Below are 144,179 nucleotides of genomic sequence, written 5' to 3'. Positions count from 1 at the left end.
ATCTGAATAGGAAAATGTACTGTATTATTTTATAACTGTAAACTAATTTTCTTATGAATTTATGAACAAAACCGATGAGGGCATCAATCTGTCAATGGAAGGATGCAGAAAACACCACTACTTAGAGGCAGGGAAGAGGGAACCTGCTTAAAATGCAGTCGATAAGAAGTGTCCGTCATAGATGATAGAATACCGAGAGGACTCTTGCTTTAATGCCCTGCAAACTGTGTGAGCAGATGCTGTTATTGGCTCAAGAGAGTCATCAAGGAAACATAAATATAAAATAGCATCCATGCAAGAATGTTTAGGGGCCTTGTGGTAGCACAGGGAGAAAGGTCTTCAAAGCGTATCTACCAGGATAAGGCACAAGAGAGAAGTCTGAATTTATAACAGTCATCAGCTACAGAAGAGGCTTGACATCATTAGCAACAATTCCAAGTAGATCTTTCCCCTGTGGGAAGTATTTATTGGCCAACTTACAGTCATGTTTCCTGATTCTTCCAATTAGGATTACATGAAAAATCTAACCTGCCAGAATTAACATTCTACGGAGGCTTGTCTTTCCAAAGTCATCACCACAGCCAAGGAAAAAAAAAAGTATTCCTGTCCAGGCCAATTCAAAATTAAACTGCCATCTGCTACCAGTAGGAAAACCTCATTGGCCACAGAACAAAGAGACTATTCCAAACCCATTGTTCAGTTCCTGCTGTAGCAAAGAGTAAAAACTAAGGGTCCCCACAGGCTCCAGGGCTCAGTTATTGAAACAAAATACAAATACTTTCCACTTCATTAGGGTTTAGTCAACTCATCTTTTGTCTTTTCCAGGTCCACAGGCACACAATTAACTTGAAAATACTTTCTCTATATTTATCTTTCAGATTAAAATATATATATATTGTACATCCAGCCCTCAGTAGAGACTAAACCAATCTGATAAGCAATCAAGTAGAAGTTAGTGACTACACACTTAACATCAAAAAGTAGAAAAATTAAAAGAAACCAAGCTTTTATTGTACACATTGATTGTACTCTCATTCCCTATTCCAGTGTGCCATGTGGGCCACCAGCACCCTCTCCCTTCCTATAGCAAGAGGCAGCATGGAACTGAACAGTGAGAGACACGAGTCAAGGTCCACCAACAATTTAGTCCTGCTACTGGCTGAGGTTTCACAGCAAAGGGAATTCCAAGATCACAGAGCTCCTTTGTCCAAGACCAATTGGAATGAAATATATTTGGTGTTAAAATTAATTATAGTTGTTGGCTTTCCAGGGAGATTAGTGGATATTTGGGTTCTTTTCTAAATTAAACTTTCTTAAAGTGAATTACAATTTTCTTCAAAAGGAACAGGCAACTATCCTTTGTACATTTTAAAAGTTTGTTATTCTTTGTAATGTTCAAATAATTTAGTCCTTTTTGAAGGGGATCAAGACATGCCACCCCAAAATATGCCACTATAGCATAAAAATTATTTTGAGCTGAAGACATTTGAGTTCCTGAAATCCCTCATCTTCCTAAAAGCAGAGTCTCTCAAAAGACTTCAATTGTTATTAATAAATCCTTTCCATGAGGACAACTCTAATTAATCTTCTTGGAGACTAGAACTCAAGAAGTAGGCACTGCATTCCAACAGACTCAAGACTCAAGGCTAGCCTATCTTCCATCTATTCTCCTGGGAGCCCATTTATCTTTCCGAAATGCCATTTATCTTCCATAAATGCCCTTTCTCCCACCCTCCCCCTTCTAAGAAGTCATTTGTTTCCCCACTGCCTTTTTCCCCTTCACCTTCACCATTTAAGATGGTAGATAAGCCCCAAAGTCTAACCATGCCCTTTGAGTTACTCATCACTGGGGACCCTCATTTTGGATCCATGGATAAACTGGTTTTTTCTCTTTCTAATGTGTCTTTTGTCAGTTTAATCTGCAGAATCCCAGACACTGAACATGAGAGGGTAGAGAAAAAGTTTTTTCCTCCCCTACATTTTTCAGACAGAGGTCCAATTTGTTTTGGAATACACAAAGAGATTTCTACTCAACAACATGAATTCACGTTGATTCAAAAACTCATATCTCCTTCAGCATACCCTCAAATCACTCCTTTGTGGCTCTATTATTGGCAGCACAGGGCCTTGCATAGGTGTTTGAAGCCTCAGATGAGGAAAAATTTTAAATTATGGCTGCTGCTTCTGGGTCCAAAACTGAGGCACAATTTATTCAGGGGCAGATTGTCTTGTTAAATGAGAAATCACTGGAATGGTAACTGTTCCAGTGGTGCAAATAAAGGAAGACTTGGAGCCATGTTCTGGGGGGAAATGTTAACACAATCCCGTGAGTAAAGTCCCCCATCTAAGACCCCTTTGTATGCAGCACTCAGGAGGAAAGGATGATCACTTTGCTAAGGATCCCAAGATCCCTGGGAGGGAAGATAATTGAAGCCCCCACAGGACCTGGCTTGATCATGATAGCTTAGACAATAGTCCACTGGCAGGAAAATTTGTCAGGAACCTCAAAGTAGAATCATAGAGGAATGGAGATTCTAGGCTAGTAGTCCAGGCTCACCCAAAGGTAAAGTGTGGGAACTGACCCTGGTTTAGAGTGGGCTTGAGTGTGGGGCCCCCTGAATCCACTGTGGCACAGTGTCAGAAAAAACAGCTGTGGCCCAACATGTCAACATAACCTCGGAGTATGACATCAGCCTTTGCAAGGATCTATGCCAGGAAGGGCATGACTAAAAGAATGGACATGAGTCCATCAGGCTGTACAACACAGCCAGCAGCTGAACTCAGTAGTACAATCTGAAGCAACAGACAGCTAACAGGCTGACTCGACAGCCCACCTCATTCTCTGCCTGGTGTGTGGAAGGAAGCTTTGGTCCAAACGTTCCTGGACAGTTGGGAAGGGCAGAAAAAACCACAATGGGATTATATTTATATTTTATTTCTTTTCAATTAAAGCATGTGAGGATGAAGTATGAAGTGATATTTTTCTTTAAGCTGGTGAAATAAGTCACATCAATTTCAGGAAGGTCATTCAAGTTATCTGAGTTAATAAGTGTATATCTAACAACTGCTAATTTAAATAAAACTATTAATAATTTTTAAATGATGGAAACTAGCAGACATAAATACTTCCCCATCCACATGAGGACAAAAGGGCCACTGATTTGAGAAAAGCATCTTACAAATATTTTTTTTTTTCTTTTTAGGACTATAGACATGTCAATTTCAATATTATTACCAGGATAAAAATAAATAAATAACAAGTAATAAAAACAACCTGAATTACATGTTTCTTTCTGAAGGTTATTTTCAAAGAACATGGCACTATTTTAAAGTCCTTGGAATCTTACAAGACCCTTTGTTTCAATTTTGCTTCCAAGGCCAGATTTATATTAGTAGGAAACAAGTTAGCAACCATTATGAATATTCACAGAAATCTCTTTACTGCACAGAAAGGCGAGACTGAGAGTCTAATGAATGTTTCCAATGCTTTATCAAATGAGATTATTTGACTGCTTTCTATGGCACAGAAAGCTTCTCTCCCCCAGAAGCCACATGGCTCCTCTTTTTGTGCCTCCTTCATTAAACAGAAAGATTTCCACTCACTAGAATTATAAGCAAAAAGCGGGCTGTAGAGATCAATTTTACTGATAAAATTGGGGTGAGAAATGAATGGAGTCTTATTAATAGTGAAGTAAAAAGAATATAGCAATAATCTTTCATTTTACTAGGTTGGGGTTAGGTAACCCATAAAAATATGTGTTTATGGCCTCTAAGTATTTTGAAAGAAAGAGAAATTGTAGGCCATGAGAAATGGAGACTCTTTTAGAAATTTATTTATTTATTTATTTATTTATTTATTTATTTATTTATTTATTTTTGAGGTGAAAGCAAAGTTTATTGAAGATAGAGAGCAAATACACATAGCATGTCTGGGAGACTCAGAAAGGAAAAAAGGAACATGAGTCCCTTCTAGAATTTTATTTCATTGGTATCGTCCAAGTTGGGTTTTGGGGGGTGTGTTTGATTTAATTTTTATATGGAGAGGAAGATATGAGAAAGCTGTGAGTACAATATACCTTATTAGCTCTTCATGTTTGGATGACTTAACTCAAGCTCTCTGAGCTACAGTTTTATCTATAAAGTCATCTGGATGGCATCCTCACCTCTGCACCTAACTTCAGGCACGTGGCCATGCCACATCCCAGCAGCTCTCCACACATCCCCAGTGGTCACGTGGCTCAATCTCAGTTCCCTGATTTTCCAATTCCAGACTCACCACAAGAAAAATGCTTGGGCAAGTTCATCTTCTCACAGGAGGCTATAAATCTCCAGGAAGAGCATTCTTAAGTCACATATTCTCCTCTCACAGAGTCAACTACAGCTGAGGGGGGATGACACAAGGTCATTTTGTTATTGGTTTAGCAACAGCAGAGAAAATTTCAATAGAGGGGAAGGTGGGGAGAGGGGCAGGCAGTGATCTATAGCTCTGGAATAACAATATTTTTTTCTTAACAACAAAATATTTTAAATTTTCTATTAAAATATCTATCCACAGTGCATTTAGAATAAATGTTTCTGAAGTTTCTTTATCACTTTTCAATACTCAAAAATCTGTACGGTGAGGTGCCTGGGTGGCGGAATCAGTTGAGTGTCTGACTCTTGGTTTCAGCTCAGGTCATGATTTCAGGGTTGTGAGATCCAGCCCCACATTGGGCTTGTGCTCAGCTCGAAGTCTGCTTGAGATTCTCTCTCCCTCTCCCTCTGCCTCTGCCTCTCCCTCTTGCATATGCTTGCTCTCTCTCCCTCTTTCTCTCTCCCAAATAAACAAATAAATCTTTTTGAAAAATTTGTAAGGGATCTTTTTTGTTACAGTGAAATTTAAAAAAATGAAGTTTCATAAAATTAAAACACAAAAATAAAGTCAAGGCAACTCAAAATTTGAGAATTTTAGTCACTTCAGAATACTATAGTTTGAGATCTGATAAATAATATTATCATTGGATAAATAAATCACCAAGACATTTATTGGGACAGATTTTTTTTTTCAATCTCAACCACCAAATGCTACCCAGTAATTTGTGAGTAATATTCGGTCTCCTTAGTAGACAGCTAGGGAGGGGAGCATGGGAGTAGCTCAGGCCCTGGATCTTCATTAAAAATGATACCACATAATGGGTACTCAGTAAATGTTCGTCAAATGCATTAATGAATCAATGCTTTTGGTTTTCTATTACTTTGGCAGAGTGAAGCAGTTAGGCAGTTTTAACTATGACGGACTCTTTTTCCTTTTTTAAAGATTTATTTATTTATTTTTAGAGAGAGAGAGTTAGCAAGGGGAGGGGCAGATGGCAAGGGAGAGAGGCACACTTNCTGCTGAGCCCAAAGCTGGATGCAGGCTTGATCCCACAACCCTGAGATCATGACCTGAGCCAAAACCAAGAGTCAACAGTTAACCAAATGAGCCACCCAGGTGCCTCTAAGATGGACTCTAATGCAAAGTATTTTTTAAAAAATAGTTTATAATGCAAACAACAGAAGAGGTGACTTTAACGAGGCAAAATCTGGCCAAGGTGGGGAGAAGCATATGGCAAGCAAAGATCGGAGGTGTGGTCTTGCTAGGGTATTCCCTAGCGTGAATAAATTTACCAAAGACTGATACTTTCAAGGAGAAAGCATATGCCTCAGTTGCTTAGTAAGGTGGTTTCCAGGAACATGGAGCCCAGTTTTGCGGCATCTCTGCATAACCAGCAGAGACAGCTAGGCCTTCCAGGCTATCTGCTCTCAACGACAAGAGAATGTCTAAGCAGATGCTGCATCTCAACACTCCCATCTTTTTCTGTTATTTTCACCTTACCCACACCTCCCTTCCCCTATCTCCAAAATTTCTCCTCTAGGACCATTCTGCCCATGGAAAGCAAGGCAGCAGTGTGCTTCTGGAGTCATCTGGCCATGGTTCTTAACACTGGCACTCTCATTTACTGGCTCTGCAAGAAGTTACTTACCTTCCCTATGTCTCAATGTTCTCATTAGTAAAATGTGATAATAATCGTACCAATCTCTTATAGTTGTTGCAGACATGAGTGAGATAATATTTGTAAGGCTCTAAGAAAAGTACCTGGAACACTGTACATGCTCAATACATTAGCTATTGGTATTCTGACATTTGGAACACAGGCTAGCATTGATTGTACAGAATGGAAAAGGCACTTGAGCACCAAGTGTTCATCTTTTTCTTGGCCCCTCAAACAAGAAGCCTCATAGCTCAAAGGTCCAAATTCAATGTATCAGCAGTTTTAACATCACAGACAGTTCACTCTGTGGATAATGAAAGACTGAAAGGCAAGTTTGAACATAATGCCTGTAAGAATAGGAGGTTGCACCTCCATCCATAAAATAAGCTGTCATCTTGAAAGACAACTATGCGTATTCAACCCCTTCCCTCTCCACTGCTATTATTTTTTCTGGCTTACCTCCATATAGCATTTTTATAGATAAAATGCCACCCAATGAGATACCCTATCAATGAACTCTTTCATTGGCCAATTTCTCTAACAAGAAAGTTGGCCAGATGAATTCTCCACACTATTCAAGAGAAATAACCCTTTTAAAAATTTCTATTTTTAGGAAGGCTTACTGATACACTCCGTATAAATTTAGAACAATATCTCTTTGAGCTTCAGTTTCTTAACTGTAAAAAGGAATATGGGGCTTTTTTCCCCCTTATTCAAATGCACTGTTCAACAGTTTACTAAAAAGAGCTGTAAGCTTTGTTTTACATTTCTGCAAAATAATAACAAAACCATTTACTGATAATGAAGGATAGTCAAAAGAAAGGAGACAGGGACAAGGGGCCCCTCTGCCCTAAGAGGAAACCACCCTTTAAAGGATTTTACATGATCCTGGAAGGAGTCCTCCACCCTTTCCTACATGATAGGCAGATGACAAAAACCTGATTGGGTGACAGGCTCGGAGAGGGTTAATCAGATTAAAACAGCCCACCAACAAGCCCATAAAAAACCCTAGATTTAGAAAGTCCAGTGGCGACCCTCTTGGTTCTCATCCCTCTTCAGGAGCTTTGTACTACCGCTCAATAAACTTTGGTTTACTATCACTGAATAAACTTTGATTTGCTGCCCACCACTCTGTCTAGTCAGCCTCTTCATTCTTTGAAGCAGTGTGACCCAGAACTGGGGCACTAAAGGAAAAGAAATCCTGTAACACTGATGGCTTCTATATGCCAGGCACTGTTCTAAACACGGCATAGACTGTGTCATTAAGCCTCAAAACAGGGTCTGAGTCCAAGATGGTGGGGGAGTAGGAGACCTAAGTTCCATCTGCTCCCAAGAATTCAGCTAGATAGCTATCAAATCACTCTGAACACCTGCACACTCAACCTGAGATCTAAGAAAAGAATAGCTGCAACTCTACAAATAGAAAAGTAAGCACTTTCTGCAATAACAACAAGATGAAAAAACTCACTTCAAAAAAGAGAACAAGAAGCAGCACTGACTACCAAAGACATAATCAGTACGGATGTCGGAATTAGAGTTCAGAATAATGATTATAAAGATACTAGCTGGGCTTGAAAAAAGCATAGAAGACACTAGAGAATCCCTTTCTGGAGAAATAAAAGAACTAAAACCTAATCAAGTCAAAATCAAAAGGCTATTAATGAGATATAATCAAAAATGGAGGCTCCAACTGCTAGGATACATGAGGCAGAAGAGAGAATTAGTGATATAGAAGACCAAATGATGGAGAATAAAGAAGCTGAGAAAAAAAGAGATAAATAACTAGTGGATCACAGGGGGAAAATTGGATAGATAAGTGACATCATAAAGTGAAACAATATTAGACATAATCGGAATCACAGAAGAAGAGGAAAAAGAGAAGCAGGGGGCAGAAAGCATATTGGAGCAAACCGTAATGGACAACTTCCCTAATCTGAGGAAGGAAACAGGCATTCAAGTCCAGGAGGCAAAGAGAACCCCCCTCAAAATCAATAAAAATAGGTCAACACCTCAAGATATAACAGTGAAACTTACAAATCTCAGAGACAAAGAGAAAATCCTGAAAGCAGCTCAGGACAAGAAGTCCATAACCTACAAGGGTAGAAACATTAGACTGGCAGCAGACCTATCCAAAGAGACCTGGCAGGCCAGAAAGGACTGGCATGATATATTCAGGAAGCTAAATGAGAAAAATATGCTGCCAAGAATACTTTATCCAGCTAGGATGTCATTCAAAATAGAAGGCGAGAGAAAAAGCTTCCAGGACAAACAGAAACTAAAAGAATCTGTGATCACTAAATCAGCCCTACAAGAAATATTAAAAGGGATCTTTAAGCAAACAAAGAGCCCAAAAGTAAAACAGACCAGAAAGGAACAGAGACAATATACAGAAACAATGACTTTACAGGTAATACAATGGCACAAAATTCGTATCTTCCAACAGTTACCCTGAATGTAAGTGGGCTAAATGCCCCAATCAAAAGACATAGGGTATCAGGTTGGATAAAAAGCAAGACCCATCTATAAGCTGTCTGCAAGAGACTCATTTCAGACCTAAGACACCTCCAGATTTAAAGTGAGGGGGTGGAAAACCATTTATCATACTAATGGACATCAAAGGAAAGCTGAGGTGGCAATCTTTATATCAGACAAATTAGATTTTAAACCAAAGACTGTAATAAGAGATGAGGAAGGACACTATATCATAATTAAATGGTCTATCCAACAAGAAGATCTAACAATTGTAAATATTTATGCCCCTAAGGTGGAGACAGCCAATTATACAAACCAATTAATAACAAAATTAAAGAAACACATCAATAATAATACAATAATAGTAGGGGACTTTAACGTCCCCCCTCACTGCAATGGACAATCATCTAAAGGAAACAAGGGCTTTTAATGCCACATTGGGCCAGACGGACCTCACAGATATATTCAGCACATTCCATCCTAAAGCAAGAGAATACACATTCTTCTCAAGTGCACATGGAACATTCTCCAGAACAGATCACATACTGGGTCACAAATCAGTTCTCAGCCAGTACCAAAAGACTGGGATCATGCCCTGCATATTTTCAGACCACAATGCTTTGAAACTGGAATTCGATCACAAAATTTAGGAAGAACTCAAATGCATGGAGGCTAAAGAGCATCCTACTAAAGAATGAATGGGTCAATTAGGAAATTAAAGAATTAAAAAATTCATGGAAAGAAATGAAAATAAAAACACAACTGTTCAAAACCTTTGGGATGTAGCAAAGGTGGTCCTAAGAGGAAAGTATACAGCAATACAAGCCTTTCTCAAGAAATAAGAAAGGTCTCAAATACACAACCTAACCTTACACCTAAAGGAGCTGGCGAAAGAACAGCAAATAAAGCCTAACTAAACCCAGCAGGAGAAGGAAATAATAAAGATTAAAGCAGAAATCAATGAAATAGAAACCAAAAGAAACAGTAGAACAGATCAATGAAACTAGGAGTTGGCTCTTCGAAAGAATAAATAAGATTGATAAACCCCTGGCCAGACTTATCAAAAAGAAAAGAGAAAGGACTCACATAAATAAAATCATGAATGAAAGAGGAGAGATCACAACCAACACTGAAGAAATACAAACAATTATAAGAACATATTATGAGCAAATATATGCCAACAAACTGGGCAATCCGGAAGAAAAGGATGCATAAACTGTCAAAACTGAACCAGGAAGAAATAGAAAACCCGTACATACCCATAACCAGCAAGGAAACTGAAGCCGTAATCGAAAATTTCCCAAAAAGCAGGAGCCCAGGGCTGAATGGCTTCCAGTGGAATTCTACCAAACATTTAAAGAATAATACCTATTCTTCTGAAGCTGTTTCAAAAAATAAAAAAGGAAGGAAAACTTCCAAACTCTTTCTATGAGACCAGCATTACCCTGATCCCCAAACCAAAGACCCCACCGAAAAGGAGAATTACAGACCAATTTCCCTGATGAACATGGATGCAAAAATCCTCACCAAAATACTAGCCAGTAGGATCCAACAGTACATTAAAAGGATTATTCAACACAGCCAAGTGGAATTTATTCCTGGGCTGCCAGGGTGGTTCAACATTCTGCAAATCAATCAATGTGATACACTACATAAATAAAAGAAAGGACAAGAACCATACGATCCTCTCAATACATGCAGGAAAAGCATTTCACAACATACAGCATCCTTTCTTGATTAAAACTCTTCACAGGGGCACCTGGGTGGCACAGCGGTTAAGCGTCTGCCTTCGGCTCAGGGCGTGATCCCGGCGTTCTGGGATTGAGCCCCACATCAGGCTCCTCTGCTATGAGCCTGCTTCTTCCTCTCCCACTCCCTCTACTTGTGTTCCCTCTCTCGCTGGCTGTCTCTATCTCTGTCAAATAAATAAATAAATAAAATCCTTAAAAAAAAAAAAACTCTTCACAGTGTAGGGATAGAGGGAACATACCTCAATATCATAAAAGCCATCTGTGAAAAGCCCAAAGTGAATATCATTCTCAATGAGGAAAAACTAAGAGCTTTTTCCCTAAGGTCAGGAACATGGCAGGAACGTCCACTATCACCACTGCTGTTCAGCATAATACTAGAAGCCCTAGCCTCAGCAATCAGACCACAGAAAGAAATTAAAGGCATCTGAATCAGGAAGGAAGAAGTCAAACTCTCACTCTTCGTAGATGACATGATACTCCAAGTGGAAAACCCAAAGACTCCACCCCAAAATTGCTAGAATTCACACAGGAATTCAGCAAAGTCGCAGGTTATAAAATCGCTGCACAGAAACCATTTACGTTTCTATACACTAACAATGAGGCAGAAGAAAGAGAAATTAAGGAGTTGATCCCATGTACAATTGCACCAAAAACCATAAGATACCTAGGAATAAACCTAACCAAAGAGGTAAAGGATCTGTATTCTGAAAACTATAGAACACTCATGAAATTTCTTTCAAGACACAAAGAAATGGAAAAATGTTCCATGCTCATGGACTGGAAGAACAAATATTGTTAAAATGTCTATGCTACCCAGAGCAATCTATACATACAATGCAATCCCTATCAAAATACCATCCACTTTTTTCACAGAGCTGGAACAAATAATCCTAAAATGTGTATGGAACCAGAAAAGATCCCGAATAGCAAAGAAATGTTGAAAATGAAAACCAAAACTGGTGGTGTCACAATCCAAGACTTCAAGCTCTATGACAAAGTTGTAATCATCAAGACAGTATGGTACTGGCATAAAAACACACACACAGATCAATGGAACAGAATAGAAAACCCAGAAACATACCTTCAACTCTATGGTCAACTAATCTTTGACAGAGCAGGAAAGAGTATCTAATGGAAAGAAGTCTCTTCAACAAATGGTGTTGAGTAAACTGGACAGCGACATGCTGAAGAATGAAACTGGACCACTTTCTTACACCACAAACAAAAAAAACGTCAAAATGGATGAAAGACCTAAATGTAAGACAGGAGTCCATCAAAATCCTAGAAAAGAACACAGGCAGCAACCTCTGCGACCTTGGCCACAGCAACTTTTTGTTAGACACAGCTCCAAAGGCAAGGGAAACAAAGGCAAAAATGAACTACTGGGTCTTCATCAAGATAAAAAGCTTTTGGGGGCGCCTGGGTGGCTCAGTCGGTTAAGCATCTGCCTTCAGCTCAGATCATGATCCCAGGGTTCTGGAATCGAGACCCATGACAGGCTCCTTGCTCAGTGGGGAGCCTGCTCCTCCCTCTGTCTGCTGCTCCTCCAGCTTGTGCTCTCTCTCTCTCTGACAAATAAAATCTTAAAAAAAAGAAAAGAAAAGGTACAAATGGCCAACAGGCACATGAAAAAATGTTCCACATCACTTGGCATCAGGGAAATACAAATCAAAACCACAATGAGATACCACGTCACACTGGCCAGAACAGCTAAAATGAACAAGTCAGAAAATGACGATGTTGGCGAGGATGCAGAGAAAGGGGAACCCTCCTACACTGTTGGTGGGAATGCAAGCTGGTGCAGCCACTCTAGAAAACAGTATGGAGGTTCCTCAAAAAGTTGAAAATAGAGCTACCCTACAACCCAGCAATTGCACTACTGGGTATTTACCCCAAAGATACAAATGTATGATCCGAAGGGACACCTGTAACCCAGTGTTTATAGCAGCAATGTCCACAACAGACAAACTATGGAAAGAGCCCAGATGAATGGATAAAGAAGATGTAGTATATATATATACAATGGAATACTACTCAGCCACCAAACAAATGAAATCTTGCCATTTGCAACAACATGGCTAGAACTAGAGGGTATTATGCTAAGTGAAAGAAGTCAATCAGAGAAAGACAATTATCATATGATCTCACCGATATGTGGAATTTAAGAAACAAAATAGAGGATCATAGGGGAAGAGAAGAAAAAATAAAACAAGAAAAATCAGAGAGGGATACAAACCGTAACAGACTCTTAACTATAGGAAATAAACTGAGGGTTGCTGGAGGGGAGGGGGATGGGGGATAGAGTGACTGGGTGATGGACATTATGGAGGGCACGTGATGTAATGAGCACTGGGTATTATATAAGACTGATGAGTCACTGACCTCTACCTCTGAAAGTAATAATACATTATATGTTAATTAATTGAATTTAAATTTTTTAAAAAAATTTTGAGAGTATATTAGGTATTGTAAGTACAAAATCATTGTAAACATGAATGCAAATAAATGAACGAAGGTTTGGTTTTGAGCTGATCTAGATGATCAAAAATGCTTTATCATAAGTTTAAAAATTATCTTGGGAATGAAGCCAAAAAGTAAAAAAAAAAAAAATTAATAAAAATTTTGTTGACTTCTGAGGGGAAAAAAAAATCCTTAAAACAGCACTTAAAAGTAGTTTCTATTATAATACCCACTGTGCAGAATGAGGAGACTGAAGGTTTATGATTTCCTAAATTCATGTAAGTAATAAGTGACAGAGCCAGAGCGTCTGTTACTAGAACCTAGGTATACAATACCATATATAGAAAGAGGACAGGAAAGACCATTTTTAGGAACTTTACATTTAAGAATGAAGAAGAGCCTTGGCATCTGGTTGGCTCCATCAGTTAAACCTCTGACTCTTGGTTTGGGCTCAGGTCATGATCTCAGCATCGTCAGATGGAGTCCCCCATTGAGCTTGTGCTCAGCACAGAGTCTGCTTATCCCTTTCCCTCGGCCACTCCCCCTGCTTGCTCGTGCTCTCTCTCTCTCTTTCTCATAAATAAATAAAATCTTTAAAAAAAGAATGAAGAAAAGCCATATGTTGCACAGTGCTTCAAGGTAGAAACATATTTAATAAGAAGCACGATGTTGAATCTTCTGATATCTAATTCCTTCATTCATTAAACATATATGTAAGGCTTACATTGTGCCAGACCATGTTTTAAATATTCACAATGGCAAACAGGTGCTTGATATCATTAGCCATGAAAGAAATGAAAATTAAACCACAACAAGATAAACCAGAAACACCCACCATAATGCTAAAGTAAAAAAGACAAACAATAATAAGGCTTGGCTATGACAAAGATGTGAAGCAACTGAAATTCTCACTTATTCCTGGTAAGAATGTAAAATGCCACAGTTTCTTTGGAAAACTTGGTAGTTAATAAAATTAAACAGACTACTCTATGACGTTGTAATACTACTCCTAAGTATATATCTAAAAGAAATTAATACACACATATAGATCCAACCAAAGACTTATATAAGAATATTTATAGCATACATAAAGTACACAAGTCATAAGTGTACAGACTGATAAACCTTCAGAAAGGTCTCAAACCCATGTTTTTTCCCTCCTGTCACTAACTGCCCCCCCCGCCAAAAGTTACCACATAAAAGCTACCATTTGAGATTAGTTTTGCCTGTTTATGATCTATATAAAGGGACTCATACACTATGTACTCTTTTGTGTCTTCCTTTTGTTACTCAATTTTGTTGACTCATTGATATAGTTGTGTGTAATTATGGTTTGTACATTCTCATTTCTGTATGGTATTCCAATGTACAGGTACACATTTGGCCATTTTCCAAAGTAACTATACACAGAGTAAATCCAGATCTGCTAGATACAGAGTCCAAACTGGCACCATATGAAGGGAATGGAGATGCTGTCATGCCCACTTCCCTGTAGGACAGGAGCAATGGAGTCATAGCTCAAGTCCATCCCCCAGGTGGTCAAACAGGCCCACCCTCCAGTCATTTCCCAGCTTATAATAGAGATAGTATACTCAGCAGCTGAAAGAATGCCCACACTTGCTCTCTGAACTATGGAATAAGAGCCACTATGGTGAGAAGTGTCCAGAAGAAGCCTCCTCCATGACTCCTGGTTCCACCCTCTGGGAGGTCCTTCTTAGTCATCATCCTCCTTAGCCAATCCTTAAGTAGGACTGGGTAATAAGCCCCTCCTGCATTCTGAGCAGCTTTTTCAAGAAATTCAGATCATTATGTATGAGTCTGTCACAGGCTTCTTTGACCAGACTCAGTTGCCAGATTAACTTTCCTAAACAAGTCTTTCATATTTTGATTCTTCTCAAATCTATGTCCTTAATTTTATTCTTCTTCTTTTGGGCGGGGGGGAGCAGAGTTCTCAGGATCACTACATTCCCTTGCTTTCTTGACCTCAAGACTCCCCCAAATAAATTGATTGTGCATACCTTGTTTATAAGGTTTCTGTAGGAGTGCCTCACATTTCATCTCTTTTCGTTGAGGCACTGAAGGGATTTACTGGGCACAACACACTTAGGTGGACACCTACTCTGAAACATCTTAATTCCTTCCATTGTTTTAACATCTGTCAAGTTTGACTCTTGACACAAAATTGAGTTTTAATTGGCTTTTATTCCCCAAAAGCCTTGGGGAATAAGGCTTTTGTTAGTTGAGGTTGAAAGCAATGGTCTCTTCCAAGAGTAAATCCCAGAATTTGAAGACTTTCTCTACCCTTTTTCATTCCTGATTGCAAACATAGCAATTCTTTTCTGAGTTCATCTCTTCTGAATAATACCTTGCAAATTCAGCCACAAGAAACCTACATAAGCTTCTAATATTGTTTTCCCACATCATTCCCTAGAGCTAAACCTTATTAGCTATATGCCTCCCAAGTTATTGCGAGGAATAGTTTCATCAACTCTGTCACCACTGCATAACATGGATTACCATCCTTCCAACTTCAGGGCTCATTCATACCCTAGTAGTGTTAAAGAAAAAATTATTCATGACGCTTTAGACTTTATTTGAGAGAACTGCCACAATGGGGTCTTTGCAGGAAGGGAGAGAGATTGAGCTCAACTCCAAGTACATTAAGGACAGGTGGAGGTTTACAGCCTAGGAGCAGGAAGAGGGTCAGTGGATGGAAAATTACTAAGAGGGAACATCAGGGGTGAGGGGATACTGGGTAAACTGAAAGGATTTCTGCTGAAAGCAGACCAGGGTGATAAGACATCGAGGGCGGGGAATAAAAAGTTGAACAGATAGATATCAAGGGTAGGGGATATGTGTTAAACTGACTCAGCAAGATTCTTGCTAAAACTGGACTGGGGATGCCTGGGTGGCCCAGTCAGTTAAGCACCTGCCTTGGGCTCAGGTCATGATCCCAGGGTCCTGGGATGGAGTCCCGCATCCGGCTCCTTACTCAACGGGAAGCCTGCTTCTCTCTCTGCCTCTGCCTTCTGCTCCCCCTTCTTGCGCTCTATGACAAACACAATCTTGAAAACATAAAATAAAACTGGACTAAACGGGCAGGGCCTCTGGATAAGGATGGCATTCAGGGTCAGGGTCTAGTTAGAAAGAGGACTCAGGAGCCTGACTCAAGTTTGGTCAAAGGAAAGAGTCTTTGTCCATACTTTGGCTCCTCCCCACTCCCAAACTTTGAAAAATATTACCAATTTGGTCTTCTTCCACTTGTATATAATTACTTACTTTCAATTAGATCTTTTTCATTGGCCTTCAAATGTGTTCAGTGTAGGGGTGCCTGGGTGGCTCAGTTGGTTAAGCATCTGCCTTTGGCTCACATCATGATCCCAGGGTCCTGGGATCAAGCCCCAGAGCAGTGGCCTCCAGCTCCCACCTCAGCGGGGAGTCCACTTCTCCCTCTGCCCTTCCCTCTCTCCCTCTGCTTCCTCCCCTACCTCTGCTTCCCCCCTCCTCTACTTCCCCTCCTCCCTCTGCTTCCCCCGCCCCTCCCCCACCCCCTCATGCTCCCGTGCTCACTCTCGCTCTCAAATAAATAAAATCTTTGAAAAAAAAAAAAAGTTCTCAACGTAAATGTAAACAACAAAGCTTTCTTGAGTCTACATATCTTTCTTGCAACGTCTCTATTGTTCTCACCTTGACACCTTCAAAATCAAACCTCTCAAAGTTTTTCTCTATGCTCACCATCCTCACTTTCTCAGCTCTCAATTACACAATAACATATTTCAATCTTACTTTAGCCTCCATTACTACACTGAAACAGCTCTTCCTGAGTCATTCATGACTCTATGTAACTAAATGCATTGGACATTTTCTGATCTTCATCCTATTGGACCTGTCTGCAACATTGAACACAGCCATCACTACACTCCATCCTGAATCTATTCCTAACATACATTGTACAACACTCCTCTGATTTTCTTCCTCTCTGCTCTTAGCTTCTGTAGCTTCATCTCTTTTTACCTGGCATGAAATACTGGCGTTTCTCAAGGTCTCCCTTTTTTCTCTCACTCTACTCTCTTTAGGTAATTAATTGCATCCACACTTCACCTTCAAGTCCCATTCTTTCAGAGGTAACTCACAGAACTACATCTCCAGCCCAGACTCTCCACTCAACTCCGGACTCTTATCCAATTTCTTATTCAACAGCTCCATCTGAATGTCCCAAAGGAATGTGTCAAAATGTCTCCACATGTCCAGAATTCATCTCATGTTCTTGTTCCACAAATCTGGTCTTTTTTCACGAGTCCCTGTAGCAGGTGAAAGCATCACCCTCCATTCAGTCACACAACAGTCATCCCCAATATTGCTCACCACCCTATCCAATTGATCTCAATATATCACGATGGTGTGCAAGTTTGTCAATGGCAAAAAGTAACCCAGAAGAATCTTTAGATAGTAAATGTATAAAAGGATTAAACTCAAACTTTGTGATCCTGCAGTTTTTTTAATGGGAAGAAATTCATGTGCATGTCATGTATTTTCCTTTCCCCAAAATCCATTGTTTTATTCAAAGATTTTTAAGTAATCTCTACACCTAACACGGGGCTCGAACTCGCAAACCAAATAATGAAGGATAGTCGGAAGAAAGGTAAGCAGGGACAAGGGGCTCCCACCCTAAAAGGAAACCACCCTGGATGGAGCCCTCCACCCTTTCCCACGTGAACAACTACCTGATAGGTAGATGAGCCGGTGGACAAACACCTGACTGAGTGACAGGCACGTGGAGGGTTAATCAGATTAAAACAACCTTCCAAGAAGCCATAAAAACCCCTAGATGTGACTACCAAAATGGGAACCCTCTCGGGTCCCCTCCCTCTTCGGGAGCTTTTTACTATTGCTCAATAAACTTTGCTTTGCTGCCCACTCCTCTTCCCCAGGTCTACCTCTTCGTTCTTCCAAGCAACAACCAAGAGCTGCAGGCACTAACTAAAGAAAAATCCTGAAACACGGAGATCAAGAGTCACATGCTTTACTGACTGAGCCAGCCAGGCACACCCCTCCAAATCTATTATATTGATAAAGTATCTCACAATAAATTGTACCTCACAAAGAAGTATTTTTACACAGGGAACACACTCTGGATTAAAAACAAGGATTGCCAGACAGGTCCCTATACCATTAGAACAGAAAGGCATATGGGGCCTGATGGTAACCATCCTTCAAACCTTCTCATCAACGGTGTATTGAGGGGATCCACAACCCCAGGAGGATGGCCTGGAGGGAGAGGGCAGGCCCTGTTCAGTAGGCCTAGAAGGCCGAGCGCCCGAGGGCAGGTGTGCGGAGCAAACTGCGTTTTGCAGGCCACGTGAGCACCCAGGCACCCTGGGATCTGTCTGGGGTCTGAGCCGTGTAGGGATCAATCAGGCCACCAGCAGAAACGTCTGGAGGACACACCTCCACGCCAAGGTCCACCCGCCCCAAAACAGAGTTGTTTACTTCTTTCCCTGAAGCGGGATCTCACCAGAACTCCTTGGCCTGGCCATCCACTGGAAGTCCGCTGAGGAGAGACACCTGGAGGACTGGACGCCCACTGAGGTCCTGTGTATCTTCCCTGCTTATAGCCAGAGGGGATCTGACGCAAACCACCTTTCCTGCTCCAACTCCACATCTGCAGTGCAGCTCCGAGAACCGGGAGGTCTAAGAAGACGGGCTGCTGTGCTGGGACGCCCACATTCACACAGACCCAGCGGTCTGGGGCAAGGGCGAGCAGAGTGAACTGAGCATGCGCATGTAGCCCCAGCCACAGCAGTGTTCCGGCTCCCAAGAATCCATCCGCTCTTGGCTGTGGTGGAGGGGTAGTCACAGTCAGAGGCAGGCGCTAATGGGGGTCACGCTGGGCTGCCAGGCTTCATATGCACAAAGTTGAGAATCAGAGAATATGGGTTTAGGTATCGGTTCATCATTACGCGTGGCCTGGGACGGATCAGTTCACACAAACGGGAACTCTCTTTCCTAGGTAAATATATTGGCGCAGGTTACATCAGCCTGGTGAACAATCACAGATTGTGAATCTCCCTGAAAAATCCTCCGTCTTCAGACAGTCCGCAGTAAAATCCAGGTAGCAATCCATCCCTATCTGATAGCATAGTTCCTGACATCACTTCTGGTGCAGATGATGTTCCCATACTTCCGACATTGTCATCCATAGTTTTTCAAAATTTCCAAGGTCGCAATAATAAAATGGGCAAAGAAAAGAACAAACACCTTTCCTCTCCCCTGCCCCTCATCTTGTCTTTAAGCCATTCAACAATGCTTCCTTATAATGTAAATGTCTGTGATACTCCTATAATGTTTTGTTGTTTTTTAAAGATTACTTACAGTTCTCCTATAGCTCTCTTTTCCTACATTTGGAATGAGACACGGTTTTCCTTTGAGCCAAGTCAGAAGTCCACTTAAGTGTCAGTGCCCTATATATGCTCAGAATCATTTCTCCTGGACAAGCTCTAGTCAGGGTCTTTGATTAAGTTTGTACAGTCATCCTCTCTATTTAGGGTAAGTTCTTTAACCAATCTAATTGAGCACCTGGATGTTGGTTTTTCACTGCTAAAGGATGCTAAAGGCAAGCTTTGTCTCAGGTGTTTTCTCATTGGGCCCCAAATATCTTCCCATTGGCTTCCCCAGATGTGTCTGAATCCTTAGTGGGTGGCCCTCTTCTAGGCTCTTGTACTTGGAGCCTCTTGTACTTATCTGTAAAATGAGGGTAGTTAAGCCATTGGGTGAAAAAACTAAAGCTAAAGACACTGAGACTTCCTTATCTACTGTTTTTTAGACTGCTGCTCACAACCTGTTAGTGATCTAGAAGATCAATTTAGTGGCTTCCAATCGGCATTTTTTAATAAATAGAATAGAGTTTTAAAAACAAACCAGTGCACAGCACCTAACAAGGAGTCTTTATATCACAAAACTGCTTCAGCTGTGTGCGTGTGTGCACGCACCTGTGTGTACTGGGTCATGATATATATTTATTTGCTTACTGATTGACGTGAGTCTTTTTTTTAAATAAGGTAAGAGTTGGTCTAGATCAGTGATTCTTAAGTTATGGTCTCTACACCAGCAGTGTCAGCTATTACCTGGGAACTCATTAGAAATACAAATTTTGGGGCCTCATCCTAGACCCACTGAGTCAAAACCTTTAGGGGTAGAGCCTGGCAATCTGTGTTTTAAAAATCCTCCCAGTAACTCTGATACACACAAAAGTTTGAAAAACATGGGCTCTACATAATTTAGCCTTTGTCAAAGCGATTAGAGGCCTAGACAAAATGATTTCAGTGACTCTTTTCTCATTCCTCCCAAGTATGATACATAGACAGAGGGTATTCTAGATGCATAGGAAAAAAGCTAATAATTACATATGCTGGATGCCTTAGGGCATTAGGGCTTAATTCTATCTTGGAAATAGTTGAGAATAATGTCCCAAGATTCCCACAGTGTCAAATATATGTTACTTCACCCAAATTTTCCAAAACATAAAGTGATCCAACACAAAAAATTAAATACAATTATTCCTGCTTAAAATGTATTTTATTCTTATTTTTATTGTGTTTGTAAACAATGATCCCATCTGATAATAAAGAAATTAACTCTTAACTATAGAGAACAAACTGATGGTTACCTGGGAGGAGGTGGGTGGGGGGGTTGAATGAAATAGGTGATGGGGATTAAGGGGTGCACTTGCTATGATGAGCACCAGGTGATGTATGGAAGTGTGGAATCACTTAATTGTACACCTGACACTAATATTACATTTTATGTTAACTAACTGTAACTTAAATAAAAACTTAAGAAAAAAAGAAATTAAGTAAATAACTGTTACAAAGAATTGGAAACTAAGATTTCTGAGGATATTCAAAATTAGTGTCATGTTCATTTATCTAATCATAATGGTCATATTGATAAGCTCTCCTTAGGACAGTGATTTACAGCCTTTATTCTGGTTTCACCCTGTTTTCTTCACAGCACACTCCCAATCAGCATCTCTTGTCACAAGCTGGGGTTCTCCTGGGGAGTCATGAGAGGGAGGGAGGCTTGAAAAATCTCCTTAAAGACTCTATTGCCTCACACCATAAAGAATCACTACACTAGGATAAGAGACAAAGTTGCTAATAACAATCTAAGTCAGCAGAGAACATATCATCCTACCAGAATAGCCTAGTTTTAAATAGGCATTGACTGAGTTCCAGGATGATACAAGAGCTCAGAGCATAATTCATCATTGTACACTTATTTATTCCCTGCAAAGAATCACTTTATTCTTTCAGAAGAAAACAAAATCTGGTCATGAGAAAGGCAAAATTTTCTTGTCAATCAAATAATCAACATTTTTATCCCTATCGTGTATGTATCAATGTACTAAACAATATGTAGGACATGTGTAGCTTTATAGCAACTGGATAGAAAAGATCAGAACATATTAAAGAAGCAACATAAAAATATAACATTAATATATGTTAAATTATGAAGGACTGATTATGAAATCATTTGAGGTGGTTTTAAGAAAAACAGATTTCTAAATCCACCCCAAAAATGCTGACATAAGATGCCTCGGAGGCAAGGCCCAGGAATCTGCATTTAAGTCCCCCAGATAGTTATGATAGCCAATCAAGTTAGGCACCCCCCACCACCTTAGAAATTCAAAGAGGAAAATTTATTTTAATTGGTGCAGTGAGAGAACACCTTCTTTGCGGGGCAGTAAAGCTGAACTAAACCTTGAGGATCTGGTAGAATGTGAGCAAAGTAGCAGAGAGAACAGAGGGGATCTATGTGCACCTGTCTAGAACAGGAATGTTACCTGGGATGAAGCACTAAGGGATCTCTGAGAGGTAGAGAATGAGTGCCTAAGGCAGTCAGGGAAGACTCCCCCCAAACTGAGTATTAAAGACTGAGCTGCCAGTCAGAGAATGAGGGAAAAGGGATTCCAGGCAGAAGCAACAACTTGTACAAAGTACAGAGGAATGGAAGGGTAAAGTGTGTTAAGTGAATAGTAGAAGTTCCATATGACTAGTGAAAAGAATCAAAGTATGCCACTTTGGCATTTGGATTATTTTTAACTGAAGGCAATTGAGACTCAACAGTTGAAGAAAGAAGTCTTCTCAGAGCTTCCACTAACTGACTACAAACAGAAACTTCTGAGAAACTAGGCCTGCCATTAACCCCACCCCAAGAGAGTTTTATGGCCATGAAGAAAGTTGGCACCGAGTCAAGTCTGCACAAACAAACCTTTCTAAAAATAACATTTATCTTCCATTAGTTTCCCCCATATACTTACCTTCCCACAGTTTACCACCCCAGGAGCTCAAATCCCTTCTCTTTGTAGTCACTTCTCCACAATTTATCACTCATTGTTAAAATGGTATATAAACTTTCAAGTCTAACTACCTTTTGGGGGTTTTCACTTCTTTCCTGTGAAGCACTATGAACATTAAAAAAAAAAGTAACAATAAAAATGTGTATGTCTTTTTGCCTGTTAATCTGTCTTTGTCTGTTTAATTTATAGGTGTCATTCATTAACTGAGAGGGCAGAGGAAAAATTTTTCTTCCCCTACCCTAGAAAAAGCAGAGGAGAAAGGAGAGGAGCCCTATGAGAGGTATGGTAGGGGAAGTGATCAACAGGATTAAGACATAAAGGAATAAAAATAATTGGAAATCTAACTCACAGGAAGGCAAGTAAATTGCTGGGTGTAAATGTATATTATATGTTGCATGAGTGATATGGGTTCCAAAAACCATATAGTACTATAAGGGGCAGCCTTCTCAACCCAAGCCAATAGTTGGCTTGATGGGCAATAGGAGCCCAGTGCTGCCAAGTTATCTGATTTATGTTTTCAAGAAAACACAAAAATCTGGATTTTTAGACACTATCTTTAAGCTTCTAAATGACTCAAAATTCTTTAAAATATTAGTCCAAACAAAAAACAACTCTTGGGCTGATTTGGATACTAGTTTATCACCTCTGGGCTAGAGTCTAAAAGACTTTACTGCACCCAAATTAGACCAGTGTCTGTCTGGTTCACCATGTGCCTGATTTACATGTTGGCAGAACATGACAACTAGCCTGAAGCATTGTTGGGTAGACAACGGAAATCAGGTTTGGAGCTTTTTTTCAGAAAGACCTAGAATGAATGAATGAATGAATGAATGAATGAATGAATGAATGAATGAATAAGGTGCCTGGGTGGCTTAGTCAGTTAAGTGTCAGACTCTTGATTTCAGCTCAGGTCATGATCTCAGGGTTGTGAGATCGAGCCCTGCATCAGGCTCTGTGTTGAGCATGGAGCCTGCTTAAGATTCTCTTGTGGTGAGCGCTGTGTCTTGTGTAGGACTGATGAATCACAGACCTGTACCTGAGACAAATAATGTATGTTAATTAAAAAAAAAAAAATTCTCTCTCGGGATGTCTGCCTTTGACCCGGTTCTTGATCCTGGGGTCCTGGGAATGAGCCCCATGTCTGGCTCCCTGCTCGGCAGGGAGTCTGCCTGTCCCTCTACCTCTGCCCCCCACTCATGCTCTCTCTCTCTCTCTAATAAATAAATAAAACCTTAAAAAAAAAAAAAGAAGAAGAAGAGGATTCTCTCTCTTGGGGTGCCTGGATGGCTCAGTAAGTTAACCATCTGACTTTGGCTCAGGTCATGATCTCAGGGTCCTGATATCAAGCCCAGTGGTGGGCTTCACACTCAGCAGGAAGTCTGCTTATCCCTCTCCCTCTCTCTCCAATCATGCGTGCGCTCTCTCTCTCTCAAATAAATAAAAATCTTTAAAAGAAAAAAAGATTCTCTCTCTTCTTCTCCCTCTGCCTTCTCCCCGTATTCTCTCTCAATAAATAAATAAAATAAAAATTAAAAAAAAGAAAGACCCGGTTATATCTTAATCTATATCATCAACATCTATACTTCTTCCTCAGTTTAAACACAGACAACATACCGTTCTCAAACTTTGTAACATTCTCTTAGAATTGCCCAACAATATGCTAACATGGTCAGAAATATACAATAACATATACCATATACTAACATACTAACTGAAAATATACTAACATAGCCAGAGGCATGATTTGAAAACAAGCATTCTTTATCAAAGTAAGAGTATTTGAGGGGCCCCTGGCTGGCTCAGTTGGTAGAGCATACAACTCTTCATCTTGGGGTTGTGAATTCAAGCCCCATGCTGGATGTGGAGCCTACTTTATTTATTTTTTTTTTTAAAGATTTTATTTATTTATTTCACAGAGATAGAGACAGTCAGCGAGAGAGGGAACACAAGCAGGGGGAGTGGGAGAGGAAGAAGCAGGCTCATAGCAGAGGAGCCCGATGTGGGGCTCGATCCCCTAACACCGGGACCACGCCCTGAGCCGAAGGCAGACGCTCAACCGCTGTGCCACCCAGGCGCCCCATACTTTAAACAAATAAATAAAATACTTAAAAAATAATAAAGGAGTACTTGAGACCCTATAAGATTAATTTTAAATGCTAATATTTAGGGGAGAAGAATACTGTTCTGTGCAGGCTGAAAAGGACTTTATTTAGTGCATATACAAACTCTCATTTCATGAGCAACATGAACAAATCTATGGTCTTTCTTATTTCCTCCTTGTTGGAAGGTTATTCTAAAGGCGATTTCATTAAAACTGGAAAATGCTGTTACTTTTCAAACCCTTTTGAGAAAGAAAAATAATTGTAGATGCCTGTTTGACATTTACTCTTAGAAGACCATTCTTTGACAAATGACAAACCTACTTCATTGCCATTATACAAATTACCCTTTTATAGATTTTAGCAGTAACTTTCTTAAGAATCTCAGCTGCATAAATTTTAACTACTACCTAATTCAAAACTTCCCTTATAATAATCTTTAAGATTATGACATAAAAAGATTTTCCTCTGAAAACTGAAATCAGTTTTCATTTCAATTTTCCCCTCTGTATTTTTTTTCACAAGTAGGAAATATGATTTCTCTTTACTCTTTTCAAGAAAGTCTGGAAAGCCTGGTCTTTAAAGATCATTCAAGATTTCTACTCTCTAGGAAAGGCAGTGTGGTAGGCAGAATGATGAACCCCCCCTGAAGTTATCTGTGTCCTAATTCTCGGAATTTATTAGTATGTAACTTTAGATGGAAAAAGGGACTCTGTAGGTGTGTTTAATTAAAGATCTTGAAATGGGGAGATGATTCTGGATTATCTGGGTTGGCCCAATATAACGACAAGGGTCCTTACAAGTGAAAGATGGGGAGGAGAGTAAGAGAGAAGTTGTAACATCAAGGAAGCAGAGATTGGAGTGATGTGATTGTTGAAGAAGGAGAGGGGTCACAAGCCAAGGTATGAGGACAGCTCCCAGAAGCTAGAAAAGGGAAGAAAATAGATTTTCCCCTAAAGATTCCACAAGGAATGCAGCCTTGCTGATTTTAGGCCTGTGAGATCCCTTTCGGACATCTGACCTTCAGAACTAAAAGGTAATCAATTTGTCTTGTTGTAAGCCACTAAATTTGTGGTCACCTGTTACAGCAGCCCTAGGAAACTAAAACAGCAACCAGCCCTCCCCAGGGATAGATACTAGGAGGGGTTTAAACTGGTATTTTATATTCTTTTGTGGTAGGAGTCTAATCAAAGTTTACCAGGGTTAATAAATAGTCCCGTGCCTCCTCACAAGAGCACCCCCAACAAGTCTTCATCCAGCCTCCAGCTGAACAACTTCTACACAGAAAACTCATCATCTCTCACAGGTACCTGATGGACTTCAGATACCTTTAAGTATTAGAAAATTCATTCTTGTACTGAGCTGAGGCCAAAACCAGGGCTCCTTAACTCCCAGATCAGTGTTCTTTTCATTCTATTAAATTCAGCTTGAATGAGGTCTTTAGATATCAAGTTTACAATATAAACAATTTCAAAATAAAATGCACAAGATTCCTAGATCTTATAGAAATGACAATATTTACTTTTCATTGGTTTTATTGCAGCAAAAATCATTATAAAATTATTTTAAAAATTATGTTGGCTACCCTCCATTTAAATTAACAATTTGCATTAGAGAGAGAAGAAGAAATTTAGGGGAATTATCACTTGTTCACTCACGAATATTATGTGTTACATGAAGAAGTGACTCAAAAATGATACCCTTTATTTTCCCCAACTGATTTTGCATTAAGCATTATTTTTTGTTAGCACCTTCAATAACCCTATGAGAACAAATAATAATTCCATTTTCATTGTAATTAGGTAATTATGTACAACATATCCAGGCTTCAACAAATTCCACTAGCTACATCTTCCTATTTTTTCATATCGTACATATAAATCCTTATTTAACTAGTCATATCAGAAGGAATATGGATTCAGATATGACTCAGTCTCAAAATCCAGTTCCTTAATGGCCTTATGATTTTTGACAGATCGTTAAGCTACTGAACCTTAGTGTCATTATTTTAAAATGGGAGTAATACACAGGCTTATGATTGCATAAAATAATATGGATCAAAGGAGTAATACCATGTCAAACCCAGCATAGGTACATAATAAATATTAATTCCTTTCCCCACTCCAGATAATGCAAAATAAGGAACTAAAAAAGAAGTACTGTTAAGGATAGGGGCATTTAGCCATAAGACACAAAAATGTTTGAGAACTACAAAATAAAATTTACTGGTAGAGTGTGAAAATTCTTTAAATGCTTACACGATTCAACATTATGCCAACTCATGGTTAAATGTAATTTTCTAAATGTGCCATCACTTTGAAACAATTTTCCTCACTTATCAATAATTTCTAAGTTCATACCCAATCAATAACTGACAAGGAATCATAAGCGATCGTGAGTTGAATGTCACAGGGAGCCAAATGTCAAAAACAAAAAAGTTTACTCGCGGTTTAAATTGTGTGGATTTAAATACAAGCGATTCAATCTAATATGGAAGGAAGCCCCCCCCCTCCCCAGCCCCTCCCGCCTCTTTATAACAGGACGCCTGGGAATAAAACGTCTGGAACGGGCTTAAGAAATCAGGGACAGAAAGCAACAGGGGAATGGAACAACTTTGCGAACACATCCCTGTCAAAGGAAAGTTGATACCTCTCTAACCCTGAAATAAAGCTACTGCAGCCACAAGTAAATCAAAAGGCATGTTATCCGCCGTTCTCGACGCTGGCCAGTCCACGCCTGTCCTACGGAATTAGACAGGAGTTTTCCCTTTCTGCACGACCCACAGCTCAGGCGAAAACACGGCAGCATACTGCGGAGATCCACTCGGTAACTCCTTGGGATTCCGAGACTCCTTTTTCACAGACAACACCCACCACGTCTTGAGACACCCCTCTCCAAGCTCCTCCCGCGCCCGCCTCGCCCCAAGATTCGCACATGCGTATACCCAATTAAGAGAGGTTAGAGCGCTCCCCCTCGTGGGTCCCCACGCCCAGCTGCCACGCAGCCAGTCCTCCTGCCCTTCTTCGGGCCGCCGGCTTCACTATTTAATAATACGCATGTGTAAGACGGTGCCGCCCGGCAACCCTTTAGCCGGCCGGGGTGGGGCAGCGGGCGAGACCGAGTTTCTTGCGCACGCTCAGGACATGCGCAGTGCAGCGGCTGAGGCGCCAGCTGTCGACTTGGAAGTTCCGGGGAGGCAGCGCATGCGCGAGTGTACGCGTTGCCGGCGAAGAGGGGAGCCTGACGACTCGGAAATTTGAATACCACAGTAGCATGGAGTGTGACCTCATGGAGACTGACATCTTGGAGTCGTTGGAAGATCTAGGGTAAGACTGCCAGGGTACGGGTCTCCTAAACCTCACACTGCCGGCCCCCGGGAACACCACCTCCGCCCCAGTCGGGGACACCTGCCTCTGCACGCCGCACCCGGTGGCTCCTGACTGTCGCCTCCTTATGGCTCCGGGACCCCAATGCCACGTCCACTGTCTGCTCTGCCGGGTCGGGGCCCTCCTAACGCGACGACCCTAGGCCTGCCCTGTGCTCCCTGCCGCCGAGTTACCCGCAGCGTTTGTCAGTCATGCGTGTCATTGTCTGGGCTCTGGGTTCTCGCCACCCCCCTCCCGGAGCTTCTCTTCTTGCTCCCCATCCTCTTGCCCTACCCCCTCACTCTAGAGGTTGCCAAAGTTGATTCTCTTTTTTTCCAGTTGTCCTCCAAACTTCCTGCTCCTCTCTTGAGCCCCTATTTCTACCCCACCCCATTTCTCTCAAAAAAATCTCCTTTGCCCAGTCATCTCTGCATGCACTCAGGCTTCCCTAAGCCACATGCCTGCGTCCGTTCCACTAGCCAGCTCACTTATGCACCTCACCTGTCACCACCTTCATGGGAACCACTCACTAGCTCTTCTCTTGACAGTGACACTACTTCGTTGAGCCACCATTAGCGCTTACGCTTAGAGGCATCTTCAGCCACCAAGTCCCTACATGTTTGTTGTGCCTTTCGTCTCTTCTGACAGCTACCGAACCATAATTTAGTACCTAGAAGCTGGAAATAGGGCTTCTTACCTCACTGGGTCACTGAGATTAGTGTACTCCTTAAAACTTGAAAATTTAGAACCTCTTGGGCTAAGTGTGGTTCCAGAAACAAATTGCATGATTAAATATTTGCAGGTAAATCGTGTCCAATAGATAGATAAGTAGGTAAATGGTGTCCAATAGATAGGTAAATGGTGTCCAATAGATAGATAGATAAATGGTGTCCAATAGATAGATTGATTGATTGATTGATTTAGCTAGCTGTATTTATAAAGTAACAAGTCCTTTGTCAAAACCTTCATCAAAGGTTTTTCCATGACATGGAAACCTTTGGGGGAACCTTTCTTTAAGAAAGGATACCGTGAGGTTCTCAGAGTCTGCCCATTTAAGTGGTGGACATTTTTGGGAAAAGAAGTGGTAGTGCTTATCATCTCTTTTGTTAAAGTGAATTAACCATTGTTCTTTTCTTTAGAACTTGCTCTGTATTTTCATGAATATTCCAGACTTTAGGGGACTTATTTTTTGATTAGAGCACAGGCAAAAGTCACATTTAGCAAAATGGTCTCTTTGGTGGACGTCTCAGACTAAATTGCTTGCTCACATAGGAATCCATTCATTCAGGAACATTTTCTTGAGGAACACTTGCTCTGTGGGAGTGTTGGGCTGATCATTCATGGGCAATGAATGTGAAAAAGTGAGGTGAAAAAGAAGTTCACACTGAGAATATGCTGTGAGGAGAACTGAGGAAGGTCCCTTTACTTGGAAAGGAAATGAAGTCCTAAAAGCTTCCTAGAAGAAATGACGCGTAGGGTTAGCATTGAAGGAGTAGTAAAATGAGAGGAGAAGGGAGTCTTATTTAATTGTAGTCATGCTGCTTGGTAGATGTTGCCTAACAATTGGTGGTGGATGCTATTTCTTCCCATTATTCTTCTTCTACCCTTTTAACTATATATTTTTTCTTTTCTGGAGTACTAAAAAAGTAATTTTTACTATAATAATTGTAAATCAAGTAAATATTCAAGATGGGTTGTAATGTAAACCATCAGATTTTTTAAAACTTTGCTGTAAATTTTAAGCCTAACCTCTCAGTTTGGTGGCATTCAATCATTAAAATTCAGGCTTAATTAATTGACATGTACTTTTAAAGGATTCACTGAGAAATACCAGAATTTAAATTACTATCTTTTATCTTTAATGTGGCACACAATAGGAATTCAACAACTACTTGTAGAATAAACTAACAAATTATAAATGTGTAACCCAAGGAGAGATATCTAGGCTTAGTCTCTTTTTTGCAGTGTCTAATAATACCTGGTTTTGAATCTAGATGCCAGACTATATATAATCTCACTTTTTGTGTAAGATTTTTTTCCATTCCATTCAGTGTATAAACGCATAGGCGCATTTTAAAAGAATCAAGTATTATCATTTCTCTAACGTCTTTATACTTCCAAACATCAAATTATCTTAAGTATATTTAATGTTTCATCTTTAAAACTTTTTATCAATATTTCACCTAAGAGATAAGATAATCTTCTGGAGAATATATATTTTAAAAATACCCTGAAAATGACAGGATCTTTAGTTCTAGCTATATTCTAGGTTGGGGTTCATTATTACTGTTGTCTTTTATGAATGTTTGGACATTTAATAATACTTTAAAATTATGCTTGAAACCCTTTCAAAGGATTAGGATTCAGATGCACCAGTTCACCTAGACATCAACTTGCCAGCAATTATTAATCTTTTAAATTAATCCAGACATTTCTGTGGTACTAGTATGTTTTAGTAGCCTTAACTGTCGTTAAATATGGAAAAAGGAAATAAATGATTAACTGGAAAGTTTTTGCTTTTAAAAAATGTAAAAAAAAAAAAAACTAACCTAATTGATTTCTGGAAAAATTTCTAGAAAAGATAACTTAAATTTTATTTCTGAAATCGTAAACTCTAGTATAATCAGCTATCACTTGTTAATGTGGTTTTAATATTCAATTCAGTTAAAGTAAGAAATTCTTTGCACAGCAAGAGCTTTCAGTATAAAGTATATAAGTTGACATAATTTAGTAGTATATGTGATTCTCTTAAATATTTATATATATTTTGAAGGGTTGAAATGCAGTTATCCTGTAACTTATTTTTCTAATAGATTTTATTAGATTAGAATTAAAATTTTAGATTTAGTTCTCTGTAAATTTTATTTACATTTGTAAGTTTGCAAAGTGATCATAACTTATTTAACTATTGTTTAATCATACAAATTATACATAGATATAGTGTTTGTATAAAATATTAGGTGTGATTTTATATTCTTCTGAAGTATAATCTTTTACTCACCAGTTACAAGGGTCCATTGTTGGAAGATGGCGCTCTGTCTCAGGCAGTCTCTGCTGGAGCCAGTTCCCCTGAGTTTACCAAACTCTGTGCTTGGCTGGTGTCTGAATTAAGAGTGTTCTGTAAATTAGAGGAAAATGTGCAAGCAACTAACAGTAAGTAAACATTCAGTTTTAGGTACAAAATATAAAAATGAAAGTGGGGTATTGTCAGTTGAACATTATTAGTACTAAACCTGAAGTTTTAAGTTCTTTGTAAATTAAAAAAAAAAAAAAAAGATTTATAAAGAAACCCAAATACTTTTTTTCCTCCATTGTTTTTAGAGTTAAAGTGATTTTGGAAGTTGAGAAAACAGATTATAGTTGTGCAACTACTAAAACATTGTGATAGTTGGAAAGATCTTATTACTGAGATACAGAAATGGGAGACAAGTATAACATATATGAACTTTCCATTCTTTTTTTTTTTTTTAAAGATTTATTTATTTATTTATTTATTTGACAGAGATAGAGACAGCCAGCGAGAGAGGGAACATAAGCAGGGGGAGTGGGAGAGGGAGAGCTGGTTCCCAGCAGAGGAGCCTGATGTGGGGCTCGATCCCATAACGCCGGGATCACGCCCTGAGCCGAAGGCAGGCGCTTAACCGCTGTGCCACCCAGGCTCCCCGAAGAACTTCCCATTCTTTGTGAAACATGACTTGTTAGTCCTTAAATCAGTGGCTGGAACTGGAAATTGGGATTTTTTTTTTTTTTTTTTTTTTTACACATTCCAGAAGTACACATAGCATGTAAAGTAAGTGCTTTATGATTCTGTTATACATGGGGAGAAAGAGAACACTTTCTTAAGTTAGGAATGTATCACCAGATCCATCACAACCAGATGCAGCACCATCAGATTTACGGCATTGAGAACTGTTTTGTATTTGCCAATTTTGTTATTGTATTAGCACTAGTTTGTTGACTCTGCAAAAGAGACAAAAGCTTGGAACCCAACACTCCACCATCTGGTTCCCTCCTACTATAGGTAAACCTACAATAGGAGACAAAGAAAAATGCTCTCTTGTTAACCTCCCCTCATGGAGAACTATACACATAATCCCTTCCCTCCCCACCCAGAATCCTGTTTTGAAGAGCTCACTTTCTTGCATGTTCAGTACATCTAATGTGCATATGTTAGTTGCAGCCAGTTCCAATTACTAAGGATACTGTCAAGTAACAGTAATGATAGCAGCAGCTTACATTTATTGAACAATAGGTTGTAAGCAGTTTCCATGTGTTAAGTCATTTAAAAACTGAGGCAGGTTTTATTACTCTTTTATATATTAAACAAGGAAGCACAGCTAGGTTAAATGCACTGCCTGAGGTCACACAACCAGTTCGTGATCTAGCCAGAATTCAACCCCAACAGTCAAGTTTGGGAACCAGTACTCTTTAACACTGCCTCTTGACCTAACATTTCAGAGATTATAAGAACTTGTGAAAACACCTATAGTAGATGATAACTATAACCTGGAACCCCTTTGTTCAGATGAAAACATAGAAGCCAACATACAAAACAGATAACAGTGTACCTGTTTGGTTGAAGTTAAGAGAGAGTACTTTTGCACAACTCTCTCCTTCTCCTCCGCAGCTGTTTCTAAAGGAGTTCTGTGGAATTTGAGTTCACAGAACAGTTTGCAAAACATTGATAATATAGCCTTCCCATATTACAGGTGAGAAAATCCACTCAGGGTGACTGGGTGGCTCAGTCGGTTAAGTGCCTTCAGCTCAGGTCATGATCCCAGGGTCCTGGGATTGAGTCCCGCATCAGGCTCCTCCTCAGCGGGGAGTCTCCTCCCTCTGCCTCTCCCTCTTCCCTTCCCTCCTGCTCGTGCTCACTCTCTCTCTAGCACTCGCCCCTCCCTCGCAAATAAATAAAATCTTAAAAAAAAAAAGAAGGAAAGAAAGAAAGAAAATGGACCCAGGTCAAGTGACTCCCAAAATTTGTTAATTTTTGCCATTGTGTGATAGAGATCCATCAGAATAGTAAGGAAGAAGGAGCATTGTTTCTCCTTGTTCACAAGATGAACTCTGTACTTAACATGTTTGGGAATACAGAACTACAAGTCATGTTTAGTAACTTCAGATTTAATCTCACTGGGAATATTAGGCACAAATGAAACTGGAGATTAGTACAGTAATTAAATGCTTCACTTTGTGGTTCACAGGGGGAGGAAATCAGTGAGTGCAGTAGGACTTGGGAAAGGTCTTATCAAGGAGCCAGTAGGATTTGATAAATGAAGGGAAAGTACAGGGTATATCAATCACAAGGAATAACTTAAGGCACAGAAGTGGAAATGACAGTGTTCTTGGGGCAGTGAGGAGACTGGCCTGGCACAAATAGAATATTTGTGGAGGTAAAGTGTAGCTACTACATACATGTCATAGGTACTACCATAGCAATATGCAAGGGAAGGCGAAGCATAGAGGCGATGAAGAAATCTTTAAAGGCAGACAAATAATTACATTAGATGGGGTAGAAATTAGGAAACCATTAAAAATTCTCAAATAAGGGACTAACATAATGAAAACTTCTTAAGAAGGAAAATTGGCAGTGATGTGAGAAAGGATGAATGAGAAGTCAAAGTAACCTGTGCTAGGAAAATCCTATTAAAACTTTCCATTTATGTATGACTTTTATGCTATTGGAAAAACAGTCATTTTTGTTAAATAAGGTTATTTTAATTCTTAAAAGGCCCGAGTGAAGCTGAAGAATTCCAGCTTGAGGTGAGTGGGCTACTAGGGGAGATGAACTGTCCATATCTATCACTGACATCTGGGGATGTGACCAAGCGCCTTCTCGTTCAGAAGAACTGCCTCCTTTTGCTCAGTAAGTTCATGGCTACTAGAATGTAGCTATTATTTTTTTATTCATGTTTTCCTTGATTAATAAACTGGCTATTGTACTATTTCATTACAGATTTAATTCAGAATGCTACTTAAAATTATTACATTTCCAACTTAGAAGCTAATGGTGGCCCTGTGCACTGGTAGCAGCACTGTTATATAATTACTACTCTTTTATCATGTAACTTTGGTGGTACTATTGTGCTTCACCTACTGTGACCAAAGTTAGTGCCAAGTGTTCAAGTGTGTGATCATTAAACCTTAGCATTCTAGACTGAAAGCACATTAAAAATAGACTAGGAAGGTAGTGTGGAAATAATGAAGGTTTTTTAATAAAATTAAAGTGTTTTATATTGTGGATATTTCTTTGTGGTTGGGTAATCGGGGGTTTGGTTTTGTTTGTAAATACATCAAATTACAGTGTAAAATTTTCTGGAATAGTATTTGAATTGTTCCTGTGCTTCCTGATCATTCTAGGAAATAAATTGTTATGAAAATTCTTTCCTTCCATGTTTTTTATATACTAACTGCTATTTTTTTTTCTTCACCCTGAAAAACAGTAATTTTTGTAGTAGTCTGAGACACATTTAGATTAAGCTTTGGTTAACTTAATATTATAGTTCTTATTAGGACACAGTTTGGAGGATTTTTAAAATACTCTTTACCACCGTACTGGTTTCTGAAAAATGAGACAACTCCAATTTTGAAGGTTTGTTTTTTTAAAAAATGTATTCATTGCCATTATACCCAGGCACTGAGTTATTCCAGAATCACTTACATAATTTCCCCTTTGTTGAATGATTGTGGGGGATGGGAGGTAGGCACATAAGGTCAGATACTGCTTTAAATACTAATATTGCTGCATGTTGTTCTTATGCATGCATTCAGTATCCTTCAGATTGCATGATTTCTAGAACTGGCTCAGCCACAGTGTACTCACTTATTTTTCCTTTTAACACTGCTTACCAAAACCTAGTATTTGGCCCTCAGGATATGTTATCTTATATAGGAAAATAAGAACTTCATGGAAAACTTAATAATGACCATAAATAACTAATTCTTTCAGAGCTCAGAGTTTGGCCTTTTTAGTGTTCCTACTTACAAAAACCACTTTGAATATAAATCTTTATAAAATGCCTTTGACTCCTTACTGTTACTTAAGAAGACTGCACTGAATATTATTTTGGACTCAGGGTTACAATTTATAGACTTTATTTTAATATGCTATCACCTCAGAAGCTCTTCAGTAAAACACCAACTATTTGCTTATCAACTAAATGACTAAAACCAACTAAAGGTTATGCTGCTCTTGGAATTCATGCACACATACACTATTCACTCTTTATTTTTGCTTCTGCTGTTTCCCATTTAAAATATTCCCCTCAGTTTGCATTCTGTCATGCTAGTATTTATGTGTTCATTCTCTATTCGCTCTGTATAAATATTTCTCATCTTTCTAAGTATCAGTTGTCACCTCCTGATGCTGTAATTTTACTTATTTCTCCAGCTCCCTTTGCCTTACTGATTTGAATCTTTTAATATGTTGTGTTCCTAGGGGGAAGGTAACCAATCTCATTAGAATTGTTAGTAAAATAGAATAGTCTTTGAATGAGTGGCTAAAAAACACTCCTGTGTCTGGTTAAGAAGTTTTGGCTATTCATTGCCTCTCTGGTTGTCAGATTATTTCCCTTAGGTTAAAAAAAAAAAAAAAAGGTCAGATATCTGAGTTCCTAATAGGTAAATTATTCACTGTGAATGCATATATTCTTTATTCCTAACAAGATTGTCAGTAGAGATCATCTGTTTTGTTTGTTTTATAATATATTTCCAGTGCCCTTCCTAGTACTTTGAACACATCAGTAACAGACAATGTTTTTTCATGGTAATTGTATTGGTGAACTAATTTTGTGGATGCCTGAGTTAATGTTGTCCCAAATTTAGAGAACCAGTGTATTAAATCATATGATTTTCTAGAACAAGGGTTGGCAAACATTTTCTTTAAAGGATGAGACAGTAAATATTTTCAACTTTGTGAGCCGTAAGGTCTTGTCACAAATGCTTAACCTCCGCTGTTGTAGCATGTACCAGCCATAGAGATTATGGAAATGAGTGTGGTAGTGTTCCAGTAAAACCTTATTTAAAAAAACAGTGGTTATTTTCATGATGGTGGAATTTTACTTTTTTGATCTTTTAACTCCTACAGTTTGCTATATGGAACACATTAAGATTTTATCAAAGCCATTTAGAATGACCTTTCCAGAAACTTAGCTGTATTTATTGTTCTAGCATTACACCTTGCATATAGGAAATGAGATATTCAAGCTGATCGTTCTTTTGAACTTTTAATAGGACTTAAGAGCCCAGAAAATGTCTTTTTCCAAGAAGGTTCTCACTTTGTCACATACCCCGAAATCCTGAGATCCCAATGGTTATTAATCATCTTTCATAAAAATTTAAATGTCCTTGGGAAAGTTAAAGGAATAAGATTGAATATTTATACCTTCAATTACCTGAAGCAGATTGCAGCCCACATTATGCCTGGCTGAAATCAACACACGAGGGGATGATTTTGATACAAAAGAACTCTGTCAGGAAAAGATTAGAAAGTTTTGTTGATGTTGTTTTTCAGGAGTGGAGGGGGGAGAGAATGAGGAAGGTAGGGGAAAAGGGAATACTGAGAAGAATATGGATGGAAGAGGGTTTTCTTTAAACAGAGAGAGTGGTGTTAGGCTACTGGAAGTCGTGAGAAAGGAACTTTGGGGAGTTTCTTGTCTTTCCCCTTTTGTAAGTTAAGTTTTGACCACTTGAAAACGTTTCGTGCCGGTTCTGAACAGACTACCTGAGTATGGGAAGGTAAGAGAGCAAGAGAGTTATATCACTGGTGCATGTCAGTGGTGAGAAGTAAAAAAATAATACAACTGGTTCCAACTGTTGCTGAAGATTGGCCACCTTTTGTAAATTTGTTAACCGATGCCAACCCCTGTTCTGGAGTTCCTAAATAGTGGGATATTAAGAATCCAGATTTTTAGATGTGATCTACCTTGATAATTTGGTTTCAAAGAAGAATCACTTATTTATAAATTACCCTTTAAACATATATTGATTAAATACCTGAATTACAGAACCAGTTTATATGTTATGTCATTTGCAGGTAAAAATGGTTTTCTTTTCTTGTTTTTATCCATTCTTGCAGCTTTAAAAGTTACGTTATCATTAGGTCTATAGAGTTGTGACTCCAGACTTATGACTATTAACTGTAGCTGTATCTCATTTTGAAATCTTATTTTGTTTACTTCAGCATACCTCATCTCAGAACTAGAAGCTGCCAGAATGCTCTGTGTGAATACTCCTCCAAAAAAAGCTCAAGAAGGAGGCGGTAGTGAGGTCTTTCAAGAGTTGAAAGGCATATGTATTGCTCTAGGAATGTCCAAACCTCCAGCCAATATAACTATGTTCCAATTCTTCAGCGGGATTGAAAAAAAAGTAAGACCTTTAGTACCAGATTGTAGTGTATTAAAGGCATAGTCCTACATTTGTTTGAAATGAAGCAAGTTAATTTCTCTTAATGGGAAGCTAATGTGCATATTATTAATTGTTACTAAATGAATTTTGGGTTTTAAATCCTAGATACCTTAAAGAGAAATTAGTATTTTACTATTTTTTTTAACTTGTTAGCATGTTTCTTTTTCAAAAAGGAAACTTTACACTTTGAGGTATAAGCTGAAATAAGTTAGGTATAATGTAAAAAGAAGACTTAAGTCCTTTTAAAATTTTGTCATTGAACTTTGACACAATTAATTTTTAAGTTCTTGATCACTAAATGTTACCACCCTCCCTTCAGATTGACTGGACAGAAAAGGATGGAAATGTTTTTGGTTTTTAATCCAGTCATTTTGAATCTTATGTTTCAATTGGCAAACTAGGTTTGTTGACTGCTGACATAATCTAGTATGTGAAAATAAGTCAGAATTACTTTTATGCCACACATTATTAACAGTCAAGAGGTTTTTTAAATAAAATTGACGAGGAATAAGCAATTTTAATAAATTAATGAATATAAGAGAATGATATTTGTTATAGCAGAGTTATTCTCTGTATGCATATCTGCCGGACTCCAAGAATTGGTACATTTGCATTGTGGGGTAAATGGACACCATGATGCACAAATTTGGCTGAACTCTACAGGGGAGCAGCACTGTATCCATAGTCCATATTTTTCTGTGTGTTCATTCTTCCATTCAGCAAATACACATTGAGTGCCTACTGTTGTCAGGCACTGTTCTAGGTACAGTGAAGGAATCATGCTTCCATAGGCAGATGAGGAGTGGGACAAGTGAGTGTCTTTATCGTGTGGGTCCTGCACATTTCAAAACATCCTCCACCTTTGCCTCTGTCAGGAATCTTCTTTTGATGGCAAGATATGATGGGAATTGGGAAGATGAGGAAGATATGTTGTACTTTTTAGGTTTATTCATTCATTTATGTGTTTGTGTCAGTTAAAGGAGACATTAGCAAAAGTTCCACCTAACCACGTGGGAAAGCCTTTATTGAAGAAGCCAATGGGACCAGCCCACTGGGTGAGTAGCAGTCATCTTGAATAGTCTTGGTAAAGAACCACTTATCTATCTCATGATGTTGACACTTAGAGTTTGTGCTGTTTAGGTTATGTTTTCCAATATGTAGTTTCCTAGGTGGACATTCTTGGAATCCATTTTTGTGAATCTGAAGATTTCTTCAGAATAATTTTATTTCTGTAAGATTAGAAACACTTATCTCAAATTTGTAAATATTTCACATAGCTGGTCAAAATAAATTGAAGTTCAGTGGGTTTTTAATTGCCAAATGGGTTGCCTTCAAGCCAAAAATGTCATTGGGCTAAACTTCACACAGCAAATTATGGGAAGGCTAAATGAGAATTCTCTACTTAATCTTTATTATGTTTTGAGACATTATTTAGTCTATTATTTCATCAACTTATAATGACTTTTAGTAGTATATTAAGTAATTTGTGCTAAGTGCTGGGGAATCAGTTATGAGTGAAACAGACACAGTCTCTGCCCTTTTGGAATAGGGGTCAAGTACATTTAAATTCTAACTGGTCTTTTAAATTTCCTTTTTAGGAAAAGATAGAAGCAATTAACCAAGCCATAGCCAACGAATATGAAGTTAGGAGAAAGCTGCTAATAAAACGTTTGGATGTCACTGTCCAGTCTTTTGGCTGGTCCGACAGAGCTAAGGTACATATTAAATTAAATATCTCCTTTCTTTCTTTCTTTCTTTCTTTCTTTCTTTCTTTCTTTCTTTCTTTTCTTTTCTTTTCTTTTCTTTTCTTTCTTTTCTTTCTTAGATTTTATTTATTTATTTGAGAGAAAGTACGCAGGCTGGGGGCGAGGGAGAGGGCGAAGTAGACTCCCCCTGAGCAGGGAGCCCGATGACTTGGGGCCCAATCCCAGGATCCTGAGATCATGACTTGAGCTGAAGGCATCCGCTTAGCCCACTGAGCCACCCAGGCACCCCATTTTAAATATTTTAAAAGAGCAGAGTATTCATTGACATGAGACTTAAACATTCCTAGCACAGTTTAGATACAGTGGGGACTATAAGAGAAATGCATATGAGACACACATAGGAATTTTTCTTTAGTGAAAATTGAGTAACAATTCTTTCAGCCTTTTAACAATAATGAAAACATTTTTTTTCAGCTTTTTAATATTTTTTAACAAAACTATATGTTTTAGACCCTATTGGGAGTACTTACAAGAGAAACAGAGAGTATTTGAAAATCACTAAAAGACCAAATATCACTAAAATAATTTTTAAATTACTCATTTATTGTACTTTAATAATTTCATTTGCTAATTAAAATTAGAAATACTGGATTTAGCAAGACCAGATATTGCTAAGTATTTATAGAGAATTGGAGAATCTGCTAAGACTTCAGTTTTACTTCAGATTAAATGAGATGATCCAGGTAAAGATCTTGGCCATTCAACAGTTATTAATTAAATATCTACTATATGATCTGTGAGTGGAAAGTAATTGGCACACATGACTTCACGTCCTTAGGACCTTGAAATGGAACTAATCCTTGAATTTATGGAGGAGGTTGGTCCAGATGTATATTACGTGTTCCCTTAATAGTGCACTTAACGTTTGAAAACAGATTTTTTTTTCTCAGTTTTAGTTAATTGACTCCAAAAAAAATTTTATGTAAATCTCCTAAATAATGTTATTTTCACCTAAAATCTTTAAACCTTGGCACAGCCCAGTTTGGCTGCTAAATTGTTGGGGTAGGTATTTATTGAGTTATACTATTTCATTGTTGGAAAGGGGTGTTAGAGATCAGTCTTAACTCCCCTCATTTTGCAACTGAAAAAAAAACAAAAACGGAGACCCAGTAAATGGGAGGCTTTGTCTGAGATCTCACGGCTAGTCAGTAGGAATACCAGAAGCAAATCATTCTTTCCTATGGCTGTTGTGTAGGAAATGCCAGTCCTTTCCTACGTTATCTTTGATAGAAACAATCATTCAAAAACAAGAACCGGCACCTCTTAGCTAGAAAACTATTCACTGACGACGTCGTGCACCTACTGAGGCAGTAATACTGTGCTTCTGATTTTGGCCCTGTCTTTACAGACTTGTACCACTGGCATCCTGACCCACTGTATCTGAGATTCCATTTCTCTCCCCATTTCTGACATCTTTAAAATGCCATGTTTATTCTAGGTATTTAAGATTCTTCTGAACCGTAATACACAATGATTTTATGAACTACATAAATATATTGGAGAGGATAAGGAAGGACTGTACAAATTACACAAATCTATGTTTTCATCTGGTGGAATTTAAATACTGATAATCTCATTTTGAAACTTGGTTTTAAATCACTTTATAGAAATAACTTTGTGTGCAGAAAACTAGTTTCACATAATGAAATTTATGTACTTATATCACTTTGAAGTTGCATTTTAAATCAGTTTTATTTGAAACATTAAGCTACCTTCTCAAAGGTGTTTGTTTCCATTCAACAAACATTGATTGAGCGCTTATTGTTGGTACAAGTGACTCTAAGAAAGAAGTAAAAGACCTCTTCAGGCAACTTTCCTACAGACAAGCTATAGAATGACAATCTCTTTATCCTTTCAGTTATTAAAGAAAATTTTTTCAAATAGTCATTGATCATTCCATTGTCTTGACCACAATAGCTATTTTCATTTTTAGTATTATCTTCCTTACTTTGTCTGTACAATCATAATAAACATACCTTTTTACATCCTTTTTTTCACATAATTTAAACATTTACTATTGATGTTTGAGTACCTGCATATGACTGACAGACTTACCAAATATTTTTTCTTTGTACTACTTTACTGTGTATTATAGCTGTTGTTTCCAAAATTTAGTAGATAGGAGATTATTGTTTCTCACGATTTAGGTTAATTAGCATTTATTGATTCCTGTCTGGAAAACATTTCTTATATTTGCTCGAACTTTATTTTCTCGTGTGAAATTTCTCTTTATGTCCTTTGCTCATTTATCTTTAGCCATCTTGTTTTCACACATTAAAGTGACGTGCCAAAGTGTCCCAGATTCCCAGTGGCTTGTCTGTCTCTCAGGAGCTGACAGTCTTAATCATTAACTTATACTAAATGGTTAAAGTAGACCTTTCTTCCTTATTTATTACTTATAATAGAGGAAAGTATTACACAAGGGGGATCACTTTGGAAGAAATATATCCTGTTCATTAGTACAAATTAAACCATACCTAACATTTTTTATCTCGTTGTAAGCAAAGATGGGAAAATTCAAAAGCAAAATTATTGAAATGAGTTTACATCCTTATATTTAAATAGATAAAATGAATATATTTGATCTGAGACCAGTCTCGGGGACCTTTTTTACCCCCACAGTCCTAACACCCTGTATGCTCGCCTTCCAACATTATTCCTTGCTGTATCAGCAAGTCAGACAGCTGTGTCTTAGGGTGGTTCTTGACTAGGTAGGAGCAATGGTGAGTATAACTTTTTTCCTCCCATCTTAAACCTAGTAACTATTATTATCAGACATTTTAGAAGTCTTTAACTTATTTAATATCAGTGTTTCTATGTCATTTTGAGAATTGACTTTTGTCTTTGAACTCTTTGTTTCAACAGAGTCAGACAGAAAAATTAGCAAAGGTTTATCAGCCGAAACGCTCAGTTTTATCTCCTAAAAGTACTATTTCTGTTGCCCACCTTTTGGCTGCAAGACAAGACTTGTCGAAGATTTTAAGGACAAGCAGTGGCTCTATAAGAGAAAAGACTGCCTGTGCCATCAATAAGGTGATTAAAGTTCCTTTAATTTTCTTTTAAATACATTTATTTCTATTTATAAAAAACAGTAATTTAGAATATCTTTCTTATGCCGTAGGTGTTGATGGGAAGGGTGCCTGACAGAGGAGGTAGACCCAATGAAATTGAACCTCCACCTCCAGAGATGCCACCATGGCAGAAAAGGCAAGATGGCCCTCAGCAGCAAACAGGAGGCCGAGGAGGAGGGAGAGGTGGTTATGAACATTCCTCATATGGAGGACGAGGAGGTCATGAACAAGGAGGAGGGAGAGGTGGACGTGGTGGCTATGACCATGGTAGCCGAGGGGGAGGAAGAGGAAATAAGCATCAAGGAGGCTGGACGGATGGAGGGAGTGGAGGAGGAGGTGGCTACCAAGATGGTGGTTATCGAGATTCGGGTTTCCAGCCAGGTGGCTATCATGGTGGTGGCCACAGTGGTAGCTATCAAGGCGGTGGTTATGGTGGCTTCCAAACATCTACATATACAGGAAGTGGATACCAGGGTGGTGGATACCAGCAGGACAATAGATACCAAGATGGTGGGCACCATAATGATCGAGGCAGTGGTCGTGGAGGGAGAGGTGGTCGCGGAGGCCGAGGTGGACGTGGAGGCCAGGGAGGAGGTTGGGGAGGAAGGGGGAGCCAGAATTATCACCAAGGGGGACAATTTGAACAGCACTTCCAGCATGGAGGTTATCAGTATAATCATTCTGGATTTGGACAGGGAAGACATTATACTAGTTGAGGCTACAGAACCTTACACTTTGCTAGAGCTCAAGTAATAGAAACTTAGTTTCAGAATCCTGGAATTGAGTCCAGCATCAATTTTGAATTAATGTGAGACCACAGGTGGCAGGCAGATTCCTGCTTGGCATAAGTATTTGTAGGTCTTCATTCAATTCTTTTGGTTTGGTTTTTTTTTTTTTTTTTTTTATAGGACTTACATAACGCAGTTTGTTCGAGAAACATGTACAACATCTCTCCTTTATATAAAGAACTTTTTAAAAGGTAATTAAAATTGCCTTTAATTGACCAGTAGACTAATTCCACAGTCAGAATCTGCATACTTTTTTTGGGAAGAAATTACTTGAATAAGTTAGTTTTCAAAAAGTGGTTTTGGAAATGAGGATTCTCCTAGATTTTTTTAGATTTACAACTAGGAAGCTTTCCTCATATTAACAGTCCATTTATATGTGTTTTCCTTAAAGTATTCTAATGCCTATTTTCCAAGCACAGTTCTGCCCTGATTGGCTTTTTATTCAGAGAGATTATGCCACATTTGCTTCATGATAGACTTTTAGGTCAGTTCCTATTAAATGAGCTCTTCTGCAGATAGCACATTCAGTAGCCTTATCCTTTTGATGGAATACTGTACCATCTGCTCAACTCTGAAAACCTTGAACACGGCCAAAATCCGTAAAGATTACAAAAGCAAACTAAGTTGTGAACCTATAGTACATGTAGGCATTTATATAGTATAGCAATTCAAACTGACCTGCATCCATTCAAAACAAGTTCCTCCTTAAACCTTATTTTTACTTGAAATCTGTTAGAAGAAACAGCAAACTGAAATTTGTTTTATGCACGAGTTAATACCACTGGCTCAGCAAATACAAGTTAGTTTGCTTTGGGCAGGAGACTTTTTTTGTAATGGAAGAAATGCACTACCAAGTAAGAGGACAGATTTTTGCTTAGTGCAGGAGGCCCTTTATTATTGCTGCAGAAAACAAAAGCCTGGCTGAGTTGATGTTTTACATTCTCCTTTACTGAAATCAACATGAAGCTTCTTGCTGGGTTTTTGTATACGTAAACATTGTCAAGCTGTGAAAGAAAATGGCTGGAGGTGTGCTTTGTGTGAAAGGTGAGCAATAAAGTATCTTTATGTTCTCTCTCTGGTTTGAGTTTTATTTTAGCTACTTTTAAAAACTGAATTAATGTGGCTACTTGTTTCAAGCTTATGAGATAAGGCACCTGTTCCCCCCAGAATTCGTGAGTGTTTCTTTAAAACATAATTTGTAATGAAAGAGAACCCTTACCCTAAAACCGTAAATAATTTGAAAAATACCTATTTCCAAATTTACCTTTTCCTATTAACATTGTAGCTACAAAACTTCACTACTCATTTCTGGCCACTGGGTGTAGCTGTTGTTATACAATGTATTAGGCGAGGATAAATTAAGGGCCCTAATCTTTCAGGGTTTTTTTGGTTTGTTTTATTTTGTTTCTCCATTCTTCCTAAGAATGAGGGACATGTTTCTTAAAAGGAGGTGAATTGAAAATATATGTTTGTAAAAACAAATAGTGTTTCCTTTTCCTACTAATTTGGCCTTTTTAGAGTAAAGAACTTATGTCTTAACCATAGAATAGCAATATTCTATTTGCAATTGAGATAAGCATGTTCTTTTGGTACCTAAAAACCATTTTGAAAGCCTACCTTGATCCATTTTGTTAATTTTACCTGTATATTAGATTTTTTTGGCTAGCCTTTACCATTCTAAAATGTTCAAACTTGAAGACAATTTAAAATACTTTTATTTATCATTAAAAAATTTAAGGTCTGTCTTGAAAGTTGTATTAGTTTCTTTATGCTGTTAAATATGTTTAGTATGTATAGGAGTTTCCTATTAGAGATAAAATTGTGAAGGTTTCTTAAGACTGTATTCACATTTACCTAAGCATTTGCTTTAATCCATTTTGTAACCAAAGAATCCACAATATATCTAATGAATTTGTTTCATTCTTTTAACAAATATAATTGATTTATTTTTATGGTTAATAGATTGCTTTTCAAATTTGAGCATATAAACAAGCAAATTATACATTCTCCATGATGGCTTTAAAATTTGCATTTTCATTTTCTGCTTCAAAGTAGAATTCCCCCCCCCCATTATAAACCCAAAAAAGAATTGTCTTTTAGTTTCTCCTCTTTTGACACAAATTTTCTCAGATAGGATTTCAAACCACCAGTTAGTTTGTTATTATATCAAAATAAAGTTCTTAGATTTTGTGTGGAATGTGTCTTTTGATTTTACACGCATCTTTAACTTTAACATGTAGTAAGTAAGAACTTACTGGAATGTGGGAATGTCTTGGAGAAACAGAACAAAATTTTTAGGAGGGCATTTTTTTATTTTTTAAGATTTTATTTATTTGACAGAGATAGAGACAGCCAGCAAGAGAGGGAAAACAAGCAGGGGGAGTGGGAGAGGAAGAAGCAGTCTCATAGCGGAGGAGCCTGATGTGGGGCTCCATCCCATAACGCCGGGATCATGCCCTCAGCCGAAGGCAGACGCTTAACCGCTGTGCCACCCAGGCACCCCTAGGAGGGCATTTTTGATACATGAAATTTTAAAATGCAGAAAGACAGTACCTTTTGTTAGTGCTTTGCTTTCCTAAACCAGGAACTAAAACATGTTGTCAACTTCTCTATGAAAATTATCAAAGATATGCCACTATCATTTTCATTTCTTGCTCTAGATCCAAACTGAGCTAGTGTCCAACTATGCTGGACATAGAAGAGTTAAATTCTTGATAAGGGAAAGCATTTGAGATCATGTCCATGTATACTTACCTGTTTCCCACCGCCCAAATCACTTATATTCTTACACTTAGGTATTTTAGGTAGTGCCCATCCTACCTTTTTGGTAGGTAAAATATTAAATATAAAGTATTATTTACCTGTATTATATCCTTTTGAAAATAGGTTTTGAATGTATGCATATCATTTAACTATCTCTTAAGTACTTTGGGTGGTATTTGATTCATTTTATTTTTATAGGGCCACTGGGTTTACTTAAAAAATACATCACAGGGGACACCTGGGTGGCTCAGTCGGTTAAATGTCTGTGTTCAGCTCAGGTCATGATCCCAGGGTCCTGGGATGGAGTCCCATGTCAGGCTCCCTGCTCAGTGGGGAGCCTGCTTCTCCCTCTCCTCCCCACCTGTGTGCTCTCCTCTCAGAGTCTCTCTCTCAAATAAACAAAATCTTTTTAAAAAAAAAAAAAAAGTACATCACAGGGTTACCTAATGTTACATATAAAATGTCTTTTCCCCCCCATTCTTGTTTCTCTCATCCTAATTAACATAATTATAATATTAGAAATGCTCTTTTTTTCAGTACTCCATTTCCACATTTGGCTACATTAATGTATTCCCACAGTTCAAACCGCTCATGGAAGCAGGTATGCATGTCAGTGTTTGAACTCATTTATCTCGGGTACTTTCAGTCACCTATAAAAATATGTTGGTAAAGATGTTGCATAAACACAACTGTAGGCATGAGAACTTCCCCAGTACATCATTTACTTCCCACTAGATGTAAATGAAGAAGCCTGGGGTGGAACTAGAATAAAATGTTTTTTTAACATGTTCCCCAGGAATTTGAAGGAAAACCTTAAAAAAAATGACAAAGGTAAGTTAGAAAGTCTTGCCTTGGAAAATGGCCAGTGGCAGACCCGGAAACAGATAATTATAGCATAAAATTAAAAATGAAAGTTATGCCAGGGACCTAGGATAGCAATGTTCAGTATTGCTCATATGAGATGGAAATTGGCAGAAGTTGGAAAGGTGGTAGAGGCCAGTTAATAGAGGGCTCTACACATCTTCCTGAGTAACTTGGATCTGGTTTACATACTTCAGTATACCAGGGTGTGCAACGTGGTCAGATTCGTGTTCTATATAAATCACTGGCTAGAGGAGAAAATACATTTAAGAAGGGGCAAGGACTGGAATCAGAAGCATAGATCTTAAACTAATGTATATGATAATAGGGATGGGAGATGATTTCAATCTGAAACTTTGGAAAATGTCTGGGGACAGATTTGGGAATGATCAGCATCCAGTGATTTTTGCATTGGAATATTCAGTTAGAATAATGATTCTGTATTAAATCACTCAAGAGGGGGAAAGAGCATTAGACCAGGGATAGGATCTTGAGGAATCATTTTAAGGGGTGATGGAGCAGGGTCACAGAAACAAGAGGAAAACAAGAGCAGCATGGGAATCTAGGTTTAGCAGTAAGGGCGGTCGTCTGTTATACTTCGTCAAGAGCATTGTGTTACCCCAGTTCCACACATAGAATGAAGCCCAGGATGGTTGTGTAGACTGCACACATCCACGTAGCTAGTAACAGGGAGCTGAAATCAAGCCTAGGCCATCCGGCTCTAGAGCTCAGTAATCAACAATTCCAGGTGCTATAGGGATTCAGCAAAATATCCATTACATCTTGTGACCTTTTCAATAAAACTTTCAGAATAAATAAATAAAGCCAACTTACTGGAGTTTAAGGAAGGAAAGACATGAAAGTAAGTTTAGACTTTCTAGAAGCTTCAGTGGAGGAGAAGGACACAGTAAAATAATAATGTAAAACTTAATGGGGTGAAGTGTATTCTGAGAGGTTACAAAAAGCCAAGGAAATCTTCAAGAAAATCTAAGTGAATTTAAGAACCCAAGAGGGTCAACTGCAGAATTCTCTAGGAATTCAAAGCAACCCTATCTTATTGACTGTAGTTAATGCTACATTTTTATGAGGCATTTACAAGACGGTTGAGATAAATCAGGTTTTCTTGGGAAAAGGTGTGAAAAGTACAAACAATTCCTCAGGACAGATGGGTTTACTCCCAGTTCTACATCATTTCCAGCACTTACCACAGCCTTAGCCAGCACTGGCTCTAATGTCTTCTAAGGCGTACCTGCTTCAGAATCCTCCCTCTCAATGGACACCAGTTATGGGGTATAGAAGACCAATCACAAGTCAACCTCATTAATGTGAAACTATAGATAAATTTGTTTCATTCTAACTAATCTTCAATTATCAGGAATTAGTGAAAAAAATTCTAATGAAACAAGTAGAAAATAATCCCAAACTAAAGGGATGAGAGAAGGGCTATTTAGTAATTTACAATGATGATGAGATATAATAGTTTTAAATCTGGCAGTGCTGCTAACAGTCACCTTCTTACCCTGTTATTTAAGTGCCTACCATGGAAAAACAAAAGTAGTAGAAAGCATGTTTCCCCCAGAGGCACTTATCTGTAACAAACTAGGGCAATGAAATGTGTACCCATATTAAAATTAAAAAGCAATGTGTGGATCCATGAATACTTGCCTAACAATTCATTTAGAGCACCAGGAGACAGGTGATCTGGATTCAGAACTCTAGCGCACACGCCATTATCTCCCAGTCTGTACGATGAAGACAGTAATTCCCACCTTTATAGAGTAGCTGTGCAGATCGACAATCTGTATAAAATGCCCTCCATGGTATATGGTACATAATATGCACTCCGTGTTTAGCTACTAGCAATACAGAGGTATTTACTACTCAGGAACACCTTAAACAGAACCATAGGGAGAATCTCTCTCTTCCCTTCCTGGTTCAAGTTTGGAATAAAGTTTGCAAAGAAGTTCATAGCATTCAGCTCTCCTTATTACAACTTCAAAACAGCCTAAAATACCTTGATATCCCACATACATACAGAACCTAGATGGACAATCTTCTATGTATCCTTTTGCTTCTTGATTCTAGTTTTTGTCTAATAAGAGAATCTTTTCTAGTGTGTTTGGGGTGTGTGTGGAACAGACAAGCTTTGCAACATCATCATCAAGGACAGCAAAGGAATGAGGTGAAGATTAGGAGACTCATTCCTTTTAGATCTCTGTCAAATATTCCCTCTAGTTGGGCACTTTTTAAAAAAATCAAAAACAAGGTAAAAGAAGAAGATAGATGATGCCTCTGCTATGGCATAGGGTTTTCCTAAATGAAATTAGCAAGAATATGCAGTCATTACAAGGGATATGCTGCTTGAATGGATTGTTCTAAGCCAGGAAATTCCCAATCCTCATCTTCCACAAATACTTTCCCAAAACTAGCTGAGAAAATCACTTTTTCCACTTTGCCAAAAAACAGACTAGCAAACAAACAAAAAGTCCACAATACATCTCTGACATCTTCCTCTTGTGAATTGCACAAGGTGTAAAACCCTCTGAATACTAAACAGAGACCGTAAAAAATATTGGTTCAAGGAAGCCTCTTTTAACATCTATTTAAACCATTCTAGCCCTTTAAATCCCTTCATACTTCTTTCCCTTAAGGATCAAACTGGCCTGTCTAGGGATATTCTGAAGTCAGAGCAACCAAAAGAGTATTGGTTAGTTATATGGATTCTTTTAAATATAACTGGACTATTTTATAAAAACCAAATCTATTAAGATAAATTGGATAAAACTTGCAGAAAAAAATGTTAAATGATTTCTTTCAGATTCAGGGGTCCTTATCCAATCAGATAATTAGAACCTATTTTATCAAATCATGTCATGAGATCTTTTTTTTTTTTTTTTAAAGATTTTATTTATTCATTCAACAGAGATAGAGACAGCCAGTGAGAGAGGGAACACAAGCAGGGGGAGTGGGAGAGGAAGAAGCAGGCTCATAGCGGAAGAGCCTGATGTGGGGCTCGATCCCAGACTGCCGGGATCACGCCCTGAGCCGAAGGCAGACACTTAACTGCTGTGCCACCCAGGCTCCCCCATGTCATGAGATCTTTATTCCTATCACAATGTTCATTTCATTTCACAGCAAACAATAAACATTTAAATTTATGATAAAACATTTTGTATATAAACTTAAAAACGTACAGGACCACTAATTGGTAAATGTCTTCATGTATGTATTAGGACCACTTCATTGATAATGTGCTGTCCCACATCAGAAATAGCTCTCTGTATATTGTACACCAGACAAGCCTCTTCTTGAGAATATAATCTCTACTATTATTGGAGTGTATAGAACACTCCTTCTGAAGTTGTTTTAGCTATAGAAAAAGTAAGAGTGATGGTGTGTGATACTGCAAAGAATGCTAAATTTGGAATTTTTAAAAAACTGTTTATTAATTTTGAATAGCTAATAAATTCAAAATGTAGAAAGAAGTTATTCAGTGAAGTCTCCTCAATTTTGTCCCTCTGCCATACAGTCCTCCCCTACCTCTCCTCCCCCTGACAGACATCTAATTTGTTAGGGGTGTGTATGTGTCCTCTTTCAGAGATATTTTAAACATATAAAGAGAATATATTTGTTTTTTCCCTCCACTTGTACACAAATGATGGTATGCAATATGTTACCCTCCTCAGTTTTTAATTCTCTTGTGACCAAGTGTATCTTGAGAGCTCACAAGCAAGAGCCTGATCTGGACACGTATGGCTGGGGTTTGAAGCCTGGTTTCACTACTTACGATGTGTCCTTGGGCCTGGTAAGTTTTCTGTGCCTCAAGTTTCTCACTGATAAGAATTCAGGTTCCTGCAGAGATTCAATGAACGGCCGTATTCAGAAACTACTTAGAACGATGCCTGGCATAGAGTAAATGCCATATTAGCTGCTGCTACGACTGCTATTGTTACTATCATTATCATCTTTAGGTTACATTCCCAGACACAGAATTACTAGGTCAAAAAGAAAATACGCATCAAATATTGACAGATGTTGCCAAAACGGTCTTCATCAAGGTTCCACAAATTTACATTCCCAACAGTGATGTGTGAATTGAATGTCTACTTCCCCACATGCATGCCAAGAAAGTATTTAAATTTTCTGAGTCTGATGAGTGAAACTGTTACTACCGTGTAGTTTTAAGTTATATTTCTTTTTAGTGAGGAGGGTAACATATTGTATGCTCTGGGTTTCTTTTGGCGTAAATTATCTGTTCAGTTCCTTTGCCCATTTTGTTTGAAATCCAGAACTTGAATTCGTCTTAATGTATTTGTAGCTCTGTGTACTGTGTCATACTTAGAAAGGCTTTCCCTATCTAAGATAATAATTTAAAATATTTATCCCATAGTTTATAATATGGTTTGATTCTTTTCCATTTAAATCTTTCATTCATTTGGAAATCATCATGGTGTAAGTTTTGAGCTATAAATATAAATGTATTTTAAGCTTGCTACCCAGTTGTCCCAAATTATTTTACTGAATATTTATTTTCTGAAATGATATGGGATGCCTACTTTATCATATACTCAATTACCATATTGCTTCTTCTATTTCTGGACATGCTATTCGTTATCTATCAATTCATACCCTTGTAATATTCTTTCACTTTATGTTTCAGTATCTGATGGAGCTAATTAGTACTCACCCGTTAGTCTTCTTCAGATATCGCCTAAGCTATTCATGTTTGTTATTTCCTCCCATGAACTTCAAAATCAATTTGCTAATGGAAAAAAATTTTTTTCCTCTTAGAGTTTTTTTACAGATTACAGTAAGAAATTCAAAGGTTCTCTTGAAGAAAACTGATACTTTCATGATGTTTTCTTCTAATCCAAAAATTTAGTGCCTTTCTAATCATTTCAATCTGCTTTTATGTCTCTTTGAAGCATTTTTTTTTGTTTTTTTAAAGATTTTATTTATTTATTTGACAGAGTTTTTTACATTGTGTAAAATAGGGAACACAAGCAGGGAGAGTAGGAGAGGAAGAAGCAGGCTTATAGTGGAGGAGCCTGATGTGGGGCCCGATCCCATAATGCCGGGATCACACCCTGAGCCGAAGGCAGACGCTTAACCGCTGTGCCACCCAGGCGCCCCTCTTTGAAGCATTTTAAAGTTGAATTTGTTTCTTTTTAAATTATTATTAAAGATTTTACTTATTCATTTAGAGAGACATTGCGTACACAAACAGGTAGGGGCAGAGGGAGAAGGAATACGAGAATCTCAAGATCTCAAGCAGACTGCGCACTGAATGCAGAGCCTGACATAGGGCTCAATCCCAGGACCCTGAGATCCTGACCTGAGCCATAATCAACAGTCAGATGCTTAACCAACTGAGCCACCCAAATGCCCCTGCTTGTTTCTTATTAAGTTCATTCCTTGATATCTCAACTTCTTTCTGTCACTCATAGATGAGGTCTTTTGTTATATCTTCATATAGCTATCTGTATTTATGAAAACTTTTTTTGTCTTTGATATCCAACTACTTTATTGATTTTTCTCTTTGTTGTAGTAAGTTTTCAGTTGATTCTCTTGGCTCTCTCTTTTTTTTTTTTTTTAGATTTTATTTATGTACTTTCCAGAAAGAGCCTGTGCACAAGCAGGGAGAGCGGCAGACAGAGGGAGAAGTAGACACCCTGCTGAGCAAGGAGCCTGTTGTGGTACTCAATTCCAGGACCCTGGGTTCATGAACTGAGCCAAAGGCAGATGCTTAACAGCTGAGCCACCCAGGCATCCTTGTTCTCTTGGGTTTCTGAAAACAGAGTCATATCATAATAATTATTTTACCTACTATTGATATCCCTGGGGTGCCTGGGTGGCTCAGTGGGTTAAGCAGCTGCTTTCAGCTCAGGTCACGATCCCAGGGTCCTGGGATCGAGCCCCATGTCCAGCTCCCTGCTCAGTGAGGAGCCTGCTTCTCCCTAGCCCTCTGCCCTTCCACCTGCTTGTGTTTCGCTGTCAATAAATAAAACCTTTAAAAAGTAAAAAAACAAGTTTACAAAAGAATAATTTAAAAATATTGACACCCCATCTTCTTTTTATCTATTTGTATTAATACCTCTCAAAGCAATGTTAGATAATAGTGAGGATAGGCCTTCTTCTTATCTCAGATAAGACCTGAATATAAATGCTTGCAGTGTTTCCTCACTAGGAATCATGCTGGTTTTGGGGTTGAGGTAGATAAATTTTAATCACATTCAGAAATTTGCATCTATTTTTATTTTTAATACTATTTACATCAAAATGTGTTGAATTTTTCAAATGTTTATTTAGCATTAAGATGATCATATATTTTCACTCTTTTGGTTTATTGACATAATCACATATTCATAGATAAATGAATATTGAACCATTCTTAAAACTCTACCTTCATATGAGATTATTCTAGCTTTCTTACTTGGGGCAATTCTTACTGAGTTTGGTGCCAGCACTATGTTGCTTAATAGAAAAGATTTTAGAAATTTTTTTCTTCCTTCTACAATAATGTAAGTTACACTGAAACTATACTTTGAAAGTCTGATAATATTTTCTAATAGAACCATCTGATAACTTTGAACAATCACTCTTCAACAATGCCACTTTTTTATTAAGTCAGTTTTTGCAGATTGTTTTCCTAGAAAATTATCAATTTTTAACTAGGTTTTTTTTTGGTCTAGATTTGAGTGAAGTAGCCACTTGCTTTACTTCTTTCTTGTCTATTAATGTACTCGTGTATTTAAGACTTTAACTTTCCCTCTGTGTACTGCCCCTGCTGAATCCTGTAGGCAGTTTGTACAATGTTTTCATGATCAGGTGTTACACCTTCTTCAATTTCAATTTCCTCTCTGAGTCAGGAATTGTTTGAATGATATAAAGAGGTGGGCTTTGTTTACTTTTGTTTTAATTTCTGGACTTCAGGGATGTTATTTTTTTGGTTTTGCCATCAAATTCTAATTTTATAGTATTATGATACAGTTTTATCTGTATTATTTCCAAAATTTTGAAATTTACTGGTATTTTCCTTGTGACCTAACATACAGTCAATTTTTGTGAATGTTTCGTTGAAGATAGAGCAGGAAATGTATCTGTGTTTTCCAACTGCAACCTCAGTATGTTAATGCATCAATTTTTGACATCATGATTTAGAATACAGACTCTGAAGCCAAACTAACAGGATCCAAATCCCAGATTCACTATTGGGATGTTATGCCAATTACTTAATTTCTCCATGCCTCAGTTTCCTCATCTGTGAAAAGGCTGCAATGGGAACATCGACCTCTTAGGACTGCTGTGAGGATTAAATGGGCTAATACGTACAAAGCATTTATTTCATTGTCTGGAATGAAATAAACACCATATGTGTATTAGCTGTTATAATTATTTAGATTCACCTTGTTAATTATCTGGTTCGTCTAGAGCAGCACTGTCCAAATGAAGTCTAACGCAAATCATGTATGCTATTTTTTATTTTTATTTTTTTAAGGTCTTATTTTTAAGTAATCTCTACACCCAATGTGGGGTTCAAACTTACAACCCCAAGATCAAGAGTCAAGTGCTCTACTGACTGAACCAGCCAAGTGCCCCCTGTGTGCAAAATGTAGCCATGTTAAAAACGTGAAAAAGGTATAATTATTTTTAATAATATATTTTATTTAACCCATTATATCAAAAATCTTACCTCTGCAACATGTAATCAATATTCAAAATTTCTTAAGTAACATATTTTACCTTCTTTTTGGTGTACTGTCTTTGAACATTTTAATTTGGACTAGCCACGTTTCAAGTGCTTGACGGCCACGCTGGGTAGTGCCTGGCATTTTGGATGGCACAGGTCAGAACTTATTTTTTGTGTACTTGGTACTTGGTATAGCATGGACTGAGAAGGTGAAACAAATCTTATACCATGAATGTATTTCTGTGTTTTTCTTGTTAAATGTCCTATACTTTTCGTTCTGTAAGTGTTGATGCTCTGTAATTTGGTGAAAAAATATTTGTAATTATTGTATTTTCATTGTGGGCTATATTCTTTAGTCTTACAATAGGCCTGCCTTTGTCTCATTTTGTGCCTTTTGCCTTGAATTTAATTTTGTGTGATACTCTATTTATGAGTAATATTTTATCTTTGTTTTTCATTTACCTGATACACCTTTGCCTGTTTTTTTAACTTTTCAAGCATCTGTATCACTGATGACAAGGGTCTCATACATAGCTTAGAACTAGGTTTTCTGTACCAGTCTGAGAATTTTTTTACTAGTTGAGTTTAGCCTGTTTACATTTATATGACAGGTATATTTGAAATCAGTTCTGTCTTATTATTTCAGGATTTGTTTTCCATTTTTATGACTTTTAAAAGTTATAAGGTCTCTTTGCTTTGGTTTTTGTATTCTGGTATTTAGAAAGATTAAGAATTTTGTTCCAATATTTACCTTTATAACTATGCAGAACTGCCTCCACCTTCTATTTCTCTAGAATTACTAAGAAAAGTCATTGGAAACCTGGAAATAACTCCAAAGATGGCTTCACGGCTTTTGGGTCTCATTCTAACGTAGTGTCTAACAAGCATAACTAAGGGTCATCGGGCTTTCTCGAGCAGTGATTCTCAAAGCAGTATCCAACCAGCAGCATCCGTACCTACATTACCTCAGCGCTTGTTAGAAATGCAAGTTCTCAGGCCCTACTCCAGACCAGCAAAATCAGAAACTCTGTGGATGGGGCCCAACCGAGTGTTTGAGCAACACCTGAGGATAATTCTGATGCATGGGCTGTGTTTCTCAGACAAGAGCAATTTTGCCCCATAGAGAACATTTAGAAATGTCTGGAGACATTTTTGGTTGTCACAGCTTGAGGGAGAAGAGGATGTGCTCCTGGCATCTAGTGGTGTACCCTGCAATGTGCAGGAGAGCCCCCAACCCTTCCCCCCGAAAATCATCTGCAAACAAATGTCAAACAGAGTTTGAGAAACTCTCTTCTAGGGGAATATAACTTTGCTATACTATTTATTATGGATTAGGACCCAGACGCTAACTTGAAGAAAACTTGGTAAGATGCAAACGATTTTTATCTAGTAGAGATTCAACTTATTTCTGTGCAGTAGAGAAGATAATCTAAATCTTAGGGTTGAATTGCCTAGCAGGATATTGCGTTAGCTCTCTCTTATTGTGTGACACAATACCCTAAAACTTAGTAGCTTAAAACAACACTAAGCATTTATTATTATCGTGGTTTCTGTGAATCAGGAATTCATTAAGTGGCTTTGATATGTGGAGAAACAATTTTCACATGCTCTGTAACAATGTGGCTTGTTTGTTTTCGGGTGAGAGGTCTTCTGACAGCTGTTTAAGTATCCTCCCCCCCCCCCACGTCCCCCAGGGTTTTTGTTTTGTCTTAACTGTTTTTAATTTTGAGCTTTTATCCAAATTTGTGGGAAGTTCATTTAGGGAAGGAGCCAGGATAATGTCCTGGGCAGGTGAAATTTGTCATGATCCTGGGTTTTGTACGTAAGTTCAATTAGCAAAGGCTAATAGGCAGAGATTGGCAATTGTGGATTTTTTTTTTTCCCCACCACAAGATTGTAGCATTCTGCTATGGTAGAGACAGATGGTTTTCTTGCAAATACTCTCTGGGTGCTCTGCCTCTGCTTCTCAGAACTAAACGGGGTCCAGAAAACTCCTGCCACTGGCTGGTCCATGCATTCCTTCTGATGTGAACAAAGGACTTCAGAATGGGCCTCTTTGTGTTGAGAGGGGTACTTGTAGCTCTCTTTGTAATCTCTCTATTGCAGGGACTTCTCTCCAGGTCCTCCTGCAAGCCTGATCAATCTCTGATGCTGTGGGCTCATCTCTCCTGTTGGGCCCAGGATTTCAAAACCCTCCTAGTTGCTCTGCAAATGGAACTTGTTTCTTGTTTTTATTCCCCTTATGGTTTTTTTAAAATGATTTTCAGTAAGATTAGAAGTAATAATTTTTCCCCTACTTTCAAAAAAAAGATCTTATTTATTTATTTGACAGAAAGAGCAAGAGAGAGCACAAGCAGGGGGAGCAACAGAGAGAGAGGGAGAAGCAGGCTCCCCAACGAGCAGGGAGCCGGATGTGGAGCTCTATTCCAGGACCCTGGGATCATGACCTGAGCCGAAGGCAGACGCTTAACTGACTGAGCCACCCAGGCGCCACTTCCCTACTTTATTTTTTAACTACAAAACTTCAGAAAAGCTTAAGAAATAGTACAATGAATATCCAGACCCTTTACAGAGATTTAGCTATGGTTAACATCCTGCCACGTTCGCTTTCTCGCTCTACACAAAAACTTTTTCTCCACGGAACCATTTTAAAGTAAATACAGATACTGATACTTCATCCCTAACTAGGTTAGCCCACATCTCCTAGAAATGAAGACGTTCTCCTACATACCAAGAAGTCATTATCACACTGAAGTGAACAAACTTTCATTCCATAAGTTATTTAGCATATACAGTATTTCCCATCAGCGGGGAATAGATTCCGAGACTCCCCAGCGGATGTCTGAAACCGCGGATAGTGCAAACCTAGAGAGGGAACGTTTTTCCTCTACATACGTCCCTGTGGTAAAGTATAATGTATAAATTAGGCACAGTAAGAGATTAACAACAATTATAATAAAACACAACATAACAAAATACTGTAATGAAAGTTACGTGAATGTGATCTCTCTCAAAATATCTTAACGCGCTGTACTCACCCTTCGCCATCTTGCGATGTGATGACAAACTTCCCGCGTGTTGAGACGAGGTGAGTGACGCCCGCGTTGTGACGCCAAATGTTGCGGCGTCTGACGTCTGACGTAGCATTAGACCACTAATGACCTTTGACCTTCTGACAATGGGTCAGAAGGAGAAGCACCTGCTTCCAATGCTGTTGACTGCAGGTAATTGGAACTGTGGAAATAGGAGCTGTAGAGAAGGGGAACTGCTGTCATCCGTATTTAAATTTCCCTAATTGCTGCCCCCAAAGTCTCTGCTTTATTTATTTTTGGATCCAAAATCCCATCAAGGTTTACAACACGGTATGTGGCTGTTGTGTTTCATTTGGTTGATGCGTTTCATTTGATCCAGAACTGCTCCGTCCCTCTTTTTTTTTTTTTTAATGACATTTTATTTTCACAGTATTCAGGCCTTAGAGAATGCCCCCAAGCAATGCTTTCCTTATGCTATTTTGTATAAACTGCAAGTCATTTTGTTTCTGAATAGATATGAATTCCAACATGCTTGTTACCTTTTTAAAAAGAAAATACTTTTCTTTGAGGTCTGAGTACACTCTAGACTTCAGCAAGCAAGTTTTGGATGTAGCTTGGAGGAAGCGATTTCCTGATGAGCCTTAAATCGCAAGGGGTTTCCTATCATGACCACTTTCAGTAGGTGTAAAATATATTCTGGTTATCAAATGAGTGGTATACTTTTTATTTTAAAAGTTAATTGTTTTCCTCTTGTCTGCCTCTATTAAACTAAATTCCTTCAAGAGCCAGTCTTAAGCCTAGCTATGCGTTGACCTCAATTTCTCTAAACTCATTTACATTTTACCCTTTTGGTTTCTTAATCTTGCCTACCTATTTTCAAACAGAGAGAGAATAGCCAATGTTAGGAAACAGACCAGAATTAACCCTACACACACACATAGTGCTAGGAATAAGAAAAACGTCTTGAAATATTTTTCATTTCTACTTCTTCATTTAAATAATTCTTTTTTGATACAGAATTTATTTAAATGTTGGGTTTAGAGCCTTCAAAGTACACTGCCATGTAAACCCATAGTCTGGGATCTTGTAGACAATTTTAGAAAAGAACCCTGTTTAACTGCAAAGTCATATTGACTTACTTATAAGGTCTTTACAAAGTACGTTTACATAGACTCTTTGACCTGATCTGTACAAGAGCTCTGTGACGTAGTTTAGGAAGGGGTGAAATCTCTCATTTTCAAATGAGGAAATTGAGGCTCACACAGCTGTACATGACTTGCCCTGGGTTTCGTGACTACAAGTGGCAGAGATGATATTTAAATCCGATTGTGGATTGCATGCCAGATGCATGCTGCAATATCTCACTTGAGTGAATTTACCTCCTCAGTCAAAAATCAATGTGTTTATTTCAGGAACGCTAAGGTTCTTACCATCAACCACAGTTTGGTGCTCCCTTCTGTAGGAGTCCTGCCTTCACCGTTAAACAGCAAGCCCTTCAGACCTTTGGAGAGACTCTGTTACCATGGACATTTGGGGACGTTATTGCTGCAGGAGGCTGCCACTAACAAAGTGTTCAGTACCAATTAGGGCCACCCTCTGGTTAGGCAGATCTAAAAAATGCATCAATCCCATCTGTGCATCCTTCAAGAAGACTCAGTTGTAGCATCTAACATATTCTCTCCTGGTCCTGATAATAGTCACTGTTAAGAGTCTGGTTTTGCTTTTGCCTTTCACCTAAAAGGTGTTAATGATCATTAAACCTACAAAAGGAAGGTCTGGAGGGACCAAATGTCATAGCTCTTTTTGCTTCACCATGGGTTTGCCTAATTTACTTACCTTACCGATAATGGGAAACTGACAGATTGGAAACATCAGAGTTGTGATGTTGTGAGTAAATTGGTTGTGAGTAAATAATATAATCAATATTATAAAGCAGCTTCATTGTGGACACAGAATCCTCTACAGCAGTCATAATAGTCGTGTGTGTGTGTGTGTGTGTGTGCGTGTGTGTGTGTGTGTGTATACACATACACGCAAATATGTTTGTTTTATTTTCTTTGTTTTTTGTATTTGTTTTTTAGTTGAGGTACATTTAGTATGTTTGTCACAGGAAGGCTGACAATATAAAACTCTTCTTATATATGAAAACTCAAAAATAACCCAAACTAAGTGACGAGTGAAATAATTGCTTTGAGAGGAAAAAGAACAATCCAAGTTTCCTTCCTGAATTTTCTTAAAATTAAAAAAAAAAACACAACAAGAATGTTTCATGTACTTAAATTGCCATTTTCTGTTTTTAATTTTGTTAACATGTATTCCATTGCATTTGTGAATAGGAATAGATAGTATATATACATAGAGCCAACACATGGGGATGGCTGCTTGCTTTTTGAGGTGCTTTGCAAATGGCGAGTGAGTTCTCTTATTACATAGGTTCTTCAAAGCTCCCTCAACTAATAACTTCATTTACTTTGCAATATTTCTGCAAATCGATTTCTCAATCTGTTTGGCACGATTAAGTCAGTCCTAGCAGATCTGGAACTGTACTTTAAAGAGCCATCTCTCCCAAGGGTAGAGACCTAATGTTACTTGTCTTTGTGCATCTAGCAAAGGACCTGTCCAGAGCATGTGGTCAAGTGTTTGCTGAGTAGAACGATCCTCAATTTTATCTAATGGAAAAGGAGAAGAAAGGCATTTCTTTACTGAAGTAACTGCCTCAAATAGAAATAAATCCAGTCTTATATGGGGGTACACATTTGAACTCTCAATGAAGACCAGTGCATTTCTGTGGTTACAGTTTCTCACTGGCCATGTGGCAGTAGGTCAATCCCCTCGTCCACTGATTCAATCCAGTCTCTCTATTTGAACACCTTGAACTAAGTTCGCTCTCCTCTAATCATATAAAAAACAGACCCAAAGGGAGACATTGAAAATACTGATACTCTAAAAGCTGAAATGAAATGTTAATCAAAGGTGGTTTCTGATTATTTGATTTCTATGACTATTCTTTTAATTGTGGATGGCAATTTCTTAGGAAGAGGACAAAAGTTCTCTTTTATAACCAACACTTTTAATTTATAACAAAGTTCTTAAAACTGTTTTCAGTTTTTAAAGAATTGCTGGTTGTTTTTCATTTCACTAAGTGGTTTTCTTGTGGGTTTGTTTTTCTCCTAAATTTTATCCCTCAAAACTTTAATTGGTTTTGTAATCACTATCCACATTTCTTACTGGCAGTCTTAACAGGAGTCTTAAGAAAGATGGCTAAACCTAGTCAGATAAGACAAGTATACTTAATTTTCCCCCCATGGCAATTATAAATATCAGAAGAGTTTTCACGGCTGTGTCATAGCTTCCTTATGATGCAGAATTGATAAGACTTATGTGAATATAAATGTATGACTTGTTACACATCATAATAGCAACTGTAGGGTATGAACAATGTAAACATCTTGTGTTAGAAGAACTGCCTCACTCCAGGATCTGGAGAGATTTCCTGGTCCCGTCCAAAAAGCACACATACCAAAAAGATCTCTAAATCGACTCCTCCCCCACCAAAAGTTTACAAAAATACTGAAATAATATTCTCACAAAAAAGTAGAGTTTAGAGAATGAGTATCAAGTACATGCAGAAAAGTTTTCACTTCACTCATATATAAATGGCTCTAGGGAAAGATACAGGAGAAATCTACCAACTACATCACCCAGACTTGGTGACACCTGACTAGGGCCTGGGGAGGAGGAAATAAATAGTTCACAGGGTAAATCCTCTGTCCCACAGTCCAATCAGGGAGACCCCATGGTGTCACCAGGCAGTAAAAGTCCAAGATATCTTTTCAGATAACTTCCTGAGTTGGAGTGTTCTTCACAATTTCTCATCTTGCTCCTTCCAAATGCCAACATTATTGCCTCCAGCGTCCTCAGCCTGAAGTCAGCCATCCTGCAATACAAATCAGAATCTGTTGTATGGCTGGGTCGCATTTAACCGAGCAAGAATATCCTTAGAAAGCAGTCTATCAGTTATATTCAAGGGAACATCTCAAACGATCAGTACTTTGTACTCTCAAGATTTAGAGGGAATGAAGAGATCATGTGGTCTACACAGCTCACGAAATCTTAAATCTTACAAAGTCCGGTAAGGTTGTTTACAACAATGTTCCCTGAAAGGTGCTCCACAAGACACAGGACTATGAAATGCTTCTTATTGAGGCTGCCCTCTTAGAAATCCACATGTACATTTGTATAAGGGCACTGAGAAAATCTGTAAGGGAGAAAGATATAAAACTACATAGGTATATAGAGAGATATGTAGCGAGAGATATACATAAACACATCAAACTTTTTTTACTCCAGCATTTCCTAGCCCTTCTATGATATTTGTTAGATTTAATTTAACAGAAGCTAAGGGAAAACAAAAAAGCATGATAAAGAAAATATACATATTCTTACTGCCAAGAGAGTAATCATGACCCGCCATCTTGTCCCTGACATCCAGGAGCTCAATGATCACTGGTGAAATGATATGCATAGTCCCCAAAAATGTTCACACCCTTGTATTTTAAAATGAGTGTAAATCCTGGAACTTCACCAAAGGAAATACACAGATTACAAACATAAGTGTCTTTTCTGTCAGTTTCTCATTTTTACTCATAGGAGTCATAGACATCGTCTGATTCTAAATAATAAATCCGTAGATCATTTCTCCGAATGCTATTCATTGCCTTGCCTAGCAGAAAAGAAGTCTTAAATATGAAAACCCCTTTGTCTACATACTCAACTCTGATGTAATTTTGTCACATTTTTTCCTTTTTACTTTTTTCCCTCAACAAGGGTAAATATCTTTTCATTTGTTACTGATTTGGATGAGAAGGACACTGTATAGCACATGCATATTATATACGAACACACTGTCTTCTTTAAAGCACACATGAAATTAAATACTAGTAGTCAGCGAACCATCTGTATGATTTATGACATGAGAAAATTGAAAGGGCAGGTATAATACTTGAGTATAAATATTTAATTTTCAAAGAATAAAATTATATTTTAAAAATCCAGATCTTTATCTCTATTTCCTTATAAAGATTGATGACCAGGAACTCCTACTCATGCAAGTGACTGTCCTACATCTAACAGGCTGTGAGTTTCTCCTAAGCCAGAAGCAAGGTTTAAGTACCTTGAACAGTGCTAGGCAAACAGAAGTGAGCTCATAGCTACTTTCACTGTTTATTAAGCAAAAGCAGGTACTCCTCTGAATTCAGAGGTGGTCCATGAGGTGAGCACCATCTTGAAAGCTCTAGGTAGGCATCCTATATGACTCTACCCACAGAAGCTCTTGTTTTTCCTGAGATTTCAATTATAGCCACATTGCTCATGGAAACAGCCTCCACAGGCTAGATGGTAATGGGGTGACTAGCACAATTTCAAAGAATCTTACACCATGATTTCTCACTTTTGGGGGGGTCATAGACCCCCTTAAGTATCTGCTCAATGCTGTGGACACTTTCTCCAGAAATGAGCATATGTCCATATATAATTTCACATAAAATATAATACAGTTTCATGAACTCCTTGAGGCCCTTCTTTAGACAGGAAGTTAAGATCCCTTCTCCTAGGTTATCTTCTTCTGTCATAATATCAGGAACCTTTTCTTATTCACCTTTATATTCCCAGCTTTAACGATGCTAGGCCAGTAGAAGAAACGACGAAAGGATAGGACTGAAATATTTGCTAAGATGATCAACGAAGAAATGTTAAAAATAAAGTTGGCATTGCCAATCTATAGGGACAGAGTAAATGAGTGAGTTGCCTAGGGCTGGGATGAGGTAGGGGAGATGAGCTCTGGCTGCTAATGGGTACATTTGGGAATGATGTAAATGTTCTTTTTTTTTTTTTTTAAGATTTTATTTATTTACTTATTTTAGAGAGAGAGCACGATTGGGTGGGGGGAGGAATAGAGGGAGAGGGACAAACAGACTCCACACTGAGCATGGAGCCTGATGTGGGGCTCCATCCCACAACCCTGAGATCATGACCTGAGCTGAAATCAAGAGTCGGATGCTCAACCGACTGAGCGATCCCGGCACCCCAAGGGGATAATGTAAATGTTCTATAATTAGATTGTAGTGCTGGTTGTGTATCTCTGTGACTACTAAAAACTACTGAATTATATATATACTTTAAATGAGTATGTTTTAATAGTACATAAATTAGGCCTCAATACAGCTGTTTTCAAAAGTTGGTATTACAAAAAAGGAAAAAGAAATGGCTTAGCAGGAACTTACAATAAACTGCATGAGACTGACGATAATTTGTGGCCTCCTTATTAATTGTCTTCAATGAGGAAGGAACTAGAGGAATTTTGGTTAAAGGTCACTGGAGTTTTTCTCATCATGGGAAACCAAGGAGACTGTGTGTTTGGGTCTCCTAAAGAGTGGAATGTGGGGGACCACCCATAAGAATAAAGAGCACTGGCTGGATCCAATAGGATCTCTGCCTAACCCAATAATTCCATTTATGAGAACAACTCCACAGAGAGGCGATGGCTGTCCTCCATGGCACAGCTTGAAAGGTTAGGAATATGACACCAATTTCCCCAAATCTTTTTTCTTAATACACTATGGACTGTTGACTAATAAATGTATCTAAGTCTATCTTGAATCGATTTATATTTTCAGCTTATTCTAACAAATTCCATATGCTTGGAGGATGCGAATGTAATTTTTATGTGGACCCAGAGCCTGGCTTATAGAACTTTGAGGCTCCCACATCTCTGATTCTCACCACCCTCTTCTCCACGATATTGTCAAATCCTCTTTTTTTTTTTTTTTTTTTAAAGTGAGGGCAAGAGTTTCTAACTCTTCTTCTCTGTCTGCAAGTCTTTTGTTTCCACTGCCCATCACTCTCCCTCCCCCACCCCGAGTTTGGGCCCTTATTCTAGCTTGGAAAACTAAACTGATTGGAAAAGGGTACTGGCCCATTGGGTACACAGTCATGGATCCCTGGGACATCATTTCAGTACACAGAAATGGCAAGCCTCGCTAAGCTTTAGAACCTGTCTGGTTCCATTTTATACATGATGAAACAGGGGGAAAGAGAATAAATGATTTGCCTGGGGTCACATAACTAGCCAACAGCAAGATGAAAAGTGGTATGTCTTAATGCCCAATGATTTCACTCTCAAAACTACTAGGCTGTCTCCTGGACTCACTATAATGCTTGTCTCGACCCCTTTCAGCCTCCTTCTTATGATTTTACTTGTGGTTTGACCCAGAACTGACCTCACCGTCCTGTCTGGTCTCACCCACGTCTGCTTCATCCTGGTCAGGCTCGAACTCAGTGCCCCGGTCAACTACATCCACACCAGCCTGCACCCTGGGCTTCTCGTTTTCCCACTTGGCAAAACCTTTGTCCTTTGCTGCTTTGTCATGGAACTTGGATTTCATTTTGGGGAAGGTGTGGGACCCTGAGTCCCCCCAGCCAGCCTCTGACCATACAGGTTCTGTCTGGGTGGCCTGGCTGGTGGTAGCCCGCTGCAGCCTCACGGAGATCTTGCGAGAAGAGCCTGTAACCAGCGTGATGGCTCTGCTGTCCAGGTCTCGGTGTCCAGCAGCGACGCCAGGGAACTCGAACACCTCATCCTGTGCTGGAAGGGGGAAGACTGTTGTGATTATTTGACGTCTGATTGCTTTATAGCAAACCATCAAAGTTGGTGCAAACAACAGAAGTCCGATGGGCAAGGTCCTAGAGAGACAGACCAGAGGCGGACACAAAAAGGCTACCGGTGAGTTGCATAGAAGTGAGACCTGAAAGCAGAGAGAATCAAGTGGGGTCAAGGGTGTAGCCATAGCTCCTCACACTGAAGTAGGCCTTGGTTGATAATGATTCTGACCAGGTTCAGATCCAGACCCGAACAGAATTCCAAGTGTGGGAAGGAGAGCGGAAAGAAATCAAAGTAGAAAAGAAAGCAGAGGCTATTACCTGGGGGCAATGAGGGACTTCCAGGCAGCGACCCATGACTACTGCCCAAGGAAGGCGCCCGGGCAAATCTCCTGCAGGCCAGAACCAGAAGGTCTTTGCACTGTTTGTGACAATTGGCTCCACAGTCTGAAAAATCCCAAAGTGTCACAGACGATTAGTGGGAACCATGTGCATCTGGTGGTGACTGGGCTTCTGGGTGGCACTTAAGCTGTCAACTGTGCCCTCCCATCCCCTTTCCCGTGTTGACTCAGAGTCCAGCTCAGGCCCGCAGGGTGTGGCCAGGGGCTGGAAAAGGGCCAGTGGGACTTGCTAACCTTCCTGGTGTTCCTCTCGCTTTTGCTCAACTTCTCTACACAATTCATTGAGGTGCTGTGGAGCAAATGAGCAAGGGATAGACATAGTGGGGAGTTGCCTTTGCCCCAAACTAAAAGCAAATTCCATGGGACTGGGGTTCTCTCCCAGGCCAAGCAGATTCTCCACCAAGAGGCTCCCTGAGCCAGAATGAGGGAAAGAAACCCCAGTTTCTAGTGTCTCCTGGGACCAACAGCTGCCTCTGATCATTTACAGCAAGATGTCCCTTCATTCACTATTCGCTTGCATTTTTTTATTCTTCATTCCTCCAAATCTCTTCCAGAACAAGTGATTTTCTCTCATGCTTTCTTTCTTTGCATAGAAACAGAAAATAAGGTGGGCTTATGCCCAATATCATGCTCCCGATTTGCCTACGGCTTTGAAATGGCAGTAAACTCTGTGAAAGCTCCCACTAGAACACTTTAGTTAAGAAAGTAGACTATTAATTGCTAGTTGGGGTACAAGACTTTGGCTGCTTTGGAAAAGAGCAACACAATTATTTCCCATAGAGGTCCTACCGTTCTTTTAGAATTACTGAACAGATAGGATCATTTTAAAGAGCACCTTTCCCTCTCACTATCAAATAGGACCTTTCTAATTCTTTCCGATACTCGCTTTTCCCCCAAATGGTCTTATTTCAAATGTTCTTGTAATCACATCATGGAAAGACCAAATTATAATGAAATGTTCAGGCTATTTTAATTAAGTTTTTCATTCCACTGCCTTTAAGAGGAAATACTGTATATACACAGATGATCTAAGGACTTAATTGATTTTCATCATAAAAGTGTGTTTATATGTGTGAGTGCATGTGTGTGTGTGTGTGTGTGTGTGTGTGTGTGTCTTTTTAGAGGATAAGGGTCAGAAACCAGAATAAAACTATGGCTAGAAGGTAAGATATTGCAGTATCTTTGCTACTTGAAAGTAAAAATCCAAGTTATACTCAGACAACTAATACCAGGAACTAAAGGGAAGGTTTTTGAGATGAAAAGGAAGCTCCCATCTAGCCTCAGGGGACTCTGTTCATACAGCACAAGGGCCAAATCCTGAAAAATAGCTAGAGGAAAAAAAGGCACCATAAGGGCATAGTATTAATCTGAAGGCATTCTGCAATGAAGATGTTCCTTTTTGTAGTTACATTTTTCAAGAGCATTGTCAGATTCTTAAAACCATCAGTACAAATAGTCTGCATAAACTATCCAGCAATTTCTTAAACACCAATAATATATAATGATCATATATGCATAAGTAGCAACACAGTCTAAGTGCCTATTAATGTGCCTATGTATTGCATTTATCAAGCATATATTAATTGTTTATAAATTTCAATTAAGTGGGGAAGTATATGAACAAATTCATTGAAAGGGACACAGATAAGTTTTAAGGCTTCTCCTCTTTTTTCATCATCAGCTGTGATTTAGTGGAGAAAGGAAAAGCTACCTATGAGAGCGTAAAGAAAGGCATATGTATTACGGGAATGAGTGTGTGCTTAATCCCACGCAGGACAAAGTTTTTTTATGTGGTATTTTAGGTAGGCCTGTCCCACTCCAGAATTCCCACCCTAACTGAGTGCTGATGATTCACAAGATGTTCTAGAGATGGGGCCACATGTATGTGGGTTCAGAGGTTTGCTTGCTCTTGCAACAAACTTCAAAATTCCAATTGGGGCTCTCCAAAAACTCCAGGGTTTTTTTTCCTAGACACATTACCTCTTCAGTCACCAATGGCCCAAAGAGCCAAGTTCTCCATGATGCCAAGTGTTTTTGTGGTTTCATCAGACAAATTTAATTCCTGCCCCAAATGTCACATTTTAAATTTTACAAAATAACATTTATTTACCTTTGCATTTGTATCCTTGCTTGATTATGCCCCAGAGCTGTAACAAAAGACAAAAGAATGTCAGAGAACCTGAATTAAAATCTGGGGGAAAACACACACACACACACAAGGCCAGAGAGAAGGAAGTCCTGGGAAGCATGATGGTTGGTGGAGCACAAACAGGATGTAGCTGGTTCTGACACCCTTCCTGTCAGATAGAAGCTCACTCCAGCTGGGGTGATAACTGCTTTGCTTCCCTTTTCTTTCTGAAAGCCAGATGGGAGCGGGATGGGAAACTGACGTTGGTACATTTATTGGACTTTGGTAGAATGTGCTCTCAGCACAATTTACCGGGGAGACCGTCACTGTTTTTGGAAGCCCCCAGCTCCCTCTGCCTTCTTTTTAATCACTCCAGCTGCTCTTGGCGCCCCCTACAGGAAATTAAGCAACCTACATGATGCATATCCCGCTAAAGGGTTTGCATGGCGCTAGGTTCTTTTCAGAGTAGCGTTTGTACCTTGAAAAATACAGAAAAGGAAAAGATCTATTTGCTCATGTATTCATTCTCTGATTGCTCAGTGTTTGGCCTGTGCCAGGGCTCAGGGAGATGCAGAAAATGCTCCAATTCTGCCACCACAAAGGAAGTAGGATATAGGACGTGACAAGTGTCTCAGGAGAGATGTGAGGGCCTACAGTTGAAGGAGGGGGAGTTTGCCCAGGTGGTTCAGAGGATCATCCTGCCGGTAGTGTGTTCGGCCTCCTGACACAGCATTTTCTTCCCCATGCCTCCCACAGCATTGCACGTGTGTCCCAGGGACAAAGAAACATACAATATTGATGAATTCATTGGGCTTAGTTCAGGCTGGAAAAACTCCCATTTTTAACCTTTTAGTTGTTAGGTTAGGTGACTGATATCTATTTAGTAAAATGATTTTGAAAGAAACAGGGCCGGTGGCCTACTGGGGCTGATGGAGGTGTCATTTACATGTATGATAGGGGAACAATGCCCTGAGTGTGGTCATTGTGACCCTCCCTATAAGAAGAATAAATAGTTGCCAGTGTGAAGTGACTCGAAGCATCAAGAAGATTGATCCTTACCCTCTTTCTGACAAGGAAATTCCACCAGTGGAAAATGATTTGAGTCTTAAAAGTTATTGGGTCCTTCGGAGTACATTACTAAGAGGCAAATGTGTCCTGGGAAGGAAGAGTTATTAAGACAACTAACTGGAGGCCTCAGTTACTTCGGATGACTGGAAGAGGCACGGAGCAGTCTATACAGAAAAGGGAAGCGGCATCGGGGTAATCACAGCATGTCAGAGAGACAGGGATCTTCGAGATAATCTAGTTTGCTTTTCTCCCATAAAAGGTGAGTTGGATGATCCAGAAAATTAAATAATCTGCAAGGTCCCACATTTGGGAAACTGCAGTGATAAGAAATTGTTTCCTCACAGAGCCTTTGGTGATAGTAATAACCATAATAATGATAGCTAACATATTGAAATTTTGTTGTGTGAGAGGCACAGTTTTAAGCTTTTTATGTGTATTCACTCATTGGATGCTATGTATATATTGACTGGGCTCTCAAGAGGTGAAGTCACTTGGCAAGGTCTTGTTGCGAGTGCGTAGGGAAAGAAGAATGTGTCACATGAGGGAAAGACAGGAAACCACTGCTCCTGGGTGTTTTGTGTGTGAGCAAAAGCCACTGATCTAGGACAGGAAAGGATACGATTTAAGAAGAAGCATTCTAATAACCAGATATGGCACATTATTAGCATAGCTGCAGGAACTGCTAAAGAAGATAGAGTGAAGCCTGAGTCCTAGCAGGAGGGACACTCAGAGCACTGCTTGCTAACGGTCCTTAATAACTCGGAGACAACACAAGACAGAAAGGGGCTCTGGGTCAGGGTGCCAGCCATGCACAGGAGACAGGGACCTCATGTAGATGGGTGTATAGGAATATTCCCCACAGTCCGTTGATTCGAGACCTCAGGTTGTTTTAGGATTTGGAGGGACTATGGTGTAAGGAGCACCAGACTAGGCGTCCAGTGCACATGACTGTGCGTATGAGTCATGCCCTGCTGCTAATGCTCCCTGTGATCTTACAGAAATCGCTTACCCTCCCAGACCCCAAAATAAGGGAATTAGCTCAACTCCTTCAGTTCAGGAATTCTAATTCTAAGATAAATGTATTTCAAATAGTGTTTATTTTGCTTACCCATAACATGGAATTTATTTCAAAGGCAGGTGGTCCAGGCACTGAAAAATGGTTCCTTGCCTTCCCCCACAATTTCTTTCGATGACACATCTAAACTTATAAATCCCTCTGAAAACCAACGAACTTTGTGTGTTGGGTGTGTTTGAGTAAGATCAAATCAAATCACATCCATGAAATTAAATGTATTTTGAACATACGTAGAATAAAAAGGGCTATTAAAACTTTAAATGACTTAAGTTTAATTAAACTCTAAAAGGATCAGGGAGCACTTAAAAGAGAAGTATTAACTCTGAGCTATATGACGTGCAACATGTCTGATAGCATTTAATTATCATAACGACACGGTAAGTATTTTTTTAAAGATTTCATTTATTTGAGAGGGAGAGAGAGAGAGAGAGAAAGAGCATGAGCAGGGGAAGGGGCAGAGGAAGAGGGAGAACCAGACTCCTCACTGAGCAGGGATCCTGACGCGGGGCTTGATCCCAGGACCCTGAGATCATGACCTGAGCCGAAGACGGACGCTCAACTGACTGAGCCATCCAGGCACCCCACGACATGGTAAGTATTAACCCCCTTTTACGGATATGAAAACAGAGACTCAAAGATGATCAATAATTTGCTCAAGGACACAGACTTAATAAGGGCAGAATTGAGATTCAAAGTCAGGGTTCCAGACTCCAAGTCCAGAGCTTTCTACCTTATCACAGATGCATCAAGAACCTAGCACCAGCAAACCTGCTCTGATGAGTCACTAAGAAGAGTATGGAAGCTCTTGAGAAAGACCACCTTGTTGCTTCTACAGAACCCATGCCTCCAGAGAAGGAAGAGATACCCAGAAGGACTGGAGAGTACAGAGAAGACCTTGAGATTTGATAAGAGCCTGCCAACTCTCACACCATACAAAGGGGCAGAGGTCTCAACCTGACTTCCGGTGGAGTTATGCCATGGCCTAACAGATTCATTGGGCCCTACTCTGCAGAAGAGTTACACGTGGCCCTATCCCATTTCAGCATTTTTCAGGTCTAGACACAACCAAAAATTCCCATTGGAGGAGAGAAACATGAAAAGAGAGACATATTTGTTGTATGATAAAGTGGTCAAGTGATGAAATCCCAGTGGTGAAGCTGACAGAAGAAGAATCCCTCCTTCTCTGGGGTGGGTAAAGACAGCTGGTTGGGCTGGCCTTGCCCCTTGACCACATCAGCTGCAGTGACCACCTGGGACCATCTTTGAGGTAACTACTGCCTCTTATTTACCCATTCTCAGGGGGGTATGTGCTTGAACACAAACTCACTTGAACACAAAACACTTGTGCCCCTCAAAGCCAGTCCTTTAAGCATGGGATGGGAAAAGTGTAATTTTTGCAGTAGTATATAATAGCAGTTGTGAATTCAAATGGGCCGCCAGTGGAACACAATGGCTGAATGAAGCTAACACAACTGAGCTCTGCATCTGGACAAAGGAGCAATGGTCATGCTGGCTGCTGGGCCACCCTCACCTAGAGGATCACATTTTCATCTTCTACAACTTGGGTAACAGCTAGACTTTTTCAGGGTCCATGAGTCTTTGTTCAATATCAGGGCCAATGCTGCCCTTAGTTGCCAAAGAATTATCCAATGTGGAGAAATGAAGTGTATAGTCTTCATTGGTGCCGTGCTGTAGGTAGAGCCCGGGATTTAGAGTCAGAACACCTGCATTTGAGTCCCTGCTCTGGTAATTACGGACTGTATGATCCCGGGAAACTTATCCTCTCTGGACCTCTCTGTCTTGATAGGCAAATGGGGAGAATAAAATATTCACCTCATGAGCTAGTTATGAGGATTAATTACACTAACGTGCATGGAAGTACTTCATTGCTGTCAAGTGCCAAATAAATGTTATTTATTATTATAATCATCTTCCCTCCAAAAAGTTTTTTTTTTCCCTTTTGAGTTATGAATCATTGCGCCATGCCATGATGGATTTCTAGGGACTGACATCACATGAAACAAGAACTGGGAGGAACTGGCTAAGATAAATAATCGCCTTAATTGCACCTGCTATGAGTATTAGCAATGAATGCCAAGGCTCATTGGGCAGAACTTTCCTTGGCAAGGATTAACAGACAAACTGCTCTCTTGAGTTAACAAGCCTCACCATCCTTTCCTGTCACCAGCCCTGCATTCCTAGAAAGAACACAGTGAAACTTGCAGTTTTTGCTTTTGTTTTTCACTTAATTTTTAATTTCAGGGAGCCATCATATTTTACTTTTGATCTAAAGCAGACAGTGGACTCTGTTGGTGTATCATTTTCCTACCTTTTCAGAATGAGGCACAAATGATTACACACAAGAGAAAACAATGGAAAACAGACTTACAAATCCTGCACAGTGTTCACAGAAGGTTGGCTTGAGATAGGTCATCTCCTGAAAATTATGGACAAATCCTGGTCCCATTTTACAGTGTAACTGGGACTTAGCTCGCAGGAAGTAAGCCATCATTTCATCTTTACTAATGAGGCCATCCCTGTGAAGAGAATCAGAAAAGGGAGGGATCTTTGAAGACCATGTTGCTAAGTGGCTGACACACTGTAATCACCCAACTCCCCAAACCTTTGTGGCCAAAAGCAGGTGGAGAGTGTTTACTTCTCTGTTCTTTCTGAAAGGAGAGGACCTCAAAGGACAGCATTTAGTGCCAAAGGCTTTCTTAGTAAGCAGAAAATATGTATGTGTATCCTGTGCACTGTAGCACAGAAAGTCTCCTTTATTACCAAATGGTAGCTTCCAGAAGAACATCTCCTTTCTAGCCCATCCCTAGCAATAGGGTGTGCAAGAACCAGGCTGCTGGAGAAAGGCAGAAAACCATAATAACTGGGCCCACCATTTTAAAATTCATTCAGCCTGATGTCATCCAGGCCATTGCTGTTGGTAATCTTTCCTTCATGTCTTACTGGCTTATAGACCATTTGCTAGAGCGAATCTTCCAGATTTTCTTCATACAGAACCTCTGGATGCCCCCACCAGCACACATCCAGACTTCTTGTTTACCAAGAAGATCAAATCCACTTGAAGTAGGTGATCTTCATACTGCCTTCTCTCCGCATCGGCATGTGCTGGAGACCACACACTTCTGTGCCAGTTCAGAATTCCCTTGTATCTCGTCTGTCCTCTCTTGGGTCCTCCTGTCTCTGAGGAAGTCATGCTTCCATCCCCCACACTGCAGTCTCCCAGGACACAGCTCCTTCCAGGTTCTGCTGCGTTCTTCACCCACTCCTTCCTCTGTGTAAAAATACACTCGCAACTTCCCCGCCTGGAAAATGTCTTTATTCAACCTTGCTTCCATCCCTGGCACCTGTCTTTTCTCTCTTCCTTTTCTTACTCCCAAAGTTTTCAAAAAGAATATTCTTTAGAGGGGTTTTGTTTTTGTTTTTGTCCATTTCCTTCATATAACCAGGCTTCTAACCCTACCGTTCTGTTGAAACTGTCACAATGACATCCTCAGTGGCCTTTTCTCACTTCTTCTTTTTTTCAAGATTTTACTTACTTATTTACTTAACTTACTTACTTACTTACTTATTTATTTATATATTTATTTATTTAACAGGGGGGAGAAAGAGACAGCACACGCAGGGGGAGCAGCAGAGGGAGAGGGAGAAGCAGGCTCACCGCTGAGCAGGGAGCCCCATGTGGGGCTCCATTCCAGGACCCTGAGATCATGACCTGAGCCGAAGGCAGATGTTCAACCGACTGAGTCACCCAGGTGCTCCCTTTTCTCACTTCTTGAGGTTGTCAACCTCTTGGATGCATGAGACATGCAGACATGTTTTTTCCTTTTTGACACTCTCTCCTCCACATACCCCTGTGATTCCACACAGCCCCGGGTTCTCTCCCACCTCCCATGCTCCTCCTTCTCTGGCTCTCCTGCAGGATCTACTTCTTCCTTTCAGCTGCATGCGGGGGGAGAGCTGCAGTCCTCAGGCCCTAAGCTCATGTTCCTCTCAACTTTCCCACCAGAATTTGCTCGCATGCCCGGGACTCCAGCTTGCACGGCTGGGCTAAAGACCTAGCAATCAATATCTCTGAAACTGTTCTCCTGAATCGTGGTACTGTAGCTACAGCTTGCTAGAATCTCCTCCTGGATGTTCTACTCACCTCTCAAAATCAACATATCTCAGCTTGCCTGACAAAAATCATGTAAACTATGAATATTTCAAACCTTCATTTTTAGAAAGAAACGTATATATCTTTTCTGAAACAGTGTCAGGTCCATCTAAAGAACCAGCAGAAAAAGAAATGAAGAGCAGGAAGTGATTTTAAGTTCCTGTCCTTCCTATTTGTCATGGACAGAAACAAACTAAGGAAAGTGGGTAGTTAGCAGGTAACTTAAATTTTATTTTGTAAAAGAAGGTTATGTTTCTAATAATGTATTTTTAAAATATTTTTTGTTCTAGACATACAATGAAGATGAATTAAGGTTTTAAAATGTTATGATAAAATATCAAGGCCTTTCTTGGTGTATTGAATTACTTACAGATTTAATTTTTTTAAAATACACCAACAAAAATCTTAACGGATTTTAAAGTGGTATAATTTAGACATTTCACCAATATAAAATCTAGCACCTCATTACAGATGATTTTTAAAATAGGAACTAATCTCACAGAATTAAAAATTAAGCAGTCAAATTACTAATGCCGGTGTTTCTCTGCAATTTATTTATTTATTTATTTATTTATTTATTTATTTATTTATTTATCATTGTTTTCTAATGAGCTGGATCTTAGCCTCTAAAGTTATCTAATTTTCCAGGAATCATTTGAAGCTGAAGAGAAATATATTTTTACTTCATTTATCAAAACAACCTTTGAGCTAGCAAAGAGAGAAACAAAGCAAGGATATTTCTTGGCTATCTATGTAGATATCACCTGCTCTTCTGAAGACTGTAAGTAGTTTAAAATAATTCTACTTCCTTGGTGAATTTTAGTCTTGCCCTCAGGTCCACTGACGCTGAGGACTCTTACCAGCCGAGGTGTAACTATATTTCTCCTCTACTCTTTTTGATGGAGGTTTTGGGGATGATGAAATAGCTAAGCAGAAGTAATGTGGGGAATGGAGAATCGGGCTCATTTGCAAATGGGCACTCGGACTCAACACCGATGGTGTAGACTGCCCTGCGATTTCATCCAACACGTCATGCTTGTGGACACCAAGACAAAAACAGCAAAACATGAGACTTGTTTTATCAATGAGCGAGGATTGAAGCTGTCAGGATGTACATTAAAGGTATCCCTGTTCTCCTCTGACACTAATTTTCTGCTTCAGGACAGTTGCACTAAAATAGAACAAAATTCAGGGGCGCCTGGGTAGCGCAGTCGCTAAGCGTCTGCCTTCGGCTCAGGGCGTGATCCCGGCGTTCTGGGATTGAGCCCCACATCGGGCTCCTCCGCTGGGAGCCTGCTTCTTCCTCTTCCACTTCCCTGCTGTGTTCCCTCTCTCGCTGGCTGTCTCTCTGTCACATAAATAAATAAAATCTTTAAAAAAAATAATAGAACAAAATTCAAACTTACTGGTCTTTGTCCAGCACACAGAAGGAATCCAAAAAGGGAAAATTGGCAGCTATACTTTCAAAGTCCTCTTGCGAGATGTACCCATCATGGTCATGGTCATAGTTTCTAAACACAGACTGCAAAGGAAAGACAAATATTTATGGAATAACTATTTATGAGTCAGGCTCTGAACTTGTTATTAGGAAAGCAGTGATAACTGGCATATTATTCTACCAAGGAGCTTAGAATGCAGTGGGAGATAATGAAATCAAGAGGTCTTTATGGTATAAGAAAATAGGTGCAATGCTGTGGATAAAAACAGGGTGCCATGGGGGGGGGAGGGGAGATGGGAGATTTTCAAAGGTTTCCCGAAGAAAGTGAGGTCTAAACTGAGACCTCAGTTTTCGTAAGAGTTAAGCTTAGTGAATTCACAAATGCCAATAACGTACCTATAGAAAATGAAGTTTTAAATGTTAAATCATCAAAAAATTAAAATATACTTTTAATGCAATTCCAGTCAGAATTCTAGTGAGAATTTGTTTTAAATGAACAAATGGATTCTAAAGTTCAAATAGAAGTGAACATGTTGAGAACAGCCTAAAATTGTTTAAGATGAGAAGTAATGAGGGAGAATGTATCCTCATTACATTACGAGCAAAACAACATGGTACTGTAGCTTACTACAGACAGCAGAATCTGGAAATAGATCTATGTATATACAGGAATTTAGAAAATCAAAAAGTATCTTTTCAAATCCACTGGTTAATTAAAAATTATCCAATAATTGCTGTTGAGCTAAATGGCTAATAATCTTACAAAATCAACTGCCCCTAAACTAAATTCTAGATGCATTAAATATTTTAATGTAAAAAATAAAGCTATAAAAGTATGAAAGGTAAACAGATAAAAATATTTTTTATGTTTTGTGATCTTTGAGTGGGAAAGGCCTTTCTTACCATGACATCAAAGTCAGCAGCTATAAATGAAAACATTTTATTACATAAAATGTAAAATATCTGAATCAAAAAAGCCCAGCTGACTGACAAATTTAAAGGTAAATGACAGAGAAGATTATTTGCAATATGCATGAGAGCAAAGACATAAAAGGAAAACGGGAGATCACCAAAGTAAAAATACAAAGGTCAGTACATTCATGGAAAATGTTCGATTCTCCTAATAATTATAGAAATGCAAAGAAAACTTTTTTTAACCTCTCAGATAGGAAAACAGTAAGATAATTGGTAATGTCGTAAGGTATGAGAAAATAGGCACTCTCATATTAGTTGATGAAGTCAATAGCCACAGTCTTTCTGGAGGACAGTCTGCTTACTCTCTGACCTAGCAGTTCTACTTAGGGGAATCTATTCCAGGAAAATATTGAACAGTGTTACTCACAGGCATACGTGGGTGTGAGTGTGTTTATGTGGGGAATCAAGTCATAAAACATCATTTACAAATTATCAGTGTTTATCCCTAGAGACCAGAATTCCCAAGGCCTAAAAGTAAAATTTGGATTCTCTATACTTTATTAAAAGTTTGCATATTTACAATGATTCCTTTCTTTATAATCAGAGAAAAATAAAAAGAGTCTTCCACTGCCCTCTGCTAAATCGGGTTTTCAACAAGTTTGTTAAGTTCTCCCCAGAAACACATGTATGCAAGCAGATTGTAGTAAGTTTTTCTCCCTTTTCCCAATAGTTTCTGTCTATTCTATTTTATCCATATTGCCCTATGTTGCAAGCTGCTTCAGGAGTAGTTTGGGAGATGACCAAGGTATAAATGAACAAATGACTTAATTAAAAATATGACTATTTAGCACCCATTGTAAGTTTATTTATAGGGTAATTGAGTTGTGCAAAATCATAAAGCATTACCTTTTTTTTGCAAGTCCCAATATCAATATTTATCTATAATCAAAATTGCTTAAAATTGACCATCAGAGTTCTTACTATTTATAGTCTAATATCCATATTTATGTTGAAAGTACAATCTTCTTGTAGAATAAAATTTAGTAGGCAAATTTCATAATAAAATCCAGTTTTTCATTTGATTGAGCCAAAAGTAGGCAATTTATCCAAACCTGGCCAACCTTCCCCCTGAAACTGGAATTGGAGAGAAAATAGGAGAGATGGCATAAGGGAGGAGAGAGGAAGAGAAAGAGGAAAGGGAAGAGGGCAAAACAGACTCCCCAAATGGAGCAAAGAAAGTCTTTCAGCAGATAATGGAATGAGTATTCTGAGAAAAGAGTAGGAGAGAGAATCATTCTGTCTTTCGTTTCCTGGTTCCAGACCTTCCTACGCTGCAGCTCTGTCCTGACTGGATTCCTTCCTCCCCTTCCTTGGCTCCAAGTTGGGTCTGTGACCACAACATTAACACATGGCCTCCACTGGACCTTATGCTTTTCAACCCCCTCCTTCATTCTTTCTGACTTTTTCTTGCTGCCTCACATGCTCCACAGAACTTTTCTTCCAGTGCACCATAGGTCCCTGGATGACTCAAGATATAGAACTTTCTTTTTCTTCAAACATCCATCCCCAGCAAAAAGTTCATTTTATCCTATTACATCATATTCAGCCATTAAAGCAGATGTTTAATCAGGGGTCATAGTTTTTAGTGCCAGATATGTTTCCATTTTCCCCACATTGGCACTTCTACTCTTCTTTTTCTTTTACTTTTTAAGATTTCATTTATTTATTTTGAGAGAGAGAGAGAGCACATGATTGGGGCATGGGGAGGGGCAGGGGGAAAGGGAGAAGCAGACTCCCCGCTGAGCAGGGAGCAGATGGGGGGCGGGTGGGGGAGGGTTCCAACCCAGGACCTGGAATCATGACCTAAGCCCAAGGCAGAGGTCATTAACTGCCTGAGCCATCCAGGCACCCCTCTACTCTTCTTTCTTTTTCTTTTTTTTTTTTTTTTTTTTTAAGATTTTATTTATTAATTTGACAGAGAGAGACAGCCAGCGAGAGAGAGGGAACACAAGCAGGGGGAGTGGGAGAGGAAGAAGCAGGCTCCCAGCGGAGGAGCCTGATGTGGGGCTTGATCCCAGAATGCCGGGATCACGCCCTTAGCCGAAGGCAGATGCTTAACGACTGCACCACCCAGGTGCCCTTCTACTTTTCTTTCTATGTGGAAAACTCTGATAGAGACTTTCCCATCATTAAGTGTTGTTTCTGACCTCAATGGCATTGTGCTGCTGTGTCACAGACCTCCAATATATACAGCAAGAGCAACGATGCAACCTACAGGATCTTTTCCTACCCTCAGGCAATCAATTTATTGGGCATTTAATTGTGACCCAGATAGGTTTTTCATGAGTAGATTCTAATCCCCAAACAGCCCCTCAAGTTGCAGGGGCAACAGGGGAGGTGTCAAATGCTATGGAAAGAGAGTCAGAAGTAGCTGAGAGTATTTGGGCAAATGAGAACAGAATGACAAGAAGGAGAAAGGGGGCCTTTCTGGGATACTCTCCCCCAGAGGCCAATGCCAAGTACAGCTCAGTGTCTGCTAAATTTCTCCTACCCACCAGAGGGCTGTTTTCATTGCTGATTCTTGGGCAACGATAGAATATTCTGGAAAGAGAAAGGGGCCTTCTGGTGCTCTATCTCCACTCTCCCAACCACTTACCTCAACTAATTTCCTTATGTGCTTGTTGATGACTGTGGGGTCTGGCTTCGGCATCACTCCTGATGCCCACTCCAGGGGCACCATGGGCTTCGTGGGCGTCGTAGGGGAGGTAGGCTGCTGACAGAGAAAACACATCTTTCAACTTTATCTGAGGCCTTGAGCAATTAGGGGACACTGAGAAAGACGTATACATTCTATAAATTAGTAATACCAGTAAAAACTTACATATATGTAGCACTTAAATGTTCTGAAAACAAACATCTTTGGTCAATGGAATTTAATCTGTGACTAAATACACGTGTGGATAGTGCATTTTGTTTAGCAGTAGCCTAGATTCCCTTATTTTAAATGGAAAAAAAGATAATGCTCTCCCAGCCCGCCCAAAAATTCTATCCAAGTTTCCCAAATATTATTAAAACATCCTTAAAACCTACATAATACCCCACACAGATTTTTGTATAATATAAAATATATAAAACACCAGTTGTCTAATTCTTTAATACCTGGTGTTGGTGATAAATTAGATGTGTGCAGTAAATGGGCCATGAGAAAGGCCAAGTTTATGTCCTCAAGCTGGCATCTCTCTCAGTAAGCTTAATCACTTCTCACTGTTTGGCTAATTAGGGCTTTCTAGCCTCTTTGGTGAATTTGCTTTCTCTGTATGTTTTTCCACATTCCTGCAAGACATTTTCACTAGATAACGTGGAGAAGATGGTGGTGACAATGCGTAACATGTTCACACAACACAAGGGAAAAACACAATCCTATCAGGAGACCAGCCAAGAGGCTGTGCACCTTATCCCTCTCCCCGGGACCCTCAAGTAATGTAAATATCTTTGCCGGTGCATGCGTGCAAACCCGTATTGGCAGGTTTTTATTTGATATTGAACTGGGGCTAAACATGTTTGCAAGAGGAATTGAAGAGTAACTGTACAGGATTGAAGCCCCTCGCAATGTTGTGAGGTGGGTGAGACAGCAGGACCAAAAATAACCTGCTGTCTGGATATGATCACCAAAACATAGACTCACTCACACACACATCGTCCACTTCATGTCCCGTTCTATAAAGTTTTTCCTTTTGTTCATCTGATGAAGGATAAACCCATGGTTCCCAAACTGTATAACAACGTGCCCCATCTGGAACATGGCAGTGGACTCACAGAGGTACCAAAAGATATTTCAAACTCCCAAGGGAAATACAGCAGTATTCCATATTTGTCAGTCACCATGTGAATTACCAGCTTGAAGGAGTTCACAGTTCCCCTATTATATCCTGCTACATTTCTTTCAACACTATCATATCTTTCCAAAGCAAAAAATCAATGCGGAACAAGAAAAAAGGTGGCTGTATTCAATCTGATTCCAAGATTTAAGAAATTGCTCCATGCCTAACGGGCACACACATCCATTAGTATGTAATTGTGGTTATTTAAGAATGAAATTATATTATTTTTATTTCAACACGTGTTATTTTTTCAAGTGGGTTCTACATTGCTAGAACATTAATATACATTAAGTTGTTTGGGCCTAACTCTCCTGTAAGTGGAATTGTGAGGTATTTCTTTTGACCTAGAGGTAGTGTGAAAAAACTGAGACACAAAGTAAAACACAAAGAACTAGTGAGACACGCAGGGTGCGCTGTGCAGGGCAGAGGTTCACAGTGGGACTGTGTGAGGTCCACCAGCACCAACGGTAAACACCCTGAGTTCCAGGCTCTCACTACTATCATCCTGACAGGAGCTTGTTCTCTGGAGTCAGCATATGTCAAACCTAAACACAAAACAGGATGACAAGAGACAGAAAGGGATTGTGGAAATGTGTTTTCATAGATTCAGAAGATTTTAGCCCTTGGAAGGGGTTTCGAAAGCTTCTGCTTTTATAAAAGATAAAAAAGACGACGTTGGATGGAAATGTCTCCTACAACTGGCAAAAACTTATCTTGAAAATAAACTAAAACAAATGTAAAGAGCACCAATCAGGCAAGTGTGCTACCATGGTCATTCCTACCATGTTCTTGATACAAGCGGTGGCAGGAAAATGATGGCAGTGTCACGTGGTAGAAAAAGCACAGGCGTTGAAGACAGACAGGCCCGACCTGCCTCCCAGTTCTCCCACATACTGGCTGTGCACTCCCTGTGAGGTGCCTGTCCTCACCAGACTTCATTTCCTTAAGAGTTAGTGAGATAATGATGCCCCATCAGGAGCCCAACAACCAACCGGTAGCAGGAAGGTAGAGGAAGGCGTGGGGAAGTGGAAATGCCAGGTGCACATGTAACGGCTTGCCACCCCGCAATCAGTTTCTTCACACCAAAGCTAAGGAATGAGAGACGAGCTCATGAATTCCTTTTTTCTAATAACTTCACCTTTCTCTCCAGCTTAGGCATGCTAACTTTGCAGAGTCTAGTCCTCATTCTTTCCTTTGGCCTATGTCTCCCTACATGGGGCTGTTCTTCTGTGCGCAGGAGACGGGCCTCTGGGGACTGGTGGGGAGGTGATCATGCTGATGCAACCACCACACTCATGAGTGTAAGAACAGATGCTACCAGGTCAACCAACTCAGACTCAAGTGTGTACCCTCCCAGCACCTCACAGTCATTCTGCCTCTTTCGGGCTGATGCTTCAGAATCAGAATAGAGGGTCACACTTAAGAGGGTCCACGTCTCTGGCAACATGCCACAGAACTCAACTGGTAAGAAGGTAAGGCATGAGGCCTTTATCAGAAACCTGATCTCAGGATATGAGTCTGAGAAGCCAACGTAGACAGTTTTTCCTTCAACATGCAAACCTCATCCTCACTGTAAATTTCAAATTCGCCCAGGTATTTTTTTTTTTTAGCACAAAACATATCTGAGGTACAGTCCACTTGCTAAAACTAATGACCAGTGTACATTCAGTAATGCAATTTCCTCAATTTCAGCATAGAATGTTTCTTTACTAAGAGTCAGCCATTAACTGAAACACGATCCAATGTGATACTGAAATTCTTTTTTTTTTTTAAGATTTTATTTATTTATTTGACAGAGACAGCCAGCGAGAGAGGGAACACAAGCAGGGGGAGTGGGAGAGGAAGAAGCAGGCTCCTAGCGGAGGAGCCTGATGTGGGACTCGATCCCAGAACGCTGGGATCACGCCCTGAGCCGAAGGCAGACGCTTAATGACTGTGCCACCCAGGCGCCCCGTGACACTGAAATTCTGAGCTGAGTCGATCATTAGCAGAGAAATTCTTGAATTATGATCAGGGTCTTCAAAATTTATTAAACTTAATTTTATGCTGAATGGGATTTTATACTGAAGAGTCTAAATGCCCTTTAACATTAAGATGAGTTCTTTTGTTGGGAGGAGGGCCTATATGTACACAAGTTCTCAGATGGGACACAACACATAGAAGATAAACAATAAAACACGGTGAGAATAACCTTCTTCCTTATTAGCCTCTGATATGAAGAAATAATCCTCAAACTGTCAGGGCTCAGCTGTTCCATGGGCAAAATGGAATAATATAGATTTTTAAAATTGTTCAATCTTCAGATCACAAAGCATCACTGTAACAGGCAGTTATGAAAAATGACAGACAATGGTGTCTGGCACTGATCATTAGAGAGAAAACACCACCTACCGATTTAGAATTTCTAGGCTCCAGCACCAGTGACAGTTTGTAAATGTCGTCTTCTGTGTGGTAGAGGTCCAGAGAAAGCTATGACAATTAGAAGGGATAAAGGATGATGTTGAATCACATTTATTTATTTACAATGCTGAAATATTTTTCAAACTCAATGTGTAAGTTCAATGTCTAATAATCTGAGAAAATGCAGAACATTCAAAAGATAGCATGTAGAGGTATGAACTTTTCAAAGAAACAGTGAAACCTAGTATGGCCATCAGCCTCCTATGAGTTACGTCAGATGTGTTTACACCAACAAAAGGCAACACTCTCAACGCGATTGTTCAGAGAAGTGGCATAACCAGCAGAGGGAGAGGTTCTGGAGTTGGGTGGGGGGCGCTGAGTTCAAGTGCTGAGCCTGCCACTGCTTAGCCCTGTCACCTTGAGCCAGTTATATCTTCTCTGATACTCAGTTTCCACATCTATAAAATGGAAATGATCATAGCAGTTCCTACTGAATTGCATTTTGATCAGCATCAAATGGAATACTTCATATGAAGCAATACACAGGGGTCGTAGAACACAGTGATATGTCAAGAAAGGTTATTTGGTGTTGCAGCTGTTACTACTGATATTATTATTATGTGTGGGGTTCGCTGAAGACAGAAATGATCAGGACGGAGTCACAGAGGAACTTGTGAACTAGAACCTAACTGGGAGGTCTTGGGCAAAGAAGGAGTGAAAGATCAGGGCAAGCAAGGATAACAACTTAGACCAAGATTGAAGAGTATGGATAAAATCAGTAAAGCTTAAAATGTATGGTCCCATTCACCTAAAATAGAAGTCAGGAGACTTCACATAAGCCTGGATGAGTCCTACCCACACCCTTCAATGTTAAGATAGATACCTGAGGAATCGCATTATTTTATCAGCAGTGAATGTAACCAGGTGCCCTGTCCTTTCTTTGACCATTTAGGCATGAAACATTTCCTTTAACATATTTGCTCTAAAAATAAAAGACTTTATGTGTATGGGTGTGGAGTGAGGGAGAAGAGCTAGGAGGAGGAAGTGGGAGAAAACTCAGAGGCAGAGGACATCTTTCAGGACTTATCTTTTTATTCTCATTTAAAAAAAGTTGGAATTAAAGGATGTCAGTTTTTAATTAGTCATTCATTCATTCAACATGTATTTATTGATCATCTAATATGTGCCCAGGACCATTCTAATCACTATTTCAGCTACTAAATACAACATTTAAATTAAGGATTTCATACATTGGGTCATATATTGCTTTACCTAGACCTTGTCACCTAGAGATTTTTTTCTAAACACAGTAAAATTGACTTTGTTATAAAATTGCCCTAGCATCATTTCAGATCTTGAAAATCCTGTTCACAAAAAATGGACACTTTATCCACCTTCCCCTAAACAGCAGTCACTCCTACTTCCAAGGGCTCTGCCTTTTTGCAGGAGAGGAACCATCCCCATATCACAAACCAATGCCTCTAAGAGCCAGACCATTACATAAAAGAATGAAGTGGGATGCAGGAAAGAAATCTTTTGGTAAAAACATTGGTATAATATGTCTTATTTGGAAAAAACATCCTCACAGATGTAATGGGGACCTGTCTTCTAAGCTTAACAATAACAAAAATTTGTGATAAGTGGAATCTGACCCTGGATCTCTGGAGAGTTGTGGTCCCTGATGAATGGGAGACAACCACTGCTCAGCCAAGGCAAATTGTTGTCAGCCTGACAAGAGCCATATCTTCTCATTTCTCAAAAGAAGCCAGAAATATGTAGTTTTATATGAAATATCTCAATTATTAAATACTGGCAACTAATTTAAAACTTTTCTGATTCCACGTGGGCCAAATAAAACCCATCTGCCATAGGGAGTTGCCCACCATTTTGTAAATTCCACAATGGAAAACTCTACTTGTTTCTAAGCCTCAAGAAAGCAGGCAGTGCATCCGTCTTTTCTGCCTCTGTAATCCCAGCTACAGCTTGCTGCCTCGCACTGTGAATGCTACATAAACAGAGAGAAAATCAAGTGACTTCCTTCTTCTGAATTCCTTGTTACCAGGAGTTATTCTGGACTTTGATAAGCATGTTCCTGTCCTCCTGATGAGGCCTCTAATGACTGGCACTGGCATCTGCTGGAGAAGGGATGACAAGAGTGCTAGAACATCTGAGCAGAAATCCAAATAAGCACACACTAAGTAGGGGAGATGCTCTTTCAAAAGACACAGAACATCCTTGAGTATTTTCATATATCACGTGTACAGATACCGGGTCCTATGATGGAAATATCTTCTCCAAATGTTTGCTCTCTATTAGTGGTGCTGTGAACCTGAGCAAGTCATTAACCTTCTTGGGTCTCAGCCTCCTGATCTATAAAATGGGAGGCATAGATAACAGCTCCCTCGCAGGACTACCGTGAAGATTAAATGAGCTAACATGTATCCAGCAGGGTTTGTTTAGCAGGCCATACAGATGGGCACTGCAGGGTGTGCCTCCCAGTCAAATGCCACTGTGTGCATCAGTGAATTCGAAGCTACCCTGGGTTACTCCTGCCAGCTCTCTGCTTTCCCAGCCATGGTCCTACCTACATGCATTCTCTCATCTCCTCTGGGTTTCATGGCCCTGCGTAAAGTGACCTGTTGTACTGCCTATACACCTGTATTTTATAATTATAGGTAGCTTGTCAATGGAATTTCAGGAATGTTTGCTTGTGTCTAACATATTTTGAGTCTGACTGTTTTTGAAAAATGTCCTGAGTCACTGTTTCAGTTTGCTGCATTTATACCCAAGCCTATCAGCAAAGATGGTTGTAGATTTACTCTGTACATTCAGACCACATTGCCTTGCCTGGAGAATTGTAAAATAAAACACACTCGGTCATCAAACTATCGCCATTCACCATTTTTGCAATTCTTCTTCTTCTTCTTCTTTTTTTTTTTTTTTTTGAAACTGTAAAAATACAGGGGGCTTTCCAGTTATTTGCATATACTCAGAATGGTAAAAGTAACTGATAGATCTAAAAATACTATGAAAAGAATCAGATGATTTCGTATACCATGAAGCAAGAAGCATCAGTTTTTAAAACTTCTGGTTCCAGGACTGGGAGGGATCACAATGGAAAATGCCTTCTCTAGATCTTCCCTGAAAAGGGGAACAATCCAAATCACAACAGTTTAGTGCTGGGGTCTTCCTTCCTTCACGTGCACAGTGCTATTCAGGGGTAAGTTCACAATGATAAAAATGGCATCAGAGTCCCTGACTCATAGATTTGGTTCTGTAATTAACTCCTTCTTTAGACGCCCGTGAAAAGAGAGAGGGAGATTATTTAATATTTAGAGATGCAAAATAAAATAAATGTCAGCAATGTTCCCACATTACGGAGTAAATGTCCATCACTGGGGGGGGGGGGGAGTGCCCCCACCACTCCACACTGGGATTCAGAAGTTCACCATTTGCAAGCCTTTTGTCCTTTAGAAATCTGTTTCTTCCTTTGTAAAACACAAGGGGCAGGGGTAAAGTTACAGGCTTTGGCCTTCTGGAGGCTAGCTCCTATGGTGTCTGTGAGAACCTACCAAGGAAAGTACGCGGAAGTGCTATGAAAATGCAATCAATTATTACAGAAAGTTCAAACATTGCTATGCAGCCCACTGCATGGAACAGACATTCAGTAGTTGTGGATTCATTTAAGAGTTCTTATTTTCTGTCTTCCAGGGCTCTCTATTGTGAACTGGCTTCCTCACCTGGGGCCATGTTTAGAAGCAAAGAATCACTCTGGGCAAAAACCTGACAGAGTCTTGAGGCAAAAGAATGGCCTCTTCAAAGGCTGCCCTTATGGATGCCTTCACATGCATTTGGGTAGCGTCTGTCAATCAAATGGTTCTAATCCCAACACCTCTGTGCTTAGTGAAATGCCCACCGGGCTCTAGTGAACACCTGATGGGAGTTTCCTCTATCTGCACTGAAGAGATTCATCTGCCTGTGGCCAGGAAGAATGAATGTATATTCCTGTGCACCGAGCCCTCTCCTTGGCTGCGGGGAGGACAGAGGGATGTTGGCTTAAACAGAAACTGGCTTGCTGATCGATGCTCATATGTGGGCTGTGCTATCCTGATGAGCCACTGGGCTGGAACCACAGAATCCGAATGACACCAGGTTCCTTATTCTCAAGGCTCCACCAGTCATTGTATTTAGAATCACAGAAGTTTAGAGCCGGAAGAGATCTCACAAATGAGCCTTTACGAAAAGTCCAAAGTCAAGTCCAGTTAGCTTGGAGACAAAACTAAGTAACTGCACACACACAGCTAAAAGCTAGTTCTCCCACTTAGGATTCTTGCCACTGCAGTACACGAGATAACATTGCTCTTCCTCAATATGGTGCTTGGTGGCTCCTACATTCTCCTTTAACACCCAAGAGAGGGGGAGAATCAAAGAGAGACTGAGTTGGGTCCTCTTTCTTTTTTCTTTCCTTCTCAGAGGGAAAAAAAAAAAATTCTTCATCTTTATTTCTAGAGGTCAAATTTTCCATTTGCACCCGAAAAATTTCATTCAAAATCCTTTGATACCTCTCTAAATATCTGTCATTACGGTGCTTGTTGCATTCATGACTCAAAACCCATTCCCCTCCTCCATCATTATCTTTTGTGTGGATGAGAAAATGCCCGAGCGTGGGCAGGGCACCTGTTCTGTGACACTCGCCTCCACGTGGTGAGGACAGCCTGGACAGAGACATGGGGAACTCAGGCCGGTCTGCAGACATCACCTGGGCCTGTGGCTTTGCAGTCTGATTGGGGCTGCAACTCTGGTCACTTATTCATAGAAACAGATTTACATGGCAAATGATTAATAAATGCAGGTGCCTGGATTACTGTGAGGGTTTTTTCCCCCAACAGAGAATGTCTGTGTGTTTACTGTTTGTCATACAAACTCAGCCCCAAGAGATTCATGTTTCTGTGTGCTGGCCACTTCTGCTTTATACTAAGGTGAAGCTGACATTACTACATGCGCTTCAGGGGTTCTCTTCTTTGGTAAACAATTACGTGTTCTAGGAACAGTTTGTGAAAAGGTCTAGGAACCAATACTCTTATTCCAGTGTAATAGTCCTATGGGATTTCAGCTCTTAGAGCTTCAGAAGGGTTATTGTTTTCATTTTCCATGGCCATTAAAAGAAAATAGTCAATTCAGTATTGCAGCCAAGGGTCAGATGCTTCAGTGTTATAAACCCAAACAGGGAAGTTGCTTCCGCATTTGTTAAACAAGGGTGAGAGAATTTGGTTATACCTCTGCCCCTGACATAGCAGCCGCCAAGGGGGAAGGTTTTCTTCTCTACACCTGTTGTGTCTAAATGCACTAGGACCTGGAGACCAGCCACAGATGACAAAAAAATATGAATGCTAGGTGAATGTCTTCTGTCTGACCCACTTCGTTCCTAAATACAGCATTCAATTCATCCGTTGAGCTCCTAAATATGCCAGGTACCCTCAGAGGTGCTGGGGATATGGGATGTGTAGGGCAGGTAAACAGGGGGAAAAATCTATTACAAAGTGATACCTCCTATGGTTAAGAAAGTATAAAGGGCAAGAGCTACACATGTGACAGATGTGTTACTGCTCTGGAGAGGAAGAGAGAATGCTCCAGAAAGACAGAGATTTTGAATTTGAGCTAGTCACAGGGGTGGGTAGGGGAAGGGATTTTCCAAGAAAGTGCAAAGGCCAGGAAGCAGAAGGCAACAATTCACGGTGGAAAGTCCAGTGTTCCTCAAAGGCAAGTGTGATGAGGGATCAGGTGATGACAAAACAGGCGAGATAGACAATGATTCTGGAAGGGCCTCGAATGCCAGGCGGCTTTGGGGAGGTTGGCGGTTTGGGCAGGGAGATGACAGAGGAGGTCCTGACATTACCCCAGGCTTCAGCTACAGTTGCGCAGGGAGGGCAGAGGGAAGCAGATGAGGTGAGGCCATGTAGAGGGAGGTGATGAACTAGACAGGTGTGATGAGGGAGAGTGGGGGGCTGAGCGCGGGAGGGCCTCTCTAAGAGTCTGCATGTGGAGCTATAGCGGTGCCGAGTAGGCTCCTCCAGACAATGGGAAATTTTTCGTCCCAAGATTATAGTCTCAATTCATGCTGCTTAGAGGGCTGGGCTCCCCTCTCCTCACCCACCTCTGCAGATGTCTCCCCGACCACTGGCCCTGCATGCAATCTGATGAATGACTGGCCCGGATGTTCCTGCACCCCCTGTGCAGAGAGGCACGCAAGAGCCCTTAGCCCAAACTCCGGTCCCTTAAACTTACCGTGAGCAGGTTGATGAGATCCATGTTGGGTTCTAAGTGGTGGGAGGCATTCTGCAGGGACACCAGTTCACTCAGGGTCACGGAGAGCTGGTGCATTTTTACAATGTTCACTTTGTTGTCCTCCGTCCAGTCGGGGAAAATGACATGGACCGCAATCAAGTCTTTCAAGTGCACGCCAAGGATGGGGATCTTGAAGCCCTCGCAGTCGGCAAAGGCCCTGCGGTAGCTGCAGTAATTGCCATTGGAGGAGACCAGCTCTGTCATTTCATGCCAGTTCTGGGAACAGATGGAAAAGGAGAGGTTTCAGTCTTCCTTTCGGCCCACCCCCAGGCCCTTCCGCGTGCGGCTAGGACATTCCTCGGCCACTGAGAGAAGTATCGATTGCACCAGCACTGATGCAGGGAAATATTAACCTGGAAAAAGGAAATTAGGAAAATGTGCTAGACCTGGCTAGGAGTGGGACAGCCTGTTCTATTCTACTGTAGAGCAGAAATTCCCAGAGGCCTGCCAGCTAACGATGTTGGAACGTAAAATAGCATCAAATATCTGTAAGTATTTTGCAATTCATGGAAACATAACAGCCCACAAATATAAGCATTATCCTATTAAAATATAGTATGTAGTATATGACAGTGTCCTAGTTCTAAGGAAGTTGCATTCATCGTATTACTTGAAGGTTAATCTGGAACGGGATGGTGTAGGAAGAGCCACACCAAGATGTGAGATAGTTACGGTTTGGGACTCTGCTAACAAGAAGTGTGACCTTGAGCAAGCAACTTCATTTTGAGGGTCCTCAGTTTCCTTTTCTGTAAGAAAGAGGAGTTCAAATAATTTTAGAAGATACAGTGGTGGTTCCAAGCCTCTAAGAACCTCTGCTGAATTCTTACTCTTCACAACATGTAAAATGTGTTTTGCTCTTTACTTGAAACTCAGTACAAAGCTAAAGGAAAATAAGACACTTAGATAACAAGCCCTGTTATCCTTAGAATGCGTGTGTTAGGTCACACAGCTGTGCATGTTGGCTTATATCCTGGGGCTTATTGTTACTTGCCTAAAAGCAACCAGACCTTCCTAACAGACCTCAATTTCCATCAGGCTATATTTCTCCAAGCAGCCCATGTGACTCAGATGGAGCTGTCTCCATTCCTGGGTCCAAGGAAGGGCTCTGCTTTACCATCGTGGTAATTCTATCCCTTTGGTTTGTGATTGGTTCAGGAACACAGACAGAAGCCAATCAGTACATTATATTCCTCTAGCAACTGTTATTGGCCCAGTGGTGAGCATGTGACTTGAGGTGGGCCAATCTGCCTAAAAAAGGTCTTTCCTTCCATGGGGACAGGGCTGAAGAGAGTTTTCCCCATCTCCAACTTTCATGAACAAGAGAGCATCATTTATGGGACGCCTGGGTGGCTCAGTCAGTGAAGTGTCTGCCTTCAGCTCAGGTCATGATCTTGGGGTCCTGGGATCGAGTCCCACATCGGGCTCCTTACTCAGCAGGGAACTTGCTTCTCCCTCTGCCTGCCTCTCCCCCCTGCTTGTTGCTCTCTCTCTTCCCTCTCCCCTCCTTGGAGGTAAATAAATAAAATCTTAAAGAAAAACAAAACAAAAACAAAACAAGAGAGCATCATTTTCCTCCTGCTGTAGATGGTCCAATCCGGAAGGAAGCCAGTCTAACGAAACAAACAAAAACCTGATCCTTCAAGGAAGACAGAGCTACTGAGCCAAGACCACTGATCAGACCATGCTTGGATCTGGCCCTGCCTCTGGACTTTCAGGTATGTGAGAAGACCCATTCTCTTACTGCGTCAGCAATTTCCAGATTTTTTAAAACTTATACCTGAAAAGCGTCCTTACTGATACAGCAAACTACATGCTTACAAGGAAATCTTTTCATAAGGATGAAATGTTCTTTTTTACTCAGTAAGGAAAAATATTATTATTGAGGTCTGGAAACAAATGTGGCAGAAAAAGCTCAGTTTAGGAAGTGATCATTGTTTTTTTTTAAATATAATTTTTGTTCCTGAAAACTCAGCTATAGATCTGAAGAATTTATAGACAAGGTCTACATCTCCCTCTTCCTTTGACTCTTCCACTGTGCCAAACACAGTGCTTTGAAGAGAGCAGGTGTTCAGTGACTTCATTTGAGAAGGGCAGGGTAGGCATGATTTGTCTTTGTCTTGTGCCCCCTGCATGTGCCACAGTGCCTATCACATAGTAAGCACCAAATGCATACTTATAGAGTACCCACAATTGCAATACGTTAATGGTATTCAAGGCCTTCCTATTGGGACACTTGCCACCACTTCCAATCTGTTTTTCCAGGCAGTGTGGTTACTCCCTTCCTATTTAATTCTCCATGTAACCCAATCACTGCCTAAGAAGAAAACTTTCCCCCTCTGAGTGATATTTGTTAGGAACATCCTACCCCTAAAGAATCTACAGATGACTTTTTTTACTTAGGATTAGTAAGGAGGGCATGTATTGCATGGTGCACTGGGTGTTATACGCAACTAATGAATCATCGAACTTTACATCAAAAAAAAAAAAAAGGATGTAATCCACTGTACCTTTGTAACTTCTGAAGAAAGATGAGAATGAGTCTCCTTGAGGCGTGAGATGGAACTATGACTAAGGCCTCCCACCACTGCCATCAGAGTGTTAAAATTTTTGAGCTGGAGGAGCTTCTGCAATAAAAAAATGTTAACATCAATACTTCGTAACAATTTTTCAATTATTCTGGTCTTTCTGAATTACAGGTGAATGCATGTGCAATGTCAATAACAAGGATCTAAGAAAAATGTTATCAAATTAAAATGAAGTACAAATACAATCCACCAGAAAAACATCATTTTACAAAAAAATATTTATAATAAATGCTTCTAAGTATTGCCAGTTAAAAGTAATCTACTTGCATGATAGCAGTATGAGTTGTTCCCTAGATATTATGAATACTTTAATTGTCTTTAATATTTTAAACCCCAGATTTCTTCAACGACTTTTCTCTAGAATGAATGAACATCTAGATTCCTTTAGGAACCCTAAGGGATGCCTCGGTGGCTCAGCTGGTTAAGCGTCTGCCTTCGGCTCAGGTCACGATCCCAGGGTCCTGGGATCAAGTCCCGAATTAAATTTGGCTCCTTGCTCAGGGGGGAGCCTGCTTCTCCTTCTGTCTGCAGCTCGCCCCTGCTTTGTTTCCTCCCACCTCTGTCTGACAAATAAATAAATAAAATCCTAAAAACAAAAAACAAACAAAAAAAAACCCTCCCTCTAACTCCCAGACATACATACCTTGGCAACATTGATAAACTTTGTAATGACTTCTGCTCTTTGCTGAGGGGTTGGTTTGCTAAGAACCATCAGCTGGACCCACTTAGAGATTCCATTAAATAAAGCAATAGATCTCTCCAAGGTTGGGTTATTCTCCAGGCAGCCATGGATGACATAGCTTTGGTAATCAGTGAACTAGTAAAGGAAGATTCAGAGACTCTGAATTAAAGTGGAGTCTTTGCAAAATCAGAAATTAAAATGTTGCACAGATGTGAGATACTGTTTCATAAGAACTTAATGATTTCTTTCATTTCACATTTATAATGGCATCTTGCACATTTGAATATATATGTACCCTTAATATATTATTTTACTGTGTTTCAATCTCCCATACACAGACACATATTTACACATCACAGTGTCAGGGGTGGGGTGGGGAGGGACAAGATTTAAAGTCACAATCCAGTGAGTCCTAGGTTTCCTGGTTCATAAGATCCACCTGGGGCATTTGTGTTATAATTTATTGGTTTCTGGGAACACTAGAGACCTAAAGGATCAATATCTCCAGAGGAAGAACCTAAGAATCTCCATTCTTCAGTTACTACTGGTGATTCCAATGGTCGGGCAAGTTTGAGATAACAATGGCATACATTAAAGAAAAGGAAATGAATGAATATAAATATAATGATTTCAAGACAGAGTAATTTTGTAAAGTTTTTTTCAAGAAAAAAATAAAAAAACCCAGAAAGGAACAGTAGTTGAAGTAAAGTAGCTCCTTAGCAAAACAGACAACTTTTCTAGAAGTCAGCATGGATGTCATCAAATACATATGAGCCTTCCGTCATATAAGCAGTGCAGGGGGTTCCCTCTCCTGGCCTGCTGGTGGAGAACCATGAAGGTCCTCTCCAAGTAGGATTATTTATGGAAAAGAATCTGTCTTTCAGAAATTCATACTTCTAATTCATGTTCTTCTTTACAAGTAATAATGTAATTAATTCCCTGGCATCTTGGAAAAGAAGGAGGAAGAAAGACTCCCCCAGAACTTGGTAAGACAAAGGCTGATTATGAGCCATTGCAGAAATATTGTCGTAACAAGTGGATAGTGAGTAGGTGGCTAGAAAGACACAAGGGACCATAGTCAGGAGGAAGAGGAAGGAGGTGGGGAAGGAACGCTATCAAGGCAGAGTAGGAAAGAAAATTTAATTCAGGATCTCTGTTCCTGGGAAAGAAACAACCTAATGTGAGATTCTCATCAAAGCCTACAATTCCTATTTTCCACCTACACCCATAATTAGGCATTTATACAAATCCCAACCTAAATAAAGATTTCTTCCCTCAAATGAAGGGCCTAGCAAAACATGTTCACTTGGGAGAAGTCAGTGGAGCTACATTAACCTTGAATGGTTAAATCTCCACTGAGTGTTTAGAAAATCATGCTTTAATCCTATGAAAGGAGACATTGAAAATAGCGACAGATATATAGCTCCTAAGCCATAAAATAAAGACAGGATAATATTTATCTTTGGTTAAAAGGGATTGTTCCTGTGAATTAAGGGCACTTTTCCAGTGGAGCACAATGACAGAGCCTGCCAATACTTCAGAGTATGAAAACGCAGCTCTTGGGAAAGTTGGCATGGTGGTTGTTATGCTTGGAAGAATAAATGTCAGTTTCTTACTGAGATCCTTCTAAAAGATTTATGCTCCAGAAAAGTGAGGTGCTCAGCCAATTCAATGGGCTCCAGATGGTCAAACAGCAGACAGGCTTTTCCCTTCTTGGATACTTTTTTCCTCTGTGTAACTCTTCTCATCCAGTCATAGGAAGGACTATAAAAGAAACAGTGAGTCTGGTCAATGTGCTGAAAGGCCATTTCATTCAATGGAAGTTATTAACCTACTGACTCTGTAACTCTTGGCCTGCTTCCAGGAGCTTGTGCAAAATACACGCCCTGTCCTTCATATTTGAAGAGAAAACCACTGACCCATTGCCAATAGAACATAAACTTTGAGTTGTTTTTCCAGACAGGGTGGGTTTGCACTGATCCATCCAGAATCTCTTACTTGCTCTTTCTTATGACCAGTAAGGTTGGGATCATAGCGGAGAGGTCAGGGTTAGGTATATAAATCTGGCAGATTATCAATATATAAGATGGTGATTTAAGGCACATGAAAACGACCAGAAGTTGGTTCTCACACTTCAGCAACATATGGGGTATCTGAAAAGCTCAAGATAAAGACAGAGACCTGACCTCATTGCCAGAGATTCTGATTTACTAGGAATGAACCTGAATAATCTCTATTTTTAACAACATCCCTGATGATTCCTGGATCATGCACCATTGGTCAAGATTCTTGAAAAAGTATTCTAGGAAAATGGACTAGAGTATAAACGCCCAAGACATGAGAGCTTATCTTCGCAAGATGGATAACCATACTTAGGGTCATTAAATAGTTTTCTCTGTGCAAAGTTAACTAGTAGATATGAAACGTTAGTCTAATTAGCACCGAGTTCCTAATAGCTGAACTAACCAGCAGGGCCATCACTACTCCCACCCCAAAACAGTGGGCTCATCATGTTTGAAAGAAGCGTGTGCCACTCTTACATGCTGGATATGTCGATGAGGCTGATGTGCTTTTCATACCCTAGTTGACTAGCTACTTCCCGAAACTCTTCAGTCATACGGATCAAACCAAGGTCCAAATTAAACTCTGCAGGAAACTTGAGAATCCAGTACCTGAAAGACAGCAAGTATTTTTGATGAAGAGAAGATTTCAAGCTATACCATTATGGGAATGATTGTATCATTTTACAGATTACATTCAACAATGAACCCAGGACCATACCTCAAATTAGCAATCTCCTATTCCCTACCGATGACAAGGGGTCTCACTCTTTGCTCCTTCAATCAAGAACCCAAGTCTACCACTCCCACTCTGAGCCTCTCTTTCTGACCCTAAGTCCTGAGCATCCATACTTGCATCTAAGCGCTGAACCACAGCTAAAATCAAACCTTTCTCCCAACTCATGGCAACTAGGTGGAAAAGCATATGGTGGGGAAATAAAAAAAGAATGGGGGCGCCTGAGTGGCTCAGTCGTTAAGCGTCTGCCTTCGGTTCAGGGCGTGATCCCAGAGTTCTGGGATTGAGCCCCACGTTGGGCTCTTCTGCTGGCAGCCTGCTTCTTCCTCTCCCACTCCCCCTGCTTGTGTTTCCTCTCTCACTGGCTGTCTCTCTCTCTGTCAAATAAATAAATAAAATCTTAAAAAAAAAAAAAAAAAAAAAAGAAGGCCTCTGGCCAGGCTTTAAAAAAAAAATGAGTTTACTTTTTCCAAGAGCTAGACTCATTTGCTAATCACGTTTGCTACTGCTTGATCTCTAAAAGAAAGATAAATTTTACTCCCAGGAACAGAGGAAGGCCAATTTTAACAAAATCAGTAAAGAGGGGAATCTGAGTCAATTCTATTGCCAAACTAGGTCTACTTTTTGGGGATAAAGAAATTGTCAACAATTCCAGAACCATATACTACAAGACAATTACATGTATATTTACCTCATGAAGTAGCAGATCTTTAACCGAAATTCATCACAGTTTTCTCCACTGGCATCTCGATACGTATACTAGTTAAAGAAAAAAATCCCCGCATCTTGTTTCCTTTCGCCACATCTGCAGCTGTTTGACCAATGTACATGAATTCCTAATAAGAAGGCCACACTGGGGACATTTGGGTTATGTGGACATTCAGATGGGGAGAGAATGGGTTCTGACAATGTCTCAATATTGAGACCTGGGGACCAGGATCTTGCTTTCAGGGACCTCTGTTCAGGATGAATCTCCCCTTACCCTCTCTGACATCCCCTTCTGAGGTTGTAGGGAGAATGGAGGGAAGAAGTAGGAAGTGGAGGAAGCTTGCAATGAGCAGATGGATGCCCAAGTGGCCCTAATAATAATTTGACAGACCCTCTGCCTTTCAAGCTCCTCCTACCCTGTAAGGCTTCCCAGTCATCTGCAAGGTCCCCTGGGCTTGAAGCAGGCTGAGACTGTAGGAACCAATATTAGTGATTACATAATAAACATTAGATCTCTGGGTATAAAACCTCCTTATAAATCTGAGACTGTTTTGTCATTTTGGGTCATTTGGCTTTCAACCACCTTTCGGGACTGCTGTGTGTTCAAAGGTGGTAGACTGCTAAAAGCCCTTATTATAGAATGGAGTTTCTAACTTTTTTTTTTTTTGCTTTTATATCAGAAGGAAATCTGAAATTAAGGTCAACCAACAAATTGCAATAAACTTGCTAGAATGTTCTTTGTGTCTTGGAAGCAAGGGAAGATGTGAAAACTCAGGTGGTGTTTGTGCCTGAGCCGGATCCTATTATTCTGGCTGGCATTTCCATACATCTAAACTGTATCCTCTACGTCCATCATTTTGCCGTCCTAAAAGGAATAAATTAGGTCTGGAATCAGTGTTGACTATTCTTTCACTGTACTAACAGCAGAAATGTTTAAGTCAAGTTAGAAACATTCAGCCTACAGCTTCTGTTTCATTTTATATCTAGTGATTATTTTTAAGTAGAGCCAAAACATCCAGATGGATAGTCAACTGTTTGGTCCATCATCCAAATGTCTTGTCTAGACATCTATATATATCCACAAAACAGCTGGATAACTGACTAAAGACTGTTTATTCATCTTAATTTCCTGGCTTTTGTTAGACACTCTATCTAAATACAGAACTTGATTTATGATTGTAAAAATTACACAGTAGTTGAAAAGATATATGCAGAGAAGTTTTTCTGCCAATTCGGTGGAAGATAAATACCATCGGTGCATCAGTAGAACTATTCTTGGCAAATAACTATTATTCAGCTCTCCATTGTCATCTGTTAAAAAATAAAATAAAATGAAGGGTGAGGACACAACAGTACTACTCTTCTCTTTTTCTAATAACAGTAAAGAAACATTAATGTCAAAAATTTCTCATAGACCCAATTATTGCTTTCCTCCTCCTTCCATTGGTACTTCCTTTCAAATTAAGCGGATGGGGGGTTTCACCCTCCCTCTGGTGTTGGATTGCCAGATTTAGCAAACTGAAATACAGGACACTTAGTTAATCTGAATTAAGGTAAACCACAAATAACTTTTTAGTATAAGTATGTCCCATGCATTATTTAGGAGACACTTACACTAAAAATATACTTTATCTTAAATTCAAATTTAACTGATCATCCTGTATTTTATCCGGCCACCTTACTCTGGTCTAACTCTTCCTATAACAATCAATTTAAAAAATGATAAAAAAAAAAAAACCCTTTGTGACTCTATTTGTGCAAAGAATAATCTGAAATGCTGAGGTGGATATGCAAACAGCATAAAAAAGCATATAGCTGTAAAGTCTGTAACCTAGTAGGAGACACAAGACATATACGCAAATGGAGAATGCAGCAGGTTGTGCTACCCACACCTGTCTGAGCCAAAAGACCGAGAAAAGATCATAGCACCATGGGAAAGTCACAAAGGGCCGTGGGAGGAAGCAATCAGCATTCCTGACCGCGGAGACTAGGAATGGTATGATGAACATCTGAGATGGAGTCTGAGATGAGCCCCGAAGCAGAATTTCAGTGAAGGCACAGAGGCAGAAAGATGCAGGGGATGTTCCAGAAACATTAAGTGGACAGTATGGCTGGCATATTAGCTGTGGGCATTAAAGGGAAGGAAACGCACAAGGCAGTGTTACTGGGGAGATAGATTGGAGTCAATCAAAAAGGACTTAAATGCCAAAGATGGAGATTGAATTCTGTTCCACAGCAACACTCACATCCGAATAGGGGACGTGAGAGTATCAAGGCATATCAAAGGGAGAAAAGGCTCATACCAAACATCTCAATGCAAGTGCTCAACAGCTCGTCTAATGTTGCTGCTTTTCCAAGTCCACTAGACCCCATGGTTATTTAGCCGTTGTCAAAAAACTAGGTACATTTTCAGCATCAGAGAGACCATCTCCATAATCGCGCAACTTGGTAATGTTTGTGCTAGTACTGGTGTCTGTCTTTAGTCATACTTCAAGACTCTGAAGAAACAAGAAACGGAAGTTATCAGACTACAGTTCAGACCTCATTAAGGCATTACATTCCCACCTAAAAAGATAAGGACTTCCCTCGACTAGATCTTTCTACAAGAAAAGTATCAGAGTGACATAGATTACGTCAACCACCGTGATGGTAAAATGCCTGCTGAAGGGCTCCTTAGCACGAGGGCACTCCGGAACCACAGAAATGTTCTGTGAGATACCATTCCGTTCTGCAGCTGACATTCTTTGGGTACAATATCTTATACTTTCTTCATATTCTTAAGTGATAAGAAAGACATTCGAGAATATTATAAATGTGACTTGGTTTAATATTATTACAAGTACACAGAAGGAGGTAAATTTTAAAGTGCAAATATATTGATGAGCATCATCCTTGATGATCATATAAATGTTCAACAACTGATTTCAAAAATCTTATTTGCCTGATTTCTCTAATAGTAACATTAATAGTAGTAGGGAAAGTATTAACGAAAACCTATTGAACACTCACATTATGTACCAGGCACCATACCAAATGCTTTATATATATTACCCAACTTGACCTTCATAATAATACCGTCATGACCACCACAATGATGCTTCATGACAGTGCTTCCTAACAATAGTAATTATTACTCCCAGTTTACAGGTGAGGTCATGGGATTTGCAGAGATTCAGCAACTAGTCTAAAATCACACAATTAGTAAGGCCTAGAATCAGGACTCCATTGTAAAATAAAGCTTTTCGTTTCCTTTCCCCCCTTTCATTGCTCTCTCAAGTATGGATATCATAGCTGTCATAATTTTGCCCCCTAATCTAGTGAGAGAAAGGACATAGCCAAATGATCTGTCACTTAGGTAGAAGAAAAATGTGGGTAGGACAGAGGTCCCATTTTACAGCGCTGTCATGGGAAACACGGGGATTAGAAACAACCTTTTGGAGTTCCTCATACTGGAAGTATTGCTGTTGGAAATACCATCATTTTATTTTACAGACGCCCTGTGAGAGCTCTCTATAGGGCCCAGAGAAGGCGAAAGGTCATGATGACCTAAGACAGTTATCCACTTTGGGCAGTTTAATAGGTAAATGTGGCCACTGGGCATTAATCTCTTAAGCTGTTTGAAGTCAATGTCCATTTTACTTTCAAAACTTATTTATTCAACTGGTAATCATTGAGCACCCGACAAATGCCAGGCACTGGGCTGAGCACTGAGGCTGCCAAGATGAACAAATCATTGTCCCATCCCTGCCTTCAGTAGGCTCAAAATCAACTTCAGAAAGCAAACATAGGAATGAAGAGGAAACAAAGCTGACGCCCGTGTGTATGGTTGTGTTAGTTCAATCAGACCACCAAAGAGTGACATTTGAGTGGTGGGTCTGTGCACTAGGCATTTAACTCCAAAGAAAATTTTTTACCTTGCATTATTTCTGTGTAAAACCCATATTCTTGCACTGAAGGTGCCATGTTCAAAGCATAAAAAGTCAGATTATTTCACATGTGCAGTAAAAATAACAGAAACACGGATCAGGGCTCTCCCACTTCTGCTGCTCAAATGATTTGTGAAAGGGAAATATTAAAGATGTCTGGAACCAACTCTTTTTACATCTCTTCACCAAGTTACCTTATCAGTGAGGCCTTTCCTGACCACCCTATTTAAAACAACAAGACCTCTCTCTCCCTGCTCACCTCCTACTTGGTATGCCCTACCTCATCTCCTGGATTTATTTTTCTTCCTAACAGTTATCCCCATATGACATACTATATATTTTTCTTGTTTACTTGTTTTGAAATCTCTCTAGCACTAGAAACATAAGCTCTATGAATGCAGGGACTTTTGTGTTCTGTTCTCTGGTATACTCCCCAACTCCAAAGATTTTGTCCCTCACAGAGAAGATACTAAGAAAAGCATTTGATGAATTAATGAATAAGTGGATGAATGGATGGATGAAGAAATAAATAAAATAAAAAGCTGTGAAAAGTTTGCCTTTGAATAAGTATATATTTATATATGCATGTGTACTATAAATTTTTTAGTTTGTTTTAGCAATTTAAATCAGCTTTTAGTAAACATCCTGGGACAGAAGTTCCTGCCAGCTTTCTAGACATAATAGGATCTGTCTGTATTTATATTAAGAGCCTGGTATCTCTTCCAGGACATTCTGGGGGCAGCACTTTCCTTATTTCCCTAATGTAAATTCTGTCAATCCCATTAAAAGTCAAGATTGGACAACTGACAAGTTTGATTCCCCTTCACGTCTATATAGACACTTTTTATTTTGTTAACTCTTGTTACTGAATAGTGAATATATGACTTAGAACCAAACAGCCTAGATTAACTAAACTAGATTCTCAGGTCAAAACTAAAATTATTCAGCTGATCTACTTAAGGAAGGTATTACCCTTCCATACAGGGTGGAAATAACCTGGTACCAAAGACCCGTCACGATGTTTGGAGTTACATTTGTGATCCGCAATGAAGCCAGCACCTGAGAGCCAGCTGGGCCAAACTATCCAGTTATAATCTATTTCTGCAGTCAGCAGATGTGTCTGTGCCCCTGCTTAGCATTCTGTCACCTGCACATGTACCTGAGATCTCATTTCATATGTGTGACTATTACTGTGTCTACAACTGTTTTTTCAACAGTAAAGATTCTTTATTATAAAAGCATGGGTATTAAGGAGGGCACGTATTGCACGGTGCACTGGGTGTTATACGCAAGTAATGAATCATGGAACTTTACATCAAAAACTAGGGATGTACTGTATGGTGACAAACATAATATAATAAAAATATTATTATTTAAAACAATTAAAATAAAAGCAATAGATGTTCATTATTTAAAATAGGACAGTAAGGGAAAAAAGTTACCCATTGTCTTATCATCCAAAGATAACTCTTGTTAATATCATAGCATGTTTCTTTTGGTTTTTCTAGGCATATATATCTTGTCAAGCTTCTTACATAATCTACAATAGTTTAAAGAAATACTTACCCACTGGTTTCACACTGAAAGATCTCCAGGTCTGAAAGAATTTTAAGGGCAGTTATCATCATTGGAAAAGGCGCTGGGGATGCAGTCTGCAGAACTGGTTTATCCAACTTGAATAATAAGTACTTTGGAGAACCTGGTAAAAGAACATAAAGAAATCCCCAGAGAGAGTTAAATAATAGAAACCCAAAAGAATACACATGGTGTTAAAGCATTTCCAAAACCCTTGAGTTATAGGTGGTTTTGAGATTTTGTCTATATTTCATCTACAAAGCCAATTAAAAAAAGAAAAATATTCAAAATAGTTACTTGGTGACATGATATTTTTTAAATCAAGTAATTTTTAAAAAAAATTCAGCCTATTAAAATCCTGCAAATGTGGCAAAATCAAAATTTATACATATAGTATAAAATACTTCCAAACACTGACCTTGGAGTGTTAGTAAATCTCTAGAACAGTTTGTTGTGGTGATCATCAAACTCTGCCTCTAAATCAACTCCTGACTGTCTCAACGTGAATGTCAATGTTATTTTAGTCCAGGTTGTTTAGTCTCCCAATGGTTTGGGACTTGCTTTAGTGTGGATAGGTACTCTCTGGCTGCAATGAAAATTATTTTCCCCAGCATACACATTTTCTCACAAGTTTGAAAAGGACACAATAAGCCAAAATTTCCCCAGGGCTTGAATTACTTCTAAGAGAGAAGTTCTCACTTCAAAAGGGCAATAGAGTTCTGTTGGGTATGGTTTCCAAAGGCTATGATGTATTCATGCAGCAAAAAGGTTTTCATTAACATGAAAGCCTTTATCTTCAAAAAATCCTCACGAGGTTGCCTAGGACAATAAGAACTATGCTTCCAATTTTAGAAATAGTAAAAAGAAGCCAACTCCATGCAGCTGTCCATTAAGAGACATAAATTAGCACCCCAGCCTCTTGACTCAGGATCTTGGATTGGATTTCAACATTAGATAAGCAAATGGTGAAAGTTTTACTTACCTCTGAGTAAAATGCCATTAATGCTGCTTAGTTTACTAGATTGTTGAAGGAGTTACATAGGTAATGTAAAATCTATCCACTGTATGTCCTCTAAAACACTGGGTGTTCAGGAAAGCTATCTCCCTTTGCCCACACAACCTCTTCCCTTCCAATATTTAAGGGTTTCTAAGTTGAGGACTTAGGTGAAATAGAGGACATATGATTGAAGTGACAGGAAGAGAGATGTTAAGTTAGAGAAGGAAAAAGGAAATAGGAGAAAAAATATTGTGCCACTAGAGCTTCTAGGAGAAGGGCAGGTGGCCTCATCAGCAATGGAATCTCATTCTTGAAAGTTCTCAAGCCAAAGTAAAGTAATGACTGTCAGAGATGTTGTAGGCTTAATTCCCAGATGGTGTCTAGGAAGCATGCCAGAATGACAGCAAAGGTTGCTCCTGGCTCCAGGACTGCAGGATTTATAAGGTGAAATATTATATCTAGTAAGTATTCAATAAATAGTTTTGAAATGATGTTGGCCATATTAGAACTTCTAAAGGTAGTCTTGTCTATAGCATTATCTCTATTGCAATAAAAAACTAACAAAAACCCTTAAAGACTCTTCCCTCCTAATGGCAGATATTGTCTTTATGTATAAATGACCACAAATATGTCTTTGCTTTTATATAACCAAGGGGGTTTCTCTAAATGCCTAAATCCTCAGTGAAAATGAGTGCCGATAATCACAAACCTTTAAGCCTTAAGGATTAACAACTAAGGTGTCATAGCATTTGTTGTTCTGACCACGTTTCAAGCTTACTCTCCCTTTCTCACCACAGACATGAGATTTGAAAGGTGCTGTGATTATGCTCTCTGAGACTCCACTGGAGAATCAAGACTATTAAGTTCAGTAAGAGAAATGATAGCAAAACCCAGAAAAATAATGAAGTTATTTGACAAATACTTACTGAGGATCTATTAGACACCAGATACTAAGCAAGATACTAGCAAAGAATTAAACAAGTAATTACAATAAAGTATCCCAGGAAGGGGAGGAGCACTAAGTTAATCCGGAGTCAAAGGAGTTTTAGCTAGGCAAAGAGTGAATGGGAAAATGGCAATTATGAAAAGCTGAAAGACATTTAAAATGATTGAAGTATTGAATGTGGCAAACATGAGACTAAGAAGGCTGTAGGAGTAGCTCATGAACAGTACTGTAAGCTGTATGAAGGAATATGGGCTTTATCTGAAAGGCAATGGGAAACCATGATTTCAAAGATGAGTAAGAGTGTGGCATGATCCTATCTAGATTTTTTAAAGATCCCTCCAGCTGCAATATGGAAAAGAGATTAGTAGAGACGTACATAGATGATGCTGAAAACAGTTAGTAGTCAATTATGACCATCTAGGCAAGAGATGATTGTTATGGAAACCAGTGTGTGGCAATAGAGATGAAGAGCACTGGTTGGTTATAATTTGAAGATAGATCCAACAAGATTTGGTGATCAAATGGCTTTGGGGAATGAGCAGAAAGGAGGAATCAGGGATAATTCCCAGGTTTATAGCTAGACATTTGGTTGGGTTATGAAGCCATTGCCCTGAAATTGAGAAACTGAAGGGAAGGGGAAGGAGAAGGAAGTTCATGTTGGACAAATGATGAGCTCATTTTTAATTGTGTTGAGTTAGGGATATCTGAAACATCCAAAGGAAAATGTTGACTTAGCTTCTGGATACCTAGTACAGACTTCTGAATTGACACCTGAGCAAATTTAAGTGCTAAGAATCAGTGGAAAGGAAAATTTAAGGAACAGGAAAAAAAGAATTTAATGTAAATAATAAGGTCCCAGGGAGGACAGAAGTGATGGACCCATGCATAGGTGGAGGGATTTACCTTGCATAAGGTAGCAGGTCACCTTTTTCAATTTAACAGCAGGAAAGAGGGGGGAAATTGGTAGAGGTATAGGTAGATTTATCCTTTTGATAGCAGGGAGTCAAGGAAGTTTCTAATGATTCATTTACTCTAAAAAGAAGGAGACAAGGTCATCTGCTGGAAGATCTGAGGAAAAAAATATGCAACAGATGTTGTAAAGCACGGAAGAAAGAAACAAGAATTACTGGGCTATTTCCCATTATTTCCATTGAGAAGTCTGATGTTTCTCTTCTGGAGCTTGTTTTGAGAGAAATTTGGTGTTTCCTATTCTCTGGGTGACATCGTTCACTTGTGTCACATTTCTGAAATTATTTAACTTTTCTGGAACAACTTATTCAGGAAGTTCCTTCTTTATGGAGCAGGCGATTCTGAGTTAATGCTGTTGTGGTTCAGTCACATGTGGTTTCCATAACTCAGAGCTAAAGCATGGCTGGCATTTGCTAGGTAGTTTCCTCACAAGGGCATGCATCCCTCCCATTTCACCTAGCTTTGCTTCAAATGGTGAAGAAGACAGACTTTCTTGGAGAAATCATTTGTCTCCCACCCTTTGTCTTGATCCAGGATACTGCATTCTGGCATCTACAGCCTCAGCCACCATCCCCATGTCCTGAACTTTCCCTGACGGGATTTCTGTATCTCTGCCCCACCCCTCATGCACACTCACCAATGCGTTCATTATCCGTTACATCTAAAAAAGGTCATAAATCACAAGATACGTTACTATTTCTTCTCAGTTCACTCTTCATATCTGGCATTCTTTGCTTATTTCTGCATTTAACTTTAATTTTCCTTCTCACTTCTTTCCACATCGCCTCTCAGGTCTTTGAATTTCTCTTTCTACCTTACTTCCTCCAATCAGTTACTCTTCTTATCATGCTCTGCCACAGCTTCATTGTTGTCACGGTCAAAGTTGATTCTATCACAAACCAACCGGGATAGTACATACTGAAGAAATGAACGCAGTGCTTACAGCAAAGTTACAACATTTTAAGTGGGCCATCGTGATGACCCAGAGAATCAAGTATCCCACATTTATAGAGAGTGGAGCAATATCCCTAAAGGTTATTTAACAATGACATATGGAGTTGCTGTGAGAAATATTTTCTCAACTCTAGAGTAATTTTTTTCATTCTTGCCTTGGATGGATTTATTTAATGTGATAATGAGGTTTTCCTGGGTTTTGAAACTTCTGTTGTTGTTGTTTGTTTTTCTCCTGCAAAGAGATTTTCCTAAATCGATAGAGCATTAATAATCAAAATTTGTTGTAGATTTTAGAAAACAAAGTAATAATACCTCCTTCAAATACTACTTGTTGGTGGCATGTAGTGTGATACACATAATGTTTGGGAAATTACCTATATTATGTTTAAATCTTATAACACCCCGAAAGCAAAATATTATTCTCCCCATTTCATAGATGAGGAAATTACAGCCTACGGAGGATAAGTTACTTGTCCGAACTTGTTACTAGTTTAGCAGCAAAGCCAGCTCTGTCTGACTCTGAAAATTTTTATTTTTTCTACTACCCACAAAATCTTAGCTGTTGTTAAGCCTTGCCTATTAGATCAATTTCTGGGCATTGTCTAGAACAAATGTGTACTATGCCCTCTGCTTAGCTTCTAAGTATTCTATCAGTGGCTCTATTGTCTGAAGATGAATAACCATTATTATTAGAGCAAGCTTGGCATTTCAGGGACTCACTGGTACCAAATACTGAACGGAAGTCAATAACCAGCTCAGCGCTCATTGCACAAGGCCCCGTTGTAGTTTGGGTTAACAATTAAGTAACAAGGGTAAGCTGCATTATATTTATTTTTTTCTTGGTTACTGATATATGCTATTGGCAACCAAACGAACATATTTACAACTGTGACATGAGTTGAATGAGAAATGAGAATCTTGAAGAAGCTCTAGTATTAATTATGAAATTCCAAAGTCCAACTGAGGAGGTATTTTCCTAGCATTTGGCTGAAGCTAAACACAGAAGAGAACTGATATATACACATATTAGACATTTGCAATCAGATGGTTTCCAGATGGACACATTCAACTCCATGGAAAGGTTATGACCTACTATGGCAACTCTACTGTTCAAATTGTAAATAATATCCCAAATTAAGATTCAGAACTAGAAAATATTTAGCTTAGAAATTAAAATTTTAAGCCTTGGGAAACAGTTCTTGTGAAAACCAGTGGCTTCTTCAGCATTATATTCATAAGAATCTTGTCTGTGGCACTAATGCTTGGGAAGGACCTGGTTCCAAACTCCTTGAAATGAAGTCATGTCCCCTTGTTCATTCACTCCAGAGTGAGCTTGATGATGATGATGTTGGTGGAGGAGGAAGAAGAGGCCATCATTTTGAATGCCATCTGTGCCGTCACAGTGCTGAATGCTTTACCCATTGAACTCTGGGAGGCCAATATTCTCCCCAGAAATCTAGCAACAAATGAAACACAGCTAAACCTTGTTACTTAATTGTTACCAAAAAAATGCAAGGAAGTCACATGGGATGAAGTCTGAACTGGTGATTGACTTCTGTTCCGTACTTGGTACCAGCACTAACATAGTCATGCCTATGTGCCCACCAGGAGCAAGAAGACGTTTTCAGTAACTGGCATGAGTAAACAAAACTCTTAGGGATCCACCCACTGTGGCCAGATGACAATCTCAGGGGTTAGAATCTACACAAAGGAGGCTCTAAGAGAATGAAGATACTATACAGAAAGACTCTAAGAAACCAAAGAATGTGAACAGAAGGCACAGCCTGCAGTATAATCCCTCTCTCTAAACTACCAGCATTCTGTGCTGGAAGCTGCCTATCTTTGAGAACACTAGGAAAGCATTTTAAAACCTGAGTTCTAAGTTATTTCATAGGAGTGCAGCAAGAAGCACTAACATAATGAAAAACTGACTTCAAAAATATCTCCATGCTCACAGAAAGGCATTTGTTTGGTTGAGGGGAAAAAAAAAGGCCAATGATTACTAAATATCTACTAAACATTAAGTGCTATGATATGGGCTGGAGATGTAAAGAGCTCATTCAAGGGGACCATTGCAGGTTACAGATTATTGACCAGTTATTATAAAACAATGAGCCCATTAAGTCCAGTGTCAGAGAAACATGCCCTGGGTGTTATGTGATCACAAAAGTGGGATAAAATTTAACCAAAGAGAGCTGGGAAGGCTTCCTGAAAGAGGAGACATCTGACAATATTAAGTTTTATGGGTTACAAAACTAGAACAGAAAATACCAACTAAATTCAGTGGTGTCAGACAGCAAAGCAGCCAAAAATATCTGAGCTTGATTCCAGAATTGGGCAAGGGATTGATATCACCAAACTGTTATCAAGAAACTTACCCCTACAGGAAAAAAGAACACATATAAGACAATACTTGGAACAAGAGCTGATGACAGTAAAATGATTGGGATGCACTGAGTTCTGAACTGTCATTAGATCTTTTTAAAAATTGTAAGCAAACGGATACACTATGAAAAACATGGAGAATGTACAATGCTGCTTTTTAGGAGTATTAATTTTATTATCCAATTTTACTATTGACAGTGATAAGCTTTATTTTTTTAGATTTTATTTTTTTATTTTTTAATTTAAATTCAATTAATTAACATATAATGTATTATTAGTTTCAGAGGTAGAGTACAGTGATTCATCAATCTCATATAATACCCAGTGCTCATTATATCATGTGCCCTCCTCAATGCCCATCCCCAATTACTCCATCCCCCCACCCTCTCCCTTCCAGCAACCTTCAGTTTGTTTCCTTTGATTAAAAATCTCTCATGGTTTTCTCCTTCTCTGATTTCATCTTGTTTTATGTTTCCCTCCCTTCCCCTATGATCCTCTGTTTCATTTCTTAAATTCCATGTATCAGTAAGATCATATGATAATTGTCTTTCTCTGATTGACTTATTTTGCTTAGCCATAATCCCCTTTAGTTTCATCCATGTCATTGCAAATGGCAAGATTTCATTTTTTTGATGGCTGAGTAATATTCCATTATATAAATATATACACCACGTCTTCTTTATCCATTCATCTGTTTATGTACATCTGGGCTCTTTCCATAGTTTGGCTATCCTGGACATTGCTGCTATAAACATTGGGGTGCAGGTGCCCCTTCAGATCACTACATTTGTATCTTTGGGGTAGATTCCTAGTAGTGCAATTGCTGAGTTGTAGGGTAGCTCTATTTTTAACTTCTTGAGGAACCTCCATACTGTTTTCCAGAGTGGCTACACCAGCTTGCATTCTAATCAACAGCATAGGAGAGTTCCCCTTTCTCCACATCCTCACCAACATCTGTGGTGTCCTGACTTGCTAATTTTAGCTATTCTAACTGGTGTGAGGTGGTATCTCATTGTGGTTTTGATTTGTATTTCCTTGATGCCAAGTGATATTGAGCATTTTTTCATTTGTTTGGTGGCCGTTTGCATGTCTTCTTTGGAGAAATGTCTGTTCATGTCTTCTGCCCATTTCTAAATTGGATTATTTGTTCTTTAGGTGTTGAGTTTGATAAGTTCTTTGTAGATTTTGGATCCTAGTCTTTTATCTGATATGTCATTTGCAATTATCTTCTCCCATTCTGTTGGTTGTATTTGGTTTTGTTGAGAGTGATAAGCTCTAAAAGCTAAATTTCTTACACTACTCTAAAGCTAACTTTTGTATACATATACAGACCCACTTGAGGATGTAATATTAATTTCTCCTTTTTAAGTGAAACTGTGCGTGTTATCATCCAGATGAAAACTTTTGTTCCTATTTAGAAACCGGTACGTTCATGGTACTCTTTTGTTGGATGATAGAGTCTCAGTTTTCAAATACTTCTGAATTAGGGATTCGGGGCTAGACCTTTTATTGAAAGCAATTAAAAGTAAAGTATAGGAACCAAAAAAATGTTTTTAAAATTAATTCTGTAAATTAAATATATATAGCCTGAAGGCTATAATTAGACGACTCCACTTAATGACTTTGTCATTCTCTCTGATTTTATGTGTTTTTCCTACAGCAAATGTTTCTTCCCTTCTCTAAAAGGAAAACAAATCTCAAGAGATGGTGATATCTCTCTTCTTCTCATTTAAAGCATTAACTAATTTCACCTTACTCCTGAAAAGAAATCCCTGTACATACCAACAAAAGAGAAAATATTAGCAGCTAATAAATGTCAGTAGTGTCTTAGGTCCCATTTAACTTCTCTAAGGTTCGCTTTCATCATCCCTAACACGAGAGAAACAATATTACTTTGCCCTCCTCATCAGAACAAAAACAGCTCTCTTAAAAAAGGTTTTAAGAACACAAAACCCAATGGGAAAAAAAAAAAGGAAGTCCTAAAATTACGAAATGTTTCCAACTACATTTGTAAAGTGGTTATTTGGAATTTGGAGTATATTTCCCCACTAGAACAACATTATAAATAGATTAATAGCATATTACATACAGAGGATAAGGAGGTTGGTGGGCATCTATCAAAATGCTGAAAAGAACTTTTGGAATTTTCATGGAGTTTAGAGGTTGATAGTACTAATTTGTTAATATGCCAAACTACTCTTTGGAAATTGTGTAACTGCTAGAAACATGAATCAGATAGGTTTATTAGAGGATCTAGAGAGACACAGGAAGGGGGGGAAGTGGAGGATGGTTCCTTTTCACAAAGTAACTATTGAAGAGTTGGAGGAGGCAAAGGATTGGAAATAAGGGTTTTGTTGATATAGTTATAAAAAGAGAGAATTAATGAATTGGAGCTAAATTGCTAGCAGTTTAAGTAAACATGAGGTGTCTTTCCTGGCCAAAACCAGAAACAAACAAAAAACACCAGCTCCCCATCAGCTAACTCTCTTATCTCTCCCGTCCTTGACGGCCAAGTAGAATTTGCTGGATTGGTTCCATCCCCTCTTCAGACCACCCGAATCAAGCTCTGTCCAGTTCTCCCCTCAATCCCCACTCCCACACTTCACCAAAACTACTCTGGTGGGGTCACCACGTTTATACTAAGGCTCGGCAGCCTTGTGTTACCTCTTGACTACAATCCCCCTGAAATTCTTCTGTTGGATGGTCGTCCAGGCAACTTCTCTTCCCTGGTTTTCCTCCTGTGCCTCTGGTCAGACCTTCTTAGTCACACACAGACTCCTCTCCTACTGTTGGGGTCCACAGGTATCTGTGCCTGGACTTTTCTTCTCACCTCAGACTCTCCATGGTAAAGTCATCCACAGCCATGGCTTCAACTACCACCTCCATGTCAGTAACTCCAAATCGGACTGAGGCCTGCTGCAAGGTGCATTGGAGAGGACCGAGAGTAGGGGCTGCCACTTAAGAGTGGGTGCCTTTGGGCAAGTTTTATTTAACTGGAGGGTAGGTTTTCACACCTTACCATCATACATGGCTAGTGGAGATATGAAAAGATACAACCACTTTGGAAAACAGTTTGGAAGTTTCTCAAAAACTTACACATAGAGTTACCATATTATTCAACAAATTCACTCCTAGGTAGATAGATCCCTGAAAGAACTGAAAACTTATGTCCACACAAAGCTTGTACACAACTGTGAGCAATATTGTTCATCATAGCCCCAAAGTTGAAACAACCCAAATGTCCATGAACTGATAAATAGATGGACAAAATGAAGTATATCTATATGATGGAAATTTTTTCAGCCATAAAAAGGAACACGGTACTGATACATCCTGCAACATGGGTACACCTTGAAAACACGATGCTAAGTGAGAAAAGCCAGACCCAAAAAAAAAAAAAAAAAAAAAAAAAGGCCATATCTGTATAATTCCATTTAGATAAAATGCCCAGAATAGGCAAAGACTATACTCATGACTCTGACTCTACTCCCAGAGACAGAAAGTAAATTAATGCCTTCCAGGGGCTGAGGGAAGGGAAGCATAAGGACTGACTACAATGAGTTGAGGGTTTCTTTTTGGAGTGATGAAAATGTTCTGAAGTTTGATAGTGGCAGCTGTACAACCTTGTTAATAGACTAAAAATCACTAAGATGTACACTTTAAGAGGACAGATTCCAATAGCCTGTCAATTAAATTTCCACTAAAATTTTTTGATTACTTAAAAAATATGTCATCTTCACCCTCCTAAACTTCTGTACCTACATCTCCCTCCTTGATGCGTGGTTCCATCTCCCTCCCAGCATTCCATGCCAGAAACTTGGGACTCCTCCTAGAACTCCCAGTGCCTTCTTTCACCATCCCCCCATACCCAAGTCTGATCATCTACCTCCCAAATGTTTCTCATATGGGCCCACCCCTCTTCCTCTCCAGTGCCTCTCCTGGGTATTTGGAGATAGTGCATTTGGGGGATAATGAGGTCATGAAGGTGGTTTGTTGCTTAAGCCACCCAGTCCATGGTATGTTTGTTACAGCAGGCTGACCTGACCAGGATATCATGCTTTGTACATATTGTTTCTTTTTTAGAATGTTTTTCTTCCCCTCAACATGTCTGTTTGGCAATCACATATTCACTTCTTTTTTTTTTTTAAGATTTTTTATTTATATTTATTTGACAGAGATAGAGACAGTCAGCAAGAGAGGGAACACAAGCAGGGGGAGTGGGAGAGGAAGAAGCAGGCTCATAGCGGAGGAGCCTGATGTGGGGCTCGATCCCACAACGCCGGGATCACGCCCTGAGCTGAAGGCAGACGCTTAACCGCTGTGCCACCCAGCCGCCCCCACATATTCACTTCTTAAATGCCTACTTGAATTCTTCTCCTCCCTCCCAGCTCCTCCAGGCAGATTTTTGGCACTCAGTGTACTGACTTGCATGTGGCTTTGTATGATTTCTGTTACCGAATGCTTCTATCTCCCCAATAGTTTCTGAAGAACCAGACGGTGTCTTTAGTCTTTCTAGCTCTCAACCCAGAAGCGTGTGTGATATCTGTATATGGTTATCTTGCTGCCATCTTATTCTTCCCACATGATCTGCAGACTTTGAATTTTTTTCCACTTTTTTCCTCTAATATTATTTTTGTCTTGAGTTTTTTCTTTTACTGAATGAATTTACTCCTCTTATATTAACATGCTCCTGATGGAATTTCAAGACATGCTTCCAGATTTTTATTACAGATTTATGTTATAGAGAATAAAGTTACACTGAATTCTTCTTCCAGTCACTTTATCATTTATTTAATAAACACTTATTTCTGTGCCAGACACTGATTAACACAATGGCAGAGATACAAGATTATATCAGGCACAGATTGTGATCTCAGAGGCCTTAGAATCTAAAGAACGGGGGGGCACAAAATAAACATAAATGACGAGACAGGGCATTATGAAAGAGTCACGAGAGAAGTAAAAACTTCTGACTCATAGAGTTGAGCTGTGGCCTTAAAGCATGAGTGGGGTTGCACTGAGTGGAGAAAAGGAGAAACCACATGCTAAGAAAATGACTGAAAAAGGCAGAGAGCTGTGGAGAAGCAGGAATGCTAACAGAATGGGGAGCTCTTAAAACCAGAATTAAAGTATCTATGTGTTCATTCTTTCATTCAACAAACGTAGAAAGGGGGAGAGAGGGACTGCCATGTTGTAAGGAGCAGAACTAGAAGTCACCATGAAGGTCCATGCGATGTAATCCAACACAGCCCTTTCCTGTGGGTTTGTGCAGGCTTCACACATTTATTCACTTACTGAGCTCTGAGTACAGCTTGACTGATGGATAAGAGTCTGGACTCTAGTGCCAGACCACTGGGACCAAATTTGACTCTTGTGCTTTCTAGTATGTGGCCTTGGGCACTTTACATAATCTTACTGTGTCTCTGTACCTTTACCTATATACTTGGATAGTAACAGAATCTATGTTGTAGGATTGTTGTAAGAATTAAATGAGTTAATAGAGGTTAAGGGCTTATTAACTGGAACATAGTATACTCTTGGTAAGTGTTAGCTACTATTATTTTCTTCCTGATAAATGACCAAAAAGTGCCTTCTATTGAAGGAATAAAATGATTCCTATTTATATCATTTCTCTCAAAGTTATAAGCCCCATAATTTGCCCTACATATACTCATTTTGCAAAAGAAAGAAGACAGAGAGAGAAACAAAGAAACCAGGGGGAAAGGCAGCATAGGCTGGAAATTTGAGTTATGAAGTGAAAACTAGTTTAAATCCCATTTCCACTAACTGTGCCTTAGGCCCACATTTCCTTAAATAAAGATTCCATAATCAGCTTCTTACTCTGTAGTATTCACTGTTTGGGGAGGACAAAGTTGCTGCCTCTAGACATACAACCCCACCTATTCATATTCGCCTATTTATATTTTTATCGATCAGTTATAATCTATTTTTCAAAGAAATAGCTATCAAGCATATAAGTACTTAAGGGGATACAGAGACACATACATGTCCCCAAAGAAGTTAAAGAGGAGGAGATTATAGCAGATCCATATAGAAATCCCAGCAGTATTTCATGTGTACCAAAGAGTCAAGAATAGGATCCAAGTCTTGACATTGTAATCATTTTTCTCCAGCATGGGAATAAATGCATACTGAGTTATTAATATCCATAAAAAACAATTCTTGAGAATTGAAATCACACAAAAACATTTCTACCAAAAGTTCTGCTGATGGATCTACTAGTCACAATAAGGATGTTGAAGAGTTGAAATAGTAAGTGAAACCGAGCTGGGCACTAAAATTAGAATGAGAACCTCATCAGCTTCTGTGGTAATTTGTGGGGATTTCACAAGTCCCCAGGTTCACACAGTTTTAAACCCTCGCCAATCTTTATCTCACCACAATATCTCATTTTCAGTGACTTTTTTTTCAACACCTCTAATTTCTAGTCCAGAAACCAGGGCATGTATTTATGTATTTATTTAGCTATCTTAGCACACTTCAACAATTAATCACATAAAACCTGAAAGGATTTATCAAGCATGGAGGTGAAAAGATACTTCCTCACTACTCAGTGCAGTGCTGATTATTTATTACCTTCTTTTTTTTTTTTTTTAAAGATTTTTTATTTATTTATTTGACAGAGATAGAGACAGCCAGCGAGAGAGGGAACACAAGCAGGGGGAGTGGGAGAGGAAGAAACAGGCTCATAGCAGAGGAGCCTGATGTGGGGCTTGATCCCATAACGCCGGGATCACGCCCTGAGCCGAAGGCAGACGCTTAACCGCTGTGCCACCCAGGCGCCCCTGATTGTTTATTACCTTCTTAAAACAGAAAAATACAAGTAAAAATGTTTAAACCTCTCATTAACTTATTACTATGCAGTAATACTTGGTTTGGGTGATAAAGGGGGAAAAAAGCTACCACAAAACAATCAATGACTGGGGGAAAAAACACTGAAATATCTCAAACGGTGTCTACACTGAAAAATGGAGGAACACTCAAAACCCAAACTGTGTTACCTTCAGGTATCTCAAGCAATGTGAGCGGAGCCCAAGTTTTATAAAAGTTTTGAGTTCTCAGGTATTCTCTTTATTTTTTCACAAAATTTGGTTTTGCTTTTGGATAAGGGAGTCTTGACTTTGGTGATGTGCTTTCTACACGGTGCCAAACATCTATTTTGTAAAAGCTAGAAAAAGGTCTATGTCGTCTAGGTGTCTCCAAATCTCCCCATCTTTGTTGTAATATGGAGCGATCTGAATCACCCCAATGAGTCTTTTATTGAGAACTATGTCCACAGCAAGACGACGGAATAGATGCCGTATGCCCGACATCAGTGACATCTCGCATAGGTGTTCTTGTGGGCCCTAATACAAAATCATACTTTCCATAAAATCTAAGAAACTGGCTCTGATGCCATAGAAATTAAATATAAAAATACAGTGGCTGCTTAAACATTATATTGTTCTCCAATGCTCTTTTGACATTTTTCTCTTTATCTGAGAATGCCTATTTAAAGACTTGAAACACAAGTCTTAAGTTCTTTTCTCCAAATTGAAGATGGTGGAAAATAAGGTCTTCCTCACTCAGCATCCACAGATTATAAAACAGTGACCTCCTGGACAGAGATCTGGCCCATAGATGGTTTTGTCGTTGTTGTTGTTGTTGTTGTTGTTGTATTTATTTATTTACTTACTTACTTATTTACTTATGTTAGGCCCACATAGGATTGGCTCTCACAAAGTTTCAAAAATTTTGCATTATTTGCAACATGTAAAAATCCAGACTTCCACTTTTTACAAATCCAGTTTTGTAGATTCTTTTTTTTTTTTTTAAGATTTCATTTATTTATTTGAGAGAGAGAGAGAGCGTATGAGTGGGGGGAGGTAGAGAAGCAGGACCCTGGGATCATGACCTGAGCCAAAGGCAGACACATAACTGACTAAGCCACCCAGGTGCCCTAGTTTTCTAGATTCTTATGGAAAAATCAGATCTGCCCCATGAGGCAACATCCGGCTGGAGCTGAGTAGCAACTGCCTTCCAGTTTCTCAAAGTTCCCACTACCCTCTATTGTTTCCCCAACTGAGGCCAAGGGTCATTGCCATTCATCACCCCACTATGTGCTTTTTCTTTTTAGATTTACAGGGAAAGTGAAATATCACTTCTAGACACAGAGAGAGAATTTTTCCTACCCCTAATCTACCTCACTCATTATAGTATCTTCTTGGCCGTGCAGACTTTTGCATTTAGGAGCCCCTACCTCAGACATATTAGGCTGCCTATTGATATCACAGATGCTAAGCGAATGCTAAGGAGGTTTCTTCATTGGGCAGATCTTAAGAATGTTACTATTCATGGATTAAACAAAGAAGAATCCCAACTACTATGTCTCTGGCATATTTTCATTTACAAAGTAGGTTCGAATTGCAAGACAAACTTCGTCTTGTGCCCAACCAAGAAAGTAAGTTTGAGGATTTCTACAGCATTCGTCAGGCTTGCTTTGGCTAATAAATTATTATTTATTTCCATTTATAATATGTTTAAAATGTCTACATTACCTCCAACTTTTGCAATTCCCCCAGATTTCTGTGCTTTCCTTTTGCAGAAAAGCTCTCATGATCAACAAAATAGATGTCCACTAATGATCCCCAAAGAGCATGGGACTTGGTGCAAACGACCTCTCAACAATTTACTTTGTAGATTCTGGAAAGATTAAGGAAAACACAATGCATACTGGGATATGTATATAAAAAGCATGTAACCACTCATCCTTAGAGGCAAATACATTTTTAGATTCCTCACATTATAGTGAGTATCTAGTTTCACTCTCTCCCACTTCCTCTCTATGTTGCTTTGGATATGTTGACTACAACTATTAACAGCTTACTCCTCCATGTCAGATTTGAGTAATCCACAGGTACTCATACTGTGGGTTTTTCAGGATAGCTTCCTGCAGATAATTCCCAGCACTTAGACCATGAGTCACTTGGGTAACTAGTGACTATACAAGTTGAGCTGGTTTTCTTCCTTTGTTGTTGTTTATTACTATAAAAGGAGAAACCAGAAACCAGGGAAGGGTTATTTACTGGTCAGTGCAGCTGCAAGGACTGGTCTCTAAACACCTGATTTCATCAGCTTGCTCATTCAAGTCTTCTGATAGTGCTTTTTTTGTCTACTCAGAGAAACTGTAGTTCTAATAGAGAAAGAGATTGTGGTACAGGAGAGACAGAGAACATTTCCACTTTTCAAAGGGACCTTTTCTTTTCCGGGTGAACTACCTCACTTTATAAAGGAGAGCCCCAGAGCATAATTTACCCAAGTTTAAACAGTGAGTTTATGGAAGAAATGGAAATACACCACCATGGTGGGCATCCAGAGAATCCAGCCTCATCCTGGGGTCCCTGCGACATAAAAAGTGCATGTGTCAGAAAGCTGATCTTGAACTGACTTAGACTTGGAGAAACGGAACAGCTATATGCTGTCTGTCACAGAATTTCTGCTCAGCAGTCTAATTTTAAGGGAATTTGGCTCCTTGACTTTGCAAATATGATTCTTATCCCATCATCTCCCTTTGTCAAAATATTTTTTTTGCATTTAGGGGTCTAATATGATAATGGAAGTTTTAGTAAGAGGCTAAAATCCCTGGTTCGTGGGTACTGGACATCTGAAGCAGGTCTGGGTACTTTTGGGCTGGGCAAAGATGTGTTTGTTGGTGATGGTGAGTTTAAGAAGGTGGAACCTTGGAACTCAAAATGGTCCTGATACAAAGAGCTGGCTCTCTGGCTCTGACACTTGCATCCTAAACCCTGTCTTGTCATTTACTCCTGTCGCATGACACCCCACATGTTTTGTTGGTTAACTTTGGTCACTCAAACTTTAACTTCTCATTTTAAATCTTCCAGGAAAGACCTGCATATGCTCCCTTCCCCCAGTCTAAACTCACTCCTATGGCATCACCAGGCTTTGAGACTCTGCCCTTGCTCTACCAGGTTTGGGACCAAATACTCTATAAATTATAGTTCCTATTGTTCTCATCCTCAAATTCCAACCACAGCAGGCAGTGGCAGCCTTTTCAAGAGGGATAAGCCTGGATTTTTAAGGAGCAAATGCTTCCCATGTTCCCAGCGGTTTGTCTCTGGTTTGGGTAGCTCTAATTTAATTGGAGAGAGATCTCTCTACTTTAAAAAATGGGATTATTGTGTTCTGGAGGATACCTGCCTCTTATTAAATACTTGAAAGAAATTCAAGGAGGACCTGAGTTCAGAGAGACAACTTGCCAGTGAAATGAAGGAGAACCTACAAAAGAAGTCCACATCCATGGGTGCCTGGGTGGCTCAGTCAGTTAAGCATCTGCCTTTGGCTCAGGTCATGATCCCAGGGTCCTGGGATTGAGTCCTGCTTCGGGATCCTTACTCAGCGAGGAGCCTGCTTCTCCCTCTGCCTGCTGCTCTCCCTTCTTGCATTCTCTTCCTCTCTCTCTGACAAATAGAGAAAAAAAAAAAAAAAAAGTCCACACCCAGCTTGAGAACACATCACCCTTCTACATGACCTTCATACTTTGCTCTGTCAGGGTGGACTCACGAAGCCCAGGGCAAAAAGAGAGAGCCAGGCATAGTGCTGCCAGCTGGTCCTGTCCCTGTTCTCCCAGGCTCCCATACACAACCACCCGCCCCCTCCAGCATTCTTCCACATGCAGGAAAGTTGCTCACTAGGGAGTCCCCCTTCCCCATACCCACTTCTTCAAAACACAACTACTTTAATGGGGCACAGCATTTTCTAGAGTAGACTGATATTAGTCTGCTCCAGTTGCAATAAGATATCACAGACTGGGTGGCATAAACAACAGAAATTTCTTAGAGTTCCAAAAGCTAGGAAGCCCAAGATCAAGGTGCTGACTGATTCTGCTCCTGGTGAGACTCTTTCTGGCTTGCACTCTTCTTGCTGTGCCCTCAAATGGTGGAGGGAAAGAGAGCTCCAGTGTCTTTTCCTCTTCTTACATGGGTTCCAGCCCTACTGGATGAGGGTCTTACCTTTATAACCTCATGTAACCTTAATTACCTCTGCATAGGCCCTACTTCTAAATTCAGTTACATTGGGAGTTAGAGCTATGACTTATGAATTTGGGGAAGAACACAATTCAGTCCACAGCAAGTCTCTTAACCAAGAATGTAAGACACCATATGTGGAATTGTGTGTGTTTGTGCCCATGAGTTTCTGTGGTTTTTTAAAGATTTATTTATTTATTTGACAGAGAGAGAACACAAGCAGGGAGAGCAGGAGAAAAAGAAGCAGGCTCCCCACTGAGCAGGGAACCCAATGCGGAGTTCAGTCCCAGGGTCCCGGGATCATGAAGGCAGATGCTTAACTGACTGAGCCAGCCAGGCACCCCCCGCCATGAGCTTCTTTCTGGGGAGACGGTCCATAGCCTTCCTCACAGCCTCACAGGGGTCTGTGATCAATACAAGTTTAGGAACCACTATTTAAACCCACAAAGACTGATTGCCTCACAAGATTTCAGAAGAAGATAAAGGAAAGTCAGTATTCCTTGAGGTTCTACCATCTGATGTCATTTTTTTAAATATATTAAAACAGATGGATTTTGCCCAATGCAAAATGAGAGGAAAAACATCATTCCCTGATTCCTACCAACAACTTTTTAGAGTCACAAAAATTTGAGGTACTGGAAAGTTTCCTCCTCCCAAGAGTCCGTGTGCAACCTTACACTGAACATCTAACTTAAAAACAACTTAAAAACACTGTAAGGTTTCTTTTTTTCTTTCTCTATTTCTCTCTCTCTCTCTCTCTCTCTCTCTCTTTTTTTTTTCCAGAGACATCTATGATGCTGTCAAGGTCTAGAGACACTACCCCCACTCTTCCCAGGGAACTTGTTTTCTTCGACACTTCGTTCAGCACCTTGGCCAGATGCCATCAGGTGAGGTGGGCTGGACACCATGCGCAGTGTGGTCCACCAGCTTCCATGGCACTTCCCACCGGGCAGAGCAGCCAAGAGGAAGGCTCCAACGGTATGTAGACAATGATATAAGTCCAGCCACTTCGTAAAAACACTGTCAAATAGTGTCCTTTCAAATAGGGCTTATAAGAAGCCCTGTGACATGTTGTTGACATGTCAAACCACATGAGTTCAGACATTAGTGCAGTGCAGTTCTCAGACTAAGGAAACTGATAATACATGTAATCTCTGCACCATCTCGAACGGGGCTTTGTGCGTATCTAAAGTCTTTCTTCAAAAGACATTATAGGGCAATGATCTAACTTTACCCGACAAAATAATTCTGAAAAAGAGTTAATAGTATTATTTCTATGTTATACATAAATAGGAACACAAAGAAATTAAGTAAATTTTCAATTAGCTACTCAATTCATCAATCTACAAGCATTTATTAAAGATTAACGTTTTTACTCATTTTTGGGGGGTGGTGAGGGGCAGAGGGAGAGGGAGAGACAGAATCTTAAACAGGCTCTATGCCCAGCATGGAGCCCGACATGGAGCTCAATCTCACAACCCCGAGATCATGACCTGAGCTGAAATCAAGAGGTGGATGCTTAATCAACAGAGCCACCCCAGGCATCCCTTTTTTTCTTTTCTGAATGATGTTTAACTATTACCTTTTAATCTACTTAAGAGTATGATTCAGGGGCACCTGGGCAGCTCAGTCGGTTGAACGTCTGCCTTTGGCTCAGGTCATGATCTCAGAGTCCTAAGGATCAAGTCCCACATTGGGCTCCCTGCTCAGTGGGGCATCTACTTCTCCCTCTGCCTGCTATTTCCCTTTGTTCGTGCTCTCTCTCTCTCTCTCTCAAATAAATAAAAAAATTAAAAAAAAAAGAGTATGGTTCAAACAGCACAAGGATCTGATTCTTATCTCAACAGGAAAAAAGTGTCTATTTTAGGCTCAGTATCCTAATAGTCCTTTACTGACGAAACAAATACTGACGGAACATGATACCTCTACCTTCCAGACATTAGGACAGGGCCTAGGCACTCAGGAGTGAACAAAAGATCCCAGGGTCCTGGGATTGAGCCCCGCATTGGGCTCCCTGCTCTGCTGGGAGCCTGCTTCTTCCTCTCCCACTTCCCCTGCTTGTGTTCCCTCTCTCGCTGGCTGTCTCTCTCTGTGTCAAATAAATAAATAAAATCTTTAAGAAAAGATTTAGTGAGAGATGTGAGAGAATGAAAGGCCTGAAGAACTGTCAGGATTACAACCTCATTTACTGAGTCGGGGAAGATTGACAAGACAGAGAGGTACACTAGGAGAAATCTGGAGTTGTGCTTAAGATGTACTAAGGTTGAGTTGCCTGTGAACTCCTGGGCGCACATCTCAAGATGCATTTAATTCATCCAAATGTGGAAAGATTGGAGATGGAATTTAATTTTGGGAATTATCCCCATGTAAACAGCATCTAAAGCTACAGAAATGATTCAAATCTCTTGGGAAGAAGGCATAAAGAGTAAGGACAAGAGAGCCCACCCTTATGCCTTTGGCGTTCCAACATCTAGAGGTCAGAGAAAGGAGGTGAAGCAGCAGAGTGCTGTGAGGAGCTGTCAGAGAGGCAGAAGGAAAATATAAAACATGTGTGCCATGAGGCCAAGAAAAGAACATGCTCATGGAAGCTGAAACCGTGTATCGAATGCCACTGAGAGAGGTCAAACAAGAGAAAGATGGGAAGCTATCTGCTTTTTAAGTTTTTGCTACAAGGAGGTCACCGGTAAACTCGACAAAAGCAGCGTTAATGGAGCTGTGGGCAGAAGCCAGGTTGGTGTGAGCCGAAGAGTAAATGGGAGATAAAGAAACAAAGACAGTATGTGCAGAATATGAGTTTAATGACTTTGTCTAGAATCGAAGAGAAGTTGGCAGAGGATGTGGGGCTCAAGGGATATTTTTATAAGATGAGAGCTGCTGAAACATTCCTGTACCCTGATGGGGATGATCTTGTAAAGAGGAAGAAGTTAAAGAATCAGAAGGAGGAAGGAGTAAACCAAGGGGATGAGCACCTGTTGCAGCATGAATGAAGAAAGGAGAACATGGCTGCAAACACAGAGTATATATAATTAGTAAGGGAAGATGAAGGAGAAGAACATAACTCAGAGACAGGATCATCAGGTTGGCAGCAGGAGTTTATCTAACCCACCTGCTCCCGATACTCTCAGTGCTCCTCCCTGAGATTCTGAAGAGGAAAGAAGCAAGCAGAGAAATGAGCTCCCCAAGTCCCAGAGGGAGAAAATTCGCAGGATGAACTGTCCTATGACTTGGGATCTAATGATCCCTTTCCCTGCCTGTTAAACAGTATGGCGCTAATTCCCTTGAATGTTTTTCTAGTTATCAAGTATCTGTATTCTTGCCTGCCAACATTCGATGCTTATAGATACCAAAGAGTGCTGTCGACTTGTATTGTAAACCACTCCGTTTGGCTTTCTGCGGACCCTATTCTGAAAGACCTGTCATTTTACATCTCGGTTTTGCCCTAGAGCCCATGCAATAGTATTTCATTAAGGGCATTGGGTCATCACTCGTTACTCTTCAACAGCAGCCACGAGATGAACTGGCACATGTAAATCATCTCGTGTTTTCAAGGCACCGGAGAGTAAGATTGGTAACTGACACATATTGATCAGGATTTCTCAACCTCAGTACTACGGACACTTCAGCTGGATAATTCTTCGTTGTGGGGGTCAGCCCCATGGACTGCGGGCTGTTTAGCAGCATCCTTGGCCTCTATCCACTAGGTGCCGGTAGTACTCCACCCCCAGCCCCAGGAGGACCAGCCCAAACTGTCTCCAGACATTGCCAAATATCCCTGGAGGGTAAAATCCCCCCCCACCCCGGTGAAAACCACTGAAACAGACTGATGTCCTAACACCAAAATGGAAACTGAAAAAGTCAATCAAACACCTAAATTTCTTTCTAGTATCAGAATGTCTGCTTTTTGTGTAAGCAAACGTCTGGCTATTTGACTGAATTTTTCAGTCTTCAAATGAACCCGAGATATCTTCATCAGCAATAAGCATTTGAAAAAATGCATCTTCTAGACATCATCTCAGCTTGATTTTTAATTCTTGAACCAATCGGTCGGTTTTAACATGTCAGAATTTGACTTAATTTACAACATTTCAAAGCTTTCTACGTCGAAGCTTTTTCATCACTCTACTAACTGACATATTTGGCCCTTGTTTTATTCCTGTGATAATCATTTTCAGTTTTATTTTAGCCGTTCATCATAAGCTTCATTTAATCTTTGTGGAGAATGTCAGAAGATTTATGAACGCAGGCATTTTTTTCCCCTCAATATGTGCATCAAGGGTTCTCTTTTGTGAGACTAGTTTACCTTCTTTCCTCCTGTCCGTGTACTGGCTCCTCCTGAGTAATCTCAGGATGACTTTGTATACAATACATCGCCTCTCCTACGGTTTTTCCTTAGAACGATCCGCTCTGTTATACTGTTCCGCCAAGTTGTTACAGGCAGGGAGTGATGCTCAGTGTGAAACCACTGGAGGTGGTTTATTCTTGTACCTGCTCAGTGGCTTACTGGCAGAGAGCTTATGCTTCTGGGTGTCAGTTTCTTCACATTCAAATTCAATTAACCTTTACCGAGAACCGTTAGTTTTGCCAAATCAATAATCGACATTGCCTCAAAGGCTGTTTTGTGGTAGGGTATGGTTGCTCCATATGGCAACAACTTTTGAGGATTGAGAAGTTCTCAAACAGCTTCTCATTTTCATAAATAACCCAGTAAGAATCAGCGATGAATTGTGTTAATCCTTCTTGAATCACAGCCTTTCCTTTTGGCAAAATAAATGTATAATTTTAATCTCTCTTGTGTAAAATACAAATTTTGCATAAGCAAATATTGAACTCCAGTTAAAAATATGTATGAAGAAGTATTTAGAAATGAAGTGCACTGCTGTCGGCAACTTACTTTTTGGGGAAAAAAAAAAGATGAACCAATGGATGGATAGAAGAATGGGTAAGTGAATAGATGTGAAAAAGCAAACATGGTAAATTGTTAATGATAAAATTGAATTGGTGGTATATAGATATTCACTATACAATTCTTTCAAGTTTTTTTGTTCGAAAAAAAAATCATGAAGTATGAAAAAATTCCTTCCATTATTTTAAATTCACATTTTTAAAACCTTTAGTGTTTGAGGATTTGATTAAAAAGTCATGTTCATTAGCCTTTGTGATTTTAGAACTATTATCAGATGTACACTAAAGAGGTCTGAGTCATCAGTCTGTCCAAGTGGCTTCTCTATCCCCTTGAACATTTTAGATGTTACTCTGGATGGGACAATCAAAATTACTCCAAATGTTCCAAGTCTGAAAGTTTTGTTTGAAGGTAATAGGAAGGTATTTCTTAGATTTGTTTTCAAACATCTCTGTCTAATGAAAAACCAGGTTAAACTGCTTTTCAAGGAATCCTTATACTATATCAGTTATTGGCATATTCATATGCTGGTTATGCAGGTTAAAATCTCCAAATTTTCCTTAACTCCCTTCTCCCCATCACCCCCATATCTAATTGATCTCCAGAATTACCAATGTACTTTTTAAGTATTCTGAAAATTTTTCCATCTTCTCTATCACTATTGGCTTGGTTCAAACCCATCTCTGGAGTCTTCTATTGGTTTGGTCTTTTTTCTATTCAACTTATTCCCCTCATCACCTCCAGAGTTTTCTTTCCAGATTACAAATATATTCATATCACTTCTTTACTTGACAAGCTATAACAACAGTTATGAATTATTAATTATTCTAGATGTATTAATGACATCATGGGTTTTTCAAAAGAGAAATTATCTTTTAGAAATACATACCAAAATATTTACAAGTGGAATGATCAAATGTCTGAGATTTGTGTCAAAACTAATGTGGGAACAAGAGAACATTTGTGGGAATAGAAATGAAAAAAGATCGGCCATTAAAAATCGTTAGAGTCAGGTAATGAATACATGGGGGTTCATTATATTATTCTGTCTACTTTTGTATATGTTGGAAATTTTCTATAATAAAAAGGTTTTTTTAAAAACTTTCAATGGTCCTTAAAAATATCTAAATACATCAGAAGGGCACACACTACCCTTAGCCATCAGAACCATCTTATCTTTGAGCCTTTTCTCTAATTCCTCCTCTAACACGTACCCTCTGATTCAGTTCTACCAAATTACATGTTCTTCATGAAAAGAAGACTTTCAAGATATAGTTTTTTCCTTCTTGAACAATAATTACTTATCCTTTTATACCTAGTTCAAATGTCACCAATGATAGGGAAACTTTTTGACTCACCCAGATATATAGTCATCTCCTTTTCTCCAACTTCCATAAAATTCTACACAAGCCTCTTTTAGAGAGCAAATATTTGTGTATCATGATTGTCATAAAAATTTTTCAAAATATTTATAGGCTTAACTGGGTGGTAATATCCTGTAGGGTAAAGTCTGTGCCATTATTCATATTAGTGTAATATGCAACACAACGTATATGTTTAAAAATACTTGCCAGATGAATTGTATGAAAATATATTTTGGGCCTTTTTTTTTCCTCTTACTTTTATTACGTAAATGTAAACTCTGGCTTTTACATAAAAAGTCTCATAAACTAGACCATACTGAAATTTTGATAACTTTTGGTTGAGTAAAATTTCCATATCTGAGGATTAAAACTCAAAACAACTTTTCAAACATATCAGCCTCTCTAATATGAGAGAATATTCCACATAGTTGCAGAGTTTTATGCATACACATTCCTCAGTCATCCTTAGCCAAAAAGATAAAACCTCAACACTTACACAGTAAAACCACCATGACTGGCTTCAGTCAACCAAAGTTCCTGTAGCTTCCAAGAGAGGGTGAAGGAAATATTTCTTCTAAAACCCAGAGAATTAAAATAGCATGAGATCTGTTCCACTAGTCCTGCTTCAAGGTCTGCTTTGCCCTTTTGTCTATTTGTAATCATAGCCCCAAGAAACAATTTATTAAGTGAGTATGATTGCCTCTTTTGATGCCAATATGATGTCACTTCTTATAAAAACCAAATATAATTTAAAGCAAACTGTCACTGCTGGTTAATCAGCCAGATCCTTCAGTCATGATCTTTTTTATAACTGTCATCATCTGAGATGGTGTCATGATTTTCAAGCATAGCCAGAGGCTTGGCTCTGCAAGAGAAACCTGCCCAAGGTGCAGAGCACCACAGCTGAGAGAACATCTCAACAATAGGAACAGGCTGAGTGCATTCTGGAAAGAGGCTAAGAGGAGACTGCAAGATGCACTCATGAATCCACAGAGTCCTAGGAAGTTTCTTTCTCCTTTAGCAGCAACCCTCTAAGGGAAATGGCTATGTATTGAGCGTGACATAATGTCGGTTGCATGGCAAAGCCAGCAGAATCCAGACTCCACAAAATGGCTTCCCTTTCCAATGGGGAGCAGCAGGTTTTAACATAAATATAGTGAGAGACAAGTGAAGCTGAAAGAAAAGGTACATACTTTATTAAGGGGCAGACTAGGACCAGAATCCTGACTTCACTACTTGCTGGCCTGTGACCTTACGGAGGATACTCAGCCCCTCTGAAATTTAGTTTTCTCTTCTGTAAGATTATCAGTGATAATGTTGACCTCTGGGAGTTGTGAAAAGAAACATCCATTTCTTTCCTCTCCCAGCGGCAGACTCCATTTAAATGCCAACTACAGAAGGAAAAGAGAGACCGATTCATCTTAGAATCTGAGTGACTGGGGAGAGAAAGAGACAACAGAGAAATCTAGAGCGCCGCCATTCCGACTGAGCGCTGTCCTTGCCATAAACAAACAATAATCTGCAAAACATCCTGTCAACTCATATGATGTTGAATGGCAGACATTCCATGCATAAATGAAATACTTTCTACTTTTAAAAAGCAGAACCGAAAGTAAAGCAAAATCTTAAGTTCAAATTGAAGCCAGGGTATGATTTTTCCAGAGCCAAGTATGGAAATTATACTCAGTTCTTCTATTTTAAAATGGTTTTAAATTCTTGAGTAGCTGTTGAGCTTCAGAATTCGATATTAACTTGAGATTTGAGAACATTCCTCCTTGATAGTCTCAGGCAAGTTGATAGAGTGTGGCTGGCAAAGCCACTTGTCCTTTTTAGCCCCTTGACTCTAGGCCCAGAGAGTTCTGTCAAACCAGTGTGTCAGTTCCTAAAAAGGAACCTCTAGGTGGTACCTTCCTAAAGTGAACTTATATAAAACTCTCCAAGGAAAATTGGTTCAGCTCATTTTGAACTGTTAGATGAAAAGAAAAATACTACTTTCTCAAAACAAAACAGATGACTGACCAAACATCTTTTTTTCTTCCCTTTCTTTCCTTCCTTCCTTCCTTCCTTCCTTCCTTCCTTCCTTCCTTCCTTTCTTTCCTCTCCCCCCCTTTCTTTCTTTTTTAATTTAGAGTCTGATTCCATGGCAGATTGATGGCCTCTTTGCCTGACTTCTTCGTCAGCCCCTTAACTTCCTTTTGGCCCATTCATCAATTGCTAAGGTCACAAGCACAGTACAAAGACCTTGTCTGTGATTTTTCAAACAATGAAGCAACAGCAAGGTAGTGACTAAAATGAAGCCCTGGAACTAATGACTAGCTTTTTTCCATGTTATTTTCCCCATCACGAGTTCTCTGTCAAAGATTGTACCCAGAATGCTTTCACTTACAACACTTACAACACAAAAACAAATCAATGACACAAGGATCTAGGCACAGGTCTTGGAATATTTGTGGGGTGGGGATAAGTCCTCCTAAAGCAGCACTAAGTGTAAAGATAGGACAGCAGTCAGAATAAAATAAATAAAAATAAAATGACTGATTTGATCACCTGGAAACTTAAAAGATATTAGGGTATCTGCAGGTATGTAAATCATTCATATATTGAGTTGAATTCTCCACTTATAATAGGGGTATCAAGGCTTATATTACTTCCTATTCTACAGGCTGGAATCCAGGATGCTAAACCCTTTTTTTTTTTTTTTTTAAGATTTTATTTATTTATTTCAGAGAGAGAGAGAGAGAAAGCAGAGGGAGAGGGAGAGAGAATCTCAAGCAGACTCTGCACTGAGCACAGAGCCCCACATGGGGCTTGATCCCATGACCCTAAGATCATGACCCAACCTAAAAGCAAGAGTCGGACACTTAACCATCTGAGCCACCCAGGCACCCCCAGGACACTAAGCCTTGAAACTACCATTTCATTTTCTTTCTTTCCTTCTTTTTTAAAAATTTTCTTTCCCCTTTTGTCCTCTTGAGAAATACAGAAAGTTCTGATTATTACAGTAGTTACTAAGAAAAATACTCTTTGAGTCAATTCATGAATTAAACGTTTTTCAGGATTTTTTAAATTCAAAGAAGGCTACCTTTCACATTCATACTCAAAAAAAGCAACTTTAGAAAGATACACTGTGATAACTATTATTGTCAAAGAGTGGTCCCCTTGCTTCCCCCCACCCCCACCTCTAAGTCATAGCCATTAAAATGTGCAGCTGCATTGTAGAATCATCAGGCATCCGGCACTGTCATTTTTATGACCTTGCCAATACACAGTTAATGCTGTTACACAATGACCTGGGCGATCATAACAGAAAACTGACTAGTAGTGAAGATTTTCAATTATTCTAGCAAGCTAGGAATCTCACAGGTAACTTTGTGGAGGGAAATGGTCATAGTGGACACCGTTCCTAGTAGTCAGAATATACTATTTCCCATGGAAGTCAGGGTACTGTAACCAGGCAGAACTTCCAAGATTGCTGGCGGTTTTGTGGGATAATGGGAGTGCATGCTGAACAACAGACTGTATTTTTTATATCTAAAACAAACAAACAAAAAACCCAGATTCCTTCTAAAAGTTGAATATTACATTGTGCCATAGTCAGCAGGACTCCAACTTCACCACATTGGGTGTGCAGGGGAGGAAAACGACCACTCAATTCGTTTAGAAATACTGCACAAATCCCCTCACTGACATGCACGAGATGGTACATCCTGAATCACCCTCCCATTTACCTTTTGCCCATCAGAAATAATACGAATTACAGCACTTTTGATCACAGAGGTCAATTCTATAGATATTGTTATCCAGCGTCAGAAGACAGAGGACTTTGTTGAGCTCCACCAGGTACTGGTTCCATGTCACTCACTTTCCCTCATTCTCAGTTTCCTCACTATAAACAGTGGTAATGATGTCCTCCCTCTTTCATGGGATTGTGGCAAAGTGCAAGAAAGTGCCTTACCCCAGAAAATTCCTGTATAAATGCAGGAGTTGGTCTTCCTGATACTACAGACGGGCTCAAGATCAAACACAGCAAACGTACACAGACTGCAGAGCTACTACCGTGATCATTTGCAAGTACAAACACAAACAAACAAAAACACCCGGACTTTGAAATCCATCAAACAAAGGGAATGGGACTTGCAAGTAGCAGAACTCTAGGGATTGTAAATGAGCGAACAATACAAAGGGGAAGTGGGACCCAAGGGAGTTAACTCTCTGGGAACAGGCTCTTTGGAACACACAATCTGGAAAAAACAAAGAAACAAAGCCAGCCAATAGGGCATCACAAATTTTGTTTCCTCATCCTAAAAGCTCCCAAGAAGATAACCAAACACTTTATTTTGCTTTAAATCAGCTCTGGAGTATAACTTAACAGACTCTGCGGTGATTCTGAACCTGTCTCATGTGTCTCTGTATAACACACTGGACAGCACTGACCGCCATGGAAATAAGCCATTCCCAGCAAGAACTGGAGGTAATTTCCAGTGGTTCTGGTTGGCAGACTATTTTGCTGACTTCTCTGGAGATGGGCTTAGTTTTAGAAGCATCAGTAGATAACAAGTAGATTAAAAATTCCCCTTTCTTGCTATAAGTAGCTTAATCTTCAGAATGTGTAATCTTGCCATGAAACAGCCTTGAAAAAACATTGATCACTTTCTCAAAGACATCCGTGCCTGGTCTCCATACTTAATTTTCCTCCTGATTAAGCACAGGACCCTTCTGCTATATATGTATCACTCAGTGCTCTTTCTCACTGCCAGCCCTAATTTTGACATTTAACCACATGGAGGAACGAAATGAAACTTTTAGAAGGGTTCAAGAACTACGTTTCTTTAAGGGCTTGGTCTCTGGCTGATGACCTGGAGAAGCTTCAGGTTCTGGCACACAAGTAAGACGGCCAGTCTTTAGATCTGTGACAGGAGCAGGGAGAAGTGTGTACCTGGGCAAAGGCTGGAGCAGATAGCATCCCAGAGAAAAAGCATACCTCTCCTCCCCCTGCCTATGACCTCCCCTCAGGGCTCAGAACAACCTGAGCAAACAGATGGAAGGACTACATTGTTTCTATTCGTGAATAACTACCACCAACTCGGACAACAAGCCTTCCAGGTTGAACAACAATGAACAGGTCTGGTAATAGTGTTATCATCACGAAGCCAGCTATTTGGGGTGGGACCGGGGTGGAGTGGCTGTCCTCCAAAGGAAAGGAGTGACAGGAAAAGCTGAGGAAAAGGCCAGAGAGGGCAGTGACAGTGGAGTGCTTCAGGCTAACGATAAAGCTCAAACTTGCTGTTCTTCCCAATGGGAGAGCCATGCCTCAACTACTCTCAACGAGAAAAACATGCCGCAGGTCAGTGATCCCGTACAGCTCGGGCTTGGACTGTCACAAGGGGAAACCTCGCCCTTCCTGTCGGGGAGCGTTCGAAAGAGCCTTCACACACGTTTGGTGTCTGTGTTACACTGAAATATTCTCATTTGCATTCCGTTAAGCATTTCATTAAGCATTAAGCTTTTAAGTCTGAATGTGTGGGATTAGTGTATGTGTTCCACATTTCTTTTTTAATGTGTGCAGGAGTCAAATCCACGAGCCACTTTCGTCAGTGTCATGTACTGCCCAGCAGCTAAGGGGGTCCCTGAGCTTCAGTTTCTCCAACTCTAAAACTGGAATAATGATACACAGTACATAGATGTATTGTGAAGATTGTATGGAAATGAATACACTTGCTTAGCACATCATTTGGCAGAGTAAGTGCAAAGCAAATGTAAGTTATAATTATTAGGGTTAATGTTATAATAGTAGTTGCAGAAGCCTTGAGGCCTCTTTTCTGGCTCTGCAACTAAGTAGCACTTTGACCCAGATAAATGTGTTACAGTTTTCTCAACTTTGAAATGAATGGGGGAAATGGCACATTCTAGAATTCCTATCCAGATCTAAAAGTCTTTGACTCTATAGACATACTATTGGCATGTAAAATAATTATTCATTATGCTGTTAATATTCAAGATATCATCAGGTTTTTCAAAACAATCCGTGGGCCTTGAAAAATGCAGCACTTCAATATTTCAAAGGATACTCTGACTGCTGATGAGACAGTCCATTTTATTGTGGGTGTCTCTATTATTCTGGAGACATAATTTCACCGACAGTTCTTTCCCACTATGCCTGCAGTAAAAGTGAAACTAAACCATGAGCAAACTCCTTAAAAAGTGGCCCAATGGGCAGCCCTGCAGACAACCAGGGAAGTCACCAGTCACCGAGCCACACGCCCACAGGCTACATCAAGGCCCTCACACAAATGGCATACAAAGGAATGGAGGAGTTAGAAATATTTTTTTCTTGTTGACCATTCCAGGTCTTGCAGATTCTTCTACATTTTAAGGAAAAGAAGGGGAGAAACTTCCCAGTGCCAGACTAGCCACTTTTTCAGACGGGCATCTGCAAGAGCATCCACCCCAGACCTTTGACTGATGTGGTCCTCAAGACCAACTGAGGGAACCGCAGCAGGCCCAGCGCACTCTGGGTCATTTTCAGTCCATCCTCCACCTACAAGGGGTGGCGGGGTGCGGGGACAGCAGAGCTCCCTCCAGGCAAGGAGCAGAAATTGCAAGACAACTGGACAACCCGAGCATATCTGACCACCCATCAGTCACCTGGGGAAACAAACACACTTTGGAATACCCTGTGCTTGTCTCAGGCAAAATGGCTGTTTGATAAGAACTCTAATCAAAACAACCTGCCCCCCTCCCCTCCTCATGTCCAGGCAATCCAGAAAAAGGAACTTGTTTGGTTATCTCCCCCAGAGCTCTGATTCAGAGGCCTGTCACTTCCAGAGGTTTACCTCATTGATTCCGGGTTCTATCCTCTCCCTTTCCCCTCTTGCTTTCTTAAACATTCTGGCTGGTACTACCACAGAAGGACAAAAGTCCCTGAAGCACAGCCCCATTCCAGCATGGTGCCTGCTCTGCTGCTCTCCTGGGAGCAAGCTCCAGTCTGCCGAATGAACCTAAGAGAGAACAGGTCTGTTACGTGGAAGCCAGCTCTCCAGCCCCCAGAGTTGATAACCGGCTGCAGGCAACACTTTTCTAATCCAGGTCATCAGCAAGGAAGAAGGACACTGAGCATCATAAAAACACTAACTTTCCCTTATCTAAACTAAGGAAGACCAGGGGGGACTAAATATTTTAGCTTTAAAGTAATGAAGGTGAGTTCGCTTGTTCAAGAAAAGAGCCATAAAATATATCTTCAATGAGTTGGAAAGCATGCCTGAAATCTAAAAACTGCTTCCTCATCTAAATCTAAATATTATTTTGTTAGTTTTCTATATTGCAGATTGTTATACATCATTAAATGAGATCGTTTCCAAAGCTTGACTGGTCAAGTCGGACCTACACATTTCTCAAAACACTTATTTTTTCAAATTTCAATGGTAAAATCGATTACAATCAAATCCAGTCATCAGTTCACTTTAATAAGCTCTCTACTTCATAACCTGAATCTTGGCTTTGAACCTAAACACCACAGACCATAAAAATCCCAGACACCAGGAAATCGACCTGCTGCTTCCTAGGTAGGAATAGAACAGGATGCCTCATTCACCCTTAAAGTTACACTACCACGTTGCTGCAAATGACAGATTTGAAAAAACAAACAAACAAACAAACAAAAAAAAACAGTAAAAATACAGATGGCTATTAACAACAGATAACATAAATAAAATACCTCCTCGAAGGCCACAGGGAAACCAAAATCAAAATGAAAAATTGTCAGTGCCTTGAAACACACACACACGCACTCGCTCTCTCTCTCCCCCCTCTCAAAGTTCTCCAGTTACTTACTGGGGCGGTCCTGTCGCAGACTCCTCACATCAGCGCCCTGCCTGTCCAGCTGCCAAGTGCCGGAGCATGCCTCGAGCAGCTGTTTCCTTCAGGCTGCGGCTCTGTCTTAACCAGTCACATGCGCCTCCTGATAAACACTGCGGCCGTGCCAGGAGGTCAGAAACTGAAGATCATTATTCTCCTAATTCGCAAGCCTCATAACCCCTGAGCTGGCTCAGCCATTTCATTAGCACGCAGAGCAGTGCATTCCACAATTTGTTTTCTTTTAGTGGCAAACCCCAAACAGCTGATAAGTCACCCTTGGGCAGGTCACTGCAAGTGGAAAGTTGATTGCGGGGGGAGGGGTGCGCAGGGGCGTGGGGGGAGGAGCTGGCCGTCCTATGCTCTCTCATCTTCCTCAGGTTTTCACTGGGGCTCTTGAACAGCAAGAAGAAGGAACCACAGACCAGCACAGCAGGTGGAAACCGTGCCGCGTCCAGGTGGAAACCGTGCCGCGTCCAGGCGGCCCCGGACGCCATCAAAGGGCTGCTCCATCTTGGTTTCGTCTTCTCAGCATCCAGGCTGCAGTTTGTGGGAAGAGCTGTAAGAGTGGGCAGCTTGTTCTGAGGAAGGTAGACTAACAGCCTGAGAATGGGTAGGTTTAGTTGCAAAGGCTGGGCTGCTGTGCCACACGATGCTGGGGGGCAAACGGGTGAGGGGTTAAGGAAGAATATGAGAGGCAGCTTCGTCTAGAGAGCCAATGGGAAGGACTTTCAGGTAGCTTAAGACCGAGCTTCTGCACACTGCAGTTATCTGTTGGATCGTATCAACATTTTGGGGGCACAGCAGAGCCGTTGAGATTATCAGTGAGGGAATCAGAGTGGAAACAGAAATGCTCACAAGATTTGCAAGCCACTTTACAGAGGCGCTGCTGCCCCCTTTGGTGCTAGGAAGTGGAACCAACGTGCTCTTTCCCGTGCTGCCCACGAAGCTGGCAGACCATCTGCATGCCTGGTTGAATTCATACTTCTCACCTTAGCTGATTCTTGATTTTCCCCCTCTCCAGGGAAAGCCTGTGGACGTTCTGACTTTGGATAGCACCTGACTTCTTGGTAGAGTAAGAGTGCCACTTTCTAAAAGCAGAGCCCAAGCAGGGTAGAATGCAGATATGACAGGCAGTCAGCTCATTTGGCCAACTGAACATCCAAAAAAGATTTTAAAAGGTTAAAATGCCCCAGGGGATTTCTGCACCATAATGAGCCTGTTAAACTGTCAACCTTGATTTTTAATAAGTGAGATCTTACTCAACAGAGGAGCTTGTGTGGGCAATCTTTCATATCTGGGTTTTGTCTCCTAATTATTTACAGAATTAATTAAACCAGAAGTTTCCCTCCATACGAAGGATATTTTTCCAGAATAACAACAACAAAAAAGACCAAACCCCCTCAGTCTTGCCATTCTTTCAGGGGACTAATTTGTTACCAACATGTGAGTGACTAAAGTGTAAAGAGAAAATTTTTTTGCATGCTTCAAAACATACCCCTTTTGTTCAAAGTTAGTAATAAAAAGAAACTACAGATATTAATGTGCTAAGATAAGTCACCTTCATAACCCTTTCTCCACATGTGACAATCATTAATCAGAAACAGAAAAGGAGGCCTACTGAAGATTTGAAATGTTATTTTGATTTATATATGGAAACTTTTGTGATCTTATGGCATCCATCAATCACTTTATTTGCAACTAGTGGTGTTAATTATTCTGATGATCCATTGCATACTGCATAGTTCATGAGGCAGAGGCTTCTGGAAACCCTTCAATGACCAATTAAAAAAAAACAGCCTCAGGAAAGGTAAGCATAGAATTTCTCTCATTCTATTGGGAGAGAGGAAGGGATGGACCCCAAATCATACATGTCAAGTGAACGGTCAACATAAACCAAGATCCTGGACCCCTCTGACAGTGTCCAGGAGTGTCACCAAGGTTCCACAAAGACAATCTTCTAGCCTTGCAAAGAAATGGGGCAATCCCTCCTTTCTGCCCCAACACCTATAGGTACCAATCTTCTCCTTCAACTCCAAAAGAAGTGCCCTCCTCCTGCCAAAGGCCATCCACCCCTGGGCTTTCTGTCTCACCTTGGGACTTCCTCCTGTTCAGGATCCTTGGCTAACAATCATGCCTTCTTGTCCACTCAACCTCCTCATTATCTAAATATACTCACATTATTTTTACATCCTAAAAACAATCTTTTTTGATCCTTTGCTCCTTTAATTACTGCCCTAACCTACTCATTCCTTTTCTAGGTGAGCTTCTAGAGAAACATTTCTTGTGTCCATCATCTTCATATCCCGTTTATGTTGAGCCTGCTGACAGTCTGGCTCTTCCCCCAACTTCACTGAAACGCTTTCCCCACGTCACCAAAGACCAATGCTATTGGACACGTTTTTGCTTTTATCTTACTTGACCTCTCGGCTCCACTTGACCTAACAGCCCAAGCACTCCTTAATGTGTTCTCTTCTGGCTTCTGTAAAATTTCATTCCTACCTCTCCTTCAGCCTCCTCTGTGGACTCTTCTAATACCTGCTGCTCTCACATGTAAAAATCCCCTCTGTTCTTCCTGTTTTCTAACAGCTTTCATATATCTTAATTTATTACTGAATGACTATAATAGTTTCCTGATTAGTTGTCTTGCTTCCAAAAGTCGGTCTCTGACCTCAATTTATTTTATTTTATTTTATTTTTACACTGAAAAATTTTATTTTTACTTTTGCACTGAAAGCCTCTCAAAAAACATGGAAGAATATTAGGCATCTTTGTACTCCCAGAACATATGACAGGGCTTAAATCCTTCTTTTGTACATTCTGTTACTGTTGGATTTCTTACTCTGTGTTATAATTAAGCCTTAACATGTCTATGTCTCATCCAAACTTTGACAACCTTAAAGAAAGCCTGTGACTTATTCATTTTATATCCTGCAGTGCCCAATACAATGTCTCACCTGTAGGAGACACACAGCAGAAACAATGCTGAATGAATAAATGAATGATTAAAGAGAAAGATCTTCTGTTTATTCCTCTCAGAAATGATATAAGTTTACAGAAACTGATTTTATATTAGGCCACCAAAAAATCTTAAGTAATGTCCCCCCCCAAAGAAATTATTTTCACCACATTCTATGACCACATTGTAATACAACTATAAAATAATTGCAAAAGTGTAAGTCAAAAAAGAGCCAAGCTCTTGGAAAATTTTTATGACTCTTCTTTAAGAAAATAATTCATTGGAAAGAAATCAAAAAGGCAATCACAGAATGCTTAGAAGATCTCAGTAATGAGAATACCACATATCCAATACTGTAGATAGAGCCAAAAGAGTTAATTAGAGGCAAACTGACCCAAGAAGTTGAAAAACAACAGATCGATAATCATGGAAAAATGTAAAAGTTATTAAGAAATTGTTTCCAAAAAAGTTTTTCGTCCAAATTACTTACACAATCAAGGTCTCCCTGAGATTCAAGCCACACACCATTCCCAGGCTGTATAGAACGTTCAAATGGACACAAGTAAAAGAAAGCTAACATAATACCCCTGACATAAAAACAAACAAACAAACTGATAAAGCATAATAATGGAAACCACAGACTAACCTCACCTATAAACATAGTTTACCCAAGAGATGTAGAAAACTCTGAATATTAAGGACTGCATTAGTATGAAGACATGATGGAAAAAAAGCCTTTGAATTAGCACAAGAGTACTCTTGAAAAGTCTTTTGAAAAAATTCAATATCAATTTTTTAAATTAATAAAATGGAGTTAGGAGAATTTTTCTTGGCATGATAAAGATTATCCCAAACCAAACACAAGCGTCATATCTAATGGCATAGGAGTAGACATATTAACATTAAAATCAGAAACAGGGAAAGGGTGCTCAACACCACACAGTGCTGTTCTGAACATTTGAGTCCTTGCAACCAGACAAGAGGAGAATTAAAAAACAAACAAACAAAAACCAAAAAAACTAAAGAAGAATTATGAGAAAGCAATAAACAAAATTACCCAACTTGCATATGTTATAATCGTTTATTCAGTAGACTCAACTTTTAAAATGTTTTAACTAACAGACACATGAAAAAATGTTCAAAATCATTAGCCATCAGGGAAATTCAAATCAAAACCACATTGATACCACCTTACACCAGTTAGAATGGCAAAAATGGACAAGGCAGGAAACAACAAATGTTGGAGAGGATGTGGTGAAAGGGGATCCCTCTTACACTGTTGGTGGGAATACAAGTTGGTACAGCCACTCTGGAAAACAGTGTGGAGGTCCCTTAAAAAGTTAAAAATTGAGCTATCCTATGATCCAGCAATTGCACTACTGGGTATTTACCCCAAAGATACAGACGTAGTGAAGAGAAGGGCCTAAGCACCCCAATGTTCATAGCAGCATTGTCCACAATAGCTAAATCGTGGAAGGAGCTGAGATGTCCTTCAACAGATGACTGGATTAAAAAGATGTGGTCCATATATACAATGGAATATTACTCAGCCATCAGAAAGAACGATTATACAACATTTGCAGCAACATGGACGGGACTGGAGGAGATAATGCTAAGTGAAATTAGTCAAGCAGAGAAAGACAATTATCCTATGGTTTCACTCATTTATGGAACATAAGAGATAGCAGGGAGATCGGTACAAGGAAGGGAAGAATGAAGGGGGGGTAAACAGAAGGGGGAATTAACCACGAGAGACTACGGACTCTAGGAAACAAACTGAGGACTTCAGAGGGGATGGGGGTGGGGGATTGGGATAATCCAGTGATGGGTATTAAGGAGGGCACATACTGCATGGAGCACTGGGTGTTATATGCAAACAATGAATCATGGAACATAACATCAAAACCTAAGGATGTACTGTATGGTGACTAACATAACATAATAAAAAATTATTTTAAAAATAATTTAAAAAATAAAATAAAAATGGTATACACACACAAATAAAAATGCTTTAAATAACTAGAAATGTCAGTAAACAGTCACAAAATAAAATTAATTGGGTTTCCCACGTAACAGCCTAAAACTGTTAGAAAATGTCATGGAAAAAAATCTCATTCAGATGGCAACAGTAATTACAAAACTCCTAGGGAAGACAGAAAAGTGAAAAAAATATAAAGAAATTTTTAAAACTCTACTGTGAAAATAGGAAATATTTCAATAAATGGAGCATTCCATGATTTTCCAGGACTGGAAGACTCAACACTGTCAAGATGTCAGTTCTCTTCTACTTAATGTATAAATATAATTACATTTTGATTAAAATGCCAGAGATTTTTAAAAACAGGTCAAAAAGGGGTACCTTGGTGGCTCAGTCGTTAAGCGTCTGCCTTCGGCTCAGGGCGTGATCCCAGCGTTCTGGGATCGAGCCCCAGATCAGGCTCCTACGCTGGGAGCCTGCTTCTTCCTCTCCCACTTCCCCTGCTTATATTCCCTCTCTCGCTGGCTGTCTCTTTCTCTGTCAAATAAATAAATAAAATCTTTTAATAAATAAATAAATAAATAAAAACAGGTCAAAAAAGAAATTCTGAAGTTTATGTGAAAGAATAAAAAACTGAGAATGGTAAAGAAAATTTTAGAAAACAACAAGGTGGGTGGGGGGGTACTAGTTCTTAAATAGGCTGAAAACATCAAGAATTAAAAGTTCGATTCTGGTGCCAAGAGAGATAGACCAATGGAGCAGAACAGAAAGCCAGAAATATAAAAACAAGGACTATTTTAAAATTTTTATTTGTTAAATATGATATTTAAACCCAGTGGGAACAGAATGGATTATTTAGTAACTGGTTGAATAGTTAAGTATTAGGAAAAATAAAATAAAAATCAATTATTATCTCACAAAAATAAAATCAGTTATTACCTCATACCGTACACAAAACAATGCCTAGTGGACAAAAGAGCTAAATGTGAAAATAAGACCACACATGAACTTGAAGAAAATCATGTGGTTGTTTTTATAATCTTAAAATTATTTTAATTTTAATTATTTTAACCATGATTAAATGCTTTTATCATGAAAATTATTTTAATTATGATCACAAAAGCAGAAACCATTTAAGAATGCTTTAAATATTTAAATAAATAAAATGTAAAATTTGCGTATGTCAAAAATAACCCCACCATAAACAAAGTTAAATCACAAATAACAGAATGAGATTAAAAAATGAAACCTGTAGGGTAAAAGGTTAATGGCCTTAACATATAGTCTTTATCATTAAAACTAGGCAAAGATATAATAAAGACTTTATTTACAAGAAAAGAAATATGAATGACCATTTACATATATATGGAAAAAATCCATCTTCTTAAAAAGGAGTACAAATTAAACAATGACAAGATACCATTTATTATCTCTAAACCTGACAAAGATAAAAATTGATAATCCCCGATGTTGGCAGGAGGTTTTGGAAAATGGCACCTTTATACTTTGCTGGCAAGAGTATAAATTGGTACCACGTGCAAGAAAGATAATTCTGTGATATATAGCAAAAGCTTTTTAAAATGTGTAGACCCTTTAATTCATCAGTTCCTGTCCTAGAAATATATCCCAAGGAAATAATATGGATTTTCATATGCGCAGGAATGTTTCTCACAGCATTGTTTACACTAGTGAAAAATTAGAAACAGTCTATGTACCAAAAGTAGTTGAATAAATTGTTATACATTCATAAGACTTAGCACTATGCAATCATCATAATGTTGTTGAAGTATATTAACGTGGAAAAATATTCAGCAGAGATTAAGTGCAAAACACAAGTTACAAAACAGTTTATTCAGTATGATCTCATTTTTGTAAGAAGACACGTGAACATATGTAAAAGTCAGAAACATTATATAGTTGACACTTGAACCACACAGGGGTTAGGGGACCTGACCCCCCCACACAACTGAAAATCCTAATATAACTTTTCACTCCCCAACCCGTAACGACTAAGAGTCTTCCGTTGACTGGAAGCCTTTTCCATAACATAAACAAACAATCCATGCATATTTTGTATGTTACATGTATTATATACTGTATTCTTATAATAAAGTAAGCTAGCGAAAAGAAAATGTTAAGAAAATAATAAAGAAAATATATTTATAGTACTGTATTTATTTAAAAAAAATTCCATGTGTAAGTGGACCTGTACGTTCAAACCCATGTTGTTCAAGGGTCAACTGTGTATCAAATTTTAACAGCAGTTATTTTTGGGAGTGGGGGTCAGTGTTTCCCCCCTCTTTATGCTTATCACTTTTTTCCTACTATTTCTATCATAAATGTGCATCAATTATTCATTTGTAAATGATATCTTTTTTATATAAAGAGACCTACCAGCATACCTAAGTGCTTTAATCATCTACACAAAGAGGAAAAAGCCATAAGAAATGTGATCAAGAAAAAAGGACCCAGAGCAGCAAAGCCTCACCATCCATTAATAAGGTCAGACACTTCTTCCTAAGTCTCAAGTCTCTATCCTTCTGTTTCTGTACCCAATATTGGATAGCAAGTCGCTGGAAGTGGTGGAACAACCAGGTTCGCAGGAGGCAGGAAGAGGAGAGAAGTAGTCTTGCTTGAGCACCTTGGTTTCAGAGATGCCCTGATGGGCTTTTATGCCTACCCGAGATATACTCTTAAGTAGAAATTCCCAAATGGTTTCCATCCTATGCGTACATGGTCAGCGAGCAGGAACCTCCTCTCCCAACTGCTCCCTGGTGAAGCTGCCCATCTATCATTCACCTTGTGCCAGATTCCTGCTCCAAATTGGTGACACACCACCTGCTGGTCAATTTAAGGTACTAACGCCATACTGCATCCCCACCTCCTCCTCCCCCTCCTTTCAGTGGACCTTTCACACGTTACTTTGTTATTTCTGCCTGGTCATCCCTTTCTCAGATACATACACTTCCTTCTTTCTCCAACATTTGTTTAAGTATCATGGGGAATTTTCTCTCCCACTCTTGTTCTTCCCCTATTCTTCGCCTTGAGTCAAAGTAAACCCCTAGATACAATCAGTTCTCCTAAGAGTTGTCCTAGCTCCATGCCTATGACAAACAGAAAAAATTGTGAAAAATCAGAAAGTAGAGTTTTTAATCTCTATAGCCCTTGAACAAAGCAAACCATTGTCAACAAATGAAAAAATATAGTGTCTGTGTTCAAAGTGCATTGTATTTAAGGATTCACCAAAGCCCGTGACAAAAATCTCTGCTCTCAAAGCTTACAGTCTCTCTTGGAGAAAATGAAACATGCAGAAAGCCATATATAAGGAATTATAATTATCATATATCATAACAATTAGTACCTATTAATACTGTAACATACTAATATAGTATTCATGATATATAACAAGCTAACATCTGTGCAAAATACTCATTTAATTCTCACAACAATGCTCTAAGGAAATGCTATTGTTTGATGATGACCCTTAACGTGATTAACCAGCCTGCCCACAGCTAGTAAGCAGCAGAGAGAGAGAAATACAGATGCAACTGAACCAGGTCTTTCTGACTCCAAACCTTCCACATTTACCGTTTTCACCCAACCAAATGATTTAGGGTCCGTAGAAGTTTTCATAGACTTGCTCATCTTCTTCTAATGAAACCTGCTCATACTCGCGCACAACAGTTAAGTCAACTGTATTGCACTTTGGGGTCTAATTTTTGACATTACAACAGCAGTTGTAATTTACTGATTTACAAGTGAATCTTCTGACACAAGCCATTCATAAATTGGAGATGGGCTGTATAAAAATAAAAGGAGACTGAATCAGGAGGACAGCCTCTATCAGAGGAAGCCTCGGCAGAAGCTGCTCCCACACCCTGTCTGGGCGCCCTGTCCCTCTTCTTCAGCGTCTCTGGAGAAATCCCCAAATTTCTGGACTAATCAGCCCAGTTTAAAAATGGACTTCCTCTTTTGGTCTCTTTCTTTTATCTCTTTTCTTTCTTTCTTTTTGTAAAATTTCATTTGTTTTTTTAAAAACACATTGCATATTAGTGTCATTGCATTTACTTAATCTAATTCATTTAAATTTACCTTTCTGGCAGATTTTTTTCCTCCATCTAATCAACTTCTTAGACTAGGCTAGATTTCTAGCTGAAGCTGGATTCAGTACACATGAGAAGGAAAAGTTAGCATCCACGACACAAATCACCTTACTTAGCATAATTATTTACTTAATAAATTTTTCCAGTAGTTTTATTTCTAAACCCTGATTTGACAGCAACTTGCATTAATCTTGAAGATCTTACCCCTATAAACCACAGATGAGTGGTCAAATTAATCTGAATCTAAATCTCCTAACATACCACTGCTGCTTTCAGAATTTAGTTCTTTTTTTAGATTTATTTATTTATTTGAGAGAGAGTGTGCACGTTGGGGGAGAGGCAAGAGGAGGGGGAGAGAGAGACTCTCAAGCACACTTCCCCACCAAGCACAGAGCCTGATGCAAGCTAGATGCCAAGACCCTGAGATCATGGCCTGAGCTGAAACCAAGAGAGAGCCGACCGCTCAACCCACTGAGCCACCCAGGTGCCCCCTCAGAATTGTCTTAGTTCTTGAAGAAGTCACTTAGAGGAAAAAAACAAAACAAAACAAAAAAACTTCCTAAGGCTGACTGTGCATTTTTCTGAGAATCATTTAGCGTGCAGAAAATAATAGAAGGGCAATTTCAGATTTATAATTTCCTTTCTATTCAGATTTCAGCATCATTGCTGTTTCAAAGGAGAAAATACAAAGCTGATTCAGGGGAAATAAGGCAAAGAAAATATTTTAAAAAATTTTCTCGAAATGTGTGATAGCTAAATGCATGAGCTGGGCACAGTTTGATCTTTGCAGGAATCATAGGAAAAGAGCCGTAAGAAGCTCCAAATCCTCTTTTTCTCATGTGACAATTTGAGCCTCTCCTGCCTTCCTCTCCCCATCCTCCCACTGTGGCTCTACTCTCCACGTCTGCTAAACTGTACTGGGTTCATACCAGAGCCCACCAGTCTTGGCTGGAAGATGATGCTCAGTGTACACTTTCTGAATGGAGGAAGGAATTTTTACACCGTGGTTGTAATTATAAAACAGCCATATTATTTTGCTACTAACTCCATCCTCTAAAATTGTGCATGCAGGGATCCCCTGGTTTTTGAAAGTTCAAGTTATGCTACTTTGCTTTTACAATAAAAGAGCTGCATTAGCACCCGTTTTTGCTAACCGACAGAAATTTAAAAAGGGTGAAAAGCAAAAATAGTGTTCAGCATTTGGCAGTGAGCTCTCAAGAGAGGCAGGGCGCACCCCAGAGCCACGAGTGCAGCACCCCAGGCGGAGAGTGTGGCGCCACCAAGCCCCTTTCCCAGGAACTACACTCAGCATCTCAGTATCCAGCGACCGTAGCTTGGACTGTGTGAGCATCTGTGCTTTTTGTCGATTTATTTTGTGCATCCATTAGTAAGATGTGATATCAGAAAAGACTAAGAGAGGTTATTTTTGGAGTGTGGGCACGCTCAAAACATTTTCCATATAAATTAATAATAAATTATTAATATAAATAAATAAATTGCTTCATTGCTTTACACCATTTCAGCTTACAAAAGGTTTCATAGGAATGCTCTACTTCTGAATAGCTGGGGAAACCTGTAATTCTAAACGATGTCAATGTTCTGCATAATCACTTCCGCTCTTCACTTTAGCACATTATCCAAACCCCGCTAGCTGACTGCAAGTCCTATTTTCCAGTCCTTCGTGCCAAACTCCTTGCTCACGGTTTAATCCAACCATCACCACCTCTAGGTCATAAATCTGTGAGGATTGAGCTTCTAAGCTCATTTCCATATCCTTTTCTAAAATATCATTACCTTTATCACACACTTCATTACACATTGCCATGATTTACTTACGCTGTGTTTGCTCAAACTTTTGGCTGCAGTCTTGGGATTCCTTAGAACCTTTGTGTATAGAAAGCCTTTGGATAAGCTATTCTTCATCACGACTGCCTGGGAGAGCACAAAGGCAACCACAGACAGAGCAGGAACCCATTGAGTAATGAGGAGCTAATACTACTGCAACCGGATTTTCTGATCTGTAGGTCAGACGGGGTAAACTAAGAAAGCACTTTTAGAAGCACATAAAAATGTGGTAGGAAAATTTCCAGTTTTCCTTCATGTTTTAATTAAACAGGAAGTTTTTGTTCCCAGGGCTTGTGTTTGTGTCGCCGTTCTTGTTAGTGAAAAGCAGTAGATTCACGTACGCTGCGCTCAAACTCTCAAACTGAGGGGCAGGTGGAGGGGAGAGGTCAGAACTGAGAGTGGGTGTCGTTTCTTTAATATAACCACAGGAAGTAAGAACTTCTTGGCTTGGGGAGATAAACACAGGGTAGTGAGAAATCAATGCAGGGGAACGCGGGCTAAAACAGCTGAAAAATACCAGCCTGCATGATGGGGCTTTGATAGATGTTTGAGTGCCTATAAATTCTTTTTAAATTTATATTCTAATGGTCAGAATAACTACATTATCACATGGAAGAATAGTCTTGTTTCCTTTTGCAAACTAGGAAAAGCAGGACTCCTAGTTCCTTTTTTACTTTATAAAATAGTTAAGTTTAAAAAGCTATAATGTTCATTGTAGCAAATCAGATGATACAAAGATAGACATAGAAAAAATTTAGTGACCTCTCTGTCCTATCCACTCCCATCTTGCCAAGATAACTACACCTATGAAAAGTGTATCTCACATACATATATGTATGGGGTTCTATTTTTTCCATTAAAAAAATCTGTATTTAATTTTTTCCCCTTACTGTATCATGGTCATGTATTTTGGCCCCAAGGTCAATAATAGACATTTATTTATTTATTTAGTTAGTTAGTTATTTTAAGATTTTATTTATTTATTTGACAGAGAGAGACAGCCAGCGAGAGAGGGAACACAAGCAGGGGGAGTGGGAGAGGAAGAAGCAGGCTCCCAGCGGAGGAGCCTGATGTGGGGCTCGATCCCAGGACTCTGGGATCACATCCTGAGCTGAAGGCAGCCGCTCAAGGACTGAGCCACCCAGGTGCCCAAATAATAGAGATTTAACTTAAACTTTTTAATAGCTGCGTACTTCTCTGCCGTGTAGTTATATCATACTTTATTCATCCTATTAATGAAC

At 39.5% G+C, this 144,179-nt stretch overlaps 2 protein-coding genes across 4 annotated transcripts; one reads left to right on the top strand and one right to left on the bottom strand.

Moving 5' to 3' along the window:
• The first annotated feature begins 27,296 nt into the window (after positions 1-27,296).
• FAM98A (family with sequence similarity 98 member A) lies at positions 27,297-43,616 on the top strand. Its single transcript, XM_008700239.2, has 8 exons — positions 27,297-27,477; positions 30,521-30,669; positions 33,248-33,382; positions 36,698-36,882; positions 37,896-37,976; positions 38,520-38,636; positions 41,553-41,720; positions 41,809-43,616. Exons 1-8 carry the CDS (start codon positions 27,425-27,427, stop codon positions 42,472-42,474), a joined length of 1,554 nt encoding a protein of 517 aa, XP_008698461.1. The 5' UTR covers positions 27,297-27,424; the 3' UTR covers positions 42,475-43,616.
• A 15,551-nt stretch (positions 43,617-59,167) lies between these two features.
• RASGRP3 (RAS guanyl releasing protein 3) lies at positions 59,168-132,292 on the bottom strand. 3 transcript variants are annotated; one of them, XM_008700244.2, is made up of 18 exons: positions 132,033-132,292; positions 100,634-100,766; positions 97,445-97,639; positions 96,350-96,452; positions 95,125-95,187; positions 94,178-94,309; positions 93,254-93,401; positions 91,599-91,772; positions 90,878-90,991; positions 88,311-88,586; positions 82,017-82,094; positions 78,401-78,517; positions 74,798-74,913; positions 71,610-71,757; positions 67,060-67,096; positions 64,870-64,995; positions 64,170-64,534; positions 59,168-60,829 (listed from the first exon to the last, which is right to left on the bottom strand). In XM_008700244.2, exons 3-18 carry the CDS (start codon positions 97,512-97,514, stop codon positions 60,821-60,823), a joined length of 2,076 nt encoding a protein of 691 aa, XP_008698466.1. In that variant the 5' UTR covers positions 97,515-97,639; positions 100,634-100,766; positions 132,033-132,292; the 3' UTR covers positions 59,168-60,820. The 3 variants fall into 3 exon arrangements, with proteins under 3 accessions (XP_008698466.1, XP_008698465.1, XP_008698463.1); XM_008700243.2 differs by having other exon boundaries at positions 78,401-78,514; positions 90,878-90,994; positions 132,033-132,291; XM_008700241.2 differs by having other exon boundaries at positions 90,878-90,994; positions 132,033-132,290.
• Positions 132,293-144,179: the final 11,887 nt, after the last annotated feature.

Source organism: Ursus maritimus, unplaced genomic scaffold (genome assembly GCF_017311325.1).
Source record: "Ursus maritimus isolate PB19 unplaced genomic scaffold, ASM1731132v1 scaffold_6, whole genome shotgun sequence".
In the NCBI taxonomy this organism is placed as follows: Eukaryota; Metazoa; Chordata; class Mammalia; order Carnivora; family Ursidae; genus Ursus; species Ursus maritimus.
The sequence above is the reverse complement of the archived record's forward strand: the minus strand, read 5'-3'. Positions and strand labels throughout refer to the sequence as shown.

What these genes read in the sequence shown, in the direction of transcription:
- FAM98A (XM_008700239.2), top strand. Translation starts at nt 27,425, where the DNA reads ATGGAGTGTGACCTCATGGAGACTGACATCTTGGAGTCGTTGGAAGAT. An exon ending in GAACTGCCTCCTTTTGCTCA is followed by an intron (nt 33,383 to 36,697) that starts GTAAGTTCATGG and finishes TGTTTACTTCAG; the next exon opens with CATACCTCATCTCAGAACTA. An exon ending in CTGCCTGTGCCATCAATAAG is followed by an intron (nt 41,721 to 41,808) that starts GTGATTAAAGTT and finishes CTTATGCCGTAG; the next exon opens with GTGTTGATGGGAAGGGTGCC.
- RASGRP3 (XM_008700241.2), bottom strand. Translation starts at nt 97,514, where the DNA reads ATGGGGTCTAGTGGACTTGGAAAAGCAGCAACATTAGACGAGCTGTTG. An exon ending in CACTTGCATTGAGATGTTTG is followed by an intron (nt 96,453 to 97,444) that starts GTATGAGCCTTT and finishes ATTTTTTAACAG; the next exon opens with ATGACAATGGAGAGCTGAAT. An exon ending in AATCTTTTAGAAGGATCTCA is followed by an intron (nt 91,773 to 93,253) that starts GTAAGAAACTGA and finishes TTCCTTTACTAG; the next exon opens with TTCACTGATTACCAAAGCTA.